The sequence below is a fragment of the Heloderma suspectum genome, chromosome 3 (assembly GCF_057233095.1).
Source record: "Heloderma suspectum isolate Gila_16-S chromosome 3, 16-S_ref, whole genome shotgun sequence".
NCBI classification, from domain to species: domain Eukaryota; kingdom Metazoa; phylum Chordata; class Lepidosauria; order Squamata; family Helodermatidae; genus Heloderma; species Heloderma suspectum.
This window is the reverse complement of record NC_139460.1, coordinates 24,041,612-24,185,790: the sequence shown is the minus strand read 5'-3', so window position 1 is coordinate 24,185,790 and position 144,179 is coordinate 24,041,612.

Genomic DNA, 144,179 nt, shown 5'->3' with positions numbered 1-144,179 from the left:
AGAACACCTATTTTGCATGCAGTAGGTCCCAAGTTCAATCCCAAGCTTTTCCAGGTAGGGCTAGGAAAGAATCTTGCCTGAAACCCCAGAGAACAGCTGCCTGTCAGTGTTGACAATACTGGGCTAGATGGACCAAGATGGTCTGACTCAGTATTGGGCAATGTCTTGTGTTCCTAAGCCAAAGTCTGGTACACACCAGTTACTTCAAAAGCCTGAGAGTAGAGCATCTTTGCACTTAATGGTCGAAACTCCTTTAAACCTGGAAAATCTAGTTGCACAAGCAGTGCTGTGCCAAAAAATTCTCTCACATTTTTTCCCCCAACCATTCTCATTCCATTTGATATAAGAGAAATTACTTTTAAAAAGAAATTCAGTACTGAAGAAATATCAGAGACATTCTCAAAGGCTGGGTTTGGGTTTCTTGGTCTTACCTTAGTTAAGAGATGACTGAGCAATGAACACAAGTGTCTTGTCTTACATTGTAAAATAATACATTTGGCAGCCTGTAGCCTCCTCAGCTCCCTACACTTCATTTGAAGCCTAGTGGAAGGCACCATGAGGTAATCCCTGTTTAGGGCTTTTTTTAGATTAGGAAGTGCAGGCAGCCTAGGAGGCTAGCTGTGATTAGGTAAGCTTAAAAACACCACTGAAAGTAATTCAATGTAAATTAGAGACTGTCCTGAATGAGGCAGAACAGTGGAAGCCCCTTTCATGGGGGAAGAAAAGTTTCTGGAAATTGGAGGACAGATTTTGGCAAGGCACTAATTCCGCCTCATCCCTGGAGCTTGACACAATACTTCCCCCCCACACACACACACACACATGCCTGCATTGTGGTAGATGCAAAATAGGGGCCAGCCTGCCAACACAGTTGAAGCTGTTGCAGCATGCCCTCCGCCCCCCCAACGCTTACCAAAAATGTAAGAAGCTGTGCTACAAGCCCTGCCAATGGGGAGCCCTACCTGTGAGAAACTGTTGAGAATTTCTCCTTCCCCTGGAGAAATGTGGTGAAATCATCTCCCAAATTTCTCTGCCCACAAATAAGGTGGAGAATTTTGAGAGGCCATCTGCGCCCAGCTCTACTGTAAAGTTCTAAAGACTCAACTGACCCATTTCAGAGGCTTTTTGGGAGGCAGAGGTGGCTACAGAGAGGGTAAGGAGGGATGGAAAATATTCCATGGATGAACTTCCTTAAGGCACATGCATGTTTAGACAGAACAAAGGACTACAACTCCCAGCATACCCCAGCCAACCATGCATAGAATTGTGCTCTTAAGTTCATTTATCTTAGGATCGAAGCCATACACCTTAACTTTGTCTCCCCCACTCCACTGAAATCTGAAATCCTTTGTTATGTTTCTGAATTTTGTTTCTAAATGTATCTTAAATATCCAACATATTTGTTTGCACATTAGGGGTAATTCAGTTGTTGTTCAGTCGTTCAGTCGTGTCCGACTCTTCGTGACCCCATGGACCATAGCACGCCAGGCCTTCCTGTGCTGCGCTCTCTCCCGGAGCATGCTCAAGTTCATATTCATTGCATCCGTGATGCTATCTAGCCATCTCACCCTCTGCCGTCCCCTTCTCCTTTTGCCTTCAGTCTTTCCCAGCATCAGGGTCTTTTCCAGAGAGTTTTCTCTTCGCATTAGGTGGCCAAAATATTGGAGCTTCAGCTTCATTATCTGTCCTTCCAATGAGCACTCAGGGTTGATTTCCTTTAGGATGGACTGATTGGACCTCCTTGCAGTCCAGGGCACTCGTAAGAGTCTTCTCCAGCACCACAGTTCGAAAGCATCAATTCTTCGGCGCTCAGCCTTCCTTATAGTCCAGCTCTCACAGCCATACATTACTACTGGGAAAACCATAGCTTTGATTAGATGGACCTTTGTCGGCAAGGTGATGTCTCTGCTTCTGACTATGCTGTCTAGGTTGGCCATAGCTTTCCTCCCAAGGAGCAAGCGTCTTTTAATTTCATGGCTACAGTCACCGTCTACGGTGATCTTGGAGCCCAAGAAAGTAAAATCTGTCACTGCTTCCATTTCTTCCCCTTCTATATGCCAGGAAGTGATGGGGCCAGATGCCATGATCTTCGTTTTTTTAATGTTGAGTTTCAAACCAGCTTTTGCACTCTCCTCTTTCACCCTCAACAAGAGGCTCTTGAGATCCTCTTCGCTTTCTGCCATTAGGGTGGTATCGTCTGCATATCGGAGGTTGTTGATAATTCTCCCAGCAATCTTAATTCCGACCTCTGATTCATCCAACCCAGCATTTCTCATGATGTACTCTGCATATAAGTTAAATAAGCAGGGTGACAATATGCAGCCTTGTCGTACTCCTTTCCCAATTTTGAACCAATCGGTTGTTCCATGTCTGGTTCTTACTGTTGCTTCTTGACCCTCATACAGGTTTCTCAGGAGACAGGTAAGGTGGTCTGGTACTCCCATCTCTTTAAGAATTTGCCACAGTTTGTTGTGATCCACACAATCAAAGGCTTTAGCGTAGTCAATGAAGCAGAAATAGACATTTTTCTGGAATTCTCTTGCTTTCTCCATGATGCAGCGAATGTTGGCGATTTGATCTCTAGTTCCTCTGCCTCTTCTAAATCCAGCTTGTACTTCCGGTTGTTCTCGGTTCACATACTGCTGAAGCCTAGCTTGTAGGATTTTGAGCATCACCTTGCTGGCATGTGAAATGAGCGCAATGGTGCGGTAGTTTGAACACTCTTTGGCGTTGCCCTTCTTTGGAATTGGAATGTAAACTGAACTTTTCCAGTCTTGTGACCACTGTTGAGTGTTCCAGATTTGTTGGCATATTGAATGCAGCACTTTAACAGCATCATCTTTTAGGATTTTAAATAGCTCGGCTGGAATACTGTCATCTCCGCTAGCTTTGTTGTTACTAATGCTTCCTAAGGCCCACTTGACTTCACTCTCGAGGATGTCCGGCTCAAGTTCAGTGAGCGCACTATCATGGCTATCAGGGACATTCAGATCTTTCCTGTATAGTTCTTCTGTGTATTCTTTCCACCTCTTCTTAATCTCATCTGCTTCTGTTAGGTCCCTGCCTTCTTTGTCCTTTATCATGCCCGTCTTTGCACAAAACGTTCCCTTGAGATCTCCAATTTTCTTGAAGAGATCTCTAGTCTTTCCCATTCTGTTGTTTTCCTCCATTTCTTTGCATTGTTCATTTAAGAAGGCCTTCTTGTCTCTCCTTGCTATTCTCTGGAACTCTGCATTCAGTTGGGTATATCTTCCCCTTTCTCCCTTGCTTTTCGCTTCCCTTCTTTCGTGAGCTACTTGTAAAGCCTCATCAGACAGCCACTTGGCTTTCTTGCATTTCTTTTTCTTTGGGATGGATTTCGTTGCTGCCTCCTGAACAATGTTACGGACCTCCGTCCATAGTTCCTCAGGCACTCTGTCTATCAGGTCTAATCCCTGAAATCTATTCCTCACCTCCACTGTATATTCATCAGGGATATGATTTAGGTCATACCTGAACGGTTTAGTGGTTTTCCCGACGTTCTTCAATTTAAGCCGAAATTTTGCAAGAAGCAGCTCATGATCTGAGCCACAGTCAGCTCCAGGTCTTGTTTTTACTGACTGTATGGAGCTTCTCCATCTTTGGCTGCAAAGGACATAATCAATCTGATTTCGATATTGACCATCTGGTGATGTCCATGTGTAGAGTCGCCTCTTGTGCTGTTGGAAAAGAGTGTTTGCTATGATCAGCGTGTTCTCTTGGCAAAACTCTATTAGCTTTTGTCCTGCTTCATTTTGTACACCAAGGCCATGCCTGCCTGTTATCCCGGTGATTTCTTGACTTCCTACTTTAGCATTCCAATCCCCTATGATGAAGAGGACATCTTTTTTGGGTGTTAGTTCTAGAAGGTGTTGTAGGTCTTCATAGAACCGATCAACCTCAGCTTCTTCAGCCTCAGTGGTTGGGGCATAGACTTGAATTACTGTGATGTTGAATGGTTTGCCTTGGATTCGTACTGAGATCATTCTATCATTTTTAAGATTGTACCCCAGTACTGCTTTTCCCACCCTTTTGTTGACTATGAGTGCTACTCCATTTCTTCTAAGGGATTCTTGCCCACAATAGTAGATATGATGGTCACCTGAATTAAATTTGCCCATGCCTGTCCATTTTAGTTCGCTGATTCCCAAGATGTCGATGTTCAATCTTGCCATCTCATGTTTGACCACCTCCAGCTTACCTTGATTCATTGATCTGACATTCCAGGTTCCTAAACAATATTGTTCTTTACAGCATCGGATTTTCTTTTCACCACCAGACACATCCACAGCTGAGTGTCCTTTCGGGTTTGGCCCAGCCGCTTCACTCTTTCTGGCGCTACTTGGAAATACCCTCTGCTCTTCCCCAGTAGCATATTGGACACCTTCCGACCTGAGGGGCTCACCTTCCGGCGTCATATCTTTTAGCCTTGTGATACGTTCCATGGGGTTTTCTTGGCAAGAATACTGGAGTGGGTTGCCATTTCCTTCTCCAGTGGACCACATTTTGTCAGAACTCTCTGCCATGACCTGTCCGTCTTGGGTGGCCCTGCACGGCATAGCTTATGGCTTCACTGAGTTACGCAAGCCCCTTCGCCACAACAAGGCAGTGATCCATGAAGGGGTGGTAATTCAGTACTTAACAACAACAACAAGAACAACAACACACACACACCCTTAGGCATGAAAGTACTTCTTCATACAGCACATAGTTAAACTATAGAATTCGCTGCCTCAAGATGTATGATGGCCACCAATTTGATTGCTTTAAAAACGGGGTTAGACAAATTCCTGGAGGAGAAGGCTATCAATGGCTACTAGTCTTGATGGCTATGTGCTACCTCCAGTATCAGAGGCAGTATGCCTATGTACACCAGTTGCTGGGGAACATGGGCAGGAGGGTGCTGTTGCACTCATGCCCTGCCTGTGGCTTCCTGGTCGACACCTGACTGGCCACTGTGTGAGCAGAATGCTGGACTAGATGGACCCTTGGTCTGATCCAGCATGGCTCTACTTATGTTCTTATGATCTTATGGTGCTTGTCAGAGGTGTCTTGTCAAATCCAGGACAGTTAGCAATTGTATTAGTGCCCTAGAAATTGCCTAGAAGTCTCTCAGGACTTAGACAATATGACTTTTTAACTCCCCCCCCCCCCACACACACACACCATATTTTTTTTTACACAAAGTCAGATTTAGCAAATGTCTTCCTATCAAACCTTTTGGGCACAAAGTTCACAGAACTCAATCTTGCTGTTGTGAACACAGCATCATTTTTAATATAAATTATTTTAACAGACCTCACAGTGTGCAGGTAGCAATAAATTAAAGTGGAAAGAATATTCATGGCTAGTACTTAGTACACCTGACATCCTCTCTCACCCGTCCACCTGCCCCACAAATACTTTCAAATTATTTTAGCTGTGCCATCTATCAAAGAAAGTGTTGAAATGAATATTAGAGTGTTGCAGGTAGTAACTGTGTTAATAAATATGCTGATTTGTTTGGGGAGAGAAACTCCAATGAATATTATGGTGGCTAATCAAGATGTACCTGGCTGGCACCACATTTTCTCTTATGTTAAAGTCACCACAAGGTGGTTTTGCTATGGGTTGGAACCATATCAAGTTAGTCACACACTTCATTCCCATTGCTGGAAAAATGAGGGGTGTGGGTGTGTGTGGGAGTAGGAGTGAGAAAGAGACTGAATGAAGTGTGTGTGTGTGTGTGTGTGTGTGTGAGAGAGAGAGAGAGAGAGAGAGAGAAAAGGAGAGAGAGGAGGCTGGTGGCTCTGATTTTAGTGGGGCTTTGAATCCATTCTGGGTTTCAGTCAGAACCAGCCAGAACTCTTAACAGAGATATCCAAGGGGTTGAGCCAATTTTGGGGATAGGGTTCAACATTTTGGATCACTCCTTTAGAATTCTGGCTGGTTCTGGCTGAAACCCAGAATTGATTCACAGCTCCACCAAAGTTGGAGCTACCAGCCTCCACTGGTGCGTGTGTGTATGCATGGGCTAGCCCACTCTGGGTGCTAGCCCCACCCACAACTGGCATACAGCCCTAGACAGATGTGGCCCTTGGGTGTGGGAAGATAAAAGTTTCCCATCCCTCTTCTGCAACATAGGTGGGGAATCTCCTATCCCCTCTGAGAGCTGCATTCATTAGGGTAAAAGCTGTTGGGGGTCACATGTCAGTGGTGAATGGGGAAATCTCTGTTGTGTACACACACACACACACACACACACACACTTCCTCTCTTCCTCATTCTCTCTCCCTTTCCCCACTTTCTCTCTCTCTCTCTTTCTCACCTCCTCTCTCTCTCTTATTCATTCTCTACCTTTCTCCCCTTTCCCCTCCCCTTTTTTCCCAATCTCTTTGACTCCCAGCCCTATCCCTCCTTCTCCCCCCCTCTTTCCCACTTCCTCTATTTCATTCCCCTTCTCATTCGCCTCCCGTCCCTTTTCTTTCTTTCTCCCCTTCCCTCCTCATGTGTCTCCTCCTCTCTTCATCCTCCCCAACACTGCCTTGCCAATGGGAGCTTTTTCCAAAGCCCTACTACCTTATTTATTTATGTATTTATGTAGCCGCCGCCATTTGCGTACGTGGTTGTTTGTTTGTTTTTAACACAGAGACCTCCGCGGCTGGAAATCCAGCTGCGGACAGCTCTGGCCTGGCCGGGCCTGCCCGGCTGCTCTGCAGAGCTGCCACGGAGCACAGCCAGCCTCGGAGAATTCTGGGGGGGAGGAACGGAGCGCCTCCCCCCCAGCGAGGATTCCGGGGGGGAGGGACGGAATGCCCCCCCCCACCATCAACATAATCTGCGAACAGGTAAGTGACTTTCGTACATCCCTAGATAAATGTAAATCTTGATAAAATAGTTAAGAGCAGAGACATCACACTGACAACAAAAGTCCACATAGTTAAAGCAATGGTATTCCCCGTAGTAACCTATGTCTGCGAGAGCTGGACCATAAGGAAGGCTGAGCGAAGGAAGATAGATGCTTTTGAACTATGGTGCTGGAGGAAAATTCTGAGAGTGCCTTGGACTGCAAGAAGATCCAACCAGTCCATACTCCAGGAAATAAAGCCAGACTGCTCACTTGAGGGAAGGATATTAAAGGCAAAACTGAAGTACTTTGGCCACATAATGAGAAGATAGGTACCCTGGAGAAGATGCTGATGCTAGGGAAAGCGGAAGGCAAAAGGAAGAGGGGCCGACCAAGGGCAAGATGGATGGATGATATTCTGGAGGTGACAGACTCGACCTTGGGTGAGCTGGGGGTGGCGACGGCCAACAAGAAGCTCTGGTGTGGGCTGGTCCATGAAGTCACAAAGAGTCGGAAGCGACTGACTGAATAAACAATAACATGTACCTATAATCCAGATCTTGTGAGATTTTCTAGAGTCAATCTGAAGCAAAGTCAGAGCAGAACAAGCAAGAACACTGAGTGGCTGGTCCAAGTTCTTGTCTAGAACTGCGATTGTGCTACTTGTGCAATTACACTAGGACTTTGAGAGATCTGTGCTTCCCTATGTGATATGCTCTCTTCAGAACTACCAGTTCCAGAGTTTCTTCTGAATAGGCAAGAGGGAAAGACAGTTGGTGGGAGGGACAAAGCACCAAAAGAATTGGGGACACTGATCCCAGGGACAGTGGGAGCCAGTTCTGCTTCCAACCAAAAAGTTATAAAATAGTCAGCAAACTCTTTTGGACTTTTCCTCAAGCTAGATGCCATGTTAAACAAAAATAGGAGTGTGTGTGTGTGTGTGTGTGTGTGTGCCCTGGCTGGCAATGACCTGGCAGTGCTCATTGTATACACTCAGTAGAATAGACCAGTTCCATGTGGCATATAATATGGCATGGTACAACTACACGACAAATGAAATAAATGGTAGATGGGATCATTCATCACAACCACAATGGTGAAGCAAATCTGCATGAGCTAAATTGCTGCTCTCTTCATTGATCAGTAAAGTGGATTTAATTTAATATTCATACTAAGAGCTGGTATAAAATTAAGACCACATTACTAATGAGGCCTTCCATTTTAAAACCCAGGAAATCAGGCCCCAACAATGACCATTCCAAATGGGAAACAGCTCAGCTTTAGTATGAATTGAGTACATGCTGTATGTACAGTAAGGCAAGACTGTGTGGATTTCACTGCATAAATGTATTTTTTTTTTAAGTTTCTAGTAATTAAGGATGCAACAATGAACTTGATGACGTTTAAGCAATGCTGTGAAATCTCAGAACCTGAGGGAAGGAAAGAACAGTGGTTGGTGTTGTACTGTGGGAATAACAGGAATGAGCTGAGATGCTCCAGTGCTTAACTAGGAACTATTTATTTGTTGCAAACTGTCTGGAAAAATCCAGGTCAAAAACTTTAGAACTGATTAAATGCAAAACAACCAACGCTTAGCTCATCTTTAAGGCCTAGCTCACCACTGAGCCTTTGAAACTGTGATGCAGCATGGGATACTTCACCCTTCCCCAACCTGGTGTCCTCCAGATGGTTTGGACTACAATTCCCATCAGCCCATATCAGCATGACCAATGGTCAGGGAAAATTTGAGTTGTAGTGTAAAACATCTGGAAGGCACCAGGTTGGGGAACACTGGGCTGCACATATTTCAGTGTATATTACTGGAAAAAGTGGTGCACTACTTTGTGCTTATCAATGGGATCTTGTCAAACTGGGGAGAGGTAATGAGCGGGGTACTGCAGGGCTCAGTCCTGGGCCCAGTGCTCTTCAACAATTTTATTAATGGCTTGGAGGAGGAGGTGCAGGGAATGCTGATCGAATTCACAGATGACACAAAATTGGGCAGGATAGCTAATACCTTGGAAGACAGGAACAAAATTCAAAATGATCCTGATAGACTGGAGCGCTGGGAAGAAAACAACAGAATGACATTTAACAGGGATAAATGCCAAGTTCTGCACCTAGGAAAAAGAAACCAAATGCACAGTTACAAGATGGGCAATACTTGGCTCAACAATACGACAAGCAAGAAGGATCTTGGAATTGTTTAGATCACAAGCGGAACATGAGCCAACAATGTGATGTGGCTGCAAAAAAGGCAAATAATATTTTGGGCTGCATTAATAGAAGTATAGCTTCCAAATCCTGGGAAGTACTAGTTCTCCTCTACTCAGCACTGGTTAGGCCTCATCTGGAGCACTGTGTCGAGTTCTGGGCACCACACTTTAAGAAGGATGCAGTCAAACTGGAGATCGTTCAGAGGAGGGCAACGAAGATGATCAGGGGACTGGAAACAAAGCCCTATGAGGAGAGACTGAAAGAACTGGGCATGTTTAGCCTTGAGAAGAGAAGACTGAGGGGACATATGATAGCGCTCTTCAAGTACTTGAAAAGTTGTCACAGAGAGGAAGGCCAGGATCTCTTCTCGATCACCCCAGAGTGCAGGACACAGCATAACGGGCTCAAGTTACAGGAAGCCAGATTCAGGCTGAACATCAGGAAAAAAAAAACATCCTGACTTTGAACACTGTTCTTTGAACACTGATTCTTTGAACACTTTGAACACAGTTCTTTGAACACTGATGTGATGTGAGCATGGCTGGGTGTCCCAGTGAGCACCCTACGTGCTGCATTCTGCGCTAGCTGCAGCTTCTGACCAACACCCAAGGGCAGCCCCTTTTAGAGTGCATTGCAGTAGTCTAATTGTGAGGTTACCAGCAGGAGTGTCATTAGAGAGGACCCCACCTGAGCTTGGGCTCTGGATCTTTTTTGAGCTGTGCCCCAATTTTTTTGAGCTGTCCTAATTGCCTTTTTTTTTACATTTTCCCATTGACTTGCATTGGAAAACAGAAATGGCCACAACATCTTTAGTTTGTATGATAAATACATGACACTTGGTGACCTGGTAGCCGCCATGGATCCAATTAAACCTACTGAATTTCAGGCAGTTTGGTCTTGTTACTTTTATGGTAGTCACAGGTAAATTTTGCAATGTTCAAGAAAATCTGTCAAAGCAAAGAGTTATAATTTTTTTGTTCCTACACATAAGTGAATGGAATTTGGATACCTCATATACGGATGTACGAAAGTCACTTACCTTTTTGCAGCTTTGATTCACGGTGGGGGAGAGGCATTCCATCCCTCCCCCGGAATCCTCCCTGGGCCGGCTCTGCTCCGCGGCGGCTCTGTGGAGCCACCGCCCGGGGCCGTCCACAGCTGGAGTTCCGGCCATGGCTGGCTGCTGCATCCGCAAATGGCAGCTGTCATAGCAGCTGCCATTTGCATCCTGCCAGGCTGCCGTGATAGGCTACATAAGTATTTACGTAGCCTATCATGGCAAAGAGCAGGGGCGCAAACGGCGGCCGCTACGCCATTTCCGCTGCTGCTCTTTCCGTGATAGGCTACGTAAGTATTTACGTAGCCTATCACGGTAAAAGCAGCTATGCAAATGGCATAGTGGCCGCCATTTGCGTGGCTGCCTTTACCATGATAGGCTACGTAAATACTTACATAGCCTATCACAGAAAGAGCAGCGGCAGAAATGGCATAGCGGCTGCCGTTTGCGCCTCTGCTCTTTGCCTTGATAGGCTACATAAATACTTACATAGTCTATCATGGCAGCCTGGCGGGCCACAAATGGATAGTCATGCATAAAGTTTACTTTTTTCAAAGATTAAAAAAAAGTAAAAAAAAAACAACTGTCAAGCCTCACAGGTAGGGATGTACGAAATCACTTACCTTTCGGGGATTATGCTGATGGTGCAGGGGGAGGCGTTCCATCCCTCCCCCCGGAATCCTCGCTGGCCAGCTGTGCTCCGCAGTGATTCTGCAGAGCCGCCGGCCGGCTCCGCCAGCAGCTGGACATCCGGCCACTGGCTAGCAGGGACGCAAAAGGCGGCGGTCGTAGCCACCGCCGTTTGCATCCCTGCAGTCAGCCGTGATAGGCTACATAAATGTTTATGTAGCCTATCGCAGCTGATTAAAAAAACAAAACAAAAAACGCGCGTATGCAAATGGCGGCACCCCATGGGCGCCGCCATTTGCATTCCTTATTTTGGCACGTCTTAGTCTACATAAACATTTACATAGACTAAGACAGCAAAAATAAGGGGAACGCAAATAGCGTAGCGTCTACGCGCATCTTGAAAAAAAAGTGCTTTTTTTTTTTTTAATCAGCCGTGATAGGCTACGTAAACATTTACGTAGCCTATCACGGTGTTTTTTTTTTAATTTAGCCATGATAGGCTACATAAATCTTTACATAGCCTATCACTTTTTTTTTTTTTTTTTAAACCTGGAAATGGCGGCGGCCGGTTGGAAGACCGGCCGCTGCTGAACTGCCGCCAGAGCTGCCACTGCCAGGAAGATCTGCCCCAGGTAAGTCCCGTCCTGGCTGGACACAAATGGCAGCAGCTATGGCCACTGCCATTTGCGTCCACAGCAGCCCAGCCCCACCCGGAACTCCGGCTGTGGACGGCCCTGGCTGTGGACGGCCCTGGCTGGCAGCTCTGCAGAGCCGCTGTTGAGTGGAGACGGCCAGGGAGGATTCCAGGGCGAGGGATGGAGCACCTCCCTCCCACTGTGGAAGCCCCACAATGGAACAAGGTAAGGGATTTGTATATCCCTAAAAAAACCTCTCTCCCCCTACTTTTCTGCTGTTACACACACACTCTTGGGAGATTGCTTGCAATGAAATTTTGAAGAGGGAGAAGGAAGGGAAGAAAAAGCTTCACGTGAAATGTTGGTATTTCACACAGCACCTGATATTACTGCCCCAAACTGGAACCTTTGGCAGAAGTTTAGTAGCTTCAGTACAGCAAAGGATTGAATCAGCCTCCACAAATGTCTTTCTCTCCCTCCACTTTGTTGTTGTTGTTCAGTTGTTAAGTTGTGTCCGACCCTTCGTGACCCCATGGACCATAGCACGCCAGGCCTTCCTGTCCTCCACTCTCTCCCGGAGTGTGCTTAAGTTCATATTCATTGCATCAGTGATGCTATCTAGCCATCTCACCCTCTGCCGTCCCCTTCTCCTTTTGCCTTCAGTCTTTCCCAGCATCAGGGTCTTTTCCAGAGAGTTTTCTCTTCAAATAAGGTGGCCAAAATATTTGAGCTTCAGTTTCAGTATCTGTCCTTCCAATGAGCAGTCAGGGTTGATTTCCTTTAGGATGGACTGATTTGACCTCCTTGCAGCAGTCCAGGGGACTCGTAAGAGTCTTCTCCAGTACCACAGTTCAAAAGCATCAGTTCTTCGGCGCTCAGCCTTCCTTACAGTCCAGCTCTCACAGCCATACATTACTACTGGGAAAACCATAGCTTTGATTATACAAACCTTTGTCGGCAAGGTGATGTCTCTGCTTCTGACTATGCTGTCTAGGTTTGCCATAGCTTTCCTCCCAAGGAGCAAGCGTCTTTTAATTTCATGGCTACAGTCACTGTCTGCAGAGATCTTGGAGCCCAAGAAAGTAAAATCTGTCACTGCTTCCATTTCTTCCCCTTCTATATGCCAGGAACTGATGGGGCCAGATGCCATGATCTTCGTTTTTTTAATGTTGAGTTTCAAACCAGCTTTTGCACTCTCCACTTTCACCCTCAACAAGAGGCCCTTTAGATCCTCTTCACTTTCTGCCATTAGGGTGGTATCGTCTGCATATCGGAGGTTGTTGATAATTCTCCCGGCAATCTTAATTCCGACCTCTGATTCATCCAACCCAGCATTTCTCATGATGTACTCTGCATATAAGTTAAATAAGCAGGGTGACAATATGCAGCCTTGTCGTACTCCTTTCCCAATTTTGAACCACTCAGTTGTTCCATGTCTGGTTCTTACTGTTGCTTCTTGACCCTCATACAGGTTTCTCAGGAGATAGGTAAGGTGGTCTGGTACTCCCATCACTTTAAGAATTTGCCACAGTTTGTTGTGATCCACACAATCAAAGGCTTTAGCGTAGTCAATGAAGCAGAAATAGACGTGTTTCTGGAATTCTCTTGCTTTCTCCATGATGCAGCGAATGTTGGCGATTTGATCTCTAGTTCCTCTGCCTCTTCGAAACCCAGCTTGTACTTCCGGTAGTTCTCGGTTCGCATACTGCTGAAGCCTAGCTTGTAGGATTTTGAGCATCACCTTGCTGGCATGTGAAATGAGCGCAATGGTGTGGTAGTTTGAACACTCTTTGGTGTTGCCCTTCTTTGGAATTGGAATGTAAACTGACCTTTTCCAGTCTTGCGGCCACTGTTGAGTGTTCCAGATTTGTTAGCATATTGAATGCAGCACTTTACAGCATCATGTTTTAGGATTTTAAATAGCTCAGCTGGAATACTGTCATCTCCGCTACCTTTGTTGTTAGGAATGCTTCCTAAGGCCCACTTGACTTCACTCTCGAGGATGTCCGGTTCAAGTTCAGTGACCACACTATCATGGCTATCAGGGACATTCAGATCTTTCCTGTATAGTTCTTCTGTGTATTCTTTCTACCTCTTCTTAATCTCATCTGCTTCTGTTAGGCCTCTGCCTTCTTTGTCCTTTATCATGCCCGTCTTTGCACAAAACGTTCCCTTGAGATCTCCAATTTTCTTGAAGAGATCTCTAGTCTTTCCCATTCTGTTGTTTCCCTCGATTTCTTTGCATTGTTCATTTAAGAAGGCCTTCTTGTCTCTCCTTGCTATTCTCTGGAACTCTGCATTCAGTTGGGTATATCTTCTCCTTTCTCCCTTGCTTTTCGCTTCCCTTCTTTCCTCAGCTACTTGTAAAGCCTTCTCAGACAGCCACTTTGCTTTCTTGCATTTCGTTTTCTTTGGGATGGATTTCGTTGCTGCCTCTTGAACAATGTTACGGACCTCCATCCATAGTTCCTCAGGCACTCTGTCTATCAGGTCTAATCCCTTAAATCTATTCCTCACCTCCACTGTATATTCATAAGGGATATGATTGAGGTCATACTTGAATGGTTTAGTGGTTTTCCCTACGTTCTTCAATTTAAGCCGAAATTTTGCAATAAGAAGCTCATGATCTGAGCCACAGTCAGCTCCAGGTCTTGTTTTTACTGACTGTATAGAGCTTCTCCATCTTTGGCTGCAAAGGACATAATCAATCTGATTTCGATATTGACCATCTGGTGATGTCCATGTGTAGAGTCGCCTCTTGTGCTGTTGGAAAAGAGTGTTTGCTATGATCATCGTGTTCTCTTGGCAAAACTCTATTAGCCTTTGTACTGCTTCATTTTGTATACCAAGGCCATGCTTGCCTGTTATCCCAGTGATTTCTTGACTTCCTACTTTGACTTCCTACTGCTTTTCTCACCCTTTTGTTGACTATGAGTGCTACTCCATTTCTTCTAAGGGATTCTTGCCCACAGTAGTAGATATAATGGTCACCTGAATTAAGTTCGCCCATTCTTGTCCATTTTAGTTCGCTGATTTCCAAGATGTCGATGTTCAATCTTGCCATCTCATGTTTGACCACCTCCAGCTTACCTTGATTCATTGATCTGACATTCCAGGTTCCTAAACAATATTGTTCTTTACAGCATCGGGCTTTCTTTTCACCACCAGACACATCCACAGCTGAGTGTCCTTTCAGCTTTGGCCCAGCCGCTTCACTCTTTCTGGTGCTACTTGGAAATACCCTCTGCTCTTCCCCAGTAGTATATTGGACACCTTCCAACCTGAGGGGCTCATCTTCCGGTGTCATCTCTTTTAGCCTTGTGATACGTTCCATGGGGTTTTCTTGGCAAGAATACTGGAGTGGGTTGCCATTTCCTTCTCCAGTGGACCACATTTTGTCAGAACTCTCTGCCATGACCTGTCTGTCTTGGGTGGCCCTGCACAGCATAGCTTATGGCTTCACTGAGTTATGCAAGCCCCTTCACCACAACAAGGCAGTGATCCATGAATGGGCAGTGATCCTTGAAGGGATCCCTCCACTTTAATTTATCGTAAATTGCTGTAGGACTCTAATTATTCCGAAAGAAGGGTTAGGACTATGTGGCATCATCATCGAGGAACTGTGGAGGCTTTTAAATGGTTCTACAGTTTTGAAAAAGCTATAAAAAGCCTGCACCCATCTCACCTCATAGAGTTAATTTAAGTAGGTACAATCTTTACAAACTCTCCACAGCCTCCTAAATTCCTCTGAAGTACTACCTCTCTGAAAGGATCCACTTGGTTTAGCTAATTCTCTCTACCGCCCCCCTGCACATTTCCAATCACCATTCTTCTTTTCTTCTTCCTTCCCCTATCCTGTTCTTTCTTTCTCTTCTTTATTTTACCCAGAGCATATCTTGAGGAATTCTAAAAGAGAATTCTCTTTGATGGGCAAGAGAAGTTCTGAACTGTATTTGACTTGGTACAAACAGACAAGTGGTTTGTTTTTCTCCTTCTCACTCAAGCCTTTGAGAAGAGTGGGCTCACATGGTTGCAGAGAAACAAATCTGGGGCTGTCTTGTTTGTCAGTTGCCATTATCCAGCAATAGGAAGGGCTGTAGCTCAGTGGTAGAACACATGCTTGGCATGCAGAAGGTCCCAGGTTCAATCCCCAGCATCTCCAGGTAGGCCTAGGAAAGAATCTGGCCTGAAACCCTGGAGAGCCACTGCTGCCAGTCACTGTCGACAATACTGGGCAAGATGGACCCAGGGTCTCACTCAGAATAAGGCAGCTTCCTAAGTTCCTATGAACAGAAAGCTTTAACAAAAATAAGGAGCTTGGGGTTTGTTTTTTAAGTGGAGGGGAAATAAATACTGCTCATTTATACAGGCCTATGTATGCCTACTCAGAAGCTCCATTATGTTTAATGAGGCTTACTCTCAAGAAAGTGTGCATAGAATTCCAGCACAGGTTACTTTTGCAGGGAGGTTTGCACCCTGATGTTCTTCATATTTACTTAGAAATAAGTCCTGAGATGTGAGCATGTATTACTTAATACAGTGCCTACTTAATTCCATCTAATGAATTGTATTTCAGGTTTGCACCCTGATGTTCTTCATATTTACTTAGAAATAAGTCCTGAGTTGTGAGCATGTATTACTTAATACAGTGCCTACTTAATTCCATCTATTGAATTGTATTTCAGCTCAGTCCTATGCATGTTTTGTCATGTGTGTGTGTGTGTGTGTTAATTTGCATGAACTCTAGCTTCAGTGGTGCCCACAGGAAACTCACAAGCAGGACATGAGTGCAATACCACCTTCCCATCCATGTTCCCCTGCTGCTAACATTGGTGAAATGTAAATAAATTCTAGTAATCCTAAATTTGCAGGGATGTACATCCTTCAGGAACTTTGCAGTTTTCTTGCCTGGAGGACACCTCTAATGACCTGTGCATTTTCATATGTCCTCTTTTGGAAACCTCAAAATGTCAAGGCCACCCTTGCACAAACCCCCCTGTTGCTATCATTCTGAAATTTGGCAGACATGATCTTCTCTGATGGGGCAATGAATCCTGAAATGTTTATCCAGTTCTTCCAAGTAATAAAAATGGTATTGGCAGTTCCCTTTAAAAGAAAATCCAAACATAAACCCTGCACCTATTTTTCTGACTTTGGGCAGGTGTAACTGTAATCCCCTTCTAGGGGGTGACTATGTCTGAAAGTATCATCCAGTTCCAAGAGAAAAAAGTTAAGGTGTTTTTTTGTTTTTTCCCCCCTAATTTCCCATGGTAATCCACAGGAAGCATAAAGACTCATTTTTCCAAACCTTGACTCAGGTTTGGTGCTGAGCTGAAGTGGTGTAAAGCCCCAGGTCTGAACCAAGCTATTAGTAGTTTTAGAGTGGCTTAGATGATCCATAAGGCTCTTTGACTTTGGTTCAGAAGGCTGCTGTTTTCCCTAACAGGCCTCTTGATTTACCAGGATGAGTCAAAGGCCGATAGTGCAGCCTCAAGCATGAGGGTCTTATTGAGATGGGCCTGGGAAGTAGGGATGGGGGAGAATTTCTCCTGAAACTTCAGGGGGCCGAGTGCCAATGCATTCGGTCCTCTGAAGGTTCGGGGAGAAATTCCCCCCTGCACCCCCCCCGGGATGGGACTTACCTTTTACGAATGTCGCTCCCGGCGGAGGGTCCCGGCGGCGGTTCGGCAGGTCTTCGTCAGGGGCGGGGGCGGCAGCTGGTCTTTCGACCGGCTGCCGCCGCCGCCATTACAAGAAAAGTAAAAAAAAAAATCACCCCTGTGATAGGCTACGTAACGATTAATGTAGCCTATCACGGCTAGATTTGCAAAGTCAGCCGTGATAGGCTACGTTAATCGTCACGTAGCCTATCACGGGTGACTTTGGAAAAAAAAAAAAGTGCGTACGCAAATGGCGGCCCCCATAGGGAGCTGCCATTCGTGTTTCTTATTTGGTCCCTGTAGTCTACGTAAAGATTTACGTAGACTACGGCGAAAATAAGGGCAATGCAAATAGTGTTGCCCTTATTTTTGCCGTGGTCTACGTAAATCTTTATGTAGACTACAGGGACCAAATAAGGAATGCGAATGGCGGCTCCCTATGGGGAGCCATTTGTGTACACGCTTTTTTTTTTTTTTAAGTCACCCGTGATAGGCTACGTGACGATTAACGTAGCCTATCACGGCTGACTTTGCAGATCTAGCTGTGATAGGCTACGTAAATCGTTACGTAGCCTATCACGGGGCTTTTTAATTTTTTTTTACTTTTCTTTTGAAGTTCGCGGCCGGGGAGACGGTGCGCTTCTCCCTGGCCTGAATTTCGGCCGGGCAAGGCGGGAAGCCTCCCCCCCGGCCTGAATTTCGGCCGGGCGAGGCGGGAAGACCCCCCCCTCACATGAACTTCGGGGGGAGAAGCGAAGCGCCTCCCCCCCACCGCAAAAAAAGCTGCAGGACAAAGTAAGTCCCTTTCGTACATCCCTACTGGGAAGTGAAGTTTGTTTGTCTTAAAGCTGCAGGTGGCTGTGCTGAGAACCAAGCACTGCTAGTCTATGCTGGGAATGAATGCTAGTTGGTGCTTGCTGCTGTCATGCTGCCTCACTGCTGACATGTATAGTATAAAACCCATTTTACCCCATGGCTCTGGGTTCAGAGAAGCTGTCTGATCCAACCATTGGGTGCTCCTGTGTGCTGATGGTACTCAATAAAGTATCTCCTTGTAAATAAACCTGGATCTGATTTATCACTAACTTGCCACCTCTAAATTAAGAGTTCGACTGGGGCAATACAAGTGGTCCGACTGTAAATTGGCCCGAGCAGAAGCAGGATGTTTTCCAAAATGCTGAATCAGGGTCTGAGTTGAAGGGGTGTGTGTGTCAGTGCACATGTATGTATGTATGCATGTATGTAATGTATATACACACACAAGCACACCACATGCACACACACACACACCACACACACACACACACACATATATATATATATATATATATATATATATATTAGAGGTGCACTTAGACTCGGATACACACACACACACACACACATTTGTGTTATGGGCCTGTGCCCCAGATCTTTTAAGAGCCTAGCTATGTCCCTGGTTCCCAGTGCATGGATTGCAGTGCTTAGGCTTTCCCCATCCAGGAACAGCCATAGCTGGCATACCAACCAAAGTTGTTAATGGGTGCTCCAGGCTGCTGAGGTCACCTGGTCCTCCAGTGACAAACATGGAGGCAGGAGCACCCCAAACTACAGATCTGCTCCTTCAGAGGGAGTGCAACCCCATGCAGAACAGGCAAACTGCCTAATTCCCAGACCTGGGAACTGCCAATCCATAGGGTCTCTCTCTTATCAATAGATTCAAAAGCGGGACCAACATATACAACTTTTAAAATTAGAAATAATAAATGAGTGAAATTGTTGCTAGTCGCTCCCTAACACTATTACGCTGAAGAGCAGTGCTTGCTCCAAGCTTTTGAGGACCCTTGAGCAGGACACCCTCAATTGGCCCCCTACTTCAGTGAGTCTACTTTCTTTGTCCCCAGCTGCTATTCTCTCAGTCCCAGTACTGTCACAGGCACATTTGGTGGGAACGCAGGAGAAGGCCTTCTCGGTGGCTGCCCCACAGCTGTGGAACACCCTTCCCAGGGAGGCTAGGATGGCTCCCTCGTTGATGCATTTCCGGAGGCAGACTAAGACATTCTTGTTCCAGCAGGCCTTTGGGACATAGTTGGAACCTGGGGGTAAGCTGCTAAAATGCTGCTTTAAAATGCTGTTTTAATGTTTTAATATAATTTTAATTGTATTGTTATTTAATTTATATTTTAACTTTTGTATATTTTCATATGTTTTAATTGTATATGTTAGGGATGGACGAAAGGAACTTACCTGGTCCCGCAGCTTGCTTCGTGGTGGGGGGGAGGCGCTTCGGTTCTCCCCCTGAAGTTCAGACAAGGGGGGGGAGGCGCCCCGCCTTGCCCGGCCGAAATTCAGGCCGGGGGGGAGGCGCCCCATCCCTCGCTGCTGAAATTCAGGCTGGGGAGGAGTGCCCCGTTTACCCGGCCGCGAAAAAAAAAGTAAAGTAAAAAAAAAACCACACACCTGTGATAGGCTACGTAACGATTTACATAGCCTATCATGGATAGATTTCCAAAGTCAGCCGTGATAGGCTATGTAAATCGTCATGTAGCCTATCACGGGTGACTTTGAAAAAAAAAAAAAAGCGCGTACGGAAATGTGTCATTTGTCATAAGGAACATTTGTGTTCCTTAGTTTGGCACGTCTAGTCTATGTAAAGATTTACGTAGACTACGGTGAAAATAAGGGAACGCTATTTGCCTTTGGAAATCTAGCCGTGATAGGCTACGTAAATTGTTATGTAGCCTATCATGGGTGTGTGTTTGGTTTTGTTTTTACTTTCCTTTTTTATTTTGCAATGGTGGCGGCAGCAGCTGGTCAGAAGACCGGTCACCACCGCCACCGCCGCCGAAATGCCGCTGAACCGCCGCCGGGACCCGCCGCCGAGAGGGACATTCGCACGAGGTAAGTCCCATCCTGGGGGGGGGGGCAGTGGAGAATTTCACCACCAATTTCGGGGGGCCGAATGCGTTGGCATTCGGCCTCCCGGAGATTCATGGAGAAATTCTCCGTCATCCCTATTTTTTGTAAGCCGCTTTGTGTCCCAGTACTGGGGAAAAGGCAGGGTATAATTTAATAACAACAGCAACAACAACAACAACAACAGCTCCTCATCCTCTTTCTTATCATTGCTACCACTTGCTTGCTTGACAGTCAGAGAGCCAGTGAGCAAGTAGGCAGGGGCGTCTACAGCTCCTCCTTCTCACCACTACCCTTGTCTGGGCCAGAATTAGAGGCAGGTGAACAAGCAGGTTGTAATGATGACGAGGAGGAGCAACTTGTAAGTGGGGGTGCTCTTGTCAGTGGGCCCTGATGGGGTGGGGGGCCCTCAGTAGGTGCCTGACCATGCCAAGCCCTGATGAAGGAGCATTCTCAATGGGTTGTTGACCTCCTTCCACTGGAGATTTATCACAGACTGGCCCAGAATTTGGTTTCGGATCTTGCTTGAGCTGGGCTTGTAGTGGTCATGGCTATTGGGGGAGGGGGTATTTCAGTTCATATTACCACACAGCATTTAATTTTATACAACTATGTCTCTTGTATTTCCTTGGTTTCATAGGATGCTACCCCCACCCACAATGTTGTTACCCAACCCAGAACCTCAAGATTGTGGAAGGTCACCAGGTTTCCTAGGTCCAGATGATGGTAGGGGGCTGGTAGATCAGGCAACAGGGCCTAGGCTGGCTGGAGGTGGAGTGTAGTAGTGGTGGTGCTGGTGCTGTGTGTGTGTGTGTGTGTGTGCACGCGTGAGCATCTACTCATTCAGGGTCATATTCAGACAGCATGTAGCAGGTCAGATGAATGAAGAAGTGGAGCCCATCACAAAAGTTCAAGATATTGGTTGACAATGGAACCAATTGCCTAGGGAGGTGGTGGGCTCTCCCACACTGGAGGCGTTCAAGACGAGGCTGGACAGCCATCTGTCAGGGATGCTCTGACTTGGATTCCTGCATTGAGCAGGGGGTTGGACTCGATGGCCTTGTAGGCCCCTTCCAACCCTACTATTCTAAGATTCTATAGTAGCCCTACTTACACATACATTTCTAGCACTATATCAATGCATGATCAGAGGTGTAGCCAGGTAATTTAGACCTTGGACTTAATGGTCTTATGAAGACTATAATATATTCCTCTATGTATTACCCTAGTTGTGAAGTGCTCAATTAACATTACTCTTCTCCCAACCCACCCACTAGCATTCCATGCTTTAAAACTGCTTCGACATTCCTGATATTTTAGAACAAAGACAAACAAGCCTATCTGCCAGTCTTGATAGAAGAAAGACTCTAAGCATGTTCAGTTCCACATTTTAAACTCACTTAAATCATAGCACTGTGATGACTAACGGAATAAGGGAGTTTGCTTCTGCTGTTCTGATGCTAAACTCTTAGGATTAAGCACTTTTTGTTGCACAAAAAAATAATATCTATTTAATGCTAAACAAGCACAAATGAACATCTGTAACTATGTACAGGTATGTAACTATGAACATCTGTAACTATCTGGCCACCCCATTTAAATAAAGAAGAAAGAAAGAAAGAAAGAAAGAGAAGAAGAAGAAGAAGAAGAAGAAGAAGAAGAAGAAGAAGAAGAAGAAGAAGAAGAAGAAGAAGAAGAAGAAATCAATGGTTAGACTCTAGTGAACCAGCTTGGTCATCAAGATCAATATTAGAAAAAAAAATAGTCTGTCAAGGCCCTTTGGCCTCCTATTGATTCAGATAAGGAGCTGTAAGTGAACTGAATGCTGATAGCTGAACTATGGCTCAAATAGCTCATGGATATCAGTGCTCTAGGCTAATGAATTTTCAAGTAATGCAAATGAAGAAGTGTTTTTTCTAAATGGTACTATGTGGAATATGGCAAAACATTTTGTCACAACACCCCATCTCCCCATTCAGTTTGGACTACTGTCCTCATATTTATTTATGTCTTGTTTCACAAACTTTACTAAGTAAAGAGGTGGGGATGTGGGAAACATGGTAGAACTTGTTAATTTTTTATTGTGTGTGATTATTTATAAGAGGGTGGGCAACTCCAGATGTTTTGGCCTACAACTCCCACCACCCCTAGCCAGCATAGCCAATGGTGAGGAGTGATGGGAGTCATAGGCCAAAACATCTGGAGAGCCACAAGTTGCCCACCCCTACTTTGTACATGTATATTTTGGTTTTTATTTTTAACTTATTAATACGTTGCATTGGATTCTCAGATTTGGGCGATATTAATATTATGGATGAGTGTACTTCCTGCATTCTGGTCCTGTTCTATGGATTTGTTCTGAACCACATGCTGGCCCATTGAAAATACAAACAGACAATTGCAGCAAATGACATGCTTCCCCCCACCCCCTCTTACAGATCACTAGCTATGGTGCTATCAAGGTAGGACTTTGGGGGTAGAGATCTAGCCCCCCCGCAATTAGAAGAATGACCTAGCTGAGTTAGTTTCCCACATTTGACCTGTGAACTCATAAACATTACCATCTGAAGAGTAAGGGCATAATATCCATTAATTCCTGTCTAAAACGATGTAATTAGTACGCATGTGCATTTACACCATTTCACAAGAGGAAACCTTGATGCAATGATGCAACAGGATTCCTGCTTGCATTGTGACTAATAATGCAGTTCTATACATGTTTACTAACTGCTTAGGTAAGAAATGGCACCCCCCCTCCCCCATAAAAGAAGATGGTGGTAGCAGTGGTCACCATGTGGGGGGATCCTTTTTTTTATTATTATTAAGCTGCAATGCATCTAAAATGACACTATGCCCTGACAAAACATCATTTCCAGACATACAGGAAGGGGACATGGTGGACCTTTTTGAATTTTGGAGCTACAGGTATGGAGGACCAATTTCTCCTGGACACAGAGAGAACTTCACCGAAAATCCAGCCTCCATTTCATGATGTGAGAACGGGTTTTTTGAAACTGAGGTGGCATATTTGATATAGCTTTACTTGCAACCTCCAGTGGATGGACAAAACAAGGATAGAAGAGACATTTGTCTGTTCAATCACAGACAATGAATGAACTCAGAATGAATGGATTAAGTTGAAGATGGGAGAACCATGGCAATGGAAAGCAGGAATGATCAATTCAGGGTAAAGGCTGCATCCAGCAGTTAACAAAGAGTGACACAAAGGATGTGTGGCTATAAGAAACAGAGAAAGAAGGGCTGACATCAGCTCATATGCACTTTCACACAGGCATGAAGCTTTGCCAGACAAGCATCTCTGTTCACTTCGGTGGAAGGGGTGATGACGCATGCATGTATCTCTTTGTGAGTGTGGATGGGCATCCCCAGATGCAATCTGGAGCTCCCACAGTGGCAGCAACTCAACAGGGTGAGCTGGAAAGGGCGGAGCTGATGCAAACATTCCCTAAGATTCTTTGGTTCTAGATGAAATGCTGTTGCTATTCATGAAACAGGGAAACTTTGATGCATTCCCATTTGGGCATTGGCTGCCTGCCTGCCAGATTTCTGAGACGTCATTTAAGACAGAACACAAATCATCTCTGTCAAATATCCTTTGCTACAATGACGTATTCCCAGCTTTCTTCCAGTTTTCAAGAGTTTTTAAGAACTGGAAATGGAGCATGCACAGAACTCCTTGATCAATCCCAACTCAAATTTAACAATTTACCTCCTAGACCCAGGGTAGAGGAGACACATCCCATAGTCCAGAAGCGCTCCCCTGGCCTTTTTTTGTGCCCTCCAAATTTGCCACAGATATTCAGCATTGAGGCAGCTGAAACGGGCCGATGCTCCCTCGTGTTAAGGAAAAGCAAGCTGTTGTTTGCCACTGAAATTTAGTGGTGTGGTGGTGAGGCAGCAAAGCATGGAAACATCTGCCCTTCATTTGCTGCTGCACCACCAAATTTCATTTGTAAATTTGGCTGCATGGTGGACCAGGGGACTAGATGAGTAAGATGTTTCAGTTCATTTTTGATCAGGATTTGCCCAGTTCACACTTTTCAGACTGAACATGGACTCGGACACAATCCGCACTCAAGTCCATATATTTCTGAGCTTTCAATGAGATTAGCAGACCGCTTCCCCCCCCCCCCGGGAAAAAATTGCACTCAACAGCTTGTGTACATTTGGAAAATGTGCATGAAGAAAATGCATACTTAAATACGTCTTAATCAATGGGAGAAGAATGTGAATATTTCAAAGATGTGCACAATTGATACATACATTTTGAAAAATATGCAGGAAAATATGCATAGGTTTTCATAAAAAAAGTGGGAAACACAGAAAGTTCACCATCTGATATGGACTCAAGACAGAACAAGCTTCAAGAAGGAATTTGGAGAATGTTGGTGAGCTTGAGTTTTGCTTAATTTGCACATACCTAGGTGCAGCCTCTGGTGGGTTGGGGGTGGGTGTTAAATTGGCCCCCAGACTGCCTGGATGTTGACCAGTCCTGTCCTAGCCTGTAGGCTCAGCCTGATTGATTGATTTAATTTATATTCTGACTTTCCACCAAAAAATAGTGCTCAAGACAGCCTTGAGGTTTAATTGACTCACCACGGGGGTGTGTATGTGATATTACCCTCATTGCAGAAACAATGGGAGAGGGGACCTCAAAAGGTGTGGTCAATAAGACACCTCTTTAGTGCACCTTTACAGTAACCTAACTTGCTATTCTGTGATGCTGTCCACCAGCTATGAATTCTGATCTCATAAGTGCTTGGCAACCATAAGAGGTTTATAAAGCCCTCAATGGACTGACATACTGGGTTAGCAAAATGCATTCAGCTTCATGGGTCACGATTTTTCAAGGTCTGCACTATGCCTCTAAGTACCAGACATTGTGAGAAACAATAGGGCATCCTTCCCCAACCTGGTGCACACTACAGATGTTTCCCCCCAGCATTCCTGACCATTGGCCATGCTGGCTGGGACTGACTGGAGTTGTAATCCAAAACAACTCAAGGGGACCAAGTTGGGCATGTCTGGAATTTTGCTACTACCTGGAAAATATAAGAAACATAATATGGGGCTCTAAACTCTAAAAATGGGAGTTTGGAGACCAGATTTCTGGAGCTTGACGTCTCTTCTCTCCTGCCAAATTGATTTCCAGATCTCTCTGGAGGCTGGGCTGATCCAAAATGGATACATTTCAGCCTACTAGGAAATCTCCCAGCAGCCCATGCCTTCCTCAAATTTACCAAGTGCGTGGGGGTGGGGGGCAGCAAGGAGGGCTCCTGGAAGGTCCTGGATATTGTTGCCCATGTATGCATGGTGCGCATGTATTTCTGGGGAAGCTGGGAGATGTAGTTCCCATGGCTCCTGGCATCCCCCTAACACTGTGGCAAGCAGGCACACAATCATCCATTGTCACTGGGAGCCATGGGAAATGAATTCATTTTTAATGAATCCAAAATCTTTGTAATTCTAAGATATTAAAGATGCTGTTTAAGGGATTGTGATTGCTTTATCATTAATTATAGCATTGATCCTGCTTGCATAAACACCTCCTGATTCCTAATAGATGCATTACCATTTATTTGCTGCCCCTTTCCTCACCTGTCCCCCCACTTTCCCCCCTCTTTTCTTAGTATGAATAAATCATTAGAACAGATGGTAGGAGATTATCAATAAAAGGCGCTGTTAGCCTCAGTATAAATCCACTACAATCAGTCAACAGGCTTTGCTTAGCCACCTGCTCATTTATTACACTCTCTGTTTAAAGAATTGTGTTTTTTTATTTTTTTCCAGGGTGCTGGTGTTGCAAAGGAAACTCATTTTAAAAGTTAGGCAATGCTGGCAGCTTGAAAACCATGAAGCTTTCAAGGAACCAACGTCTATTTTCAATAAAATGAAAATAGTCACATTTTTAATTGATCATTTGAAAAGATACAGAACATTTTATATTTTGCATGCATCTATAAAAGAAAAGACAGCTGTGAGGTATTATGTTGTTCTTTATAGTAAGAAACCTGGATAATCCATTTTCCAAAGAAGCCCGTGTGAGCGTGCTCACATCTCTGTGTGTGTTCTAATGTAGGAGGATTAAAGTTTGGCAGAAGTAAATGATTAAATATTTCACATATGTATGATTACTTATTAATTATTCTGACTGTAGGCGGACCAAGCTGGCTTCTTGGCAATTGAAGAAACCATCTCTTTGGGTGAAGCAAGAAGTCATGAAGCATGTACAGTAGCTGATCTAAATAGGATTGACATGGCCTAGAAGTACACTTGCATACTTTAAGTTAAATTATATCCCTAGCACAGTCAGGAATGGCATATCCCGTTCCTGTTCTTCATCCAGCTGCTTGATGATGTAAATATGGAACTCTTTGTAAGAAAAAGAAAGAAAAAGCAAGCAAGCAAACGAACGTGCCATTCAAAGGAGCTGGATTTCATTTTCCTAGTCATCCCAGCCTACTGTATAGTTGATCAGCATGATTATTCCTTCTATATACAGGGATTGCAGATGGCTAAGGCCTAGCTGTTGCACCTGCACCCAGAAATAATGGGGGAAGACATGCATCACTGGGTAAACCATGACCTCAACTTTATTTAATTGTATTAACTTGAACACAACAATGTTGGTCACCATTTAATGATTTGTGAGACACTGCTCAGGTGAAATGGCTACCTAAAGTTAAGGCAAGCCTGGCCTGGCCCTGGCTAGCCTGCTACCTACCCCCTTCCCAGTGGCCATGCATGTTCATGTGTTGAGTGAAGCTTTCCTGAGTTGCTCTGCCCTACTTTTGGGTCCCATGACTCTGGATGGATGAGACAGATTGACCCCAAAGGGGATTCCCAGGTCCCACAGTCCTGAGTGGCATGTCTCCTGAGTCCTCCATCACTTTGAAGGTGCATCAGAGTTGTTCTTGTGTTCAATGTTAGTTTTCTCCACAAAGCCCTGTTGTTGTGACCTGTCTGCTCCTTTTTGTCTTGGAAACCCTCCAGCACTAACTGCTACTCCCCGCACCCATCCACAGTGTAGGGTAGGCAACCAAGGGGAAGTATGAGAATTTCATTATATTCTTGAGTGCAAAGCACTCGAAAATGCCCCATCCCAATCCTAAATGTGAACAGAAGTGCATTTTCTCCAAAAACGTTTGCAAATTCCTGAACTGTTTTTCACATTCTAAAAATGCACACATTTTGACAAATGCAGAACTTTCTCAAAATTCCCAAATTTTGACAAATGCAGAACTTTCTCAAAATGCACAACTTTCTCAAAATGAGAGAAAAAAAATCACCCACACTTTAGTCTATGGGGAAAATGTGCACAATTTTGGAAATTTGTACAAATTTGGGAAATTTTGTGCAACTTTCACATTTGGTAGCTGTTCGTTTTGTGGATGTTTTTTCCTGTTTCTGCAGAATGAACAGCCATCACAAACATGGGCACAAATTGAGGAAAGATGAGCAGAAAGTTGATATTTGGAGAACCTTGGCAACCTTGAACATCCCTCATTCACCCATCCCTCGACAAATTCACCCCTTTCAAATTTGAGCCAATGTGTTTCAGAGGAAAACAAAATCCTACTCAGCCCCTGAGTAGTTAGCAGATGTACACAGTGTCCTGAGGTGAGTAGGTGGCTACCTCAAAGAATTCAAAGGGTCTGACCTGGGAGGTTATAATGCTGTCCGTAAATGCCCCCATTTGCACAAAATTACAGGTGTAAATGGTCTAGATCATTTACACCTGTAATTGTGCATAAATGTGGCTATTTATGGGTCCCATTTTATGCCAATTGCAACTTACGTGAATAGTGGTGCCGTCAATTTTACCCGAAATGGTGGCTCGTGAGATGCAGGGATGCTGGGTGCTGCTTGCCAGTCACCTGCAAACAGTCTGGCAGCTCATGGGGTGTGTCAAATTGGGGAGGGGTTCCAGCAGGGGTCCAGTGCATGGAGCACAAGGTGAGTTCCGGTGAGTTCACCCATCCCTGTTCCTAGGTTCCTATGTGTCAGTCCCTATTTTAAGGAACTGTGAAGTGATTTGCAATTAGCAATAACATCACCTTAACTGAGAATTTCATCAAATGTTTGGTTTCTAACAAGCACTGAAAATGGAACTCTGTGAATTTTCACTAAGCATAGTCAAATACAGTGTAAATATGCTGTAATGATAATATAATCTCACAAAGTGCTGATGAATAACCAAAAATTACTTACTGTCATCAAGCTGTCTAATTATGAACAATCATTTGACTCTCTCTCTCTCTCTCTCTCTCTCACACACACACACACGCACACACACACACACTGCCAGTGATTTTTATAAGAACATACAAAGAGATAAGATAAGAACATACAAAGGATGTAGACTACAGTCTGTTTGATTTAACCATTCAGGTAATCATGCTTGAAAGCAATACTCGAGAGGAAAACTTCAAAGAGCAGGGATGGCTGCCCCCATGGTAGAACTTGGCATCGAAAGCTAGTTTAGTTGGATAAATATAATTCAAGGATTTGGGAAGTCAAGAGTTTTAGTTTCAGTGCTGCCAGGCACTTACAGGCTAGTCTTGAATACATCGCTGCATCGACTAGGGTATGAAAAGGAACATGCAATGTCATTCATTCACCAAAGGACAACTGAGAACACTTGGATGTAGGGATGCATGACAAATTCATTTCAGTTCTTTAAAATAATAATAATAATAATAATAATAATAATAATAATAATAATCAAGATCTACCCAGTTTTCACTTTCCAAACCAAACACAGACTTGGATGCAATCTGCTGTTGAAGTCTGTACATTTCTAAGCGTACAATGTGATTAATGGACCCCCAAAAACTTTTTTGAAGAATATATTTCAAAAATATACGTAAAAAATGTGCACAATTGATGCATATATTTTAGGGATGGGCGGATTCCCTACCTGTTGTTCCATGGGGGAAGCCGCCTGCGGGGCGAAGCGATCTGTCCCTCCCCCCAGAATCCATCCAGGCCGGGTCCACTTCACATTGACCTTGCGGAGCCAGCCACCAGCTCCACATCGCTGGCGAATGTCAATACAGCCGGCAGTCATTGCCATGCCGTATCACTGTGCTAAGTAAGTCTCTCGATGGAAATGGCATAGTGGGTGCCATTTGTGGCCATAAAACTGGTAGATTAACCTAAATGCAGCTGTAAATGGTGCTGCCTCACCACGTTTTTTAAAAAAAATGGAAATCGGCAGCACTTGCCCATAGAGTTGTACACAAAATAGCTCTGTAAACTAGAGTCTATGGGCAATTCACAGCACCTTTTGCATATAAGTCTATGTGGGCATGGAGGGGGCACTCAACTGCTGTCAGGGTGGACACTGAGCCCATAGAACCTCAGAGCAGTTCTGATTCTGAGGAGGAACAGCCATCTGTGGGAGAGGAGCACACTCATCCCTCTCAGGCCCTGCAGCTGGCAGAGATTCCTCCTCCCAGCATTTCAGATAGCAGTCCTGGGAGTGAAAGAGCACGGGAGGAGGTCTGGCTGGATGCTCAATGCAGACGCAGAGAGCAACGAGCTATGGAGGGCGCGGAAAGGAGGCATAGCACCCGTTTGGCACGCAAGCAACGGTCGCGTCCAGAGGACCCAAGGGAAAAGGGGAGGGACTCTCCCTAGCCCATAAGTTCAGGGTCTGCAAGTGATTCTCGTTCAAACGGGGACCAACTGTTTCCAACCCAGGGGCATAGGTTACTCTGCTGTTCATAGCGTAGTCGCTGGTGATAGAGTTATTAAGCTGTAAAAGGAATACAGCCTTGAAAATAATCCTTTGTCTGTGTCTGGAGTTGGCTACTGGAGTAGACTGAAAGAGGCCAGCTAGGGCCCCCTGACAACTGCAGCCTGGAGGGCCAGCGAGCAGGGGGAAAGCTCAGGGGTGCCCAGAGAACCCGAGGTGGGATGTGTTCTCACTAGGGATGTACGAAAGTCACTTACCTTTTCGACAGGGTGATTCGTGGGGGGGGGGAGGCGCTCCACACCTCCCCCCGAAATCCTAATCCAGCTGGCTCCGCTCCGCGGAGATTCCACAGAGCTGCCAGCTGGGGCCGCCCACAGCCGGACATCTGGCTGCTGGGCAGCCTGCATGTAAAAACAAACAAACAAACAAACAAAAACAGCTTATGCAAATGGTGGCAGCTATGGCTGCCACCATTTGCGTTCCCTTTTTTTCATTGTTTTAGCCTATGTAAATATTTACGTAAGCTATTTTGGCGAAAAAAAAGGGGAACACAAATAGCGTAGTGGGTGCCATTTGCATTCCTTCCCCCCCCCCGCCATTTTAGCCTACGTAAATATTTACATAAGCTATTACGGTGGGAAAAAAAGGAACGCAAATAGCACCCAATACGCTATTTGCGTTCCCCCTTTTTTTTGCCGTAATAGCTTACGTAAATATCTACATAGGCTAAAACATCAAAAAAAAAGGGAACGCAAATGGCAGCCACCGTAGCCGTATGCGTATGCTGTTTTTTTTCTTTAGCTTGCCATGATAGGCTACGTAAATACTTACGTAGCCTATCATGGCAAAGAGCAGGATGCAAATGGTGGCCGTGGCAGCCGTTCGAAAGACCGGCTGCCGCTGCAAGAGCCACCGCCAGAGCCAGAGCCCCAGGTAAGTTTTGTTCCAGGGCTATTCCATGAAGTGGCGGGGGGGAGGCCGTTCTGCCTTGGGTTTGGGGGGGCTGAATGCCAGTGCATTCGGCCTCACTGAAATCCGTGGTGGAGTTTTCCACCATCCCTAGTTCTCATATCCCTAGTGACAAGAATGATGCAGGGCTGAAGACCCAGTCCTATGAGGAAAGGTTCAAAGAGTTGAGTATGCTTAGCCTAGAGAAGAGAAAGTAGTGATATGATATCCACCTTCAAATATTTAGTGCTGGAGTAAATGAGTTCTCTTTTGTCCCAATGGGCTTCAATTTATATAGGGGTGTATGAAACCCCACTTACCTGGCTCCGCCGGGTTCTGCAAGTAGGGGGAGGCGATCCGTTCCTCCACCCGGAATCCTCGGGGGGGGGTAGGCGATCCATTCCTCCCCCCCGGAATCCTGCCTGGCTGGCTTCACTCTGTGGCCAGGCCACGGAGCCGCTAGCCGGGCCAACCCGCAGCGGGGCCTCCAGCCAGTGCCGGGCTGGTGTGGACGCAAATGGCATCCTGTGTAGGGGACGCCATTTGCGTTCCTACGCCGGCCCGTGATAGGCTACGTAAATATTTACATAGCCTATCACGGCTAAAACAGGGACGCAAATGGCGTCCCCTATGCCATTTGCGTTCCCGCTTTAGCCGTGATAGGCTACGTAAATATTTACGTAGCCTATCACGGCAAAAACAAAACAAAACGGAATGCAAACGGCAGTGGCTATGGCAGCTGCCATTTGTGTTCCCTTTTTTAGCTGTGATAAGCTATGTAAATATTTACATAGCCTCTCACAGCCTCCGCAGGGACGCAAATGGCGTCCCTGCATTAGCCGTGATAGGCTACGTAAGTATTTATGTAGCATATCACGGCCATTCGAAAGACGTGAATGGCGGCTGCAGATGCGGCCGCCATTCAAGGAGCACCGGAACGGCAGACCAACGTAGGCTCCGTTCTGGGCCCATTTCGCAGGGTGGCGGGGTGGGGGGCTTCATTCTCCCATGGATTTCGGGGGGCCGAATGCGCTGGCATTTGGCCTCACCAATATCCATGGCAGAATTCTCCACCATGCCTAAATTTATAAGAAACAACATGAGGAAGAACCTCCTGATAGTACAAGCCATTCAACAGTGGAACATTCCACCTTGGGGAGGTGATGGACTGTCTTTTGTTAGAGATTTTAAAACAGAGCCTGGATGACCAACTATCAGGAATAGGGATGGTGTGAGTGCCTGTTTCAGTCCGCAAATCTGTCAGACCGCTGGCACCTGCCCCTCCACAAGCTGCCCCCCCCAAACTCTCTCCTGCTTGCTGGCCCTCTGGGCTGCAGTCGAGCCCCCCCTCTGCACTCAGTAAGCAGCCCGCAACTTACCCAGGCCTGTCTGTCTCTGTCCCATAGGCACATAGACTTATATGCAAAAAGTGCTGTGGATCATCCATATACCCTATTTTCACAGTCCTATTTTGCATATAAGTCTATGGGCAAGCACTGCCAATCACCATGTTTTTTAAAAAGTAAACATGGTGATCAGGACAGAGACAAAAAGGCCCAGGTAAGTTGCAAGCTGCTTACCAAACGTGGAGGGGAGACTCAACTGCAGCCTGGATGGCTGGAGAGTGTGGGGAGAGCTTGGTTGGTGCCGAGAGAACCCGAGCTGGGATGGGTTCACACATCCCTAATCAGGAACGTTGTAGCCATGGATTGCTTGTACTGGCATGGAATTGGACTAGATGATCTTCAGCTAACTCAATGATTCTATTTAGAGCTGTTCACAAAGGGCCTCTCAAAATTTTCCACCTTTACGTTATTTCTGGACAAAGAAATGTGGGGTACAATTTCACTGAATTTATCCAGGGGGAGGATACATTCTCCACAGTTTTGCACAGCCCCCATTGGCAGGGCTTTCTTTTTTTCCTAAGGGTTTAGGGGCCTTTCTTGCTGCAACAGCATCATTCGGCAGGCTGATGCCAATTTGCATCCACCACAATGCAGATCTGGAGGGTGGGGCAGTCTTGTGTCCAGCTCCAGGGTAGAGATGGAGCTAATACTGACTGAGCCAAAATCTGCCCTCCCATTTCCTGAAGGTTTTCTCCCCCCATGTAAGAGGCTTCCATTGTTCTGCCTCATTGTTAGGGTGTTTTATAATTCATTTTTGTGTTGTTTTTGAATTTACCTAATCACCGTGAGATGGCTGAGGGTGCTGTTCATGTTATTTCTTTCTATTACACTTTCTGTTACACATTCTATTACACATTTCTTTCTATAACATATTATTTCTATTTCTCTCTATTATACATCTCTCCATTGCTCTGCAACATCTCAGGTGGCCTGTGCTTCCTGATCTGAAATAACCCTATGGCAGGAAGTCTTCCCTTGAGCTTTAATTGAAGGGCAAATCCACCCCCCATGGGCAAATTCCCCCCCATGTGCATTTTCATGCTTTAACCAATGGGGAAATGTGCATGTTCAGCTGCTGCTGGTGGTGGTGGTGTGTGTGTGTGTGTGTGTTTATGTATGTATTTTTCTACAACTAAATTTGCATAAAATTCTGGAAAGTAAAAATAATTTTAAAAAATGGTCTGCAACTCCATGCAATCCATGCAACTCGGGAAAAACTGGTTCACTGAGGAATCTGTGGGTCAAATTAATTGAAATCTGGACTCACTTGAGACTGTTGTGAATTTCTCCGACATCCCTACCTGCCAGCCCCACCTAAATGGCTCTGTGTTGAGTACTGTCATGACCCTGGGGTCCGGCAGTGATCTAGACATGAACTCAGAGTAGGGATGTAAGAATCCCTTACCTTGCCGCCTGCATGGGGTCCACCGGGGGGGGGGAGGCAATCCATTCCTCCCCCCACCCGGAATCCTCGTTGGCTGGCTCCGCTCCATGGCAATTCCGCCGAGCCACCGGCCGGCTCCGAAGACCCAGCAATATGACCGCAATTGCCGTATCGCTGGCTGGACTGACAAACTGTGGATGCAAATGGTTTGCCATTTGCATCCGCAGTTTGTCAGTCCAGTCAGTGATATGGCAAGGAGGCTGTATCGCTGGGGCTTTGGAGCCAGCGGCAGGCAGGATCCGCCCGTGAGGACTTCGTGAGGGAGGCGGAGGAAGAGGATCTGATCCTCCATGGACTTCGGGGGGGGGGGCAGGATTCAATAGAATCCGGCCTCATTGGGGTCTGTGGAGGATTTCTCTGACATCCCTAACTAGGGGTGTACAAAAACCCGCTTACCTGGCTCTGCCAGGTTCCGCAGGTGGGGGGAGGCAATCCGTTCCTCCCCCCGGAATCCTCAATGGGGGGAGGTGATCCGTTCCTCCCCCCCCCGGAATCCTGCCCGGCCGGCTCTGCTCTGTGGCCAGGCCGCGGACCTGCTGGCCAGCCCAACCCGCAGGGGGGGCTCCAGCCACTGCCAGGCTGCTGTGGACGCAAATGGCATCCTGCGTAGGGGAAGCCATTTATGTCCCTACGCAAGCCCATGATAGGCTACATAAATATTTATATAGCCTATCATGGCTAAAACAGGGACGCAAATGGCGTCCCCTATGCCATTTGCGTCCCTGCTTTAGCCGTGATAGGCTACATAAATATATATGTAGGCTATCACGGGCCGGCATAGGGACGCCAATGGCAGCCGCTACGATGGCTACCATTTGCAGCCACTACAATGGCTGCCATTTGCGGCCACAGCAGCCCAGCAGCGGCCAGAGCCGCCGCCGCCACCACCAGAGCCGGAGCTGCAGCCAGGTAGGCTCCATTTCGCAGGGCTTTTGCAGGGTGGTGGGGCAGGGGGCTCCATTCTGCCATGGATTCCGGGGTGCCAAATTCACTGGAATACACCCCCCCTAGGATCTGTGGCGGAATTCTCTAACATCCCTAGTGCTCACTTGGAGAACCCCTGGGTTCTGCAACATTGAGCCTGAGCTCTGTGGGCTCCTGTGCAGACAAGCACGCAAGAATTGCAGACATCTGCAACAGGGAAGTGTGCATATTTTGAGGTGTATACAGGTAGGCTTCCATTGGCTTTAATTGGGAACTCCTAAGCATGTATGCCTCCATGTACATCAGCTCCCCTTTGCAGATGTCAGGGGCTAAGAGGCAACACAACATTGGAAGCAGAGCCAGGAGGCACGGCTCTGCTCCCACTCCATGTTTGCCATACATGCATAGGGTCAACACATGATTGGCATGAATGGGTTTTTTTTGTCTCACATGCATCTCCTTATTCTTTAATATCAGTGGGGAGACTGCTTTTGATGTCTTCCCTTGGGAGGTTAGAATGAAGATAGCCAGAGTAGAGCCTTCTCAGTGTGGCACGGTGTTCCTAGAACTCTGAGCCCCACCCTGCCCCGAAGGTCCATCTATTGACATTTTGATGTGATTCGAGGCCACAAGATCATAGAAAAATGGTGATCTATGGTGAACACACCAATATACAGCAGCAAGGAAGTGTGACTAAGTCACCGACACATGACAAATCATTGTACACTTAAACCCACTGAATTTAATATATCCCCTTTTTGTGTGGACATTACTTGCTCTGAGTTAAACGGTCCTCAAACAGCAGCCCTAAGATATTAACTGCTGAATCTTGATTGTGTAAACAAGCTGTTAAAAAGGCAAACTATCTTGCAAAGGGACATCATTAATTAGGGGAAATCACACTACTGTCAGAGATAAAAATGCCTCCTGCTGCTATGTATAATAATGCCTACTGTTACTAAAATTAAAAAAGGAAACCCAGTGGGGACCAATCTTTGGTTGCTATTTTTTTTTTAAAAAAATAGTGTTTGTGCCATTAATGATGCTTATGTATAAGTCAGTTGCAATTCCTCAAACATGTATCTCCAACTGTAATTTCCATTGTATAGTCACAAGCCTGTATAGAACTGAGATCATTTTCAACTTTGTGTTAAGCACAAGAATATTTACTCGCCTTATCTAAGGATGGGCAGACCCGTCTATTTCTGGTCCAGCTTGGTTTCACATGTGTTCATTTATAAATATATTCCTTTACATTTGCTCATCAATTCTGCACACACACACACACACACTTAAATGCATATTTAAATATGTATTTCTGATTTTTTTTCCTTATAAAATGCACATTCCTAAATGTGTTTCCTCTCAAAGTATAAATGTATAAATATATGTTATCCTAAAATATGGATTCTTTATACACACCTTCATATGTTTTTTGAACCAAGAACTTTGTCACAAAATTTGGGGAAGTGCAAAAGCCAAAAGATAACTTCGTTCTGATCCACACATTTGTCTTGGAGGTGAATTGCTGTCTCCCATTGTTGCTCTCTAGCAGTTGGTCTTCAGTACGATGATGCCTCTGAGCATGGAGGTTTCTTGATCATTGTTTACATATTATGATTTATAATGTTCTCCCCAGCTTGAACATCAAATCTTCTAGGAATTACTGGCAGATCTCTGGGTGATCAGCAAAGATCTCTGATTCACAGTTCTAACAATAGTAATAACTAAAGGCACCCCCCCCCCAATAAATTGGATCATTCAAACAGAATGTTGGTGGGGGAGAGCCAGGAGTTGATTTTTTGTGTGGAAGGACTTTGAGCTAGGTTCTGGCACTGATCAAAAATTATTGGGCTGAGCATGTGCTCAGATGTAGGTTGTTCCTCAATTTCTAGCATACGTCTGCCTGCCTGAACCACTGTTTGATGCTTTTTGGCAGGCCTCAGTCCAGGGCCAGCCCTTTCATGAGGCAGAGCGAAGCAGTTGCCTCAGTGGTGAGGAGGGGGCAGCAATGAAATCCCCCTGGCCATTCACCTCTACTGGAGGACAGAACTGTTCCAGCCAGGCAGCTTTCTCAGCAGCCCCTAAGCAAGCATAATGCACTCAGGTGATTTGGAGGATGGTGTCTCATCCCCAGTGTTGAAGTAAGATTTAACTGCCTGTCCAGTCAACATTTGTAAGCTGAAATGGCAGGGGCTGCCATCTTGTCCTTCACCTCAAGCAGCAAGATGTGTGGGTCAGGCCTGCCTCAGTCCCACAGACGTGAAGTCTGCCTGTCCATGGTCAACTTGTTTTATAAGACAGGCTACCAAAACTATGAGAAAATAATTGGCCTGAGCCCACTTTGTCCACAGCTGAGAAAGGATTTCAAGAATGTCTGCAGTGTCCAAGGTGTTATATTAAGTACAAACCAATAGTTTTCTAAAATACATAATAAGTATTTCTACCCAGTTCTCCATAGAAAACTAAACAGACCCATTTAAAATTCCCCATTCAGCAGAAATGGAAATTCTTCTATTCTAACTAAATTGTAATAAAATTGTATTCTGCTGATGTTTGTAATGCTTTATTTAACATTAAACACACACACACACACACACACACACATCCCTTTGTCCTAGGGATGTATGGACTGTATAAAATATATTACGTCTGTAGGGATGGCAGAGAATTCCGCCACAGACTCCAGTGAGGCTGGATTCTTTGGAATCTGGCCCCCTGGAGTCTGTGGCAGAATGGAGCAATCCCCCCCCCCCACAAAGTCTGCGTGGACCAGATCCTACCTGCCTCCAGCGGGTCCGGATCCGGCCACTGCTGGCCGCCATCCGGTGCGGCCGCGAATGGCGTCCTGCGTAGTGGACGACATTGGCGTGCCTCCATTTGGCCATGATAGGCTATGTAAAGATTTACGTAGCCTATCGTGGCCAAAGGGAAGGACGCAAATGGCATCGTCTGCACCGTTTGCATGCCTTCCTTTTTGCCGTGATAGGCTACGTAAGGATTTGCCTATCACAGCAAAGCAGGGACTAGGGATGTTGGAGAAATCCTCCACAGACCCCAATGAGGCCGGATTCTATTGAATCTGGCCCCCCAAAGACCATTCCATTATACATTTCCTCAGCAGAAACTTATGTATTTTTCTATGCATTTATATGCGTACATTTCAGGAAAATTAAAAAAAAACCATTCAAAGCCAAGGACTCCACACAGCCTGAGGGGGTCGCTCCGAAGGAGATTCAGCAGGCTGGATTCTTAGAAATCCAAGCTCATTTTAATCCGTCTTGAATTTCTCCAGCATTCCTACTTTGTCCTCTTGTGTTTTAACTATAAACATACATAAAATTATCTTCAAAAGTACAGGAACATAACATTGATCCAACAGCTATCCCTCTAATGAACTGAGGTGGTCAGTGCCAATAAGGTTATAGCCCAAACAGGACTACTGAGGAACAAATGGGAGGTATGGTTTGAGCAACCCCAAGTTTTGCAGAAGTACACAAAAATGTGTGGGGGGGGGCTAAGGGGGACCCCCCAAAAAAGAATGGCCCATCAAAGAATGAGCATAGTCCATAACCATGGAATATTGAGCAACAGTTGGAAAAGAAAGAAAAAATGTGGTTGAGGGGAGCAGAGCACCATAGTTGAACTCCTTGAAGCTTATAGTATCACAGAGGAAGGCATAGTTGGCTGGCTGACAGGAACACTCCAGCAAGGAGATGAAGAAGCTATGCCGCAACATTTTGTTGCAGGCCCCATGTGTTTAGCCCTATTAGCCCATGAAGGAAGAGAATCTTTCTGTGTACATTCTGTATAGACAATGAAGGGTTATCATCCTTTCAGCAGGGAACTTCTCTGGGGGAATTATTCCTCCTCAGGTACAAGGTCAGTGTACTGTCTGAGTGTAATACCTGAGCAGAAAAAGAATTATGGATTTATGTCTTCCAGCTGCTCTCATCCATCCAAGGTTTCAAGGTTTAACCTGTACAACATGACTGTGGGGAGAGCAATGCAATTGGTTTATAGGATGGAAGTCTGTGCTACAGTCTATAATTTCCCATGGAAATCATGGCCTGCTGTCCTACCTTTTTTAGCAGCAATGTTCCTGTTACCAAGTACTTATGCTCAGCATCTTTCAGTGTCAAATAAACTTTTCTTTTTTGGGTGGGGGGGTTAGTATCAGGGCTATTTCAAACATTATGAATTGAGAAAACACTGGATTGACATCTTAAGCCTACATTTCCATGAAAACATAACCAGGAAGTAATCCCCATTTCCTTCACAGGGACTTATATCTGAGTAAACATGTGCAGGATTGGACTGAATTGGCCACACCCTTGTGCTTTTTACCATGATGAGTTGGATGAGGAGGTGCAGGGAATGCATATCAAATTTGCAGATGACACAAAATTGGGCAGGATAGCTAATACCTTGGAAGACAGAAACAAAATTCAAAGTGATCTTGATAGGCTGGAGCGCTGGCAGAAAAGAACAGAATAAAATTTAATAGGGATAAATGCCAAGTTCTGCAACTAGGAAAAAGAAACCAAATGCACAGTTACAAGATGGGTGATTATTGGCTCAACAAGACTACAAGTGGGAATGATCTTGGAATTGTTGTTGATAACAAGCTAAATATGAGCCAACAATGTGATGTGGCTGCAAAAAAGGCAAATGCTAATTGGGGATGCCTTACTAGAAGTACAGTTTCAAAATCATGTGACGTACTAGTTCTCCTCTACTCAGTTCTGATTAGGCCTCAACTTGAGTACTCTGTCCAGTTCTGGGCACCACACTTTAAGAAGGATACAGACAAAGTGGAGAGGGTTCAGAGAAGGGCAACAAAGATGATCAGGGGACTGGAAACAAAGCCCTAGGAGGGGAGACTGAAAGAACTGGGCATGTTTAGCATTCGGAAGAGAAGACTGAGGGGAGATATGATAGCGCTGTTCAAGGACTTGTAAGGTTATCACAGAGAGGAAGGCCAGGATCTCTTCTCAATCATCCCATAATGCAAGGCATGGAATAATGGGCTCAAGTTACAGGAAGCCAGATTCTGGCTGAACCTCAGGAAAAACTTCCTGACTGTTAGAGCAATACCGCAATGGAACCAATGACCTAGGGAGGTAGTGGGCTCTCCCACACTGGAGGCATTCAAGATGAGGCTGGACAGCCATCTGTCAGGGATGCTCTGACTTAGGGATATACGAAAGTTCCGCCACGGATCTCGGGGAGGCCGAATGCCAGTGCATTCGGCCCCCTGAAATCGGTGGCGGAACGGCCCCCCGCCCCCACCCGGGACGGGACTTACCTTAGGAAGATCTTCCTGGCGGTGGCAGCTTCAGCGGCAGCTCTGGCGGCGGCTCCGGCTGCCACCATTTCCAGGTAAAAAAACAACCCCCCCAAAAAACATGATAGGCTACAAAAAGATTTATGTAGCCTATCACGGCTAGATTTTAAAAAAACACTGTGATAGGCTACGTAAATGTTTACGTAGCCTATCATGGCTGATTAAAACAAAACAAAACATGTGTATGCAAATGGTGGCACCCATGGGAGCCGCCATTTGCGTTCCTTATTTTGGCACGTCTTAGTCTATGTAAACATTTACATAGACTAAGACGGCGAAAATAAGGGGAACGCAAATAGCGTAGCATCTGCGCTATTTGCGTTCCCCTTATTTTCGCCGTCTTAGTCTACGTAAATGTTTACGTAGACTAAGATGTGCCAAAATAAGGAACGCAAATGGCGGTGCCCATGGGCGCCGCCATTTGCGAATGCGCATTTTTTTTTTTAATCAGCCGTGATAGGCTACGTAAACATTTACGTAGCCTATCACGGCCGACTGCAGGGATGCAAACGGCGGCAGCTATGGCTGCCCCCATTTGCATCCCTGCTAGCCAGCGCCCGGATGTCCCCGGAGCAGAGCCGGCCGGCCAAGATTCCGGGGGGAGGGACGGAATGCCTCCCCCCCACCATAAACATAATCTGCGAACAGGTAAGTGATTTTCGTACATCCCTACTCTGACTTGGATTCCTGCACTGAACAGGGGGTTGGACTCGATGGTCTTATAGGCCCCTTCCAGCCCTATTAGTCTATGATTCTATTATCCGAAAGACCTGCCAACATTTAGGGAGGCATAATCTCCTAGCAGGGAGATTTGTTCATGCCTCCATAGGGAAGTATGATAATTTTGTTTCAGTTCACAAATGAACATGAAAGGGAGCGTGTGCCCTCCCAAAATGTTTGCAAAATCCCAAACTTGCCTCCATGTTTGAAAATGCATAACATAAGAAATGCACATATTAAGAATGCCCACTTTTAAAATGCATACTTTTAAAAAATCCACATTTTCACATCGTAGTCAGTGGAGTGCGGGGGAGTGTGCACTTTTGAAAAATGCACAGTTTCCCCATTCAAATTGTTCTCTATTCCTATTTGAATGAACAACAAAAACAGGTTCAAATGAAAATGGAAGTGAGCTGAACCAAAGTATGGAGGGAAGTTCAGAGCATTTTCGTGAGGTCAAGCATCCCTAGTTCTCCCATCCCTATGCATGCATGAATTCTTTCATTCAGTTAAGATAGGGGTGGGCAACATGTGGACTGTGGGACTGTGAAAGTTTGAGGCCTACAGAGGCAAAGAGAAAAATGGTCAGGCTTAGAGGCTTGGAGTTTTTGTTGGGAGGAGATATCTCTCACAGGAGTAGTTTCATTTCCCTGGTCAAGTTTCAGTTCCTTTTCCCCAGTTAAGTTTCATTTATTCAGGTTGAAACAGTACTTTTGGTTTTGAGGGACGAGGGTATAAAAAGAAAGCAAGAGAGCTAGTAAGAGTCTTGAGTCAGGGAGACCAGTGCCTGAAGAGAGAGCGGGAAGAAGCAGCTTGAAGAAGGCTAAGTACAGCTAGGCTAAAGGAACTTGTGTTTTGCAACTTTTAATTTCTCTTAATGCTTTTTGTATGTCTCAGTTCTAGGGATGTACGAAACTCTTACCTGGCTCCGCGCCGGGCAATCCACGGTGGGGGGAGGTACTCCGTCCCTCCCCCCGGAATCCTCTCCGGCCAGCTCCGCAAGTCCGCAGAGCTGCCAGCTGGGGCCGCCCACAGCTGGACATCCAGCCGCTGGGCTGCACAGGGACGCAAATGGCGGCTGCCATAGCTGCCGCCATAGCTGCCGCCATTTGTGTCTGTGTCTTTAGCCATGATAGGCTATGTAATACGTAGTCTATCACGGCTAAAGACACGGACGCAAATGGCAGCAGCTATGGTGGCCACCATTTGCGTTCCTTCCTATTGCCATGATAGCCTACGTATATATTTATGTAGCCTATCATGGCCTCCGCAGGGACGCAAATGGCGTCCCTGCATTAGCCATGATAGGCTATGTAAATACTTACGTAGCCTATCACGGCCTTTTGAAAGAGGCGAATGGCGGCCGCAGACGCAGCTGCCATTTGAGGAGCACCGGAATGGCCTACAAAGGTAGGCACCGTTCCGGGCCCATTTCGTGGGGTGGTGGGGTGGGTGGCTTTGTTCCGCCATGGATTCTGGGTGGAGGGGCAAATGTGCTGGCATATGACCTCCCTGGAATCGATGTTGGAATTCTCCAACATCCCTACTCAGTTCTATTGTTTAGGTACCTTTAGTTGTGATTTGCTTGCTTTAATTTACCAGTAAACCACTGTTGCTAAACCTCATGTTAAACCCCATGTCCACAGCCTAAATACCATGTTATTGGAAAGGGGAAGGTAAAAGAAGGAAGGTGGGACTCTTAAGGAGGCAATCCTTAAGGAGTTGCTCAGGGGGTCCAGGTCATAAGGGGAACCCTGACAGGGACACATGTGTCCTCCTGCCATTCGGGGGGACCCCCTGCCCCAAAATGTAGTTGCTGCCACCACATTTGCCACTACAGTGGTGGCAGCCACAATCCCACAGCCCAAGATTTTCCATGAAAACAAGGCACGTAATTAGGGATGTACGAAAGTCACTTACCTTTTCACGGATTCTGTTCATAGTGGGGGGGAGGCATTCTGTCCCTCCCCCCAGAATCCTCAATGGGGGGGGAGGCGATCCAGTCCTCCCCCCCCAGAATCCTTGACGGCCGGCTGTGTTCCACGGTGGCTCTGTGGAGCAGCCGGCCAGGCCCAGGCCAGGGCCGTCCACAGCCGGATTTCCGGCTGCGGAGGGCTCTGGGTAAAAAAAACCCCAAAACCCGTGTACGCAAATGGTGGCATCCCTTATTTCTCTCCGTCTTAGCCTACATAAATATTTACGTAGACTAAAACGAAGAAAAGAAAGGGGAACGCAAATAGCGTACTGGGCGCTATTTGCGTTCCCCTTTCTTGTCTTCGTCTTCGTCTACATAAATATTTACGTAGACTAAGACGGCGAAAAATAAGGAACGCAAATGGTGGCAGCCATAGCCGCTGCCATTTGCGTACACGTGTGTGTGGTTTTTTTTTACCCAGATGTGATAGGCTACGTAAGTCTTTACGTAGCCTATCACATCTATGGGGAAAAAAAGAGAAAAAAACACAGACCGGAAATGGCAGCAGCGGCAGCCGGTTGGAAGACCAGCCGCCGCTGCTGCCACCGTCGAAGCCACCGCTGGAGCCGCCACCATCCGAAACATCCGCCCCAGGTAAGTCTCGTCCCGGGGGGGATCCATGGGGGCTGGGGGGGTGGCAGGCCGTTCTGCGATGGATTTCGGGGGGCCGAATGCACTGGCATTCGGCCTCACTGAGATCCGTCATGGAATTCTCTGACATCCCTAGGCACATTGGGAATGTGTTTACAAGAAGAACCATAGTTCTGGAAGCCTTGAAGGAGCACAATCATACTTGGAAGAAAGGCGCATTCTCCTCCTGCACCTTGTTTTCAAGGACAAATCATGTGGGGTTCTTTGGTCACTGCTGCTGTGATCGATTCAAGACTGGTGGCACTTTTGGTGGAGTGGGTGTGGGCAGCCCCTGGATAGATTCCGTGGGGCACTGCAGTCCCTGACCGTGGGACTCTACACACCCCACATTTAATATAGTGTTATATTACTAACATGATTGTTTAGTTAGGAGAAGCCATATGCAAACCAGAAGGGACATTCAGACGTGAGCAACCAATGTACCTCTCAGTTTCCTGCCCACCAGTGCTAATAAAGAAACATGCAAGGAAGCATCATTGGCATTATCAAGCAACAGAAAGCAGACAAATTCACTAGGTCTGGGGATGTATGGATTTTGTCAGATTCTTTCCATCTGTGTTTTGCAGATTGATAGGTGCCTTTCATACCGTCATCTGCTCATTGATGGAATCAGATTTTTCCCAATTTCCTGAATTTGCACAAATTTGCACTTTTGCACAAATTCACAAATCCCCCCCCCCCCAAATGAGCATTTTCATGCTTTAGGCTATAGGAGAAATGCTCAATTCTGGCCCGTGTTTTTTAAATTACTTTACATATTTTTCTATGACTAAATTGTGTTAAATTACAAATTGTGTGTGTGTGTGCATGCACAGTCCTCAAGTCCATGGAATCTGTGCGACTTGGGAAGAGCCAGGGCACTGCGGAATCTGCGGCTCAGAGTCACAGTAATCTGAAGTTTGTTTCCATTGTGAATTTATCTTACATCCCTAACTAGGTGTAACAAAATTATTTCTGAGCCTAAACTCAGACAAATATTTTTCTGCCTTTTACACGGCCGTCTGTATATAAAAACAAGTGCCAGCTGCAGTGATCATACTATTCCCTTCCACTGAAATGGCCTCATCACTGGTAGGGAGGACTGAGAAATGTGTTTCAATTTGTTTTTGACAAGTATTTACCCAATTTACACCTCCTGAACCTGAGCATGGACTCAAACACAATCTGCAATCGACATCTGTACATTTCCATGTTTGCAGTATGATTCACAGACAGAAAAAAAAGTGTTTGACAACATGCATGCATTTGAAAAATCTGCATGAAGAATTTGAACTTTTGAAAAATATGCACAAACATGCTTTAATGAATGAAAGAAAAATGCATCCCTTTCAAAAATGTGCATGCAAGGTGTGTGCATTTGGAAAAGTGCACATGAAAATGGGAATAGAAAAAAGCAAAGCTTTCAATCTGATGCAGACAAGGATCAGATTCAGAATGAGCTTCGAGATGGAGTTCGGAGTATCGAAATGAGGTTGAGATTTGCTGATTTGGACATCGCTGATTACTAGCTAACTGGAACTGGTGAAATTTCTTCCATTCCTTCCCTCTAGTGACAAAATGTAAAGGATAATGGGGCCTCTGAAACTTTATCACTTAAGAACATAAGAAGATCCTTGCAGGATCAGATCAAAGGTCCATCTCATCCAGAATCTTCTGTCTAAAAATGTCCAGCCAGATGCTTTTGAGAAGCCCACAAGAAGGACATGAGAAAAAGAACAGCCCACTGAGAAACAAGTATGATCAGTAGCTAAGGAATGTTAAGTATCACTTGGAAAAGAAAAAACACACAAAATATGTAGTTGGTGGGAGTGGATTTCATGGTTACAGCTTATAGTATTCCAGACAAAGTTATGACTGGCTGGTAGGACAGGAACAGGAACACTCCAGCAAGGAGATGAAGGAGCTATGCTGCAACATTTTGCAGCAGGCCCTATGTGTTAGCCCTATTGGCCCATGAAGGAAGAAGAACTTTCTGTATACATTATGTATAGACAATACAGGGTTATCTTCCTTTCAGAAGGTAACTTCACTGGAGGAATTATTCTCCATGGTATAAGGTCAACAAACTATCTGAGTGTAATACCTGAGCAGAAAAAAGAACAATGAATTTATAAAATGTCTGGCCAGATGTTTCGAGGAAGCCCACAAGTAGGACAAGAAGACATCCACCTTCCATCACTGTTTGCCCTCCAACAAGTAGGGATGGGAGAACCAGCAACTTTTGAGCTCACCTAAAAACTATGAAATCACTTCAAAGCTCATTTCCGCTCACTCCCATTTTTGTTTTCGACCTGTTTTTCAGCTTCTTTGAAGGAGAAAAGTGCACAATTCAAATGGGAAAATTGCATCTCTGTGCATATTTTTTTTCAAAAATGTGCATTTCCCCCAATTGACTAAATTGTGAAAATTCTTATTTTGGGGTTGTTGTTGTTCTTGTTGTTGTTGTTTTAATCTGCATTTTTCTAATATTATCACCAATTCAGGAATTTGCAAAGATTTCTTGAAAAAAAGCACCCCTGCTTGTGTTCATGGCTGCAAATGGGTCATGTTCACATGATTTGCAAACAGAAACAAAATTCCCATACATCCCTACCACAAGTGCTGTTCAGTGGCATGGACATGGACGTTCCCGATAGCCATGACAGCTAGTAGCCCACAATGGCCTTCTACTCCATGAATTTGCCCAAAGCCTTGTTCAAGCCCTCGAAACCATTGGCTATCACTCCATCATGCGGCAGTGACTCAATCCCGTAAGTTAATTTTAAACATCTTTGTGAAAAAGTATTTTCTTTTGTTTGTCTTGAGCCTAGGAGCAATGCAGGTCATCGGTTTTCCCTTTCTAAGCCCCTCCCAGACATTTCTCTCCCACATGCAAATAATGTGTGGAAGGGGAATAGGGCTGCATGTCCTGGTCCCACCACCACCCCTGCCAACATCATGGTTCCCGCCAGCTCCACCCCACCCCCGGCAGAAGGCCTGAAAAGGTGCTTATGGATGTACAACGACTTTATATGCACATAAGCTCCCCATTTAGAGCTTCTGACCCATGGGCAGAGTTTGAGAGGATTGGTCCTGTAGTAAACAGTGGTGTTGAGAGAAGTGCTGGTGTTCGTGGCCCCGTAACTTTCTTGGTGCATTCTTTGAACACATAGCAACATAGGGAGGGGCCTTATGCTGACCACTGGTCCATCTAGCCATCGGTATTGTCGACACTGTGCAGTGGCTCTGCAGGGTTTCAGGCAGGATTCCTTCCTATCCATACCTGGAGATTGAAGCTGAGACCTTCTGCATGCAAAAGAGATGCTCTACCAGGGCACCATGGCCCGTTCCTGAACAACACATAGAATAAACAACTGAAGGGGGCTCTTGTGTTATGAGGGAGTGAGAAAAGCATAGCTCTATAGCAGGAGTAAGATCACCGCAGACGGTGACTGTAGCCATGAAATTAAAAGACGCTTGCTCCTTGGGAGGAAAGCTATGGCAAACCTAGACAGCATAGTCAGAAGCAGAGACATCACCTTGCCGACAAAGGTCCGTCTAATCAAAGCTATGGTTTTCCCAGTAGTAATGTATGGCTGTGAGAGCTGGACTATAAGGAAGGCTGAGCGCCGAAGAATTGATGCTTTCGAACTGTGGCGCTGGAGAAGACTCTTACGAGTCCCCTGGACTGCAAGGAGGTCAAATCAGTCCATCCTAAAGGAAATCAACCCTGAGTGCTCATTGGAAGGACAGATACTGAAGCTGAAGCTCCAATATTTTGGCCACCTAATGCGAAGAGAAAACTCCCTGGAAAAGACCCTGATGCTGGGAAAGACTGAAGGCAAAAGGAGAAGGGGACGGCAGAGGATGAGATGGCTAGATAGCATCACGGATGCAATGAATATGAACTTGAGCATGCTCCGGGAGAGAGCGCAGGACAGGAAGGCCTGGCGTGCTATGGTCCATGGGGTCACGAAGAGTCGGACACGACTGAACGACTGAACAACAACAACAACAATAGCAGGAGTAGGTGACCTGGTGTCCTGCAGATGTTGTGGACTACAAATCCCATCAGCCCCAGCCAACCTGGCCAGTGGTTGGGAATTAGGGGAGTTTGTCTTCCCTTGCTCTATGCAATTTCACCCCAACATGCATAATTCTATATATCTGTATCATGTAGGGATGTTGGAGAATTCTGTTTGAGGGATGATGACGCTTGTTGGATTCTTTCCCTGCAGATTTTGCTCCATTTCCAGGTCAAGAAAAAGGGGAACAGATCACCCACTTAGCAGCCTGATCCTCATGATTTGAAGCATTAATCTGATACTTGTGGGTGCTCCTGCTTCCGCTGCAGACTTCTCTGAGACACAAGCAAATGCTTTTTCCCAGCTCCCATCTGCAGTAAGTATGACAACACTTCCCGAATTGGAGGGTGGGGGTGGGGATGGATTGACAAGCTGTTGGACAAGTATGGAATAATATGGCTCTGCTGGGCTAAAAGAAGTAATGTGTGGAGAGGATGAAACTGATAAGAATATAGACAAGAGGGGAATATGCCTTTGCAGGGCTACACAGTAGACAGGTGGGCTTGCGATCATGTGCAGTTGTGCAAGATCCCAAATTTTAAAAAAAAATTACAACACCATTTGTGCACATTTCAAGACCCCTCCTCTTTTTTTTTTTTTAGAAATGGTGGCACCTGGGAAAAATGTGCACATTTTTCCCAGAATCAAAAACACATACCATCCAATGCAGTCTGCCCCTGCTTACTGGGATGGAAATGCTGCAGTATTCTGTCAGATTCCCAGAATGAATTTCCCAGAGTTGGTCATCCCTAATATCATGCCATTCCCCTTCAGTTGATGTATTTTGTAAGCAGAAATGATGTTTAGTCAAGGAGAATAGTGTCAATGTACAAGGGATTGGGCTGTACATTATCTTTTTAAACCGGTTCCTGGCCTAAGCACGGTGACTCAGAAGTTAATGGGACAAATTCCTTGTTATGTGTGTTTTGGATTACAAAGCTCAGTTCTTCTGGCTCCAAGAAACATCTGATTTAATTGGTTACATTATTATCATTTTTATATTATTATTATTTGTAAGAAGAGTCTCTTGTCTTGCATTACATGTATCTAGTCACAGAATGAACAGCACACAAATTCTAGGCAGAGCGATAAGGAATATTTTAACATGGAAAGAGATATGGCCCTATTTATAAGCCGGCGCTATTCCCTGGGCTGTTTAAAACAAGGCATCCTGGATGCCAGCCCAGGAATCACATTTGGATTTGCTACAAATGACAAGGCATGGTGTTGATGAGAGAGCGTGGTTTGGAAACTCCACCATGGCTCTGTTTGGGAACATCCAGGCATTTCATTTACAGGGAGAGGGAAGGAAGCCAGGGACTTCAAGCACCAACATTTCTGTTAGGCATATAATGAATCTATCAAGGTCACCTGCCCAAGCAGCTGTTAATCCAGTCTTTAGGCCAGGGAAAGGGCATTGAGCAAAAGCAATTAAGGATACAATGTCAGATTTGTCTGTTGTTCTTGTAACACACATAGTGATTTGCTTTGTTTTTCCTCCCCCCCCCCCCAGGCCTGCTATAGAATTATTAACTGCTCACTTGTTATTGGTTAACTCACCTTCCCCAGCCTGGTATCATCCTGATATTTTGGACTTCAACTCCCATCAGCCCCAGCCAGTATGAGCAATAGTCAGGAATGCTGAGAGTTGTAGTCCAAAACTGCTGGAGGGCATCAGGTTTGTGACGGCTGGGTGAACTATTTAAGCTATAATAGTCCTCATTATATTGAGAAGTGGAGCCTAATCGTCATTTCTGTAGTACTTGATGGAGTATAAGCTGGTGTATATGAACTCATTTACCCACTCAACTAGAGGTGCCAACTGGTAAGGAGAGCTGAGTTCAATCTCTGTTCAAGTCAGCCCTGAACTGTCAAGGTCGACTCGTGCATCCAAACCAATCCTGGCTTCCATTCCCATTTATGAGCTGAGGAATGTTTTTTGGAAAGAGAGTCAAGATAGGGAAGGAAACTGGCACACAAATGGTCTGGAAACGTCAGCTGGTCCAAAATAGGGCAGCAAGATTGTTAACAGGGACTGGCCAATGAGATCACATTATGTGAATACTTTTCCAGCTCCACCGACTGCAAGACCATTTTTGGGTCCAATTCAAAGTGCTGGTATTAAGATTCAAATCCCTAAACAGCTTGGGGCCAGGTTAACTGAAGGATTGCCTCCTCTCATAAATGCCTGCCCAGACCCTAAGATCATCCCCAGGGTCCTTCTCCGGGACCCCCCACCAAAGGAAGTGAGGCAGGTGGCTACCAGGAGGAGGGCCTTTTCTGCTGTGGCCCCCCAGCTGTAGAATGAGCTCTGTAGAAAGGTTTTCCTGGTGCCTACATTGTTCTCCTTCTGGTGCCAGGTGAAGACCTTTTTATTCTACCAGTATTTTAGCATTTTAGCTTCTTAATCTTTTAGCCCTGGAGTTTTAAATCTGAATGTTAAATCTCTGCATTTTAATACTTTCATATTTTATATTGTTTTATGTTGCACTCTGTGGTTTTAATTTTTGTGAACCACCCAGAGAGCTTTGGCAATTGGGCGGTATAGAAATGAAATAAACATATAAATAAATGGAATAAATAAATGGAATAAATAAATAAATGCAGAAATAAAATATGACTAGTCTAATTCAAATACGGATGTGTGAACACACCCCAGCTCAGGTTCTCCGGGCACCCACTGAAGCACCACCCCTGCTCACCCCACCACTGGACCCGCACTCAAACCCCCATAAGCTTGGCGAGTTGCCCGTACTCACCCTGGGCGAGCACCTGCCATTTTGCCACTTTTTAAAAAATGGAAAAAAGGGAGTTTTTTATTAAAAAATGTGCCCCTTTAAATATGCACATTTTGGGGTCAGGAAAGTTCAATATGTGCAATATTAGAGGCATTATTTAAATATGCAATTTTTTTTTAAAAAAAACCTCCCTTTTTCCCTAAAAAAAAGAGAAAAAAGTGGCAAAATGGCAGGTGCTTGCCAGACAGGATGCAGTGGGTCTGGGAGGGCATGAGCAGGCATGAGCAAGTGCAAGGGCTCAGCGAGCACAGTCTGGGGGTGGCAGGCAGGGGGCGACCCTGTCGGGCATCCGCAACATCCCTAAATTCACAAGGTGGTTGTGCCAATGTTTTTGTTTTGAAAAGTTATCTTGTTTCTGTGCCTTTAACAACATCCTGACAGACAGAAATTAGGGGTGCTAGGCAAAGCTTCTCCGAAACTAAGCCCAGAAATTAACTTTAGTGAGCTTTTTCCAATGAGAGGTGAGCTTTAACAGTCCCAGAATTCTTCTCTGGCTTGGATTACTATCCAAGGCCAATAGGAATTCTTAGCTTCCTCCCATTCCTGTCAGCCCTCCAAAGTCCTCCTAGCCCCTCCAAAACACACACACACACACACACACACACACACACACACACTTCCTGCTCACTTTCAAGCCATGGAGGCAGTAGGATCAGCAGTGGTTGCGCACAAGCAGAAGATCAGACAGAGAATTTCCCCCTCTCCCTCCTTCCCTATCACCCTGATCCTTTCCTAGGGATGTTGCAGTCACCTGGCTAGCTCCAGGAATCCATCGGTGTGTCTCCCCACCCCCACTCGCCACCCTGAACTTGGCTCGACAAGCCTCCACCCCCACCCACTGAACCGCACGATCCGTCCACTCATTCCTGTAGACACCCATCCTCCATGCAATCTGTGATTTTAATGCAAGATGGGGGCTCTAGTTTTTTGTATATCTAATGTTGCACACTATGGTGGTCATACAGGGCCATTTCTGCAACATTTGAGGCCCTTTATGGCAACTGTTGTGTGCAACATTAGAAATACAAAAAGCAGAGCCCTCATCTTGCATTAAAATCACAGCTCACATGGTTGACAGGCAGCTGCAGGGTGCTCTGGGACCTCTCACTGAGCCCACCAGGGGCTCGTGCAGCCCACCGACCTTGGACTCAGATGAGTCCATACATCCCTATCCTTTCCTCATGCACCATGGCTACTCCTCTCACCACTCCAAGTGCTTGAAAGGGAAGGGTTGCAGTGTTTGGGGCGGAGGGGGATGGCTGGGAGGGTTTAGAGAGAGGGTAAGGGCTGGTGGGTGGAAGCATTTTTCCAAGTCCTCGGATGAAACCTTCATCTGTTATTTTTTTTTAAAATGGTCTGATTCATTCGGAGCACAGAGAATGGTGCAGAGAACATAGGGCTAGATGGGGATATGGAATATGTGTATGGGTCTTCCATTACCCACAATGCCCTCTTTTGCTCTCATGTGCTCTAGCCTCTTGGTGGGAGGATAAAGAAATGGAGGCTGTAGTAGTGCTGTGTGAATCAGCAAAAGCTCTCTGATTTCCCTGTCTAAGCTCTTTCCCACTCATGTCCATATCAGATTGTGAGCTTTGTTTTTTTCTACCGTTCGCAAGAAAATGTGTGTATATTTTTGTGCACATTTTTTTTCAAATTCATGCGTCAATTGTGCACATTTTTTTAAAAAAGTATGCATTTTCTCCTACCAATTAAACCATATGTGTGTGTATTCTAAAAATGTACACATTTTTGCATGTGCAATTTAAAAATGTGCACACTTTTTTAGAATACTTTTTATTTATTTTTGTCTTTATAAATGAAATAAACAGTACCAACAACTTGATCAATAACTACAATTTCCTAACAGTACAATATTCTTAGGAGGATACAACAATACCGAAAAGAAGAAGAAAGGAAAAAAGAGAGAGAGAGAGAGAGAGAGAGAGAGAGGAAAAAGAGAGAGAAAAAAAGAATCCCCCCTTCTTTTTTAAAGGGTTAAATTTAAACTCCAATACACACGGGCTTCAGATCCCATTCTAATTTAGAAACTATACCTATAACATTAGCAATATTACAATTTAATAATCAACCTTACATTTTAATATCATCTCATCAGTCTTATAGCAAGGAAGCAGGCCTACAATTCATTTCCAGCAACCATATATTGCCCTTAAGTTAGAATATAATAGTAATAATAAAGCTTAACAGTTTAACCAACCACAAATCTTACTTAGTAGTCTTATAGTAATGATAATAATAGTAATAATAATAAAAACAACAGCAAAAAAAAGAAAAAAATGTGCACATATTTGAACACATGATGCATGAATTGCATCATAAGCTCAGAAATGTATAGATGTCGACCACAGATTGCCTTCGGCTCCACGTTCGGCTCTGGGAGGTGTGAATTGGCTCAAATCTGGTCAAAAATAAACTGGAACAAATTTCTCATAGATCCCTAGGCTCTACTGAAGACACATGGGACTCCACTGTTGATGGGTGCTGCACACAGGCTCACCTGGACTGGGCCTATAACTTATTAGGGAGGAAAGGAGAGTTTGAAAAAAAATCCCATTTTTAAAAATCCCATTTCCATTTGTGCAGAACTCCATTCTGTCCCTTTGCCCTCAGGACCACTTATTCTCCCAGTGCAGCCATCAGGCCGTGCCTGCCACAGTCGGAATGATTTTTCTATAGCAGGAAACCACTGACAAATTCAATCTAAGTACTTAATGGAGGCAGCAATAGCAGGCTTTGTTGCAGCTTGGCTTTGAAGTTTATCAGAGAGTGGCAAGGATAATTATAAAAGAAGAGAAATTAAAAACAATGCTTCTTTTAATCAGTATGATATAGTTATAGAGTGCTTTTTCTTCTAACATAAAAGCCCAGCTTTACGATATCAAGAGGTTTAGGATAACCATCAAAAGCAGTTCTTCTTTCCACTTCCTACCATCTGCAAACTGTGCTATTTCCTATGCTTCTTATGCATTGGTATACTGATTTTTCCTAGCAATATACTGATTTTTTAAACTTCTTTTATCCTTGAATTATTTGCACATATTTAGGTAGCAAGGCTTTATTTTTTTATTTATTTTTTGCTATACTGCCTTAATGGGCTATTCCCTGCTCCCCCCTCTGGTATTCTCTCTCTCTCTCTTTCTCTCTCTCTCTCCCTCTCTCTCTGTGTTTCTTGTGTATGTGTATATACATATACATATACATATACATATACATATACATAAACATATATATATATATATATATATATATATATATATATTCAACTCTTTCAATCCAGGTATTGGGCAATACCAACAAATTGTTGGAGGTGGTACAAGGCACCTTCCAATGTATTTATAAGCAAGTATATCTAGGACTGCAGCCTTAGTGGCTGTATGTATACAACAGGCAAGGGAGAAGAGCGCTAAAAACATGATAAGTATGACTGCTAGGAAGGGTTTTGAACAATATATTTATTGCTGCATTGCAAAAGTGACTGCAGAAGGACAAAAGCCTCTTTCATGTCATCCTCGCTTTCTTTGCTGCTGTGCAAGGGTGCTGATAAAGGCAGGGACAAACAGGCAGAAATCAATACATTTCACACAACAAGAAAAATGGCCATTTTCAAATGGGGGAAAAAAATCTTTCGAATGGAACACAACCAAAAGCCAAGGACATTGTACAAGGCCAATGGGAGCTCCAAACGCCTGTTTAAGTGACCTATTACCAGTAGTGGGTTGTGTGGCGGTTTGTTGGTGGCCTAGCAGCTTATGCTGCTTGCATGGGTCCACAAGAAGGGGTCTCATGCCATTTCCAGGGGGCGCCAGGAGACAGCAGAGGAGACAAATGGGTTGCTAGTACTTCGACGCCATTCAAGTGTATGGGTGCCAAATGGTTTGCAGCATCAGGCGTGGTCCATAATGTCAGCCACACACCTGTGGACAGTACTGAAGTAGCAGCTGATGTGCCTCCATTGCTGCAAACCATTTGCCGGAACGGACCGTGGGGCATCTGTACATCCCTAAAATGGGCCCTTTATGGCTGCCAATTACAGAACATGACCTACCCAGAAGCTCCCGAGCTGCCACTGTTGTGCACAGTGGTGACTCACTAAGAGGATGGAGCAGCTTCTGGGCACTCGCTGAGCTGCTGGGCACTCGCTGAGTGGGTCTGCAAGTGCCCCATAGTGGGGTCTGGGAGTGCGGGTGAGGGGGAGTCTGTCGGACGCCACCCACCATGAACTCTTGCAACATCCCTAGGTGTAGCACTAGACAACCCTTCCCACCACTCCTGAGATGGAATGATCCAGCGCTTACTGACAATGGAGCCTGCAGAATCTATCTCTATGCACAGAGCTGAGCTGCATTCCACATCCCATGCCCATTGCCCTTGAATGTACAAGCCCTCCTGCCACACACAGCTGCCTGACTGAAGTTTTGCTATTTGGAGGGAAATTAAATATAAAATCATTTTCCAGGATTTTAAACAACAACAACAATTGAACCTTGAGTATTGACCTTCTCCAACTGTTAATGAGAGCCAGTATTATGAGAGGGATTAAGGGTTGTTGTTGTTGTTGTTGTTGTTTTAAGTTGCTTTTTAATGTATATCCATGTTTGGGCCCATCTGTGTGGTCATCTGGACAACATGAATCACTTTAGGTAATCAAAGGGCAAATTATGTTTTTTGTGAATTACCGTTTTTCCTGGATGAGATACTACAGAGCTCTCTTCAGAGTATTTATTTGGCAGTCTTGGTTTCATTGGATTCATTGTCAGATAACTTGGCTGTCAAGTCTGCCTTGAACTGAATGATTGAAGTGTAGCAGTTAACCTTTTCACATTACATTCAAAGTACAATCCAGAAATTGATAATATACCACATTTATTCCAGTTTTAGGAATACTGTGTGACATGGATAGAATGTGATAGTTCGGTTCCATTTTTGGTTAAAGGTATACTTTGGGGGAAATACAGATCATATTGAACCTCACTTGCAAGCTTGGAAGACAGCAAAGTACCCAAAGTAATTCACTCAAGGGACTGAACTTATTATTAAGTAATCAATAAAAGCAGATACTACGCTAAAGGGCTGATATGACCACACCTGTGTTGGCCTTGCATGGAAGGAGACTGTGCAGGCTTAACAGGCAGCGGGGGCAGGAGTCCCGGTCACCTCTCTCCAATCACACATTCTTCCCTCCTTGTCCTTGCAAGGAACGGAAAATGTGTGGTTGCTGGGCAACTCCTGCCCTTGCTGTCTGGCATGCCTGCATGATCTGCTTCTGTGCAAGGAAAGAGGCCATGCAGGCTGGACAGGCAGCCAGTGCCTCCTGCCAATCGCAAGTTCTTCCCTCCTTGCAAGGAGGGCAGAGCATGTGGTTGGTGGGCAGCAATGGGGACTCTGTCAGCCACCGTTGTTGCACACAATGGCAGCTCACTAAGGAGGTGGGTGGCCGCACAGCTTTGTGGGGCACTCGCTGGGCCATCTAGAACCTCACGCTGCATGGCAAGCAGAGGCAGGTGGCAGCAGCAGCTCAGTGAGCACTTGATCAAGCTGGGCACGTGTGAGTCTGCCCATCCCTAATTTTGAGGGCCAATATATGAAAGGTGTGATTGCATTTCATGTATCCGTCCGTCCGTGTGTGTGTGTTTAAACAGTAGCTGTAGGTATGGTGGTGGTGATGTGTGTGTGGAAAAGATATCATGACTGGGACTGTGTCATGCAGTGGGGTTAACACTTTCCCCTGTCCTAGGGCACCTCTGCATCAGCCTAAAATCCTGCATTTGAAATGGGGCTTTCTGCTTCCATTTTAAATGCTGGATCATGATGACTCCCTTTTTCATGTGCTTCCTTTTCCCCCACCCCCTTCCCCTTCCTTCTCCCCATATCTGAGACTTCCTCTTCTTGCCGCTTTTCCTCTTTTCATGGAGGAAACTGAAGCGGAATACAATGGGGTAATTTGATAGCTCATTATCTGCAATCTATTTAAAAATTAAACAAATGGCATTTAGTGCAGGAGACACCTTGGTTGATCATGGAATCACGTAAAGAGCCCACAAATGTCTGTGAAGGAGCAATTTCAATTTCAGGATCAAAGCTCAGTGTGAAGGAGCCCTTAGAATCCTGATAACAAGAGACACCTCTATGTTGCTATTGCCCCAGGAAGGGAAGTTGCCATTGGCACCAGTAGCAGCTCCCCTTCGGGGGAAGGGGGATTACACCTCTCCAGGGTGTGTGTGGTTTTTGTTGGGACTGTGGCATGAGGGAAAGAGTTATTTTTAAATTTGATTTATATCTCACCCTTCCTCACAAAGAGCCCAGGGCAGCTAACAACCTATATAAAACACAGTATACCACATAAATTACATTAAAATCACAAATGCAAAATAAAACACATGAAACCAATAATCCAATCTGTCCTGTCCAACTTGGTTCAAGGCACCCAGAGGTGCTGAAACCAGAAAGGGACATATAAGAATGCAGGGTGAACACAAGACCCCCACCAGGGCAAATCAGGTCACATCCCCCTGCTGCATTGAGCAGGGGGTTGGACTCGATGGCCTTGTAGGCTCCTTCCAACCCTACTATTCTATGATTCTATGATTCATCCAATCAGGTCAGGTGGGACCAAGTCCCATGGCATCAGGTCAGGTCAAGTCAGGTCAAATATGTTGAATAGCATGGCAAGGGTAGACCTGGCAGGGTCTTTCAGGACCTTGGGCAGCTCCAAGTTAACTGAAATTCAGTCAAGGTGAGCTGTTGACTCAACAATGAAAGGCTTTCTGAGGCCAATAGCTCAAGACCTGTAGTTAGCTCTACCCCCTCAGAGAAGCAGTTTGTTTCCTAAAGAGCCATTTCCTGATTTGTAGCCACTGACTCCTACGGGGTGGGAATGGTGATGGCTGTAATGGAGAAGTGTCCTCTGCATCTGAGGAGTCAGGTAGAGGTACATCATCTGACCTGGAAGGCCCTGGCATATCAGGAGTTGGGTTAATGAAGGGAGTCTCCTCTGCCTCTGAGTCCTCTTTGGAGCCAGGATGGATCAGGTCTGAGGAACATGACACTATCAGTCAAAATAAATGGAGCACTCACCGATACCCCAAAAGCCTGCACAAATAAATAGGTCTTTCACGGGAGCCTAAATGACAATGGCATGAGGGATGTCTGAATCTCTACTGGAAGAAAGAACCAAAGCTAGGATGTCACCACTGAGAAGGCTTCCTACATGTGGTAGCCCCATGGTCCAGATTCCTCAAGGGCATCACAATCAAAGGCTCTGCAGGAATCTTAAAATCCCAAGTTAGTCAGTATTGGAGAAGGTGGTCTTTCAAGTACCTGGGTCCTGAGACATGTAGGGCTTTTCACTTTAGTATTAACATTATGAATTGGGCCTGGCAGCTCACTAGCAATCAGTGCAGAGACAGAGACTTCAAACTAGGGCTGTGCAGGGACCCTCCAATCTGACTCGGAAGCCGCTTTGTGGCTCGGGCAGATTCAGCCCCCCCAACCCAACTTGGCTCTGAACCCAAAGCGGGGTTTGGATGACAAACCCCACTTCGTGTCCCCCCATGCCCCCACACAACCCCCCAGCTCCTTAGCTGGGCCTCCTCCTCCTGTGCTGCCCCCTGGGCCATGGGGGAGGGGAGCTGGGCCAGGGGCCGAAGCTCCAAAGTGCACCAAGTGCTTCGGTGAGCCCTGGAGCGCTTCACCTCGGAAGAGCCACAAAGTGGCCCAAAGTGACCTGCCTCGACTCGGTGTTCAGGCCTCAGGCCAAAGCGGTGCACAGCCCTATTTCCAACTGATGTGATATGATCACATCTCACTGCACTTGTGAACACATAGGCAGTAGCATTCTGTATGAGTTACAGCTTCCAGACCATCCTCAAAGGAAGCCCCATGTAGAGAGTATTGCAGTGGTCTAAAAAGGAAGCTATCAGAGCATGAGCTACCCTTGCCAGGCTATCCCAGCAATAAGGGAGGGACCCCCTCCCTGAATGGCATGGTTCTAATCTGGATCAGGGTCCATTGTAACTGCCATCTTAAAACAACAACAACACACACAGATGTGAAATGCACTCAAACACTTCATCTATCATCTAGCTTGGTCCTGAATGTGATGTATTTCATAAAATATATCAGTAAGGGCTAAGGCTGATATGTGGCATATGATGATAAGTCCTGCAAAAGGCAATGAATGCCTCTCTCCTTCTGCTCTGTGGAAACATTTGAAGAATAGACAGAAAAGGACTCTGTAGATTGTTCACTTGGAACAACAAGTAGAGTCAAATGAAAGGTCTTGTCTGGAGTAGGGATGGACAACTCTGTTAATTTCAGTTTCTGTCAGTTTCAGCTGTCTCCAAACTTATGTTGGTTCCATCCCATTGCTACATCAGTTTGTGATTTTTCTTAAAGTCTGCACAAAACGTTGTACACATTTTTACATGGATTTCTCCTAATATGCACATTTTTGCAAGCTGTTTTCTTTAGAATGCATTTTTGTGTAGTATTTTCACCAATACATGCATTTTTCTGTGTAATTTCCCCTAGCATACACAGTTTCGTGTGCGTTTTGATCGGACACTTTGTGCATTGCTTTGTGCAGTGAGAATTAAAATGCAAAATGAACAAAATTATCCACCATCCCTCATGTGGAGGCATCCTTGGTCTCTGCATTTATATCTTCTTCTTTTTTCCAACATTTATAGTGTGAGGTTCATCATATTGCTACATTAATGGAACTATTGTTAATCTGCAGTGTACAGAAGGGTAGGTGGTAACCCGCCTGAAGTTTTGGTAATGAAGCATGGCATGATCAGCAAGGGTAAGGAGAGTTCATGGAGTATGTGCTGGCTGAAATTAAAAGACAGGTCTGAGATTTGCATTCCTGCTGAAGAGGATACCTAGTTCCTGGCTGCCTTTCCTTTGATTTGTTCTTCACACTAAGGGAAGTATTTCATTTTCTTAACATAACCAAGAATGCAGAGTTGCTAATAATGGAATAACAAGGAAGAGTACTCCATAGCTACTAGATTAGTGCTGTGCCAAAAATTTATTCTGATTTTTTTAAAAAAAAAACTATTCTCATTCAACATGAGAGAAAAGAAACTGCTTTGGGGGGGGGGGAATCAAAGGAAAAGACATTTTCAATGAATAAATATTAAGTATTAAGCACTCCTTAATCTTTGTGCACCAGCTGGAACTGGTCATTGTCTGGAGTTCAACAACTTTTCCTAGGCTCCCCCCGGACTGTGTTTCAGTTCCTGCTGTGGCACCTGACTTGATCTGCAATGGGTCAGGCTAGTTCACAGATTTTCCAGGAACTTTGCATCTTTCTTTTGAAGGATCTGCAATGTGTGCAAATGTTGGAGCAATTTGCACGACTTGCGGCTGAATATGCACAAATCATGGAAATTACGGCTGGGATTGCATGATTTGCACAGATACATTTCTTGTAATTTATGCCAATTCTGGAAACTTCCCCTCAAATGTGCAAAAAAGGTCCCAGTGTTTGGGGAAAAGCCCACAGTTCAGTCCACAAATTGAGTCGCACCCTCCGTGGAACACCATTGAGCGAAAAAAAGAATGGATTTCCAAGCGACGGACATCCCTAACCTGGTGCCTTAAGAACATAATGAACATGAGCCCCTCCGGATCAGACAGAAGGCCTATCTAGTCTGGCATCCTGTTTTCCACAGTGGCTAGTCAGATGCTAATGGAAACCCTTGAGCAGGACATGAGTTCAGTAGCCCTTTCCTGCTGTCATTCCTCACTGACTGGTATCTGGGAACCTGAAGATGCATATAGCCATCATCGTGCATGCATCATCATGGTGTATGCATGGCATATAGCCATACTAACATAATGTTAGTAAACATTAATAGCCTTATCCTCTGTGAATGGGTGTGATTCCTTTTTAAAGCAATCTAAATGTCTGGCCTAGTGTGATGGTGACTTCCATAGTGTAAGTGTTGTGGGAAGGAGAGCTGTATGTATGTAGGTATGCAGTGGAGGAGGACAGGGCAGTGGTGAGGGCAGCAGCAGTGGTGGGGGCAGCAGCAGCTAGGGCAGTGGTGTCAGCAATGTAGGTGGCAGCAGAGGAGGCAGCGGCAAGATAAGGGGGTTTGAGCAGGGGCATCAGGGGGGACCTGAAGTGGGGCTCGACATCCAAATCCTGCTTCAGGTTTGGGGCCGAGTCGTGTTGTGAGGGCGAATCTTCCCAAAATAGCACTCGTGGTGCTTGTGGATGGGTCCAGCGTGAGTGCTGGTGGCTCAGCAAGCATACCACAGCCAGGGTGCCACAACAGAAAATGCCCTCTTCTTAACAACTACCAACCTCACTTCCTTTGTCGGAGGCTCGTGGAGGAGGATGGCTGAAGACTATCTTAGGGTCCTGGCAGTTGTATCCGGGAGGAGATGATTCTTCAGGTACCCTGGCCCTGAAAGCTTCCTTTTAGGGATGTGTGAACCCACCCCTGTCCAGGTTCTCCGGGTGCCTGCCCAGCCCCTCACTGGTCCCCAGGCTGTGCTCGAGCCCCTCTCATGCTCCGCGAGCAGTCTGCACTCACCCTGATGGCCTCGTGGAGCTCCAAGGTCACAATTTTTTGGAAAAACAAATGGTGATTGAAAAAATGTGCCTATTTGGGTATGTGCGAAATTGCACATTTGGTGAATGCACATACCTGCATGTGCGCAAAATGTACATTTTTGCAAAAACACGCATTTTTGCAATAGCCAGTTTACTTTTCCAAAAATGGTGACCACAGACCTTGACAAGCCCCTGCCCAGGTGAGTGTGGGCCACTCGCCAAGCACAGGCAGGGAGCGAGTGGAGGCAGGGGCTTGGAGAACAGGGCTTGGGGGTGAGGCAGGGCAGATTCTGCCAGATTCCTGGATGGAATCAGGCACCCATGCCACCCCTACTTCCTTTTGTCTGTCCTGAATCTCCCAGCATTCAGATTCAAGTGTTATGAGAGAGGGAGAAAAAACCTCAATCTATTCACTGTCTCCACATGATGCCGTGTAATATCCACACATTACAGGGCCAGCCCTACCATGCAGTGGTGCTGCTAGGGCTGGACCTTGGGGCCAGGGTGACCACTCAGTGGCAAGGAGGTTGGGGGTTGGACTCGATGGCCTTGTAGGCCCCTTCCAACCCTGCTATTCTATGAGGCTTGGGGTTAGGATGTCTCCCTTTACTCAGCTGTTTTCTAAATTAAGTAGCCCGAAACATTGTAAGCTTTCCTCATAGGGGAATTGCTCCAGGCCTCTGATCATTTTGATCATTTCCATACCTGGGACTGTTTAGCTTAGAGAAAAGGTGAGTGAGGGAAGACATGGTTGAAGTGTATAAAACTGCATGGTGTGGAGAAAGTGGATAGGGAGACTTTTTTTTCCCTCCCTGTCTCACAATGCTAGAACCCAATAGGGCCATCCCATGAAGCTGATTGGTGGGAGATTAAGGACAGATAAAAGGAAGGACTTGTTCACACAGTTCAGAGTTAAACTATAGAACTCACTAGCATGAGTGATGATGGAGCCATCACTTTGGATGGCTTCAAAAGGGGATTGGACAAATTCCTGGAGGAGAAGGCTATCAATAGCTTCAAATCCTGATGGCTATGTGCTGCCTCCAGGAACTGAGGCAGTATGCCTATGTACATCAGTTGCTGAGAAACATGGGTGGGGCAGTGCTATTGCAGACTGCAGTCATGTTCTGCTTGTGGGTTTCCTGTGGGCAGCTGGTCAGCCACTGTGTGAACAGAGTGCTGGACTACATGGACCTTTTGTCTGATCCAGCATGGGTCTCCTTCTTACTTCCCCAGTGCTACACTATTCCTTTTGAGTTGCTGCAACACAAACTGTATGGAACATTTCCTTGTTTAAGCAGCATCCTGCCCACCGCTAAAAGAGAATGACACCATTTATCTATCATTGCCATCTCCCCAAAAAATACTACCTCCTCTGATGAAAGAAAGAGCAGATGGAAGAGAGTTCAGATGAAAAAGAACAAAAACAACCCACTCTCTGTAACCCAAATTGTCTAAACACGACTTCCACATTTCACACAAAATATCAGCAGCTCCTCTTTTAAAAGGAAAGCTCAGATTAATGAAATGAGCCAGTTTATTTTGCCCCAGCGCGGAAGCTAACACAATTTAAGAATGGGAAGGAGGTAAAATCATCCTGTAACCTTTTGTCCTTCACTTCAGTCTGATGCTAACAAAAATAGAGGAGATGCTGCCTCGTTCTGCAGTGCTTTCCATGCTGTGAGAAGTGAATTAAATTTCCGAGAGCACTATCGAGAGTTACCACATGCAGATGGGTGGACAGATGCTCCCAGGGATAAAAAACAGAAAGAGATCACTCCCATCACTATGTATCACAAATAAGAAGTTACCACATGCAAAAATTAGTACATGAAGAGGAGAGGAGGAGAAGGAGGAGGAGGAGAAGTTAGGCTACAGTCACATTGTCTTTCTCTTTGATTTTTTTTTTTAATCACAGGATTCTCCACTAAGCATGCCATGTTCTGTGATCACATTAAATTAAGCAAATCGAACTTGCACATATTTGCAGATTCAGCATGAGTTGTGTGGATCCCTATAAATCATTATTATTAAATGGGACCTGGAACAATATGCTGGAGTGCTACTTTTTGGGGTCAAAGCTCTCTAGCCATGCCCTTTTCCAAGATACTGCATTCCATCCCTAGGGATGTATGAGACATTCGTTTCATTTTGTTTCAGATCGCGTTTTACCCAGTTTGCACCTTCCAGACTGAACATGGACTGAAACACAATCTGTGGTGGAAGTCCATATATTTCCAAATTTGCAATGTGATTCACAGAGCCCAAAAACTGCATTCAAGAGCATGCACACATTTGAGAAATGCACATGAAGAAATGAGTAGTTTTTTTTGGGGGGGGGGAAATGTGCTCAAGCACACTTTAATTAATCAGAGAAGAATGCATGTATTTCAAAGGTGAGCACAATTGATGCATACACTGGGACAAATCTGCATGAAAATATGCAGAAATTTTCTTGCAAAAGAGAAAAAAAGAGGTAACAATCTGATATGGGCATGAGATGGAATGATCTTCAAGTGGCATTTGGAGAACTTCGATGAACTTCAGCTCTGTCTGTATGCACATCCCTTGAGTGGTATTTTCTTGGTAGAAAAATTGGGTACAAATCAAATACATATACAAATAAATACAAAATCCTTATCCATCTCCACCTTTTCTTCCACAACAGTTGTTCAGATTATGTGGACACTCAGGATGCTCCTTACTTATTCAGCTGTTTTGTATGTCTCAAGCATTTAAGTTTTTGTATGTATGTATGTATGCTTGTTTGTTTTGTTTTTCTGCAAACTGTAGGATTCCCCAAAGTCTGCAGATACGTCCCTCTTGGGGGGGGGGTGTTGTAGGCAACAGCAGTTTGGCTACATATGCAACAGCAGTCAACATTTGGACACTGGAAGTAGAGCACGCTCAACATACATGGGACCAGCAGAGGCAAAGCACCTTGGACAGTTCCTTTAGAGTTCTGACTGGTTCTGACTGAAATCCAGAGTGGATTCACAACCCCATTAACATTGGAGCCCCACCAGCCTCCACTACATGGCTTTTTAAATATCAACATTAAAAAAGAGAGAGGTCCCTGCTGCAAGGAGCTTACAGTTTAAATGTTGACAATGGGTGAGGTAATAGAGGAGAGAGGGAAGGGTAACAGTGAGCAATATGAGCAAATATGAGCAAATGAGGCTACATAGAGTTTGTTTTAGTTTTAGTTGTGTTTTAGGTAGGGATGTCAGAGAATTCCACCACGGACTCCAGTGAGGCCGTATTCTAAAGAATCCGGTCCCCTGGAATCTGTGGCGGAATGGCCTCCTGCACTGCCACCCTGCAGAATCCCCCCAGGACGGAGCTTACCTGGGGCAGATGCGGTGGCGGCTCCAGCGGCAGATGCAGCGGTGGTAGTGGCTACAGCTGGTCTCCTGGCTGCTGCCTGGCTGCTGCAGCCGCAAATGGCGGCCGTTGTAGCAGCCGCCATTTGCGTTCTTGCAGTCAGCTGTGATAGGCTATGTAAGTATTTACGTAGCTATCACGGCGAAGAGCAGGGATGCAAATGGCGGCTGCTACGGCATTTGCACCCCTGCTCTTTGCTGTGATAGGCTGTGTAAGTATTTATGTAGCCTATCATGGTAAAGGCAGCCACACAAATGGCGTAGTGGCCGCCATTTGCATCCCTGCTCTTTGCCGTGATAGGCTACATAAATATTTATGTAGCCTATCACGGCTGACTGCAAGGATGCAAATGGTGGCCTCTACTACAGCCACCATTTGCAGCCGCAGCAGCCCGGCCATGGCCGGAACTCCGGCTGTGGCCAGCCCCGGCTAGCGGCTCTGCGGAGCCATCCGGGGAGGATTCCGGCGGGAGGGATGGAGCGCCTCCCCCCCCCATGGATTGCCTGGTGCAGAGCCAGGTAAGACTTTCATACATCCCTAGTTTTAGGACTAAGGAATTAAGCCTAATCCTTAATGAGGGTTGGAAAGCATTTGACGTTGCTGGTATGGGTTGCATTCCAGACAGTATTACCTATAAGGACGGATGTATGGACTTTGAAAAATCTACTCTGTCTGTGTTTTGTGGATGGTCAAGTGGCTCTTACTCCATCGTTCACTCGCAGATGGATGCATTTTTTTTGTCATGCAGAAAAATATGCAAATAATCATGTAAGAGGTTTTGTAACAATTGACATAATTTACCAAAGTACATAACATTTAGCATATTGTCCTCCATTCCATTCAACTTTTCCTCAGCAGAAACTTGCATAGTTCCCTAAGAATAAATATTGGTAAATTTTGTAAAAGTTTTTTTAAAAAAATCTGAAAGTCCACAGACTCCACGTGGCCTGAGGGGGTCTCTCTGCAACAGATTCTGCAGGTTGGATTCTTATAAATCTGCGCTCATTTTAGTCGATTTCTAATTTCTCCAGCATCCCTAGCTATAACTAAGTCCTCCCATCCTATCTACGTAGTTGAATCTAGTTGAGCTAGAACACTTAAATCTGGAATCTTATGGGAAAACACTTTCTAGGGGATAAGCCCTTCTGAACTTTGCAGGATTGTCTTTCATTAAACATGGTTAGGCAATTACAGCAAACACAGAGTACTTTTCATAAACACTTTTTACCCTCTGCAAAAAACAACACTTCTTTTTGCGATCTTTCAAGAGATCTGTGAACAGGGGTTAAAGGGATTCCCACATTCAAACGCGGGAACAATTTCCCTCACTCTTAAGTGGCTTCCATGATGTCATCACATATCCACATCTGAATAGCTATATGTTGTGGTGGTGGGAACTAGATATTCCTCCTGACCTTGGTGACCACAGTCTTAAGAGTGGAGGTAGGTTTTGCTTCCTCCTAACTAGGGATGGAGGAGAAATCCACCATGGACTCCAATGAGGCTAGATTTGAAAGAATCCGGAGACCCTCTGAGTCCATGGCAGAACAGACTGCTCTCCCCCGCCACCCCGTGAAGTCTGGTCGGGACAGACCCTACCTGCCGCCGGCCGGTCCGGGTCCATCCTCTTCAGTCCACAGCCATCTGCTGCTGGTCTGTGGACACAAATGACATCCAGCGTAGTGGACGCCATTTGCATCCGCAGCCCAGCAGTGGACAGAAGTCCAGCTGAGGACAGGCATGGCCGGCGGTTCCGCGGAGGTGCTGTGGAGCGGAGCCGGCCAGGGAGGATTCCAAGGGGAGTGACGGATCACCTCTCCCCCCCCATGGACCCCACAGCAGACTGGTAAGTGAGTTTTGTACACCCCTACTCCTAACTGTATCCCAGATTGCAGCTCAGTTACTTTGTTTTAGGGATGTGCAAACTCACCCCCATCTGGGTTCTCTGGACACCTGCCTGGCCCCTGGCCCTGCTTGCTGGTCTCCAGACTGTGCTCAAACCCCTCCCATGCTTGGTGAGCAGCCTGCACTCACCCCAGAGGCCTCGTTGAGCTACGTGGTTGCCATTTTTTTAAAAAAATAAAATGGCGACCACAAAAATGTGTATGTTTTTGTATGCGTGAAAATGTACAATTTTGTGAATGCACATATTCTCATGTGTAAAATGTGCATTTTTCTGTAGGCACACATTAGTGTGTGTGCGAAAGTGTGCATTTTTTGGAAAATGAACATTTGCAAAAATGTGCATTTTCTCATATTTGAATCTGCACATTCACAACAATGCACAATTTTGTGTGTGTGCGTGTAAATTTGCTCATCTTTGCAATCACCTATTTATTTCTCCGAAAGTGGTGGCTGCAGAGCTCGACAAGGCCACTGGGGTGAGTGCAGGCCATTATCCAAGTGCAGGTCAAGGGTGAGCAGGGGCAGGGGCTCAGTGAGCGGGGCTCGGGTGTGTGGTCAGGAGCAGGTCTGCCAGATTCTCGGAATGAATCGGGCGCTCGCACCACCACTACTTTGTTCCAAAAAACTCAGTGCAAAACTGTAGGACATGAAATAATGGGCTTAAGTTACAGGAAGGCTCTATGGTTCTATGATTCAACTGAGAACTAACTAACCCAATGAAAGCTGGGTTAGCATCCATCTTGGCTCAGTTTTTGCAGTGAAATCATAGACATATCTACTCAAATGTAATCCCCATTGGGTATAGCAACCGAGGTCCGAGCCCAGAATGGGACTATACAGATAAGGGGTAGCTTACCCCCCTCTAAGATTACTGCTGTCTTCTCTAAAACTGCTGCCTTACAATACTAACAACAGACATAAAATCTATCATTACGATATTATCCAATAACCATAATTTATGCTGGCATTTGTTTCCATACCATTGCAAGGATTTGCATACCAGCCAAGAATGAAGCATTTGAAATCCAAACAATGTGAACATTAATTTACAGTCAGCCTCTCATTTAACATTAATGTCTGGGCACCAAACGTTGTGTTTATTGCTTCTTCAGATTTGGCGTTTAGATATTGAAATGAGAAAATCTAGCACAGAGTTGAAACAATCCATCATCTAGAGTCTCAGTCTCATAGCTACCAAAAGGCAGGAGTACGGGACACATTTACATCCTCTTTAATTTATTGATTGGCTGCGCATATACCGCCTTTCTGCAAAAGCACTTGAGTATGTCTATTGTTCAAAAATAGGGTTGACTAAGATACAGGCTACAACATTGGGATCAGGAAGCAGAGAGGGAAGAGGCAAAGAAGCAAATTTAGGCACCAATTTTTTCATGGCATTAAATAATGAAGTTACATAATGACTCAATGGAATGGTTACAGTAAGGGACACTTCTGAGAGGGGAGGAGCCAAATGGCTATAGGTCCCAGCCAGGCTGATGTGGGGGGGGGACTTTCTTGGCTCTCTCTTCAAGGCACCCAGGTTGAATGTCTGCTTAACACCCCTGTTCTATGGTCAAAAGTTATTGCAATAAGAATTACAATGAGAAGCCCGCTGTCTGAAGAGGAAAGCCTCCTGAAACTGTGGATACTCTCCAGGTGATCCAGAATATTGGAGAATCTGGCTCATGTGGAGAGCCTCCATCATCATCTTTATTATTATTATTTGCATTTCTAGACTGCCTCATAGCCAAAACTCTCTGGGTGGTTCACAGAGATTAAAAATAAAATAAAATACAATATACAAAGTTTAAAAGCCATTTAAGCAAAGCACACAGACAATGTACACAATATACACGAAGACAACACATAACTAAAAACAACTTTGAACGTTCAAATACAGGAGGCTCTCCTCTTCAGAAAGTCATCCTCCATAAGTTGGGGGTGACAAATGTGATGACAGTGGGGACAGAGCTGGAGTGCCCCTTTGACTCACACATTTGCTCTGTTCAGGATCAGAACACCTGAATCAGGTCATGGTTATGTAGGGTTTACCAACGAAGGACCAGCCCATGTAACAGCCATAACCTTCCATGTGAATTGAAAGCTGATCTCTCTCTCTCTCTCTCTCTCTCTCACACACACACACACACACACACACACAGATCCCTTTACTGGAGAGGCTCTTCAGAGTAAGACATCAAATGGGGCTCTATTGTACATCTGCTCCTTGACAACTGGACACCACCATTTAAATGATGGAAAACATCAAGACGTTGAAACGAGACAGGCACCAATGCAAATGGACACTAATTCATTTGCTAATGATCAACAGCAGTCATAAGGGCCAACCGCCAGTTGTTTCATGAAAGAAGAGAATGAGCCTATTTAAATGTTTTAATTGTTGTGAGAGGAATGGATTTGCTTTTATCAGATCAATATGACTTTGACCAAGAATCAATTAAACTGACAAGCCTGCTGCTATTGAAGCAAAAAGGGAGCATAATTAAATTCCATCCTGGAGATTGTGTATGGCAAAATAAGAGAAGGAATGTGTAAAGGGGCAAGCTCTTTAGCTGGTGGATGAATAACATGGTTAGGATGTTGCCTTAAATTAAAACAGCAGGGCTCTGTGATTTCAAGGAGAATGTTACAGTGTCTAGCAGTCTTCCCCAACTTGGTGCCCTCCAGATGTTTTGGACTTCAACTCCAACAAGCTCCAGCCATCATGGCCAATGGTCAGGAAAGCTGGGAATTGTAGTCTGGAACATCTGGAGGGCACCAGGTTAGAGAAGGCTGGTGTAGAGAAAAAAATCCATAGCTTTGGGTTGAATATTTCCATATTCTGCTGAAAGTGAATAGATGGACACACAGCAGTTCAGGTAAGAGCAACCTATTTGAGGGATAGCATTCAGCAACTTGGATAGCTCCTTTAGAATTCTGGCTGGTTCCAACTGAAACCCAGAATGGATTCATAGTCCCACCGAAATCAGAGCCATCAGCTCCCCACTGTAGGACTCTATAGCAATATCACTGATGCAAAGAAAAACAATACCATCCACATATCTGTCTGGAGTGAGAAAGGGTGAAAGTTTCTAAACCAGCTCCTGAAGAAAATTGCAGTATGAAATCAAGGAAGCAATTTGCTGGTGGTGATAATGAAGATGAGCTCTTCCAGCAAGAAGCAGAGGACGTAAGACCATTCCACATATCACAATGCTTCCGATCCCTTTGCCTGCAGCTGCTCTCACCCAAGTCTCCCCATGCGATGTCTATTCTAGTTCTTTTGTCCTCCGGCCACATTGCTCACTGAGGCAAGTAATTAGAGGACCAAATAATAGAGCCAAGGTTCCAAATTAACTTTCAATATGGTTGTCTCATTGCCAGTGGCGAAAACAATGATAACAATGGGGAAAATCCATATCCTTCCTTGCTAAACATAAATCGGAAGCAATGATTCTGTGAGCGCCAGCTGCAGCTTCCTTTGTCTAAAACCTCTCCTTTCTTCGTGATATATACTCCAGCCAATGCAACCTATAGGGTTTCCTTAGTGCAGAACTATGCATTACAGGACACACAGGGATACCACCAAATGGATTATGTCCAGAAATGGGTGACAGAAGGAGGTGAGGAGCCTGAAAAATAAATCCTATAAGGAAAGGCTGAAGGAGCTGGTTAGGTTTAGCCTGGAGAAGAAACAATTAAAAGGTGATATACTACAGCTATCCTCTAGGATTCAAAGGGCTGTTACTTAGGTGATGGAGCATTTTTGTTGTTGCTGTTTCAGTGGGTTAGATTTAAGACAATAAGTTCAAATTACAAAGCGGGGAGGGGTTAGACTAAAAATTAGGAAAGACTAAGGATGAGGGTACGAGTTGTTCCACAGACTGCTTTGGAAGGTGGTGGACTTTTGTTTATTAGAGGTTTAAAGCTGAGGCTGGATGGCCACTTCACAGGGTGTTGTAGTAGTGGATTTCCTGCATTGTTAGGGGGTGGGTCTCAATCACTTTTAAGCAGTGGAATCTGGCAGCTCCAACGTCAGTAGGGCAGTGAATCTGCTCTGGGTTTCAGTCAGAACCAGCCAGATCTCAAAAGGAGATATCCACGGTGCTTCTGATGAGTTCTGACTCATTCTGACTGAAACCCAGAGTGGATTCACTGCCCCACTGACATCAGCAATTACATTACCTTCCATGCTCAGCCTCCACTGTTTTTAAGGTCCTTTCCAACTCTGTGATTTCTATGATATCCTCGCATCCAGTTTTCTCCCATCATAATCTGAAGTATTACTTCTCTGTTTGTTATGACATCATGAGTGAGATTGTGAATTTCTCCAGCCTCACCACCACCAGCCAGTAATATGGAGCAAAGGTGGAGAAATACACTACATCATGACAGTGTAAGAGAGAATCTTGGTGTGAGGGTTGCCATTTTCGGTGGCCTTTGGTAGTCCTATTCAGTCATTCTATCCCTCATATGATCAGAAACCAGGGATGTCACAGGAGTTTGAGAGAGGGGTGGAGTCTGGCGGTACCCCCCCCCCAGCCTCCCAGATCCCCTCATCAAACTGCTGCACACTCACTTCATGAGCACCCAGTGGCCACCCATCCCCTTTGTGAGCTGCCATTTTGCATCAAAATGATGGCTTGGGGTTTTCCAGGAAAGTAATGTTGGGTGAATGGCACCTCATTAAGGGGACAGGTGGCTGCAAGCACTCGCCAGGTGCTCACCAGGCTGTTCAGTGGCTTGCACAGTGCGGCGAGCGGGGCAGGCGGTGTTGGTGGTTCGGTGAGCACCCAGTGAGGATGGACGGAGGTGAGTCTGTCCATCTCTAATAGAAAACCATGAAGGAGAGAAAGGGGATAAGCTTGCTGGCCCTGCCCCCTCCATCGTGTCCCCATCACCTCGCCCTGCTACCCTCTGTGCCTTGAAGGGTGAAAGTATGCAGTGGGGACACTGCTCTAAGGCTCCCTGTATGATGAGGGGAGAAATATGGATCTTAGGGGAATCCCTAATAGGGAAATAGGGGGAAGAAATTCATGAAGTTCAGCTTTTAATGCAAATTGACTTAATTTCACACTCATGAACAAACACGTGAATCAAAACTCAGTTGTCTTTTGAAAATCACATATCTCTGAATTTTGAAATGGAGTTCTCCAATCCAAAAATGTGCACAAAAATAGTAAAAATTATGTTAAAGAACGGATTATAGTTGGAAAAAATGCATTTTCGGCGGTGGCACCCCATTTGTAGAGTGCTCTCCCCAGATCACGTCACCTGGTGCTTACGCTATGGTCTTTCTGGTGCCAGCTGAAGACCCTTTTATTCTCCAGGTATTTGAAGAACTGCATGAAAGCTTTAACATCTTCCGAGAATGTTGATGGTTTGTTAGAAAAAGATCCAGTCCACACAATCAAGAGATGCTTGCAACACTGGACTAAAAAGATTTATTTTTCATTTTTCTTACCTGAATTTGAATACCCTCCTTGATGGATAGACTGTTTTGTATTCATGTAGATTTTTATCTTGTATATCTTTTCATGCTTACAGTTCTTATGTAGGATATTTTGCATGATGAATTGTGCAATGGCCCATGGCTAACACATTTTATTCAAATCGGATTATTTAAGTAGAAAAAAAAAAAGAAAAGAAAAAAGAACCTGAGAGGTGAATGAACACACAAATGGATTTGAACTTTAAAAATCCTGACATAAAATGAAGTCATGACAAATGTGAGTTTTTAAAGTAATCTAACAGAATAAAAATAAACAGGGGCCCTTTTTGGATCCTTCGCCCACTATTAACATCAAATGAAAAGAGCACTAGTGTCATGCCACTACTGTGTGAGCTGGATATTTCTAACTCTATGCCTAAAGAAAGGATATGGCTGGAATTCGAGAGAGTAGTAGCAGTTAAAGATCAGGAACAAAACATAAAACTAAGGACAAAACTCATATTTATCTTATGTATTTAAAAACTCTGTACCCCACCTATCCATCAATGACCTCCAAGGCAGCTTACAACAAAGGAAAACAACACAGAAAGCTACCTCTGTTTAGGAATGGGTGAACTCCCCAGCGTCCCCCTCACAAGCCACTCTCCAGACTCTCACTTCTTGGCTAACCTTGGTGGCTGGTCGAGTTCACGGTTTCCTGCTTTTTCCATGAGCTGCCGTTTTGCACAAAATTGCAGGCAAGCTATTGACTGACATTGCAATTTTGCACAAAATGGCAGCTGTAGACCATTTATGCCAGCAATTTTGTGTGAATCACACTATTGGCAGCTGCCATTTTGCACAACAATGCAATTTCTGTCAATAGCTTATCCATGATTTAGCACGAAATGGCAGCTCTCAGAAAAGGGGAAACCACAAGCTTGCTCAACTCAGGGCTCAATGAGCAGGGCAAGCTCAGGGATCCATGAGCTATTATCCAGGGCCTGAGCTGGCAGAAACTCCCTGAGCTCCACCCCCCAAACAGATTCCTCCAAAATCCCTACTGGTGTTCCACTAGCTGTTGTCCTAGGGCAACAGAGGGGAAATGAGGGGACCGTTTGCTACTTGTAGCTCTTGTTCTGCAGCAAATGGAGCCAGGTTTTCGTCCCTGTGCCATGATGTTCTACATGGGGGAGGAGGCACTGCTGTAGCTGCATAATGTGAGACTGGCAGCCACACGCAAGAGGACCTTTTCCTTGGCCAGCTGTCGGTTGTGGAATGACCTGCCAGTTGAAATGTGCCTGCTGACCTTGCTGAAGTTTTTTAAGCAGACATTAAAGACTCTGTTATTCTGGCAGGCCTTCCCTTTGTAGAACTCTTGTTCCTTTTGCTGACTTTTGTATACTGTTTTTAAGTTGTGTTGTTTCAAGCTGTCCTATTCTATTCTTGGATTTTGTTTTTATTAAATTGCTTTTAGTTCAAAGTTGTTTTTAGTTGTACGTTGTTTGTATAAATTGTCTGAATGCTTTTATGTACATGGCGTTTAAACTTTGTATATTGTGTTTTAATGTTTTAACTTCTGTAAACCACCCAGACCCAGGCAGCTTCAGCTATGGGGTGATATAGAAATAAATAAATAAATAAATAAATAAATAAATAGCTCCCAATGGCCCTTGTCTCACTGGAAAGAGGCAGAGACTATTGTGCCCTTCATCTCACTTCTGCAGCCCCAGGGTAACTAAATGGTATTGGAGCCACAAGCCATATGCTGGCCTTACTAGCACAATGTTGGAAGAGCAGGGCTGTGTTTAGGGATGTACGAAACACTTACCTGGTTTTGTCCAGAGACATCCACGGTGGGGGGGAGGTGCTCCATCCCGCCCCCCAAAATTCTCCCCAGCTGGCTGTGCTCTGTGGCGACTCCATGGAGCTGCCAGCTAGGGCTGCCCGCAGCCAGACATCCGGCTGCTGGGCTGTGCAGGGACGCAAATGGCGGCCGCCATAGCCACCACTATTTGCGTCCCTGTCATTTGCCATGATAGGGTACATAAATATTTACATAGCCTATCACGGCAAACAAAAAGGAATGCAAATGGCGGTGGCTACGGCGGCCACCATTTGCGTTCCCTTTGTTGCCGTGATAGGCTATGTAAATACTTACATAGCCTATCACGGCCTCTGCAAGGACGCAAATGGTGTCCCTGTGTTAGCCATGATAGGCTACGTAAGTATTTACATAGCCTAACATGGCAATAATGAAGAAGCGAATGGTGGCCACAGACGCGGCCACCATTCGCAAAACAGCGTGAACGGCACCAGGTAGGTGCTCTGTTTTGTGTGCCTTTCGTGGGGTGGTGGGGCGGGGGGCTTCGTTCTGCCATGGATTTCAGGGGGCTGAATGCACTGGCATTTGGCCTCACTGAGATCCATGGCAGAATTCTCCAACATTCTTAGTTGTATTTGCTGCTCCCACTCCTCCATTCAGAAGGACTCTGAAGTGAGAAGCTTATTCTTATGTGCGCAGACCCCCTGAGGAATTTAGAATCTTGATCACACAGATCTCTGAACAGGTATGGATGAATCTGTCACCTTTGGTTTCTCTCTGTTTCTCATTTTTCCAATCTGTACTTTTAAATAGGGATGTGCGAACTCACCCCCGTCCGAGTTCTCCGGACTCCTGCCTAGCCCCTGCCCCTGCTCACCAGTCTCTGAACTGCATTTGAGCCCCCCCCTCTCAGTGAGCAGGCTGCACTCACCTCAGCAGTCTTGTCGAGCTCTGTGGTTGCCATTTCTAAAACAAATAAAATGGCGGTTGTGAAAATGTGCATGATTTGTATGCGCGAACATTTGCATTTTTGCAAATGCGCATAAGCTCATGTCTGAAATGTGCATTTCTGGGAAGGCACACATTAGTGTATGCACAAAAATGTGCATTTTCATAAAATACTCATTTTCACACATACATAAATATGTGAATACGCAAAATATGCATTTTCGCATGTGTGCAAATTTGCGCATTTTCGCAATTGCCACTTTATTTCTCAGAAGATGGTGACCGCTTGACAAGGCTGGCGGGGTGAGTGCAGACCATTCACTGACCGTGGTCAGGGGACGCGCAGGGGCTCAGCGAGCAGGGCTCAGGGGTGCGGGCAGGAATAGGTCTGACAGATTCCTGGACTGAATTGGGCACCCATGCCATCCCTACTTTTGAACCACCTAGCAGCTAAAATTCCCTGGGCAGTGAACAATACTGTACACTGTTAAAACCATGCGGCACAAACATTAAAACAAAAACACAAAAAAATACACACAGCACAGAATCAAACCAAGTTAAAACCAGCAGCAAAAAATAAAACCATCACAACATCATAAAACCAAATTAAAATCTGCAGCAGAATAGAGTGCTAAAAGCACTAGAAACAGTTCTTAAACTGCTTAAGGAAAATAATGTCTTCATCTGGCACTGGAAATAGCATAATGTAGGTGCCAGGCCAGTCTTTCTGTGGAGAGCATTCCAGAAATGTGGTGCCACCACTGAAAAGATCCTCTCTCGTGTAGCCACCTGCCTCACCTCATTTTGCAGGGACCCCTGGAGGAGGGCCTCTGACAATGAACTTAATGTGGGATCATAGAATCATAGAATAGTAGGGTTGGAAGGGGCCTATCAGACCATCAAGTCCATCCCCCTGCTCAATGCAGGAACGTAAGTGAAAGCATCCCTGGCTGTCCAGCTTCATCTTGAATACCTCCAGTGTGGGAGAGCCCACCACCTCCCTAGGTCATTGGCTCCATTGTTGTATTGCTCTAACAGTCAGGAAGTTTCTTCCTGATGTTCAGCCAGAATCTGGCTTCCTGTAACTTGAGCCCATTATGCCGTGTCCTGCACTCTGGGATGATTGAGAGGCCTTCCTCTCTGTGACAACCTTTCAAGTACTTGAAGAACACTATCATATCTCCCCTCAGTCTTCTCTTCTCAAGGCTAAATATGCTCAGTTCTTTACGTCTCTCCTGATAGGCTTTGTTTCCAGTCCCCTGATCATCTTCGTTGCCCTCCTCTGAACCCTCTCCAGTTTGTCTGCATCCTTCTTAAAGTGTGGTGCCCAGAAGTGGACATAGTACTCCAGATGAGGCCTAACCAGTGCTGAGTAGAGGGGAACTAGTTCTTCCTGGGATTTGGAAACTATACTCCTATTAATGCAGCCCCAAATAGCATTTTCCCTTTTTGCAGCCACATCACCTTGTTGGCTCATATTCAGCTTGTGATAGACAACAATTCCAAGATCCTTCTCGCTTGTAGTCTTGTTGAGCCAAGTATCGCCCATCTTGTAACTGTGCATTTGGTTTCTTTGTCCTAGGTGTAGAACTTGGCATTTATCCCTATTAAATTTCATTGTGTTGCTTTCTGCCGAATAGGTATTGCTACATTGAGGTGGGGTTGCCCTGTCAGTGCAACCCTGACTTGCCTCCTATGTTACATAGGGATGCTGGAGAAATTTGAAATGGATTAAAATGAGCTTGGATTTCTATGAATCCGACCTGCGGAATCAGCTGTGGAGTGACCCCCTCAGGCTCTGGGGGTCCGTGGACTTTGGGATGATTTTTTTACTTTCCCAAAATTTACACATATAAATCCGTAGAAAAATTCAAAAGTCTCTGCTGAGGAAATGAAGAACGGAATAGGTGACAATACATACACTAAATGTTACGTACTTGGGTAAATTATGAAAATACTTACATAAACACATTATTATTTGCGTATTTTTCCTATGATGAAAAAAAATATATTTGTAACCATCTGTGGGCGGATGATGGAACAAAAGGCACCTGACAATCCACAAAAAACAGATGAAGTACATTTTACACAGTCCATACATCCCTATCTGCTTATTCACCGTGATCCTACAGCAGCATTGTGAGAAGACAATGCCTCTTAGCTTGCAGAATGCTCTAGAGATTTGCATTTTAATGAATGTCTTGTTTCCATAAAGTGCCTGCTTCAGTTTAACAAAGTAAAAAGAAAACAAAAATGAAGACTGCATGGTTCTATTTGATTAGCAACTTCCATGATGCTGGTGGAAGTTTTAAAAAGGGTAAATCCTCTCAAGTTCCAGAAACTCCCAATAAAGGTGAAAATACACGTTAACTTTTTTTTCTTTTCTTTTTCAAGCGAGAGGTGTTCTTATTAGCTTTTAATGCAGAGCTTTTGACGTAGCAAGCAAGATCCAGGTAATTTGCAGGAGCCTTATAAAACCATTGCTCAGAATACACTGGGGATAACACTGTCCTTCTATCACACGAGGGATTTTCTGTGAGGACCGAAGTAATTGTCTTATAGCATTCAAAAGTGCTGGATAACTTAATATTAGAGTGTACTACGATATAGCCTCCATAAATCATTAGCAAATGGAACTATTTGACCATACCAGAATCCAAAGCCAGTGAATGCAATCGTAGGGTGATATATTTGGAAGGAATTGGAGCTCACCCAGCCCAGGATCTGTACAGCAAGATGCAACTGTACTGTAGCATCCCTGAGAGATGTCTGTCCAGACTCTGCCTAAATTCTTCTAATAAAGGAGAGCACACCACTTCTAGAGGCTGTTGTTTTCTGCCCTTGAACAGCTCTAACCATTAGGGAGAGTCTCCTAATGTTTGGCTGAAATCTGCTTTCCTGCAATTTCAGCCTAGTGTAGGGATGGACAGACTCACTGTCGTCTGCACAGCCACCCATCTGCTGAACCCTGCCAGTGGGCCGCCCCTGCTCGCCATGCCACACGAGCCACCGCACGATCCATGGCTACCTAGTGTCAGTGAGCACCCAGCAGCCACCCATTCCCTCAGTGAGCCACCATTTTTTTCTTCTTTTTTGATTGCATGTTCCCATAGACTTATGCACAAGATTCATGACTCTATTTGCATATAAGTCTATGGGCACATCCCCCCGCCCGATCGCTTTTTTTTTTTTTTTTACTTTTTTTTAAAGGCAATCGGCAGGGGCAGGGAGGAGGCGAGCTGCTCTGGCTGGAAGAAGCAGCCGAGTGCCGTTCCACCTCCAGTCCTCCTGGAGCAGAGGTAAGTGGTCCTGATCCGCTGCAGATTCCACAGCGGATTTCTCTGACATCCCTAGTAATGGATCAGACCAAAGGTCTATATAGCCCATCATTCTGTTTCTACCATGGCCAACCATATTTTGTCAAGGCACACATCATCATCACATTCTTTTTCTTCAGGTGAAATTTTGGTGGCATCTACATGTAGGAAAAGGATAATGGCTTCTACAAGTAGAGAATCCTGAATGCTAATATCATGCAGAACCATTTTCACAGCCATACTGCAAACATGTTTAGAAAACAGTTGGGTTCTTCTGACAAGACCGTCACACCAAAATAGCATGTAGATGTTCAAAGCAGGGATGAGTATGTGATCTTCAAGCTCATTGAGATTATCTGAATTCCCCCTTGAAGCTCAGTTTGTCTCATTCATGTTTCCGAACTCAAATATATTTTTCCACTCGAGAAAAATACAGAGCTTTGGCTATTGGGTGGTATAGAAATAAATAAATAAATAAATAAATAAATAAATAAATAAATAAATAAAATGCACATTTTTGATTGGGAACACTGCACATTTTTAAAAGTACACATTTGTCTCTATTGAAAAATGCACATTTCTCCTCATAGGCTGAAGTGTAAAAGTGACAATGGGAGTGAGGGCGGGGGAGTGGGGAGGGAATGCATGCTTGTTCAGTGTGCACATGCACAGTTCTGGAACATGAACACAAATTCAGGAAAGTGTGAACATTTCCAGCAAGTTGCGTTCTTGCTTGTGTTCATGTTTGGGGTTGCGAATGGGACATGTTTCCATGATTTGAGAACAGAAAGAAAATTCTTGTGCATACGTAGATCAAGGCTTTCTGGTTTTGAATTTGAATAGGGACTTCTCAGTTTTTCAGTCAAGTTTTTCAGGCTTGAGGGAAGAGGAAACTCGTCAACTTTTAATGTCCCTTGGGGAACCAAAATGGCTGCCATTATCACATTTAATTATTCTCGATTTAACTGTATAATTATTTTACCACAGTATGAAGCTGGTTCTATGTAGTGATGTCAGAGAAATCCACAACAGATTCAAATCAGTTTGGATTTCTATGAATCTGACCCACAGATTCCACAGTGGACCAGATTTTTCCAAGCTGTGCAGATTCTGTGGACCAGCAGATCAGGTTTATTTTGTTTTGTTTTGTTTACTTTCAGGAATTATACACACATTTAGTCATTCAAAACTACAAAAGTAGCTTGAAAATCTACTAATATATACACCATTTAAACAAAGAAAGAAAGAAACAAACATGGGTTTTTACATCTCTCATCTCTCTTCAGCCTCTGCTGTGAGTCAATCTTTGTGTGTGTGTGCATGCTCTGCTCATTGACTGTACACTGAGCTAAGTAAAATATACAAAATATTACATGCCACCAAAAGTTCAGTGAGAGCCAGTGTGGTGTAGTGGCAAGAGTGTTGGACTAGGAATCGGGAGATCAGGGTTCTAGTCCACTCGGCCATGGAAGCTCACTGGGTGACTTCGGGCCAGTCATAGACTCTGAGCCCAACCTACCTCACATGGTTGTTGTTGTGAGGATAAAATGGAGAAGGGGGGATTATGTATGCTGTGTTGGGTTCCTTAAGGAGGAAAAAAAAGTGGGATATAGATGTACTACATAAATATTAATAAATAAAAGTTCCATAAATCGTGGTGGAATTTTGCATACATGTCCAAAGAGGAACAAAAAATAAATTCAAATCTGTCAATGAGCAGACAATGTAGCAAAAGAGACCTTAGAATCTATGAAACACAAACAGAACAGATTTAACTAAATCTATACATCCCTATTTTTATGTCCTTACACTATAAACTTCCCTCCATTTGATTACATTTGTTTCACAGATAATCCACTCCATGAACCAAACACACATGAGTGAACACTACAGCATACTGAGATAAGGTAACATAGCCAGAGGGCAGCTGAAATATTCAATAGTTAGACCTACACACCAAACTGTCTCATTCTCTCTCTCTCTCTCTCTCTCTCTCTCTCTCTCTCTCAGGAATTCCCACAGAAAATGTGGATAAGATTGTGCAGAGGCAGTGAAGAGCAGAAAAGAGCAGAAGACAATTGCATTAGGCAATTTATCTTGGGTGGGCCGGTGGGGTGGGGGGTTACTTCACCAAGTACCTTGAAAACAACACCACCAGAGGTCTTAAGAGATTTCTTAGGTAGCTTTATCCTTGGGTAGAAATGTCTTCTTATACAAAAAGAATGCATGTGTTCCTTACACTCTACTGGTTCCATATTGCTTTTCCCTGTTGACTTCCAGCACGGAAATATAATACCCATTATAAATGGGACGCACTGCACTTTTCAGTTGAGTTAATCTGCTTGCTTTCCATCACTGCAAATGGCAACATGGCCCTCTGGAAAGTTATAAACAGAAGTAATAAAAGAGAAATCCTTCTTTTCATAGTATTTGTTCCCTTGTGAAACAGACATTACAAAATTACCCCAGTGTTAGTTATCTACATTGAGCTAAGATGGGGCAAAACAAAAGTACAGTATACCACATAACTAAATGTATGTTTACTCAAAACTAAGCCCCTACTGAGTTTAATAGGGCTTGCGCCCAAGGACATGTGCAGAGAATTGCAGCTTTAGGGCTGTTTAACACGAGCAAGCAATGTGATGTGGCTGCTAAATAAATGACTGGAATCTTAGGCTGCATTAACAGAATATAGTGTCGAGATCATGAGAAGTAATCATTCTATATTCTGTGCTGATCATGCAACACATCTGGAGTACTGTGTTAGAAGGATATTGACAAATTAGAGCACATTCAGAAGAGAACAACCCAGATGGTGATGGGTCTGAAAACCAGGTCCTGTGAGGAATAGGGATGGAAAGTTTCACTTTCACCCACATTAGAATGTTTTAAATCTCTAGTTACTACCATGCTGAATATGAAGATGTTTGAAAATTTTGGTAAATTATCAAAAACAAACTGAAATTAAATTCTCACCCATTTGGACTGGCCAAATCCAATAAGTAAAAGTGGTCATGCCCCTCCCCTGTCTCTCTCTCACACTCACACACACACACACACACACACCATCTTTAAAATAATAATTCTACTGAACTATAGGAGAAGTCTTTGTGAGGGATTTAAAGCACTGATGAAAGCAATGAATAATGAAAAGTAACGAAATATCAAAATGAAAACCAGACCAACCCAAGAAACCTGGCACATCCCTAATCCCAACAGAGGGTTCCAATGCTACCCATGCCTTTTCCCCAGTGTGCTAATTTTTGGTGTATATCATTTTTTAAACAAGCTGGAGGACCTCAAACAAAGCTTTGGAACAATGGTAGCTGTTGGATGCTTTTCTGTTCCTTCCATTCCAGAGAATGTTGGTTATGGGGCAGATTAAAAAATATAATTCATAATAAAAATAATAATTCTCCCACTTCACAGTGATGTTAACCCATCAAGTAGGATACTTTAAAGCAAATTATAAGCAACGGGAATACCTTTTTTGGGGGAAAAAAGCATGTGAAATGGGCACGAAAATTGCATGGGATGTGCATTATGACTACCAGTGAAGATGGCATCACCCATGATATTCTCATCTCCATTCTGTCTTTCCTGCATTCAGCCATCTTTTTTCAAGTGTCTCTATGCAGTTCCACAAATGCAATAAGCTAGTGTAGGCTATTTGAACAAACTTCCCCCTCATGCTGCATTTGTACAAGTGTAACTGCTTCAGAAAGAACTTTCCGTTATATTGTCTCTTTTTCATGAGTTTCATAACAGCAGTGTGGTGTAGTGGTTAGACAACCAGTGTAGCCTAGCGGTTAGAGTGTTGCACTGGGACTTGGGAGATGGGGGGTTCTAGTCCCCACCTGGCTATGGAAGCTCACTGGGTGACTTTGGGCCGGTCTCAACCACACACATTGTTTGTGTGTTCTTTCTGCAGCAGTCACACTTGTACAAATGCAGCATGAGGGGAAAGATTAGCAAGCTTCTCTTTCTTTGAATAAATAGCACACTCTACACATGCTCAGGGAACGGACAAAATGAGGAATAAACATACCAGGGAATATGAAGAACTATATTCTTTCATTATGTGTGTGTGTGTGTGGGGGGGAGCTTCTCCCTCAATCCACCACCCCCCTTCACCCAAGGGTCTTCTGAAATGACTAACAGGAAGTTTGATCATGAGCTGGATGTGGAAATACAAAGCTGAGCTGGGGGCAAGTGGGGTGCTGACATGTGTAGGAGTAAGTCGCATTGAACTCAATAAGACTTACTGAGTAGACATGCACAGAGATGATTCTGCTCTCCATTTTAGCCTCAAAACGTCAACAACAACACTGGATGTGGAAATATAAAGCTTAGCAGGGAGAATAATACCTCAGGCAGGCCTCCAGGACCTGCATGGTCATTTTAAAAGGTTTTTTTTCTTTCTTTAAAACAGTGTTGCTTTAAACAAAATAGTTTATTGCCCAGGCACACCTAATACAGCCTTCTTTTGGGAAGCCCCTAGGAATAGGAAGTGTTTTGCCGGAAAGTAAACAGAGCTGGAGGATTTCAATTGAAAAAGAACACCCACAAACAAGGCAGTGAGCACAATTCATTAAAAAAAAAACTTACATATTTATTATCAGAATATACTACACTGCGTTTTTATTTACGAAAATTTTGCGACTCTTTGTGGATGACAAAAAAAAAGTTGCGTGACGGCTGGCTACGCAGGACCTCGTGGTGCCGTTCTGCAGAGGATTCCATGACATGGACTGAAGGGAATTCAATCCTATTTCACTCTGTGGTGGAATTCTCTGACATCTCTAATGTTTCTAAGCCCAATTCAAGGTGCTGGTTTAACCTATAAAGCCTTACATGGCTTGGGACCTCCGTACCTGATGGAGTGTATCTTCCTACCTGAACATACCTGGACACTATGATCAACATCTGGGGCTGCCCTCTGAGTGTCACCTCCAAGGGAGGCTCAGAAAGCATCAACAAGGGAGAGGGCCTTCTCAGTGGTGGCCTCCTGACTTTGGTATGAGCTCCCAACTGAAGCCCGCATGGCACAGACACTGTCATCTTTTGGGCCCCAGGTAAAGACCACCGTCTACTCCCAGACATTTAATGGGATATGATGGGGCATCTATGTCTGCTGTTTTTGAACAGGTCTATTAGGGAATATATTGTTTACTTAAATTGCTTTTAGCTGTTTACATTGTTCTGATTTTTTCTGTGTTAGAATTTCAGACTGTTTTCAATATGTTGTCTTTTGTAACGCTGGTGTATTTTTTAGGGCTGTGCACAGACCCCCTGATCTGCTTCTGAAGCTGCTTCAGATCCTCAGAAGTGACCCCTATCCACTTCGGACTGATTTGGACCCCCTCCGCTTTGACTCAGATCCAAATCCGAAGCGAGATTCAGATATCTGGACCACCCGTTTTGTGTGTTTTCCTATTGACTTGCATGAGAAAACACAAACAGTAATAACTTTTTGAGTTTCTAGGATATAGGCATGAAATTTGGGTACTTCTCCAACACCCTGGAGAGAAGGACACCTGCAAAATATCAGACACTTTGGCCTAGTGGTCTTTATGTTACATGGAGTTAAAATCTGATGTTTTCCACAGAAACTCTCAAAGCAAAGAGCTGTAACTTCTCGTTGTTTCCAAGCACGCATGTGACACCTTGGCCCCTCCCAGCCCAGGGCCATCACCCCCCCAAAGCCCAGGCTGTTTGGCCCACTGGTTGTGTGCTAGGCCCTGGTGAAATTTGACTTTTTCTAGGAAAACTCCCAAAGCAAAGAGACGTAACTTCTCCCTGTTTCCACAGGCGTGCATGACACTGGGCCCCTCCCAGACCCCGTCGAGGGCATCACATCCCCCAAAGCCTAGAAAGCTTGGCCCAACGGCTTGTGTGCTAGCCTGTGCAGGTTGATTTTGATATTCCCAGAAACTCAGACCAAACTCAGAAGGGAAAGTGTGTCGAAGCAGAGGTCACTATCCCTAATCTCTGCTGCAGGTTCCTTTGAAGCGCAAAGAAGAATCACCAGCTCTGCCTCTCTATGGCTGAATACACACATTACCTGGCAGGCAGGCTGGAAGAGGGTTTTTTTTTTTTATCTGCTTCTCTTTATTTCTAGCACACACTAAATGAGTATTTTGAATGTATTTTACACAGTGGTTGCTGCTCTGGGCACAGCTAAAGTGTGATTTTCTCCTCAAAAGCTCTCAAAGTAAAGAGCTGTAACTTCTCCCTGTTTCCACACATGCACATGACACCTTGGCCCTTCCCAGCCGCCCTGGAGGGCATTGCACCCGCCAAAGCCTGGGCAGTTTGGCCCACTGGCTTGTGCGCTAGGCGCAGGTGAAATTTGAGCTTTTCCAGGAAAACTCCCAAAGCAAAGAGCCATGACTTCTCCCCACCCCTGCCCCTGCCAACACCTCGAAGATGCCTCATATCGCACTGGATTGCTTCGCCACACAGTGGAGTGTTATTGGAATGAGAAGGTAATTAATATAAATGCCATGTGCCTTGTGCTTTTTCAACACTGCCTTGAAATTTGGGCGTATAGTGTTGGTGGAACAGCAACCTAGCAGGCACACACACACCGACACAGACACACAAGAGATAAGGGAAAGCAGAACTACCTAATCAAATGGTGGATGTCTTTAATGTATTGTTTTATATTTCATGTTCTTTTACGGAAGGCAGGGTAACTCCAAGAAATACAGGACAGCGCAGGCAGTAAGATAAGAGCCTAGAGAATTTATTATTATTATTTTTTTAAACACCCCTCTTTAATTTCTGTTTGGGGAGGATCAACAGAGAGAGAAGACACAGACACTTCACTTCAGCACAGTGTGTGTGGGGGGAACAAACACTACACACATAGGCTGCTATAATGTGCCTTTCTTTAAGATTTTAGAAAGATAAAAGCAAATGCATGAATATGACTTAAAGGGGCGGGGGAGGAGGAACATGCCCAGAAGACAATGTCTGCATTTAAAAATCAAAATAAGGCCGGGTATTTAAAAATCTAAAAGAGACAGAGTTGACAGACAAAACCAACAAAGAGATAGAATGGAGAAAGTAGAAGTGAGAGTTCACCTTAAACAACAAATGCAGCCTTTTCCAGAGTCCAAAATCAAGATAAACAGACGAACACAGGAATGGCTGGTGAGGGAAAGCATAGCAGCAACAGGTGAGGAAAAGCTATGTTAGTTTGAAAAAATATGGAAAGGAGAGATGAATCTAATCAAATACAAATAACAAATGAGTCAGAGGTAGAAGGAAATAGAAGGAGGCGGCTGGAAGAGGTGCTGTAAAAGACACCATCCCAAAGAGGACGGAGTATCAAGGAGCGAGGGAATGCTCCCAGTACAACCAAAATTTAATTTAAATTTTGAGGAAAGCCTAATGGCGACCAAAATCAAATGAACTGAAGGAACAACTTCTTAGGAATGCATGCATGTGCTCACACACACACACGCACACACAATCATCTACCCACACCAGCCCTCTCCCAAAGACATAGCTAGCACAATAACCAAACTGGCCTTTCACCGAAGTATATATACATCCTCCCTCCACCTCTCTCCCTAATTGGAGACTGCTGGCATTGGTTCTGGCTGAGTGTTCCTATTTGCCAAAGCACGCTCCCTCCTCCTCCTGTGCTCGCCTCCCCACCTCTGCCATCTTCCCGTGTCCACTCGCCTCCCCCTCCCTCCTCCTCCTCCTCATGCCCCTCCGCATGAGTGTTTAGAATTTGATACATTTTGGAGACAGCTTGTCTGGACTAGGGATATACGAAAGGGACTTACCTTGTCCCGCAGCTTTTTTCGCGGTGGGGGAGAGGCGCTTCGCTTCTCCCCCCGAAGTTCATGCGTGGGGGGGTGTCTTCCTGCCTCGCCCGGCCGAAATTCAGGCCGGGGGGGAGGCTTCCTGCCTCACCCGGCTGAAATTCAGGCCGGGGAGAAGCGCCCCGTCTCCCCGGCCGCGAACTTCAAAAGAAAAGTAAAAAAAAAAAAAAAGCCCCGTGATAGGCTACGTAACGATTTATGTAGCCGATCACGGCTAGATCTGCAAAGTCAGCCATGATAGGCTACGTTAATCGTCACGTAGCCTATCACGGGTGACTTTGAAAAAAAAAAAAGTGCGTACGCAAATGGCGGCCCCCATAGGGAGCTGCCATTCACGTTCCTTATTTGGTCCCTGTTGTCTACGTAAAGATTTACGTAGACTACGGCAAAAATAAGGGCAACGCTATTAAATCGTTACATAGCCTATCACAGGGGCGTTTGTTTTTTTTTACTTTTCTTGTAATGGCGGCGGCGGCAGCCGGTCAAAAGACCGGCTGCCGCCCCCGCCCCTGACGAAGACCTTCCAAACCGCCGCCGGGACCCGCCGCCGGGAGCGACATTCGTAAAAGGTAAGTCCCATCCTGGGGGGGGCGGGGGGCAGGTGGGGAGGGGGGAGAATTTCTCCCCGAACCTTCGGAGGACCAAATGCCTTGGCACTCGGCCCTCCGAAGTTTCGGGGAGAAATTCTCCCCCATCCCTAGTCTGGACTGCTCAGGCATTAAATAGAACTCCGAATATATGAGATGGAGGAGGTGCTTCATGGGGGGCGTGCTTCGCCCTGAGGCAGCTCGGTACTGCTCTTATCTGCCTCATATCATGAGGATTTTGCTCTGAATAAACCCGCTTTGCCTCATTATTCAGGTTTCGTAACAAGGCGGTGCACAGGCCTGGTATTTTTATGAATTGTCGCAAACCAACCAGAGAGCTTCGGCTATAGGGTGGTATAGAAATGAAATCAGTCATCATCATTGTTATCATCATCATCATCACCACCACTACCACCATCATCTACAGCAGTAGTACAGAACCCCCAGCCCATGGGGCTAATCTGGGCTGTGGGGCAACCAAATCTAGCCAGCACAGCCCTTTGGGGTTCCTACAGGGACAAGGCTCTGGTCCCAAGCCCTTTGCCCTGGAATAATCCCCTCAGAGGGCATCCCCCGACTGCTATCTCTCATATGAGATTCAGGGCTGCTTCACACAGTGCTTTTATCCTACTATTGAGTTTGATCACTCACAGAAGTTTTCAGGTCCTTTTCATCACATTGTGAACCTCCAGGGCACATCCAGAGGTATTTTCTGCTTGCCTCATATCAAAATGATCCAGAACTAATTACATATATTTTAACTTGGAATGTTACATGATTAAAACAGCTACTACATGGCACTGTTTCATTGACTTCTATGGAAACTTAAAAATTAAAAGCTTCCCCTCTCAGCAATCACGTGGTCGCTGTCTGGGAGACCAAGGTAAATGTGGAAAGACTCCAGAACAGGAGGACTGTGGGGGGTTTTCTTTAGCGTAAAGGCAGCCTCAGATAACAGAAGGATTCCCCTGCTGGTGCACCAGCAGCAGACAACTAACACACACACACACACACACCCCTGCTGTGTTATCTCCAATCGGGGATAGCAAAGGAAATGTGCTGTGTGGGCATTGGGACTGGTGGGTGCCAAGGTCAATACCATGCTTCCCAATGCGGGTGACTCTCCTTCTGATTCCCCTGCCCTGCATCGTTCCCACAATGGGGGAAGGAGGTGGGTCAGGCAAAATGGCTGAGCCTCCAATGTTCTTCTGCTGGAGAGGTGAAGGGGACACGCCTACTTCTGCTTTGCCCACTCTGCCCCCTTCATTCTGGGAAGGAGGCGGAGTGCGCAAAGATGAGCGGAGCCAGCCAAGATTCTACAGGGCTCACTGGGTGGACCAAGGAAGTCAATATCAATAGCCACATTCTAGCTTCTTTGATGGAAGTAAAGGTTAGCTCTAGGTTTAGTTACTCAGAATGGCAGGAATGCAGTTGTTCTTCATGCTAAAATAAAAATGCTAAAGCTATACAGCCCAGTATAGGCTACATTTGTGATCGGGTTGCTTCTGCCTTTGTCTGGTTCATACAATAGACCATGAATAGGCATCCTTTTGGTCAGCAGCTTTTGGGTAACTGTAATGGCTATTGATTCTGACAGTGCCCAGAGCTACCTGTGGAGAATTCCTCTAATTGCCACTTCTCACCTGGTTGCTGAAACTCTGGCAGCACCTACCATCTTCTTGGAGCAGCTGAGAGGAACAAAGAAGTTACAGAGGAAAGGACGTTGAGGCCACCCCCCCCCACTCCCACCCCACTGCTGCAATATGCCAGGCACTGCTGGAAAGTGAGAGCATGGTCTTAGTGAAAGAGGGCCCATGGGGGGTACAGGGGACTGTGACAGCTGTCATAACCAATGTCTGCTACAGTCATGCGACAATCTTTACAACTGATGGGCAGATCTGTCAAGCTCATTATCACTGAGGGGTCATCAAGCTCATTATCAAGGGGTGGATGGACTCACTTCCGTCCAGGGGCACTGGCCGCTTGGCGAGCCACCGCTGCTGCCCATGCCTGCTCATCATGTTGCACGAGCCCCTAGATAGTTTGGTGAGCGACCGGAAAGTGCGGCGGGGCATCCTGCTCCTTCCCCAAGCTTCCATTGTTACTCAAAATGATGTCTCGGGTCTTTCTGGAAAACTAATGATGCATAAATTGAGGCTGTGAAGGGCCATCTATGCAACATTGTAGGCGTAAATGGACCATTCATGCCTGTAATGTTGCCAAGATGGGCCCTTTCTGGCTGCAAACTGCAGAACATTAATTTTTCCAGAAAGACCCGAGATGCCATTTTGCATAACAAAGGTGTCTTGGGGGAGGAACAGGTGGCTGACCTCCGTTTGCGGACTGTGCAGTGCTTGGAGGACGGGTCCAGTAAGTGCCACACAGTATGCAAATGGGAGTCCAGGGGACCAAGCGCAGGGGGGGGGGTGTTCCATCAGGCTCCACCCCAGTATTGGGTGCTCATGATATCCCTAGTCTCATTTTCCCACTGCCCAGTTCATTCTGTCCCAGGTCTGTATGGGCATTTCCCCCCCACACACACACAGAAATTTGTATATATTTCTGTGCACCTTTTTCAAATGTATGCAGTTTTGTCAACATGCACCCATTGGGTAGTGTGTGTTTTGTGCACATTTTACAATTATTTTGTTTTCTTTGGCACAGTTCTCAAATGTGCACATGTTAACAGACAGATAGTTTTGTCTGGTTTAGTTTCATGAAACACATTGCAAGCTTGGAAATGTATAGAAATGTATGACTGCAAATTGCATTCAAGTCTGCATTTAGTTCCAAGAGATACAATTCCAGTAAATCCATAGGAAAAGAACAAAACACTCAGCAGAGCTAATTTCTCAACCACCCCTCATTTAGACCACATGGACATCTATTTTATACTGTGGTTCTAAAGTTTTAAACTGTTATAGTGCATCTTCTGTTGTATTTTATGGGTTTAATGGTTTTGAAAGGCCCAGAGAACTTTGAATATTGGTGGTGTGGAAATGCAGTACATACATACATTCATCTATTCACAGCTAGGGATGTGCAAACTCACCCACGGATGCCCGCCCAGCCCCTGCCCCCACTCGCCAGTCCCCAGACTGCGCTCGAGCCCCCCCCCCATGCTTGGTGAGCAGCCCCACTCACCCCAGCAGCCTCATTGAGCTCCACGGTTGCCATTTAAAAAATAAAATAAAATGGTGATCGCAAAAAAGTGCATGTTTTTGTATGCGCGAAAATGTGTATGTTTGTGAATGTGCATATTCTCATGTGTAAAACGTGCACATTAGTGTGTGTGCGAAAATGTGCATTTTGGGGGAAATGCGCATTTTCAGCAATACGTGAATATGTGCATTTGCAAAAATGGACATTTTCGCACACACAAATATGTGCATTCACAAAAATGTGCATTTTCACATGGGGGCTAATATGCGCATTTTTTGTGATTACAATTTTATTTCTCAAAAATGGCACCTGTGAAGCTCGATGAGGCCATCGTGTTGAATGTGGGCCATTCGCTGAGCATGGGCAGGGGGCAAACAGGGGCAGGGGCTCAGTGGGGCTTGGGGGTGTGGACAGAAGTGGGTCCACTGGATTCCCAGACTGAATTGGGTGCCCACACCATCCCTATTCACAGCCTCCTACATCCACCAACCCTATGTACATAAAAGCATGTAGAGAATGCCAAGTGCTTTTGAAAAGGTAATAGAACTAGGGATGTCAGAGAATTTTGCCATGAATCTCAGGGAGGCCGAATGCCAGCGCATTCAGCCCCCCAAAATCAGTGGCAAAATGGTCTGCCCCCTTGGGCGAATCTCCCTGACAGCGGTGGCGGCAGCGGCGGTTCGGCGGTGGTTCGGCGACGGCGGCTGCAGCAGCTGGTCTTCTGATTGGCTGCTGCCACCGCCATTTCCAAGTTTAAACAAAAACTTATGGCTGAATAGAAAAACTTAAAAACTTATGGCTGAGTTAAAAAAACCCTTAACTATCACAGCTGAGTTAAAAAAAAAAAAAACGCGCGTACGCAAATGTGTACCTTTGCGTTCCTTATTTTGGCATGTCTAGTCTATGTAAACATTTACATAGACTACGGTGAAAATAAGGGGAACGCAAATAGCATAGATGCTACGCGCGGTTGTTGTTGTTTTTTTTAACTCAGCCGTGATAGGCTACGTAAACATTACGTAGCCTATCACGGCTGACTGCAGGGACACCTCCCCCCCCGGCCAGAATTTCGAGGGGAGGGACGGAGTGCCTCTCCCCCACTGTGAATCAACTTTCATAAAAGGTAAGGGACTTTCGTACATCCCTAAATAGAACAAGAGGTATTCAATTTTCAAATGCATTATCTTCTTCTTCTGTCCATTTTGATAGTGCAGAGCCATTTTTCAAAGCATTAATTCATGCCAGCAACTTATTTCTTTGTTGTTGTTGTTTTCAGTTTGATGCACATATTCATTAATGAATCTATTGGAAACCATGAAAGTAACCTCAGTTAACATAGCTGCAGGCCCAATGTGTTCTTTGTTTAATCTTTTCCTACAGCTATAACCATCTATTACCACCACTCAGGGTCCTTTGGCATGGCTAAGCGGATGTATCACACTTCCAATTATACATGGTGGGGTTTGCTTGGGAAGTCACACATCTGCTATGCTGTCTGACAATAAACCTGATTCTGTTCTGTAGCCAATTTGCTGACATGCCGCAAATTTTAAGGATCTTGACACAATCACAAAGATGCAACCAATAGCTTTGAACTAAGCCATTAGGGATGCTGGAGAAATTTGAGATGGACTAAAATGAGCTCAGATTTCTAAGAATCTAACCTGCGGAATCTGTTGTGGACCACCCTCCTCAGGCTATGTGGAGTCCGTGGACTTTCAGATTCTTTTTTTTTTTTTTTTTACTTTCCCGAAATTTGCATATATTTATTTGTAGGAAAATATGCACGTTTCTGCTGAGACTGATATATATATATACACATATACATATGTACGTACATACATACATGGGGGAAAGTTGAATGGAATGGGGGACAATACCCTAATGTTACTGTTAGGGTTCCCCTTATAACCTGGACCCTCCTGAGCAACTCTTTAAGGATCTCTTGACTCCTTAAGAGTCCCACCTTCCTTCTTTTAAACTTCCCCTTCCAGTAACGTGGGGTTTAGGCTGTAGATGTGGGGTGATTGACTCACCAGACACCTGGGGTTTAACCACAACAGTTAACTGGTAAATATAAAGCAAGCAATTCACAACTAATGGTTTTCACACAATAGAGCTGAGTGACACAAAGGCTTTAAAAGAAAATAAAAGTGGCAGAACACAAGTTCCTTTACTCTAGCTGTCCTTAGATTCCTCTAGGCTGCTCCTTCCTGCTCTGGTCTTCTGACTCTGCTCTCACTGCTCTCATCTTTCTGACTCTTCCTTTTTATGCCCTCCTCCCCCCAAACCAAAAATACTGTTTCAAAACTGAAGAAATGAAACTTAACTGGGGAAATGAAACAGAAACTTAACTGGAGAAATGAAACTACTCTTCTCAGGGTTACCCCCACCCAACAGAAAACACCTGGCCTCTATGCCTGACCATTTCCCCCCCCTTTTGCCTCCGTAGGCCTCAAACCTTCACACTTACATACTAAAGTAAATTATGTAAATTGTTGTGAACTCTCTTACCAAATTATTTGCATATTTTTTCCTCATGATGAAAAAAATCGAATCCATCTGTGAAAGGATGATGGAACAAAAAGTGCCTGACAATCTGAGAACCACAGACAGAGTGGATTTTACACAATTCATACATCCCTACAAGCCATTCTCCAGCATCAAAGTATTGCTGCAAATACGATGGACCCTTGTCATCCATACCATGGATTGACTCGTACAATAATGTCCTCATCCCCTCTTTGAAACAAGACCTTGCAAGGAAGGGGGGGGAGCACAGTTGGCGGGTGACTCCTGCCTTCGCTGCTTGACTCAAGCCTTCACAGGCTCCTTGCAAGAAAGGAACCCATGAAGGCTTGACACAGCAAAGGCAGGAGTCACCCTCCAACCGTGCAGCCTCCCCTCCTTGCAAGGAAGGAAGAGAGCACAGTTGGCGGGCAACTCCTGCCTTTACCACCTGACTTAATTGTTCATGGGCTCCTGCCAAGGAAGGAACCCATGAAGGCTTGAGCAGAGACCCCTGCCTCTGCTCAAACCTTCACAGGTTCCTTCCTTGCAGGGAGCCTGTGAAGGCTTGAGTCAGGCAGCAAAGGCAGGAGTCGCCCACCAGCTGCACTCTCTCTCCTCCTTGCAAGGAGGAGAGAGAGAGAGTGCAGTTGGTGGGTGACTCCTGCCTTAGCTACCTGTCAAACCTGCATGGTCTCCTTCTGTGCAAAGAAGGAGGCCATGTGAGCTTGAGAGGTGGCCGGTGCCTCCCAGGCAATTGCCTGTTCTTCCCTCCTTGCAAGTAGGGCAGGACGGGTGGGTGGCCGATGGCGACAGGGACTCTTGCCAGCTCGCTATGAAGGCAGGCGGCTACACAGCTTTGTGAGGTGCTCACCAAGCTGTGTAGAAGCTTGCGTAAAGTTGTGCCAACTCACCTGAGTCTGTCTCACAACCGGCTTGCCGGAACCCTGCCTACTGCCATCCCTGGCTCGCCCAGGGAGGCAAGCTGGCTGGTGGTCCACAGGGGCCCAGCAAGCACTGTTGCTGCCACTGCCATGACCAACTGCATCCCTGCCTGCCAAGCACCAGCAGAGAGGGGTGAGGTCACTCTGGACAGCAGGATGGGAAGTGAGAGGGAAGTTCTGCTTCCCTCTCGCTTCCCTTACTGCCATCTCCACCGCCCCCCAGAGCAACCAAGCCCCTCTTTGCTGAACCCCAACAGAGAGGGGTGCAGTAGCTGTTGGTGGAGATGGGAGAGGGCCTCTCCCACCACTGCCACCCACAGCAACTGCGCCCCTCTCTGTCTGTGCTCAGCATGGTACTTTCCTTATTTTTCCCCTATTCCCAGAGAGGCAGTTTGATGAACCCCAAAATGGAGCTTGTTTGATTTTAAAGTGTTGCTTGTAAATACTACATTTAGTTCTTATGGAGGTCCCCATATCAGAACAATTCCGTTTTATGGGCTAGGAACAGGGAACTTCAGAGAAGCTTGGAAAATGAGCTTTATCTTCCAATACTGGCATACAGTTTGTGTACATGGGGCCAATAAGTTTGCTTGGTATTTTGAACTCTGAAGGTTTCTAGGTGAGGGCAAGAAAAATAAATCACCTAAAAAATATTGTTAATGAATGATAAAGACTCATCACAAATTTATGAGTGCAAGCGTAAGTATCAAGGGGCTTCTAACATCCATCTTTGAAGGAGCCAACAGTCTGGTGATCATGCCTAAGGATGTATGAGAAATTTGTTTCATTTTGGTTTTGATCAGGATTTATCCAGTTCACACCTTCCGGACTGAACTCAGTTGAAATCTGTGGTAAAAGTGCATACATTTCTGAGCAAGCAATGTGATTCACAGACCCCCCAAAATATAGGGATGTACGAAAGTCCCTTACCTTGGATGAAAGTTGATTCGCACTCCATCCCTCCCCCTGAAATTCTGGCCGGGGGGGAGGCGCCCCGTCCCTCCCGCCGCGAATCCTGTTCTGCCGGGACTGCCAATGGCGGCGGCCATAGCCACCGCCCTTTGCGTCCCTGCAGTCAGCTGTGATAGGCTACGTAAATGTTTACGTAGCCTAACATGGCTGAGTGGGAAAAAACAAACAAACGTGAGTACGCAAATAGCAGCACCCATGGGCACCACCATTTGCATTCCCTATCTTGGCATGAGTAGTCTACGTAAATATTTATGTAGCTATTTGCATTCCCCTTATTTTCACCGTAGTCTATGTAAATGTTTACGTAGACTACATGTGCCAAAATAAGGAATGCAAATGGCGGCGCCCATGGGTGCCGCCATTTGCGTATGTGCAGTTTTTTTTTTTTCCCACTCAGCTGTGATAGGCTACGTAAACATTTACGTAGCCTATCACGGTATTTTTTTTAAATCTAGCCGTGATAGGTTACGTAAATCTTTATGTAGCCTATCATGTTTTTTTTTTTTTTTTTTTTACTGGAAATGGTGGCAGTGGCAGCTGGTCGGAACACCGGCCACCGCAGCCGCTGCTGCCGAACTGCCGCTGAACTGCCCCCAGAGCTGCTGCCGCCACCAGGGACATTTGCACAAGGTAAGTCCCATCCCGGGGGGGGGCGGGGGGTGTTGGAGAATTTCCCCACCAATTTCGGGGGGCCGAATGCCAATGCATTCGGCCTCCCAGAGATTGGTGGAGAAATTCTCCGACATCCCTACTGAGATCACTAGGTTTCTCCACTGCGTGTCTTGTGCCTGATTCCAGTTTTCATTTACACTGCTTGCTCTGTGTGAATGGGAAAATTGTGCAAGTTCAGCAGTGATTGAAAGTGAAATTTGTGCAGATTCCCTAATTTGCACAACTTTCCTCTATAGATTAAAGCAGGGCTTTCAGTCTGCAAGGGAAATTTGCACAGATTAGGAAATCCATGCAAAACTGAACTGGGAAAGCTGCACAAATTGAGAGCAAGCACGTGTCAGCTGAGGTGTGAGCATTTTCAGCAGAGAAGTGCTCACACTCAGAATTGCGTCGGCGGCTTCGAACATGGCACATTTGCATGTTTTGCAAGCAAAAATGGAATTCTCATATATCTCTACTTGGAGGTGGAATTTGGAGAACCTCAATGAACTTCAGTTTTGCTTGTATGCACATCTCCAGTCATGCCTAGGACCACCAGGAGCAGAGTATTTGAGCAGCAGCTGCCCACCTTGCACACTGAAGCAGCCTTGAAATGTGGGAATCCATAGTGCTGAGCCTACAACCAGTCTGGGATCAAGAGAGGGAGCATCAAGAACAAGCAACCTAGCAGTCCCCAAACCTGGAACCCAGAAACTGCTTAGACAAAGGTCCACCTAGGGATGTCGGAGGAATCTGTCTGCAGGGTGCAACTTGCCAGTCTTTCATAATATCCCCCCCACAACTTTGTCTCATTTCCCCACAAGCTGTCCCAACTCAATCTGCTCACAGATTTCTCTGTGGTTTTTTATTATTATTATTTTATTTGCGTAGATAGAGATGTGCGCAAATTACAGCTGACATTTGCATAAATCGCACAAATTGTGGCCAAAATGTGTGTAGGTCATGCAAATAAATAAATAAATAAATAAAATTGTGCCCACAATATGTGCACATTTCTATTTACATAAATTTAAAACAAACAAACAAACAAACAAACACAAAACAATTGGGGGGGAACAGAAAAAGTTCCCAGATTTGGAGGGAAGCCCACAAATGCGAGGAGACTCAGGTGCTCACTGGGAGTCAGTCAAGCCCCCAAATGGCCGGATTCCACAGCAATGGACATCCTTAGGTCCACCCCTCACCTTCTTCCTAAAAGTAAATGATGTGTGTGTGTGTGTATCAAGGCTGTCTTCCTTTTGGGTGGGTAGTGTTGTTGTGTGTACAAATGAGTATGAGTACAAATGAGTGTGTACAAATGAGTGTGTACTCAAATGAGTGTGTACAAATGAGTGTGTACAAATGAGTGTGTATTCACTGTGTACAAATGAGTATGAGGGCTTCTTTCTTTCTTTTTGTAACTTGACCAAAGTCAGCTTTGCCCTCAGCAGCAGCCTGGTTGTTGCACACTTTGAAATGCAGCTGCTAAAGTCCATGGGGAGGGTGCTGTATGATGACACAGGGACATGTTTCCAGGGACATTCTATGGAAAAATGTTGGCTACCCCAATTGCCCATGGGGGCAGCCATCATTCTTGAAATACAATCTTCCGGAGGCCCATCCACCCCCCACATCCCTGAAAGCCCCGCATGGAATTAAAACTTGCATGGAATTAACAACAACAAAAAGATGCTGGTGACAATGAGCTTCTGTTGCCAAAGATGAGGTGACCAGTGGCAGTCTGGTCACCTCATCTTTGGCAAAAGAGAATGAGGGGCTCATTTCACCACCTGTAGGGATGGCGGAGAAATACGCCACAGACTCCAATGAGGCTGAAATCTTTAGAATCCGCCTCCCCCCGGAGTCCGTGGTGGAACAGACTACTCCCCCCCACCCCCTGAAATTCTCCCCAGATGGATCCCACCTGCTGTCAGCTGGTCCAGGTCCATCTGCTGCCATCCGTCCACTGCCCCGGACTGCAGACGCAAATGGTATCTGGCATAGCCAATCCCATTTGTGTCTCTGTTGTTTTCAGTGATAGGCTACGTAAATATTTACATAGCCTATCTAGGGATGTACGAAAGTTCTGCCACGGATCTCGGGGAGGCCAAATGCCAGCGCATTCAGCCCCCCGAAATCAGTGGCGGGACGGCCTGCCACCCCCCTCTCCCCCGGGATGGGACTTACCTTGGGCGGATCTTCCTGGCAGCGGCAGCTCCGGTGGCGGCTGCGGCGGTGGTTTGGTGATGGCGGCTGTGGCGGCCGGTCTTCCGACCGGCTGCCGCCACCACCATTTCCAGTTAAAAAAAAAAAAAGTGATAGGCTACATAAAGATTTACGTAGCCTGTTATGGCTAGGTTTTAAAAAAACACCGTGATAGGCTACGTAAATCTTTACTAGGGATGGCAGAGAATTTCTCCCCGAAACTTCGGGGGGCCGAGCGCCAACGTGTTCGGCCCCCCGAACAAGTTTCGGGGAGAAATTCTCCACACACCCCCGCCCCCCGCACCCCCCCCCCGGGAGAGGACTCACCTTTGCCGAATGTCCCTCCCGGCGGCGGGTCTGGCAGGCGGTTCGGCGGGTGTTCGTGCAGGACGGGAGTGGCAGCCGGTCTTTCGACCAGCTGCCACCGCTGCCATTCCAATAAAAGAAAAAAAAAAAACGCCCCCGTGATAGGCTACGTGACGATTAACGTAGCCTATCACGGCTAGATTTGCAAAGTCAGCCGTGATAGGCTACGTAAATCGTCACGTAGCCTATCACGGGTGACTTAAAAAAAAAAAAGCACGTACGGATAATGGCGGCCCCCATAGGGAGCCGCCATTTCCGTTCCTTATTTGGTCGCTGTAGTCTACGTAAAGATTTACGTAGACTACAGCGACCAAATAAGGAATGTGAATGGCGGCTCTCTATGGGGGCCACCATTAGCGTACGTGATTTTTTTTTTTAAAGTCACCCGTGATAGGCTACGTGACGATTAACGTAGCCTATCACGGCTGACTTTGCAGATCTAGCCGTGATAGGCTACGTTAATCATCACGTAGCCTATCACGGGGGCATGTTTTTTTTTTTTAAACTTTGGAGTTCGCGGCTGGGCGAGGCAGGAAGCCTCCTCCCCGGCCTGAATTTCAGCCGGGCGAGGCGGGAAGCCTCCCCCCCGGCCTGAACTTCACGGGGGGAGCAGCGAAGCGCCTCCCCCCCACCGCGAACAAGCTTCGAGGACAGGTAAGTGACTTTCATCCACCCCTAATCTTTACGTAGCCTATCACGGCTGACTTTAAAAAAAAACAAAAAAATCCCGCGCGTACGCAAATGGCGGCAGCCATGGCCGCAGCCCTTTGCGTTCCTTATTTTGGCACGTCTTAGTCTACGTAAACGTTTACGTAGACTAAGACGGCGAAAATAAGGGGAACACAAATAGCGTAGTAGACGCTATGCTATTTGCGTTCCCCTTATTTTCGCCGTCTTATTCTACGTAAATGTTTACGTAGACTAAGACGTGCCAAAATAAGGAAAGCAAATGGCGGTGGCTGTGGCCACCACCATTTGCGTATGCGTGTTTTTTTGGTTTTTTTTTAAGTCAGCTGTGATAGCTAACCACCTCTAGTTTAAATAAAAGATGGCGTATATATAAGCCCGAGCAGATACACTGATATCATAGGTAGGGAAGAAGGATGCATCTCTGAGTTGCACCTCTCTAAGAAGTTGTACCACACACTTTGGGCAACAGTTTTCTGCCAGATTAAATAATGTGAAGCAACACCTAAACTACCACACACATTCAAACTCTATATCCTGCTGTTTTAATCTGACATTCGAAAAACGCATACCTCCTGAATAGAAGGATCAGCTTAAGGTAAACAAGGGAAGTCTCCATACGACATTTCTTTTCCTATTATTTTTGTGAAGAACCAACTGCCTGATGTTCTTAAATTCACACTATCATCTGTTTTCCAGGAACATTTTCCTATCTTGAAATACCACATGCTGTTACCATACACTTCTGCCTTGGCCTGATTAGTAATTTCAGCAAGTTGCGAAGTTTAAAGATTTCATATATTGGTGGAAGCAACTTTCCTCTTGGGCCTCTCCATTGGGGGGAGGGTGGGAAATTGTACTAAACTTGATTAAGCTACAACACTTGAAATCACAGGTCATGTAGTGTGGAAGTGAGAGTGTACCACCTCACTAGTAATGAAAAACAAGCCCATGAATTCAAGCAACATTGATTTTGGGTTCATTTTTCTCAAGTTGCGGCAGACAAACAGGAATCAGAAAAGGCTGGGGATATGGTTTTTCTTGGACCCCGCCCCCTCCCCAGATGTGCTCAGTATTTCACCTAGTATGAATATATAACCTTACCATAATGTAGGGATAACACAGGTGTCCAATTCCATCTGGGAATGTAGTGGACCCCCCCACCCCCGAGCTGTGCTTGCCAAGCCTGTCTCTGGTCGCCCCCTGCCCATGCTCACTGAGCTGCCTGCACTCACCCAAGCATTGTCCTCAAGCTCCGCAATTGCCATTTTTTTCAGAAAAGAATGGCCGTCACGAAAATGCACATATTCACATATATGCAAAATGGGGCCATGAATAGCCTACATACACAAGATTACAGGCAAGCAAATGACTGTAATCTTGCCTATATGGGTTATTCATGGTCCCATTTTGCATATATGCAAATATGTGCATTTTTGTGATTGCCATTTTTTTTCTGGGAAAATATGGCAATCACAGAGCTCAACAGGGCTGCCCAGATGAGTGCAGCTCATTAGCAAGCAGCAGGGAACTTGATTGCGGATTGGGTGTGTGCAAGTGGGGGCAGGGGCTGGGCAGGCACCCAGAGAACCTGGACGGGGGGGCGGGTATCCCCAGCCCTACTATAATGGCAGCTTTCTTAACTTGGTTATTGAATTGTACTGCCCATCTACTTAAAACAGTTTTTAGGCAAACTAAATATATACGTTTCAAAATCAGGAAAACGGGGGTTAAGGGAAAGACACTGAGCCAGTTTACATTATCTTTCCATACCTTAGTGAGAAAAATACCATTCATGTTTCTGAGTTACAGCTCTTAATGTCTTAAAATCTGAATATGGGAAATCCAGTTAGATTCTCCCCCCCCCCTTCTTATGGGACCACTTTGTAGGTTTCAACTGACAGCGGCATTTAAGAAGAATGCAAAAGGTCAAGTGTGGAAAGCAAGTATTTGGAAAGCGAAAAAATGTTATTGGAGGACTCAAGTTTATTAATTTTGGGAGGAACTTGCAGGGAGGCCCAGCAGCTTAATTATCTCTGAAAGCTACTAACGAAAAAATGTGAAGATCTCATTCCCCAAGAAAATTGAAGATTCCACCTTGCCTTTGTCAATGAATGGTGGAATGCTGTGTTCTTTCAAAGAATCCTGAATGAGAAATAGATATATTTGCTACACATTTAGATTTTTATGTACCCAAGGGTTTAGGTAGGTAATGCTTTCAAAGATGTATATTGAACAGAGAGTTAAATTTAATTTTTAAAACAATAACTATCAGCCCCCATCCCACTGGAGGTTTAACCCTGGTATTTAAAGGTGGTGTTTTTTTTTTAAATCTTACAATTAGGGATGGGTGAACTCACCTCAGACCTCTTTGTGCACTGCTCACCAGACTGTCACCGGCCACCCAACCCTGCTTTCTGTGCATTGCAAGCCACTGGGCACTTCGCAAGCAGCACACGGTGTCCCCTGCCTCCGCCAAGCCACCACTGTGGAAAATGGTGGCTCATCCTTTCCCATAAAAGCTGATTTTACATAAATGACAGCTGTAAAGAGGCCCATTTACACAACAAGTTGGTCAACCGCAGCAGTCCACGGACTGGCATCCGGGGGGCGGGGGTGAGCCAGCAAGACATTGCCGAGACCCGAGTGCAAACCAGACGCCTGCAACATCCCTACTTACAATACTTCTGAATGATGGCTGGGTCACTGGAAAGCATCTGTGGGAAGGCAAGTTCACAGTTATGAGAAGACCGCTAGAATCTGACTGGACTAGCAGTTGAGTCTTACTTCAGCATTGGTGATGGGGCAGCTTCCTCAACTGCATGTGGAGCAGGAGGCCAGCTTGGGGGGCCTCGGGGAAATGGTGTGGGTTGACTTCATGCCCTGCCTCTCTCTGCCTTCTAGTAGGGCCAGCCCTGTTGAAGTGCATCTCTATGATAGCAAAGAGCCTGGGTAGGTACTGGAGTGTTGATGTAATAGGCATCTGAATGTGCCACCCTACGGGTAGATGAATTGCTACATTTTTGTCACCTGTAACTTCCACTAAGTTGTTTCTGTTTGTGCAGCTATTATATGACAGGGTAGGCTTGTGCAATGGACCCTTTTTTTCTTTTCTTTTTTTAAGAGACAGAATATTACCATCAGGAGCACTCCATAGGCTAAAACTAGGGCTGTGTGAATCAGCAAGCCTTGAGCTCACCAAAGTTCTTCGAATTCCATAGGGATGTTGGAGAACTCTGCCTAGAGGTGTACGAAACCCCACTTACCTGGCTCCACTAGGTTTTGCAGGTGGGGGGAGGCGATCCGTTCCTCCCCCTTGAATCCTGCATGGCTGGCTCTGGTCCGCAGCCAGGCCGTGAAGCCAGCGGCCGGGCCAACCCGCAGTGGGGCCTCCAGCCACTGCCGGGCTGCTGTGGACGCAAATGGCAACCTGCGTAGGGGATGCCATTTGCATCCCTATGCAAGCCCGTGATAGGCTACGTAAATATTTACATAGCCTATCACAGCTAAAGCAGGGACGCAAATGGCATAGTGGCTGCCATTTGCCTCCCTGCCTTTTGCTGTGATAGGCTACGTAGATACTTACTACCATTTGCGGCCACAGCCAGGCAGCGGCCAGAAGTCTGGCTGTGGCTGGCCCTGGCCGGTGGCTCCTTGGCCTTGCTGTGGAGTGGAGCCAGCTGGGCAGGATTCCAGGGGGAGGGATGGATCGCTTCCCCCACCACCACGGATGCCCATCAGCAGAGCAAGATAAGGGATTCGTACATCCCTAGAATTCCATCTTGAAGCTCATTCTGACTCAACACCTTATCAGATTGTGAAGTTTGTTTTTCTTTTTGCATGATCAGTTGTGCATATCTTTGGAACATATGGATTCTTCTCCCGTTGATTAAAGTGCATTTGTGAGCATTTTTCAAAAGTGTGCTTTTTCATGTGCATGTTTCAAATGTGTGCATATTGTCAAATGCAATTTTGGGGGCGGGGTATGTGAATCAGATTGGAAGCTCAGAAATCTATGGAATTCAACTGCAGATTACATCTGAGTCCATGTTCGATCTGGAAGAAGTAGGTAAATCCTGAGCAAAAATGAACTGAAATGAATTTCTCATACGTCCCCAGCTAAAAGGATTTAAGAGATACAGGGTTGTTCTCTGCATAGGAAAAGCAAGTATTATATATAAGGCTGGCCACTAAGGGAAAATGGGTATTAATAGGTATTGGATTACCTACAGATAACTTTTCATAAAAGAAATTAAGTTACAATATTTCTCAATGTATTAACGATAACAATAAATAAAAGACAGCTCTCTCAGACAGGAGCTCTGTCTAGCATCTGCCACCTTGTCCTCTAAGGAATAAGTCAAATATTTGCAGTGCCTATTCTGTCTGCCCTGAGAGTTAGTTCTTGGGGTAAGATATTTCAAATCCAAGTCCCCTTTCTATCAAGATAAATGTCCATGTATTGTAGCCAATACTGTGTGAGAGATTCATTCAACTAATGCATTTAATGTTATTTAAATTCCCCAGCTAGTTCTAACAAGACATTTTTTGGAAAGCAGAGAGGTTGGAAATAGCATGGATGTCAACACTGCATGCATTTTAGGCAATCAACCCTACATCCAATGCTTTTCAACACTTAACAACGGATGTACAACCAAATGTGACCCAATAAACTAAACCCATTTCCCCATGTTTGGGACCTTGATGAATATATCAAAAGAGGTACACTTTCCATGCAGGTGTTGTGCAATTAATAAGTATAATTAAATATTGCTCAAATGCTTTCCCTCACTGAGCATTTAGGAACTGTCAGTCTCTAATAGTAATTGTTTGGTTTGGGAAAGAATTGCAACTGTGTGCAAAAGGGGAGAGGATATACTATGCAATGCATTACCAACCCCCATAAATCATAAGCTATGTTGTTTCAAAAAGCTGTCTTGGGAATATATGATAGAAGGAGCTCTACCTGTAAATTTCTCTATTTTGTTCAGTGAGCAGCTTAATTATTTAATTTGAAGTTTACCCTGTATGAAAGCCACATGAGGTTAAAGCTTGTTTTGCAAATTGCCCTAAGGGATAAGACCTGGTACGTATTCTAGAGTAACAGTTGCATAAGATAGCATATTTACCATTATTTTGACTATGCTAGGCACGATGTATAATTGTTTGAACATTGCTTATTTGATATATGGGGGGAAGGGGGATAGTAGCTCTAATGCAGTTTGCACTAAGCCCATGATCAAACAGGTGGGCATTTTGATGGACACACAAGGCTCCATTCAGGCACAGGATTTCTTACTTATTCTTGAATATCAGTGGAAATGCCATGTGCACACTCTCACAGTGTGCAAACAGCACTCCTTCACACCAAAGAGAACCACATGGCAAATAACAGCTGGCCGTTGGGTCAAATACTGTGGTTGCCTGAAAGACAGCTTGCACCACGATGACTGTAAGCATGTGCACCATGAAACACCTGTAATCACGTGGACCATGGAACATGTTCCTTGCACGATGCTCTGCAATTCATGAGAGTTCCATCAGTGCCCATTGGGTCCTGATTGTGAAAGTTTGCTAGAGTTAGAAAACACATTGGGATCTCTCTCACATGTGTGCTATTCCCCTCCTTCTCTCACACACACACTTTTCAGGGACATGATAGAAACAGAATAATCATTAATGTCAGAGAAGTTAATTTGCCTTAGTTACGTTGACACCATGGTACATAACTGAGCTCCTACTCTACCCGGAGGAGGAGGAAGAGGAGTGATGATGGTGATGATGATGATGATAATAATAATAATAATATGCCTACTTTAGAAACATGAATTCCTCCACGGGCCCCAGGGGAGCAGCCCTTCAGGATTTTCTTACTGCCTCTAAATGTTTAGATTTGTACTTGTGCATTCTGAGTAACAATTATTTAACTTCTCTGCAGTCTTTGCCTATTGCTTCCTCATTGCACACTGACATTTCAGTAACTTGTGGTATTAGTTCTATCATTCGCAGCCATGAATTATTGATTTTGAGTATTCTGTTTCTCCTTGAACTAGTAACTCGTCTCACCTTCCTAGCAATGCAAATGGCCAATAAAGAAAAGGAAATATAAAGTTTCTTTATGTGGCTTTAAAAGCTATACCATGTCCTAGAGCACGTGTGGCTAGTGTTTGGGGGAGTATAATACATTCCACCTTTTGACTTGCAAGCTTTTCAGCCCACATATCATCTACCAAATCATTGTAGGGATTAAGATCCAACCATAAAAAAAAAAAGTTGTAAAAAGGCAGCCATTCCATCCAATATCCCTGCACAGTAATTGCCTCTTATGAAGGCACAGTGTGATGCTACAGAATGAAAAATCAGATTCAGGCATGAAGGATGATCCTGTGTGTGGCATATTTTGCAGTTTCAAGGTAATACAGGCATATGAGTAGCTGGCCTACAGGAATATCATCATGTGATTCAGTGGGTGGTCAGCTGACCTACAGGTATGGATGGACAACTCCTCAACATCTGGTCTCAGTGGGTGGGGGATCTGCCATGGGGAGATCCGGGCCACTTAGTGCCCCGTGGATTTCCCCGGAGTCCTGGCACATACACCGTAGTTCACCAGGTGACTCTCTGGCTGTCTAAAAGGTGTGATAGGCTAAAGGCAGCCACCGTTAGCTTATCACAGGGAAATTATGGCCATAAATTGCATAGTTTATGGCATTTGTGGCTGTAAAGCACTTCCTTCTATGTACATTGCAGCCTTTTATGCCACAATTTATATAGAAGGAAGTGCTTTATGGCCACAAATGCAGTAAACTATGTAATTTATGACTGTAATTCCCCCGTGATAGGCTAACGGTGGCTGCCTTTAGCCTATCACACCTTTTAGACAGCTGGAGGGCCACCCTGCTAACTACAGCAGATGCACCAGGTAAGGGGGTGCTGGTCTGCTGCAGAATCCAGAGGTCAGATTCTTGGGAATCTGGACCCTTTGGGGTCTGCAGCTGATTTCTCTAGCATCCCTACCTACAGGAGTTCCATGTGGGTAGGCTTTGTGTCTGGTCATGGCAAAGCTGGTCATGGCGGACCACCAATGGCAGCTTGGTCTCAAGGTGTGGGGCCACTGCAGACAAGGCCCTCTCATGTGTGGTCACCCATCTGGCTGCTCTCACGGGTGGGCAAATGCGAAGGGAGGGAGATACCAGTAGGGAGAAAGGAGGGAAATACCAGTAGGGATAGGGTCACCATTTCTTTGGTTTGTGTGTGTGTGTGTTTTCTTTTTAATATGAAATGATCTAAGTAATGTTTCCTGAAATAGTATGTGGTGTGTGGAACCTCAGATAGTCAAATTAGGACCCCAGGTGGACCAGATTTGGTCTATGGTCCTCAGGTTCAGCACCATTGCTTTCCTGTGGGATAGGAGGAGATCCACAGCATGTTTAAAAACAAATGGACTTCCCAAAGTCTTTCTGAGATAACTATAAAAAAAGCAGCATAGATCATTCATGGATATTTTTTTTTTTTAAGCCAAATTCCAAAAATTATACTTTCTCTTTAGGAGTTCATGGAATCATAGAATAGTAGGGTTGGAAGGGGCCTACAAGACCATCGAGTCCAAGCACCTGCTCAGTGCAGGAATCCAAGTCAAATCATCCCTGACAGGTGTCTGTCCGGCCTCATTTTGAATGCCTCCAGCATGGGAGAGCCCACTACCTCCCTAGGGAATTGGTTCCATTGTCATATTGCTCTAACGCTCTAGAAGCTTTTCCTGAGTTCATCATTGCTATTTTCATACTGCCTATATCTTTCTTTTGAATAAACTATATAGGCAAAGGGGGGGGGGTATCCCATATTGTCATTCTTGGGGTACTCGGAGCAACTTTTGGCTGATTTGCCAGCTATGGCCTTTACTGGACAGGGATAACCTAGCCACAGTGGTGCACATGCTGGTAACTTCCTAATTAGACTACTGCAATGCACTTTATGTGGGTCTGCCTTTGAAGACAACTCAAAAGCTTCAGCTAGTACAAAATGCAGCAGCTAGACTGTTGACTGGAACAGGTGCATATTTTTGCGTGTGCAAAAATGCATATTTTTAAAAAGTGTGTATTTTCACACATATGTGAATGTGTGCATTCACAAAACGTGCATTTTTACATACACAGATATGCACATTCGCAAAAAAGCACATTTGTGTGTGTATGCAAATATGATCACCACTTTACTTCTCAAAAAATGGCGACCATGAGGCTCAATGAGGCCACCAAAGTGAGCGAAGGCTATCCGTCAAGCGCGGGCAGGGGTTAAGAAGGGGCAGGAGCTCGGCAAGCAGGGCTCAGAGGTGTGGGCATGGGCAGTTCTGCTGGATTCCCAGACTTAATTGGGAGCCCACGCCATCCCTAGTGCTGGTGATGACATTTAAAGCCCTAAGTGGCTTGGGACCTCGATATTTGAGGGAGTCCCTCCCCCTATATATGCATGCCCGATGACTGAGATCTGTTGGAGGAGCACTCCACTGCGTCACACCAGTGCGAGACAAATGCTATGGTGAGATGTCAGAGAGGGCCTTCTCTCTGGTGGCACCCTGGTTGTAGAATGCCCTCCCCTTGAAGACCTGATTGGCAGAGAGACAGGGTTTTCATTTTGGTGCCAAGTTAAAACATGGCTTTTCACCAAAGCCTTTGGGGGTTAATTGAATTCCCTAAAGTTTCACACTGTTTTAACTGTTTCATTGTTTTAGATTTTTTAATTGGTATTAGCTTGCTTAAAAGTTCAATATATATATATTTTAGCTGTTTACATTATCTATTGATTTATACTGTTTAAATTGATTCTATCTGTATGCTGCCCTAAGATCTTAATGATATCATGTGGGATACAAATGTGTTAAATAAACAAATTAACTAACAAACAAACACACAAATAACATTCTGCAAACTCAAATAGCACCAGCAGAGCTCCGCTGAATTTTTCCATTGCGCACACAGTTTTTATTATTATTATTATTATTATTATTATTTTATTTTATTTTATTTATGTATTTATGTATTTATTTCTATACCACCCAATAGCTGAAGCTCTCTTATTATGCTTGAGCAACTGGTTGCACAAACAGCTGCACACCCGGTTGCACAAGTGTTGCACAGCATATTGCACAATATGTTTCAGAACTAGATTCACAAGAGTTATGTGCAATGCTTTGCACAACGCTTATTTATTTTGGATTATTTATTACCTATTTTTCCAATTTTGTAGAAGGCTCAGTCAGGCTTAATGGGTTACCAGAAACTTGGGATGAGGCCAAATTGATTGTTATTCTGAAAAGCGGTACATACCTTGCTCTTCCAAGGTCTGACAAGTCTATATCTCTATTTAATGTAAACGATAAAATACTAACATCAGTTCTAACAACCCACTTGTTTATGTCAGTATACTGAACTTGATCAAAAGAATATGGATTGATCAAAGAATTATTGACTGTCAGACAGCATGAGGAGAAGTACAAATGTTCTGGTTAAAGTAAAAACTGTCACAAACCCAGGTATTTCTGGATACACAAAAAGCCTTTGATCAGGTTAAGTGGGTGGACCTCAGAACAAGGAATTATGGTGAAGTTCTCCAAGCTTAGCCTTGGAAACAAGCTTCAGGGACTTGCAACACCCCCTCCAAACGTGAGGCAAGCTTTACAAGCCCCCAGATTCTTCAGATCAAAGTCCTATTAAGAGATGTATTTGCTGCCATCATCCCTATCCCCATAAGCTTTCCCTTCCATTTGCACTCCTAAACACACAACACCTTCCCTTTACTTCCCTTAAATAATCAGTGGCAGATCATGCAGCCAAGGTATCTGGGAAAAAGAAAGGAGGGAGCATTTTTCTACCCTCCTCCCTCTCCTCATTATGCTGGTGTGCATGGGAGAATGATGTAGTTCACCAAAGGGCTCCTTCAGTTGCTGCTCATAGGTTGTGAGAATTTAGAAACATTCCCTTACAACAATATTATGCTAGGCCCTGGGTGATGGGAATTGCAGGATTGTCTCTTACTGGAATGTAGCATTGTTGGGATTGCATTTTAATATGAACCATCCTAATTCTCACTTCCTGAACTAATACACAAACCAAAACACAATTATACTTTTGTTGTTGCATAACTTTGAATTTTGTAATGACATTTTCCAATCAACCATGCATACAAAAATGCAAACATTACGGGACATTGCATACACAAATGTGCATGGATTTTCAGATGGACTTTAAAACAACAACAACAACAACAACAACAACATTTGCAAACTGATGTAGAAAGGAAATGGAATGAAATTGTGTTTGAAAAAACGATGTGGACATTATAGAAGGTGAAACAGACAGATTCATCCATTCCGACTGGAAACCATATAAAGCCAAGACAACTGCAAAGGGTAGCCACTTTCTTTCCTTTTATAAAGTTTTATTTCTTTCTTTCAACATAATTTTGCCACTCCCCACCGCCACCCCGCAAAATTCTCCCCAGATGGACCCTACCTGGATTCTGGGGGGACGGAGGGATCGCCTTCCCCCCATGGACACCCCAAACCATAACGGTGAGTGGGGGTCGTACACCCCTAAAACATCACTGTTGAGAGAAGTCAGATATTTCAGAGATGCTACTTCCCACCTCCTTTGGTTTTTGCAGTAGTGAAGGAAACAAAATGCACACCTGCTAAATATCATCTGGTTCAGAACTCTTAGACCAGGGGTGGACAACTTTGGGAGGTCTGGGGCAGCATTTTGTCCCCCCCACAACACCCCCACAGGCTACACCCCCAAAGTGCCAAAAACAGGAGTCAGAATTTTATTTTATTTTTAAAGGTGTCTGGAGGAGGTATGCTATTTGCATTCCCCTTATTTTCTACGCTATTTTCTATGTCTACGCTATTTGCGTTCCCCTTATTTTTGCCGTCTTAGTCTACGTAAATGTTTACGTAGACTAAGACGTGCCAAAATAAGGAATGCAAATGGCAGTGGCCATGGCTGCCGCCATTTGTGTACGCGTGTGTTTTTTTTTTAAGTCAGCTGTGATAGGCTACGTAAAGATTTATGTAGCCTATTATGTTTTTTTAAAAAAAATCTAGCCGTGATAGGCTACGTAAATCTTTATGCAGCCTATCATGTTTTTTTGTTTTTTGTTTTTTTTTAACCTGGAAATGGTGGCGGTGGCTAGAAGACCGGCTGCCGCAGCCGCCGCTGCCAAACTGCCGCCGGAGCCGCTGCCGGAGCCGCCGCTGCCAGGAAGATCCGCCCAAGGTAAGTCTCATCCCGGGGGGGCGGGGGGGCAGGCCGTTCCGCCACTGATTTCGGGGGGCCGAATGCACTGGCATTCGGCCTCCCTGAGATCCGTGGTGAAACTTTCGTACATCCCTAGTCCTATACAAGTCTACCCAGAAGTAAATCCCATTGCAGCCAATAGGGCTTAATCCCAGGTAAATGTGTATAGGATATTGCAACCTAAACAATAGTATTGGTAAATCTAATCTAGTATTGTCTACTCTGAAGTCCGACACAGAATTCAGCCTGTTCTGAGGGTTAAACATGGGGAGGAGATATGGACGTCCTTGCAAATCACACTCAGAACACTGCTATCCCTTTAGTTTTCAACTGTCCCAAGTAGAAGCCATCATGAAATCCTTGATCAGGGGAACCCTGATCACAGAATCATAGAATTGCAGAATAGTAGGGTTAGAAGGGGCCTACAAGACCATTGAGTCCATCTCCCTGCTCAATGCAGGAATCCAAGTCAAAGCATCCCTGACAGGTGGCTGTCCAGCTTCATCTTGAATGCCTCCAGTGTGGGAGAGCCCACCACCTCCCTAGGTAATTGGTTCCATGGTCGTATTTCTCTAATAGTCAGGACATTTTTCCTGATGTTCAGCCGAAATCTGGCTTGATGCAGGGTACCTGGTCACATGGAGGCTTCTACTTGTGTCCAAGTGACAATGCCAGTAGGAGTCCCCTTCAGACCTTCCCCTCAGCACAGGAAGTTTTAAGATTCAGTGGGCAGGAGTAAGGATGGTGGGGGTGAGACTTGTGGGGTCACCTATGTCCTCTTCCCACTTTTGGCCCTTACATGAGCATGTTGAATGCTGCATAGGGCTTGACTTGGGGATGTTGCGAGCACCTGACAGACTCCCCCCGCTCGGCCCCCCAAACTCCAATTCATGGACTGCACAGCACTTACAGGACCCATTCACTGAACAGTCCACAAAATGGGTCAGCTGCCTACTCCTTCCCCAAGCCACCATGGTTACACAAAATGGCATATCGGGTCTTTCCAGAAAACTAATGTTGCATAGATTGCAGCCATAAAAGATCCATCTATGTATCATTACAGGAGTAATGGCCCATTTATTCCTGTAATGTTGCATAGATGGACCTTTTACAACCACAATCTACACAACATTAGTTTACCGGAAAGACATGAGATGCCATTTTGTGTAATGATGGTGGCTCAGGAAGGAGCAGGTGGTGCTGCAACACTTGCCAGTCACTCACCAAACCATCTAGGGGCTCGTGCAACGCGATGACCAGGCACAGGCAGTGGCGGTGTTTTGGCAAGTGACCAGCATCCCCTGATGGAGGTGAATCCGTCCATCCCTCACTTAACTGCCAGCACCTTTCCAACCTCTCAGATCAAGTTCTTTCCACCCTCACAATCTCAGATCCTTAACTAGAACCCAGAACCTTGTGCACGCCATGCATGAGCTCTACCACTGAAATGTAATCTTTCCTTAATGTGATTTTCATGAACCACTGAATTGGTCCATACTAAGAAGCAGAGCAGCCCACCCTCAAACCCAAAGGCAGCAAGGACTGGCACCTAGGATTGGATATAGTGAAAGATTTCCTTTGATACATATTTGGATCTGCACTGACCTGATCTGAATCTCCTAAACTAATATGCAGATCAGAGCACAGTTATCCTTCTGATTCTGCACTTCTCTTAATTTCACCATGCAGTTTTCTGCTTTAATAAGTACCAAAAAATGCATATGACCTGTCTATTTTACCATAACATCCATAAAACACATATTCTTTGTTGTATAAAATGCATATGAATTTTCATGCAGATTTCCCCACACTCCACACCCCCCACCCTGCTGGAGATCAATGCAGAAACATTATTCCATCACAGACATTTTTGGCTTCAAAAAGTACTAAAATGCACATAAAATGTGTATTTACTATAGCATCCATATATTCTGCATATTTTGCCATACAAGCTGTATAAAATGCATACAAATATTAGAGATGTCAGAAAAATCCTCAGTGGAACCAAATGAGTTCGGATTTTCATGAATCTGACCCACAGATTCCGCAGCGAACTGGCTTTCCTCCTGTCGGGAGGATTTTGCGGACTTGTGGTTGTTGTTGTTCAGTCGTTAACTCATGTCTGACTCTTCGTGACCCCATGGACCATAGCACGCCGGGCCTTCTGGTCCTCCTCTCTCTCCCGGAGCGTGCTCAAATTCATATTCATTGCATCGGTGATACTATCTAGCCATCTCATCCTCTGCCGTCCCCTTCTCCTTTTGCCTTCAATCCTTCCCAGCATCAGGGTCTTTTCCAGGAAGTTTTCTCTTCGCATTAGATGGCCAAAACATTTGCACTTCAGCTTCAGTATCTGTCCTTCCAATAAGCAGTCAGGGTTGATTTCCTCTAGGATGGACTGATTTGACCTCCTTGCAGTCCAGGGGACTCGTAAGAGTCTTCTCCAGCACCACAGTTCAAAAGCATCAATTCTTCAGCGCTCAGCCTTCCTTATAGTCCAGCTCTCACAGCCATACATTACTACTGGGAAAACCATAGCTTTGATTAGACGGACCTTTGTCAGCAAGGTGATGTCTCTGCTTCTGACTATGCTGTCTAGGTTTGCCATAGCTTTCCTCCCAAGGAGCAAGCGTCTTTTAATTTCATGGCTACAGCCACTGTCTGAGGTGATTTTGGAGCCCAAGAAAATAAAATCTATCACTGCTTCCATTTCTTCCCCTTCTATATGTCAGGAAGTGATGGGGACAGATTCCATGATCTTAGTTTTTTTAATGTTGAGTTTCAAACCAACTTTTGCACTCTCTTCTTTCAACCTCAACAAGAGGCTCTTTAGATCCTCTTCGCTTTCTGCCATTAGGGTGGTATAGTCTGCGTATCTGAGGTTGTTGATAATTCTCGCCGCAATCTTAATTCCGACCTGTGATTCATCCAAGCCTGCATTTCTCATGATGTACCGTGCATATAAGTTTAATAAGCAGGGTGACAGTAGGGGTGCATGAAAGTCACTTACCTGGTCTCGCAGCTTGCTTCGCGGTGGGGGGGAGGCGCTTCGCTGCTCTCCCCGAAGTTCAGGCCGGGGGGGAGGCTTCCCTCCTCACCTGGCCGAAATTCAGGCCGGGGGGGAGGCTTCCCGCCTCGCCCAGCCGAAATTCAGGCCGGGGAGGAGGTGCCTCGCCTCGCCCGGCCGCGAAATAAAAAGTTAAAAAAGAAAACGCCCCCGTGATAGGCTACGTGACGATTTACGTATCCTATCACGTCTAGATCTGCAAAGTCAGCCATGATAGGCTACGTTAATCATCACATAGCCTATCACGGGTGACTTAAAAAAAAAAAGTGCATATGCAAATGGCGGCCCCCATAGGGAGTCACCATTCGCATTCCTTATTTGGTCGCTGTAGTCTACATAAAGATTACGTAGACTACAGCGAAAATAAGGGCAACGCTATTTGCGTTGCCCTTATTTTCGCTGTAGTCTACGTAAATATTTACATAGACTACAGCGACCAAATGAGGAATGCGAATGGTGACTCCCTATGGGGGCCGCCATTTGCATACGCACTTTTTTTTTTTAAGTCACCCGTGATAGGCTACGTGATGATTTACGTAGCCTATCACAGCTGACTTTGCAAATCTAGCCATGATAGGCTACGTGAATCATCACATAGCCTATCAGGGGGCGTTTTTTTTTTCTTTTATTGCAATGGCGGCAGCGGCACCTGGTTGAAAGACCAGCTGCCGCCCCTGCCCAAGCCCTGCCGAACCGCCACCAGGTCCCGCCACCGGGAGCGACATTCGGGAAAGGTAAGTCCCATCCCCGGGGGGGGGCGGGGGGCGAAGGGGCAGAGAATTTCTCCCCGAAACTACTTCGGGGGGCCGAATACGTTGGCACTCGGCCCCCCGAAGTTTCGGGGAGAAATTCTCCCCCATCCCTAGGTGACAGTATGCAGCCTTGTCATACTCCTTTCCCAATTTTGAACCAATCGGTTTTTCCATGTCCGGTTCTTTCTGTTGCTTCTTGACCCTCGTACAGCTTTCTCAGGAGACAGGTAAGGTGGTCTGGACTTAGGGATGGCAGAGAATTTCTCCCCAAAACTTCGGGGGGCCGAGCGCCAATGTGTTCGGCCCCCCAAACAAGTTTCAGGGAGAAATCCTCCGCCCCCCCGCCCCCCCCGGAACGGGACTTACCTTCCCTGAATGTCCCTCCTGGCGGCGGGTCCGGCTGGGGGTTCATCGGGTGTTCGAGCAGGGCGGGAGCGGCAGCCAGTCTTTCGACCAGCTGCCGCCGCCACCATTGCAATAAAAGAAAAAAAAAAAGTCCCCTGATAGGCTACATGACGATTCACGTAGCCTATCACAGCTAGATCTGCAAAGTCAGCCGTGATAGGCTACGTGAATCGTCACGTAGCCTATCACGGGTGAATTAAAAAAAAAAAAATAAAGTGTGTACGGATAATGGCGGCCCCCATAGGGAGCCACCATTCCCGTTCTTTATTTGGTCACTGTAGTCTACGTAAATGTTTACGTAGACTACGGCGAAAATAAGGGCAACGCTATGGGGGCCGCCATTCGCGTACGCTAGGGGTGGACGAAAGTCACTTACCTTTTCTCGCAGCTTGTTCGCGGTGGGGGGGAGTGCTTCGCTGCTCCTCCCGCGAAGTTCAGGCTGGGGGGGGAGGCTTCCCGCCTCGCCCGGCCAAAATTCAGGCTGGGGGGGAGGCTTCCCGCCTCGCCCGGCCAAAATTCAGGCCGGGGAGGAGGCTTCCCGCCTCGCCCGGCCACGAACACGAAATTCTCCGCCATCCCTAGCGTACGCGCTTTTTTTTTTTTTTTTTTTAAGTCACCCGTGATAGGCTACGTGACGATTCCCGCCTCGCCCAGCTGCGGACGCGAAAGTTAAAAAAAAAAAAACGCCCACTGGTAGGCTACGTGACGATTCACGTAGCCTATGACTGCTAGATCTGCAAAGTTAGCCGTGATAGGCTACGTCAGTCGTCACGTAGCCTATCACGGGTGACTTAAAAAAAAAAAAAAAAGCGCGTACGCTAATGGCGGCCCCCATATGGAGCCGCCATTCGCGTTCCTTATTTAGTCGCTGTAGCCTACGTAAATGTTTACGTAGACTACGGAGAAAATAAGGGCAACGCAAATGACTTTGCAAATCTAGCCATGATAGGCTACGTGAATCGTCACATAGCCTATCAGGGGGCGTTTTTTTTTTCTTTTATTGCAATGGTGGCGGCGGCAGCCGGTCGAAAGACCGGCTGCTGCTCCCGCCCCGCTAGAACACCTGCCGAACCGCCAGCCGGACCCGCCACCGGGAGGGACATTCGGCGAAGGTAAGTCCGGTCCCGGGGGGGGTGCGTGGGGGGGGGGTTCGGAGGATTTCTCCCCAAAACTTGTTCGGGGGGCCGAACACGTTGGTGCTCAGCCCCCTGAAGTTTCGGGGAGATATTCTCCACCAACCCTAATCTCTAGTTCCTCTGCCTCTTTGGAACCCAGCTTATACTTCTGGTATTTCTTGGTTCGCATACTGCTGAAGCCTAGCTTGTAGTAGGGATGTATGAAAATCACTTACCTTTTGGGGATTATGCTGATGGTGTGGGGGGAGGCGTTCTGTCCCTCCCCCTGGAATCCTCGCTGGGGGGGGGAGGTGCTCCATTCCTCCCCCCTCCCGGAATCCTGTCCGGCCGGCTGTGCTCCGCAGATTCTGCGGAGCTGCTGTCCGGCTCCGCCAGCAGCCGGACATCCTGCCTCTGGCTAGCAGGGACGCAAATGGCCACCGCCGTTTGCGTCCCTGCAGTCAGCCATGATACGCTATATAAATGTTTACGTAGCCTATCACGGCATACGCGCGTGTTTTTTTTTTTTTTTAATCAGCCGTGATAGGCTACGTAAAGATTTACCTAGCCTATCATGGTGTTTTTTAAAAAATCTAGCCGTGCTAGGGATGGGGGAGAATTTCGGGGGTCCAAGTGCCAACGCATTCGGCCACCCGAAATCGGCGGTGAAATTTTCTGCCACCCCCCGTCACCCCCCTGAGATGGGACATACCTTTCACGAATGTCCCTCCCGGCGGCGGGTCCCGGCGGCGGTTCGTCGGGTCTTGGTCAGGGGCGGGGGCGGCAGCCGGTCTTTTGACCGGCTGCCGCTGCCGCCATTACAAGGAAAGTTAAAAAAAAAAAACCCACCCCCGTGATAGGCTATGTAACGATTAACGTGGCCTATCATGGCTAGATTTGCAAAGTCAGCCATGATAGGCTATGTAAATTGTTACGTAGCCTATCACGGGTGACTTTGAAAAAAAAATAAAAATGCGCATACGCAAATCGCGGCCCCCATAGGGAGCCACCATTTGCGTTCCTTATTTGGTCCCTGTAGTCTACGTAAAGATTTACGTAGACTACGGCGAAAATAAGGGCAACGCTATTTGCGTTGCCCTTATTTTCGCTGTAGTCTACGTAAATCTTTGCGTAGACTACCCCTGCCCAAACAAGGAACTCAAATCGTTACGTAATTCGTTACATAGCCTATCACATATGTGTGTGTGTGTTTTAATTTCCTTTTTTATTTTGCGGCTGGGAAGATGGGGTGCTCCTCCCCAGCCTGAATTTTGGCCGGGTGGGGCGGGGCGCCTCCCCCCTGGCCTGAACTTCGGGGGGAGAACCGAAGCACCTCCCCCCCACTGCGAAGCAAGCTGAGGGACCAGGTAAGGGACTTTCATCCATCCTTAGCTGTGATAGACTACGTAAATGTTTACGTAGCCTATCATTTTTTTAAAAAAATCCCCTGGAAATTGCAGCAGCAGCTGCTGGTCGGAAGACCGGCCACCGCAGCTGCCACTGCCACACCACCGCTGGAGCCGCTGCTGGAGACCGCCACCGCCAGGAAGATCCGCCCCAGGTAAGTCCCATCCCGGGGGAGGTAGGGGGTGGCGGGCCATTCCCCTACCAATTTCGGGGGGCCAAATGCGCTGGCATTCAGCCTCCCCGAGATCCATGGCGGAACTTTCGTACATCCGTAGCTTGTAGGATATTGAGCATAACCTTGCTGGCATGTGAAATGAGCGCAATTGTACGGTAGTGTGAACAGTCTTTGGCATTGCCCTTCTTTGGAATTGGAATGTAAACTGACCTTTTCCAGTCTTGTGGCCACTTTTGAGTCTTCCAAATGTGTTGGCGTATTGAGTGCAGCACTTTAACAGCATCATCTTCTAGGATTTTAATAGCTCAGCTGGAATACTGTCATCTCCGTTAGCTTTGTTGTTAGTAATGCTTCCTAAGGCCCACTTGACTTCACTCTCGAGAATGTCCGGCTCAAGTTCAGTGACCGCACTATCATGGCTATCAGGGATGTTAAGTTCTTTCCTGTATAGTTCTTCTGTGTATTCTTTCCACCTCTTCTTAATCTCATCTGCTTCTGTTAGGTCCCTGCCTTCTTTGTCCTTTATCATGCCCGTCTTTGCACAAAACATTCCCTTGAGATCTCCGTTTTTCTTGAAAAGATCTCTAGTCTTTCCCACTCTGTTGTTTTCCTCGATTTCTTTGCATTGTTCATTTAAGAAGGCCTTCTTGTCTCTCCTTGCTATTCTTTGGAAATCTGCATTCATTTGTGTATATCTTCCCCTTTCTCCCTTGCTTTTCGCTTCCCTTCGTTCCTCTGCTACTTGTAAAGCCTGATCAGACAGCCACTTTGCTTTCTTGCATTTTCTAACTTTCCCGAATTTTATGCAAATTTCATCTCATAATAATTTAAAAAATCCAGTCAAAAATGTGCATTTCCCCCATAGACTAAAGCATGAAAATGTTCATTTGGGGGGAATTTGCACATGTTGGGATTTTTAAAACTGCAAATTAGTGCAGAAAACAGGTTGTGTGTGGCAGTGCACAGCTAGACCCTTTGGGGCAGGACAGGCAGGTGGGTAAACAAATTCAGACATAAACTTGGATGGCTTAAATTACTGGCCACAATTTCATTGTTTCAGCTTGGAAGAGAGTTGGCAGGGACATAGGGCATGATCCATTAATCCAACTGCCCACCTGCAGTCTGATCCTATCAACCTGGCCAGCCTGCCAGGTGCCTCATTGTGGGGTGCAGGAGTCAGAGGCACATCCATGGCACAGACCATTGAAGTGAGCCCCTTTCTGCCTCCCTGGAGTGTGGCCTGGATCGCAGGCCCACGCTGAGCTGGGTGTTGATGCCACCCCCACCCCCACTCCCACACACACATGGTCCCTTAAGGGGAGCCCAACTTGAAGGGTAAAACGGAGCACCCAAGCCAGTTCCCCTTACCAATGGATCCAGCCCAATGCCTTCCATGCCTCCAAAGTTGTGACTTGCAATCAAAAGTTTTATAACCAACTGTACAGTTATACTTGTTAAGCCAAACAAATCCAAATATCACCTTCTTGCAATGGCAAAGGCGAAAACCATGCACGCTGGTGTCAATCTTTGTGCAGGTAACATTCCTCCCCAGCCCTGTTGACCAGCGACTAACCATAAGCCATTGCAAGATATGAGTTACCCTGGAGTGGGTAGGTGGGGAAGTTGGCAACGGCAATGCCAAAGCCATGTGGGAGGCCCCAGTCTTAATGCCCTCTGGTGGACCATAGAGAGGGCAGTCAGCCAACAAAGCCCTCTTCCCGCCGAGCCAATTTGGCCCCAATTGGCTTCCTGCCCCCCATGTGGGTGCACAGTTGGTGCCGTGCTGGCATGGCTCAGCTGCCCCCTCCCCGCCTCCCCATCGGGACTGCACAAAATCACAACAGTGCCCCCCAGGTAAGCCAGGAGCTGCATTTTGCCCAGACTTATGAATGAACCCATGTGAAAATGACATGGACAAATCCATGTCCTTACCTGTCCATCGCTACACAGGATTAGGGAATGGGTGTATTCCCAGCTTTTATTTTTTTGTTTTTTTGAGAGAGCACAGCAAATAAAATGGACTCAGCCAAGAACACCGGGACTTGCCAAACTCACTGCATAAAGACAAATGGCCATCTCTGGTCAGCTTGAGTGCGGTGCTTGTCTAATGTGGTGGAAGACCACTCGTGTTTCAAAAAGAACAAGCCCCTGCTGAGCTGCCCATTACTTCAGAATTCCTCATGTGAGAATTGGTTTCATGGAAGGTTTGCGCTTTCAACAGCGCAGATCTCTGCTCCCTTGGTGCATTTGAATAAAAATGGAGAATGAACAGCAGGACAGCCATCACAGCCCTGTCCTGTTTCTGTGCTCCTTCCTAGTGGCAACTGGATAAACACTGTCAAGAGACAGAGTAAGGACTGAATAGAACTTGGACCTAGCCTAGTAATTCTTCGGTACTCTAAATAGGCATCATAAACTCCTAAAAGCATTGCTATTTCTTAAGGGATCTGTACATCTGTACAGTTTCCATGCTGTTTCTATGACTCCCCTCGTTATCATGTATTGCACAAAAAGGGTAGTCTTATGTTGTACAGAATGTATGCAGAAAGTGGCACATATAGAGTAATGGTGCAGAAAATGCTTCCCTGGAACAAAGGGCACATATGCTAATCATATGTAAATGCCTAAGACTATGTAGAATAAATGCAGGAGGGAGGAGGGTACATATTGAATGAATTCATGTTGCCCAAAGGTGCTGTATTAATGCCTCCTCGTAATTTACTTGTGTTCTACAGAATTTTTACGGTGTCGTAAAAGTAATGCAAGGTCTTCACAAATGTTTAGGCACTATTATGTGACATTTATCCCACCCCTGGGATTCACAGTGTAACTCTGAATATATTTTCAGATGCCATCAGCTCCTCCACTTTTACTTTTCCTGAAAGAAAAGGTTAAGTTGAAAAGCATTGTTTGCACATTGGTCCCTCACACAAATTGCACTTCAACCAAGAACGGAATATGTTCCAGGGCCAGCACAAAGGCTTGGCATCATTGGATACTTGTCAAGTCCCACAACCAGTGGAGGCCAGTGGCTCTGATTTCGGTGGGCCTATGGATCTGTTCTGGGTTTTAGTCAGAACCAGCCAGAACTCTAAAGGAGCTATCCAAGGTGATGAACCATACCCCCAAAATTGGTTCAGAACCTTGGATAGCTCCTTTAGCATTCTGGCTGGTTCTGACTGAAACCCAGAGTGGATTCACAGCCCCACTGAAATGCGAGCCAGCAGCCCCCACTGCCCACAACTCAGCAGGGGTGGCAGGGGTGGGGATAGCTCCTCTTCCCTGATACCAATACCTGTTCACCTGACAGCCTCTCCAAGCAAGAAAGTAGCAACAGAAGCAAGAGAAGGAGAAGGGTTGTCTGTCACAGGAAATCCAGCCCCTTTAGAGCTAGGGATAGGGATGTATGAAACACTTACCTGGTTTCATCCAGGGACATCCGCAGTGGGAGGGAGGCGCCATCCCCCCAAAATCCTCAATGGGGGGGGAGGCGATCCATTCCTCTCCCCGGAATCCTGCCCCGCTGGCTCCGCTCCGCAGCAGCTCTGTGGAGCTGCCGACCAGGGCCATCCGCAGCCAGAGTTCTTGCCACAGAGAGGCTGCTGCGGACGCAAATGGCAGCCGCCATACCGGCTGCCATTTGCGTCCAGTGAAGCTGCCATGATAGGCTACGTAAGTGTTTACATAGCCTATCACAGCAAGCCCCCCCCCAAAAAAAACAGCGTACGCAAATGGCAGAGGCTATGGTGGCCACCATTTGTGTTCCCTATTTTTCACCGTTTTAACCTACGTAAATATTTATGTAGGCTATTAGGGCAAAAAAAAGGGGAATGCAAATAACGTAGTGGGTCCTATTTGCATTCCCTTTTCCCCCCCGCCGTAATAGCTCACATAAAGATTTACATAGGCTAAAATGGTGAAAAAAAGGAACACAAATGGCACCCACTATGCTATTTGCATTCCCTTTTTTTCACCATAACAGCCTACATAAATATTTACGTAGGCTAAAACACCGTAGCCGCCGCCATTTGCGTACGCTGTTGTTGTTTTTTTGGCTTGCCATGATAGGCTATGTAAATACTTACGTAGCCTATCACGGCAAAGAGCAGGATGTAACTGGAGGCTGCAGCAGCCGGTCAAAAGACCAGCCACCGCCGCCACTGGAGCCGCCGCCGGAGCCGCTGCCACCGGAACATCTGCCCCAGGTAAGCTTTGTCCCGGGGCTATTCAGCGAGGTGGCAGGGGGTGGGAGGCAATTCTGCCATGGGTTTTGGAGGATGTTCCGGCAGCACTGGCATTTGGCCTCACTGAAATCCATGGTGGAATTCTCCACCATCCCTAGCTAGGGATGGCCATCGCCATCCTGTTCCCTTTTGACTCGATGGATCACCATGGCACCCTGACCTGGTACACATTTGTGAGCTGAGCAGCGGGTCAGTCCCTGAAACTCAGGAACTTTTCCACTTTAAAAAAAAAGGAAAAAAGGAAAGAAAAAGGTGCTGAATTTGTGCAAAACAACAGGTATAACTATTTACAGGAATCAATTTGTGTAAAATTGCAGCTGTAAATAGAGCAATTGGTTTAATTACATGTAAATGGTCTAATCAGACCATTTTGGTCTGATTATTATTTTATTTTATTTTATGATTTTATTTTATTTTTAAAATAAATTTTTAAATAAATGTTAAATAATTTAAATTTTAAATAATTTCAATACTTTTAAAATAAATTAAAATAAAATTTTAAAATAAAATAAATATTTTATTTTATGGTTTTATGGTCTAATCAGACCATTTTGGTCTGCTATTTTATCCAAACTGTGCTATTTACTGCCATGATTTTCTGCAAATCATGATTTCCATAAATAAATAAATAAATAAATACCCACAATTTTGTGCAAATCTGGACTCACGCATATATAAATTATATATATGTTGTTGTTGTTTTAATATAAAGTGAAAAACCAAGAGATGGCCCAAATCATCATGTGACAAGTCGGGCAAGCTCAGGTATGAGCAAGATGGAGTCGGGGGGGGGGGAGGAGAGCTGGTGAAAACCTACCGAGCTCTATCCCCCCCAGATTCCTTCTAAATCCCTATAAAGGAGCAATGGCCTCCCCCTGCCCTGCCCTTTCCCTCTTGGTGGCCATACATGTTAGCTCCTGAGAATAGGACAAGTGAAGGAACAGTGGTAAAGCTTAGATAAGGAGCCAACTAAGGGCATTTTGCCTGAGGGCCCCTCAAAAACTGGCGGTGGCACCACTAGGTATCCTTAGGAAAGCTGCTAATCTCTGTTCCAAAGTCCCAGACTCCCAGGCAATGTGTGTGTGTGTAGAATAAACAACACTATCATACATAATATGGCTGCTGTGATGACTATTGAGACAAAACATGTGAAATAGCCATGTTGCCAAAGTTCATATTTATCTGGCTTGAAAAATATGACCCCCTCCAGGTTGTCAAGCTCAGCTGAATTACAAACCAAGGGTCATGTCTGAAATGTGTTCTTTAACTTCTTTATGAGCTCAGAAGCTAGACTGAGCTTCCAGACATAGGTAGATCACCAAGAAGCCCTGGGATATGTAGTTTTATACTTTGGGGTGAGTGGCTACTAGGAAGAGGGCTTTTTCAGCTGTGGCACCCCAGATGCGGAATGAGCTTCCTAGAGAGGTTCATCTGGCACCCATGTTGTACTCTTTTCAGCACCAGGTAAAGCACCAGACCTTTTTATTTTCCCAGCATTTTACCGTTTAATTCTAGTTGTACTTTTCATATTGTGGTTTGAAGCTTCTATGTTTTATATGGTTTTATGCTGTACCTTATGGTTTTAATTTTTGGGAACTGCCCAGAGAGCTTTGGCTATGGGGCAGTATAGAAATGCAATAAATAGTGCTGGTGTGGGCACCTGATTGGGTCTAGGAGTTGGTTAGACTCCCCCCCACACACACCTGCATCCTCAAAATTGGCTTGGTGAGCTGCCACCCCCAACCACCGAGCCACATGAGTGGCTGGGACTCACCTGGGCCATCTGCTCGCACTCCACATCTGCCTGCCCTCCTTGCAAGCCTCTATTTTGAGAAGAAGAGCCCTGCTGGATCAGACCAAGGGTCCATCTAGCCCACCATTCTGTTCACACAGTGGCCAACAACTGTCAACCAGGAACCCACAAGCAGGACACGAGTGCAACAGCACCCTCCCACCCATGCTCCCCAGCAACTGGTGTACATAGGCTCACTGCCTCTGGTACTGGAGGTAGCACATAGCCATCAAGACTAGTAGCCATTGATGGCCTTCTCCTCCAGGAATTTGTCCAACCCCCTTTTAAAGCCATCCAAATTGGCTGCCATCATTACATCGTGTGGTAGCAAATGCCATAGTTTAACTCTGCACTGTGTGAAGAAGTGCTTCCCTTTATCTGTCCTGAATCTCCCACCTATCAGCTTTACAGGATGACCTCAGGTTTTAGTATTTTGAGAGAGGGGGAAAACTGTCTCCTTTCCACATTCTCCAGACCATGCATAATCTTGTAGACCACTATTTTAAAGCAAGGTGGGGCTCTATCTTTTTCATAGATCCAATGTGCGCACAACGGCAGCTGTAATCTTGGGGAAATGGCCCTTCACGGCCACCATTGTGCTCAACATTAGATCCACAAAAAGCACAAAGACCTATCTTGCATTAATATTGCACACGATGGAGGCTGCAATGTTGGGGAAATGGCCCTCACAGTTGCCAATGTGCCTCAACTTTAGCTCTATGAAAAATCAGAGCTCTCTCTTGCTTTAAAATTGAGGCTCACAGGTGGATGGATGGCTGTGGGGCATGAGAGGCCTGTTTGCTGAGCACATCTAGGCTTGAGCAGGCGGGCAGCAAGGGTGCCTGCCTCCTTGAGTGCTCACCAAGCTTGGAGCAGGGTGTGTCTGTCCATCCCTAGTAATACATACATACATACATACATACATACATTGATACATACATACATAATAGTGCTGTGTTGAAAATTTCTCCCATTTTTTTTGACCCTTCTCATTTAATTTGATGCAAAAGAAATGGCTTATGAAATGAAATTCAGATCTGAATTCTCATGGTTTGTGTTTGGGTTTCCTGGCTTACCCTGCTTAGGAAATGGCTAAGGAGTGTTCACAAGTATACACTCTTTGTACACGTGTTTCACCTCTCTGGCAGCCTGTAGCCTTCTTGGCTCCCTGCACTTCAATTAAAACCCAGGGGGCAACATCATGAGGTAAGCTCTCCCAAAGGGTTTTTTTTATATCAGAAAGGACAGGCAGCCGGGGGCAGGGGGGCGTGCAGATAGACATGTGCGGACTGTGTAAAATCTGCTCCGTCTGTGTTTCATGGATTGTCAGGTGCCTTTTGTTCTGCCATCCACCCACAGACAGATGAGAAAAAAAAAATTCCGTCTTGTGGAAAAATACATAAATAATTGCGTATTTACTTAAGTTTTTACATAATTTACCTTAGTATGTGACATTTAGTCTATTGTTCCCCATTCCATTCAACATTTCCTCAGCAGGAACTTACATATTTTTCTATGAATTTATATGCATAAATTTCAGGAAAGTAAAAAAAATCACCCCCAAACCCACAGACTCTGCACGGTTTGAAGGGGTCGCTCCGCAGCAGATTCTGAGGGAGAGATTCTTTGAAATCCAAGCTCATTGATTTTAGTCCATCTGAAATTTCTTCAGCATCCCTAGCTGCAGAACAATTGAGAGACATGTACTAGAAAGAACCCACGAACAGACAGCACCCTCAGGTGCCTTTCAGTGACTAAGTAAGCAAGCTCAAAAACATCACAAAAATGCATTATAAAACACCCTGAGCATGAGGCAGAACATTGGAAGCCGCTTAAATAGGGCCAAGAAATTGGAGGCCAAATTTTGGCACAACACTATCTCCACACTTTCATGGAGCCAGAGACAACATTTCCCCCTTCATGCCTCCATTGTGGTAGATGCAAAATGGCAGCCAGCCTGCCAACACAGTTGATGCTGTTGCTTGCCACTTGCAGTGGCAGCACAAAAAAACCAAAAGCCATTATGAAAAAAGAAAGAAGCTGGGCCACAACGTCTGCCAGTGGAGAGCCCTACCTGTGGGAAACTGTGGAGAATTTGTCCTTTCCCTGGAGAAATACAGTGAAATTGTTCCCCCCAATTTCTCCACCCACAAATAGGGTGGAGACTTTTGGGAGGCCATTTCCACACAGCTCTAATTTAAGTATCCAGTAAAGACATCAGTCACCCTAAAAACTATATGTTCCATGGCTGCTTCTGCTTTTTAAGCTGTTGAATATGCTCAGAACAGTGTTGCAGGTGCAACAAGTCTTAGGATATCCCCGATGTCCGAACTAAATACTAAGCGACCTTTGCAAACTATGTATCCTGAATTTCTCAGTGTCTGGGATTCTCCCACAGTCTGAGAAGGGGTGGGTGGGTTGAGGATCACGGGCAGGGGAAAAAGTGTGGTGGAGTGTATGGGATATGCAATTATTGTGGGAGGTATTGGGGCCCTTTTCTGCAGTGGGTTTCTGGATACTGGAATTAGGCTTAGGAAAAACAGCAGGACAGACCACTAGTTATTTTCTAGTTTGGGGATAATAATTCAACTTTGCTGAGCCTAATTCTCAACTGAGACAAGGCAAATTGATGATGAACCACTAAATACTTCGGAGACTTAAATTTACTACATCATCAAACTGACCTGAAATGCCTCCCCATTTTGTTGCCACATTTTTGCATGGTAAAAATGTAGGGCATTTCAGCTATTGTGGGGGTGGGAGGGTGGGGAGGAGTGAATTTCTATGACAGGAAGAGATGAAACTCATTGGCACTTCTCCTGGCTTCTCACTGCTGCTGACCACCATCTTTGAGCTTTTGTTCACGAGTCATTTATTGTGTGCTCGTTGTTTCCTATTCACAATAGTTGTGTATCACTTCTTTAGACAATGTCATGACCCTCTAGTTTCACTTCTGCTTTTAAACAGCACTTTCAGAGAGTTCTTTTAGAGCAGGGAAAATGTGGTATTATTTGTGAATGTGAAAGAAAATGCCTTTTCCATGTGTAATTGTGCTATTCCTCTATACCACAGTACCTAGAGGTTAGGTAGGAAAAGAAACACTCTTTGTGCAGTGCTTAGATCTCAATTCTGCAATGGAACCAAAAGTAGATAGAGCAGATTACCAGGCTCATGTAGAAAAGTCCTTTAACTCCCCATATTGCCCCATAAGAACATCAGAAGAGCCACGCTGGATCAGAGCAAAGGTCCGTCTTATCCAATATTCTGTTCACACAATGGCCAACCAGCTGCTTGTGTCAAGTAAGGATATTAGTGCAATAGCAGCCTCCCTTTCATGTTCCCCAGCATACTGCCTCTGATACTAGTGGTAGCATATAGCCCATCAGGCTTAGTAGCCATTAATACCCTTCTCCTCTATGAATTCGTCCATTCCGCTTTTAAATTGGTGGCCATTGCTACATCTTGTGGTAGCGAATTTCCCAGATCTATGTGATGTGGTCCCTCTGCCCAGGGTATCCACCGCCCCCACCAGCCATGTCCTTCTCATTGTGCCTGTGCATAGCCTTCACCTACTATTGTTCATCTTTACTATCCTGTAACTGCATATGTGCTGCTTCAGGATCTGTGGCTTTTTCTCCCAGTGGGATTGGCCTGCTCCCAAGCCATGATGATTTTCCTGCATCATTTCAGGATCCCTGCATCAGCCGGGACCCACCCCTGCCCCTGCCCTCTACCTAACCCCATTTGGTTATCTGTCACAGAGAAGAAGGCCAGGATCTCTTCTCAATCATCCCAGAGTGCAGGACACAGAATAATGGGCTCAAGTTACAGGATGCCAGAATCCGGCTGAACATCAGGAAAAACGTCCTGACTGTTAGAGCAATACGACAATGGAACCAATTACCTAGGGAGGTGGTGGGCTCTCCCACACTGGAGGCATTCAAGATGAAGCTGGACAGCCACTTGTCAGGGATGCTTGACTTGGATTCCTGCACTGAGCAGGGGGTTGGACTCGATGGCCTTGTAGGCCCCTTCCAACCCTACTATTCTATGATTCTATGATTCTATGATTCTATGATCTAGTGCATTCACACACAGGCAAGTGGCATTACTAAGGGGCTGGGGGATTGATATCTTGACTCCCCACATCTAAGTAAATCTAACCTATTCCTCCTTCATCCAAAGTTTGAGCATCTTTTTCCCCAAAGAGAGGCAACCCATTAGTAAACGTTACCATGGAAAATGCTTTTCTATAATAATTACTACAATCATAATTATTACACTCGACTGAAGGTTAATCCCTCTGGTATTAATTTAGCTCCAGCGTAAGCAGATACATTGTTCTCATTCATCTCGCTGCACTTAGCATATTATGAAAGATTAAGGTCTACATGGCCAAAAATAGAGATATTTCAAACCAGTACAGTGGGGACAGTATAAATTCAGCTTGACTAAAATGTGCATTAGTCTATCACACAGCAGCAAGCCTCACCTTACAGTGTTCCAGTAATGAAGGAGGTAAATCATGCAAAAAAAAAAAAAACCTTTTCCCCAGAGCAGGAGCCTTGTTTGTGCCTTGGCTTATTCCCTTGAATCTTTTTTTAGGCACCCAGCAAAGTTCAGTTCTCTATGGAAACGGCATCATCAGCTCATATTCAGTTAAAAACGCAGAACCCGGAAGCTTGTTGGTGTATGCGTGTCTGTCTGTCTGTCTGTCGACACACACACACACACACACACACATGCACAAACATACATACCATTTCTATGGCATATTAAATTTCAAAAAAGTGATCAAGTTAATTAACCATACAATCTCTCAGATTTAATTAAGATCACTCCACAGCTTTGGAAAGATCATTATAGTTATTAATAAGTACCTCACTCTGCCCACTCAAAACCAAAACAAATTAATAATCATCAATTTGGCATCATGGAACAATGCATGGCTCCCCCCGCCCCCAGTGAGCTTTTATGGAAAAGTAATTATTTAAACACCCGTGTGTTAGATGGACTGATGAAAAATTGACACTGTGAGAATTGTAATCCGGGTCACTAGGAACATGGGGTCTGAAAGAGAGAGAATAAGAAAGAGAGAGAGAGAGAGAGAGAGAAGAGAGAGAGAGAGGAAGCAAATTAGGAAGGAAGGGAAAGAAAGAAAGAAAGAAAGAAAGAAGAGGGAGGGAGGGAGGGAGGGAGGGAGGGAGGGAAAGAAAGAAAGAAAGAAAGAAAGAAGGAGGAGGAGGAGGAGGAGGAGGAGGAGGGAGGGAGGGAGGGAGGGAGGGAGGGAGGGAGGGAAAGAGAGAAAGAAAGAAAGAAAGAAAGAAAGAAAGAAAGAAAGAAAGACAGACTAGGAAGCTACCAAATACATAGATGAACAGCAATACCAATTATCTGAGTGCCGGTCCTTCTGCAGCTGAAAGGGCACTATCCATGAGAAAGAAGGAAGCATTAGCAGTTTCAATGGAACCCCCAAAGTTGCAGAAGTATAACAAATATCCCCCACTCCAGGGAGGAACACCAAAATCTGCTCAGTGAAGACTGTACATGCTCAGTGCCCATGAAATTCTGACTGACTGTTGGAGGGAGAATTAAAAACTGGGTGGGAGGGAGTATGGAATGGAGTATCCTGAACAGGAGCACTCAACACTGCTAGATTTTATTGCAGTTCCCACTTGGCATTTATACTACAGACTGTACTGTCCTCAGAGCAATGTAAATAAAAGTGGCATCAGTGTGCATTTTAAAAGGAGTTTATTTACTCAGATGGAGTCATTCATTAGAAACTAGAAAGGCTAAATGACAGGCATGGTCCCAGGGAGTGGCGATCCTGGGCATCAGCCAGCATTGCAAAACCAGAAAGAGAACACCACTCCAACAGTACTACTTCATCTTTTCCTTTGGCCCAGAGCACTCAGAACACTTTGGCAGCACATAATTCTCCAGTGTTGTGCCTTGCCTTGTTCAAAGACACTGCCACTGCCTTGCCCAAACACCTTTCCCCCCAATCCTGGAACCAGACCAGCTAGACTGGAAAAGAAAGAGAAGTAGCCACAACCCAGCAGTAGTCAAATTTCAGTGATCATCCTTTACCTACACTGCGGTTGTTTGGCATCCAAGGAAGCAAAAGGCTGAAATTAACACTCCTTCGCAGAAGAGAATGCTTGCTGTTGGTGATGGAGCATGATACTGTCTCTGTCTAGTTGGTGCAGCATTTCGACGCCTATGAATGATACAATTATTACGTTGCCTGCGACTGATTACTTCAGTCTTTTGGCAAGTTCATCCCCCTGGGTATTAATTTACTTAGTCTGACTGTTCAGTGCAGTTTCTGGCATTTTACCCCTTTGAGGATGGTCCCTATAATTATTCTACATATTTAGAGCACTCAGGTTCTCTCCCCCTACTCTCCCCAATCAGTATAGCATCCCCTATCTACAACCCAATTAAGGCAAAATGAATGGATTGAGGATAAAGTTACGCTTGCAATCCTATGCACACTTACCTGGGAGTAAGATCCATTGAACACAGTGGAATTTACTTCCACATAAACATGCAAATGATGATACTATAAAGAAGTGTGAGGCTGAAATCTTAGATGCACCTGCTTTGGAGACAGTGTCATTGAATTCAATGGGGTTTACTTCTGAATAACTATGCACAATGTTGCTCTGTACATTCCCTTAACTTCAAAAGGAGTCCGAGTAAAGCAATATTATAATTTTGTACACCAAGTATTATTATTATTATTATTATTATAATTGCCATTTTTATTTCTTCTGCCTGCCTTTTCTCCCCCACTAGGGCCCCCAAGGTGGCTTCCAAATGAAAAACAGAAGAGCACAATAAAAACAATGAGATAATGACAAAGACAATTGATCAACAAAATCCTTAAATCAGCAGTAAGGGAGGGACATAAAACAACTGGATAAGCTTAACTATACACTGCTATAGCAGGAGAGCATGTCTATTGGCCCATAGAGTGTGTGAGGGGCAATATGATATTGGGAATCCGCCCCCGCTCCAGAGCTGTAGGCAGAGCTCTGACCTCAGAGAGGGAAATCTCCAGTTGGAGTTCCCTCCTCTGCTCCCACCCCTTCCACCCACCACAGCAATCTCTGTGGCAGCTTCCACTCCCATAGTCAGTGTCACAACCTCAGAAAAGGATGGGGAGGGAGGGTACAGGGCATGCCAGTGGATAAAGAGGGGAGAGGATGTGGATCTGATGAATCCACAAGCCACTCAGTTCTCATCCCCTGCCCCAAGAAGATGAGCAAGCTAAATTTGTCTGAAAAAAAGTTACATCTCCTCCTTTTCAGCCTCTGTTAGGGATGTATCAGAGATTCGTCTTAGTTTATTGTTGATCAGGATAGGGATGGACAAACTCACCCCAGTCCATGCCATGCACCGTGCACTGTGCACCATGAACCACAAACCAGACCCCAAACAGCCACTTGACCCTGCACTCGGCATTCTGCTCCTCTGCCAAGCAGCAATTCTAAATAGACCATTTACGCCTGTAATGTTGTGTAAGTGGGCCTTTTTATGGCCACCATTTACATAAAATTGGTCTTGACAGAAAAGGCCAAGCTGCCATTTTGTGCAGAATGGTGGCTGGGCAGAGCAGCGGTGCTGAATCGGGCAAGCATGGCAGTCCGCCGACTCCAGTCTGGGCAGCTAAGCTGGTGGTAATCCGCCAACCTCAAGCCCCCAACCAGACTCCACTGCCATCCTTCCCACTTTGATTTTCCCACTTTGAAAAAAAACATGGCTATTGCAATACTGCGCACATAGACCTATATACAAAATGTATCCGTATCTTGCGTATTTGGCCAATTTACCACACCAATTTGTGTATACGTCTATGTGTGAAAAAGCACGCAAATGCACGAGTGGTGCAGTGGGGGGTGTCAAGTGGGGGCAGGAGCTTGGCAGGAGCAGCTCAGGGGGCACAGGCAGTCTGCTGGAATCCCAGCCTGAGACGAGCACCCACACCATCCCTACTACAGCTTTCTGTTATTGTTGTGACAGTTACAGATTCCTACTATGAAACTTTATCTGGTACATTTCCTGTACAATTTCCTTGCCAAGTTTACTCTTGTTTCCCACTTTCCCATGTTATCTATTTTGGGGTGAATAAAGAATGTCTCAAGGTTCACCTTCATTTCCTCGAAGGTCCTTGCCAATAGCTTCCAAGGTCAAGGAGGGTGACCCTTCTCCTTGCCCAGAAGCTTGGACAAAGCATCCTGCCATCCATATCAATGCTGTGTCATGCATACTGGCCAGAGGACTTGCTAAAGAGCAAGATAAGCTACTCTGCAGACCAAAGCCTGATCGCTCCCAGCATTTCTTGATCTCTGGAGCATGTGATAAAGCTCAGACCTGAATTCTGATGCCTTGCATGACAAAACAAAACTAGTCAGAACAAGTAGCATGTGTGTGTGTGTTTTCTTAACTATCATAAAAACACAACCATGCCAACTGGGTGCATTTTTTTAAAGATCCTATGTCCACAGCAATTATTAGAATCAAATCATTCATTCATTCATTCATTCATTCATTTCAGGACTTCTATATACCACTCCACTCCAGATTCTGGAGTGGTGAACAACAAAAGATACAAAGATAAGATAAAAGAATAGAACATATTAAATATCTGTGTTAAAACATATTATTATTATTATCATCATCATCATCATCATTTCTTCCTCCTCCTCCTCCTCCTCCTCCTCCTCCTCCTCTTCTTCTTCTTCTTTTCTCTCTCTCTCTCTCTCTCAACAAAATTACAATAAAAACTGTGGCAGGTCAGTAAACAAAGTCTTCCTGAAATTAAAATGTTTTCAGGAGAGACCAGAAACAACACACTATTGGTGCCCGCCTAACCTGCAGAGGCAGGGAGTTCCAAAGAAAGGGGGCCACCCCACTGAAATCTCTTCTCCAGGTGAACTCTAGTCAAGCCATAGGTCCATGTGGAACCACCAGGAGCATGCCCTCCGATGACAAATGATACCACCACGCAGAGCTATGAAGAAATCAGGTCAGACTTTGAAGCTTTGGGAAGGAGGCTCAAGAACTTTGGGGCCCAGATAGTTTTCTCATCCATCCTTCCAGTAGTTAGAAGAGGGATAGAAAGGGAAAGAAAAACAGATGAATGACTGGCTACAAAGGGGGTGCTGATGAGAGAGATTTGGATTCTGGGACCAGAGGCTATAGTTCCTGGAAGATGGAGTGTTGGCAAGGGACGGGTTGCACCTCACAAAGGCTGGGAAGAATGTGTTTGGCCACAGCATGAAGAACTTTATCACGTGGGCTTTAAACTGAATCCTACGGGGAAGGGAGATGTAAAGTTGGGGGTAACAATGGACAAAGGCTTATGCACCGCAATGGAGAGAACAGCTCTAATAGCACCCAATAATAGTCTTCACAAACATGTAGGAAGAACGCCAGACCATGAAGCACTAAGATGTCTATATACTAATGCCCAGAGTATGGAAAACAAACAGAATGAACTCAAACTGTTAATACAGGAGAGAAATTATGACTTGATAGGTGTAACTGAAACTTGGTGGGATGACTCTCATGACTGGTGAACTGCTCATCAAGAGCATTTGGGTTAAAATAAATGGAGCAAAGCATAAAAGGAACATGGTGGTCAGAGTCTACTACCAGCCACCCAATCAAGGAGAAGACGAAGATGAAACTTTTGAAAAGCAAATAGCCAATGTTTCAAGGAAGCATGATGTAGTAGTAATGGGGGACTTCAATTTCCCTGACATTTGTTTGGAAACCAATTCTGCAAAACATGGGCCCTCCAGGAAATCCCTGACTTGTGTGGTGGATAACTTCCTCCTTCAAAAGGTTGAGGAAGGAACAAGTGGATTGGCTATCCTTGACTTCATCATAACTAACAGAGATGACTTAGTGGATAAAGCAGCAGTTACAGGAACTCTGGGGAAAAAGCAACCATGTTATACTTGAGTTCATGGATCTAAAGGAAGCAAAAGCCAAGTGTAGCCAAATGTGTACCCTGGATTTTAGGAAAGCTGATTTTAATAATCTCAGAACAATGATCAGTAAGGTCCCATGGCAAGCGACTCTAATGAGAAAAGGAGGCCAAGATGGGTGGGAGTTTTTTTAAAAAAGGAAATTCTCAAGGCACAATTACACACAATTCCAACAAGAAAAAAAAAGTGGAAGACAACAGAAGAAACCAATCTGGCTTCACAAAAAGCTTAGAGATCACCTGAAAACAAAACAAAACGTACACATATAGGAAGTGGAAAGAAGGCCAAACAACAAAGGAAGAGTGCAGGCAGGGAGCACAGAATTGCAGGGATGGCGTCAAGAAGGCTAAAGCTGAGAACGAGCTGAAGTTAGCAAGGGATGCGAAAGAAATGGTGGTTCAGCTATTAAATAAGGATGGCAAAATGATAACAGATGAGAAAGGAAAGGCAGAGGTGCTCAATTCCTACTTTGGCTCAGTCTTCTCCTGAAAGAGGGCCTATGACCCCCCCCCCCAGCAAAGGTGAAGTATAGGCTGAAGGGGCAGGATTGCAGCTTGAGTTCGATAGGCATATGGTCAAGGAACACCTAATTTCTTTGAATGTGTTCAAATCTCCAGGGCCAGATGAACTGCACCCTAGAGTAATAAAGGAACTGGGAGAAGAACTCTCAGAGCCACTGTCTATTGTCTTTGAGAAATCATGGAGTGAAGTGAAGTGCCAGTTGACTGGAGGAGGGCTAATGTTGTCCCTATCTTCAAAAAGGGTAAAAAGGAGGAACCTAGGAACTACAGACCAGTCAGTCTGACATCAATCCCTGGGAAAATTCTGGAGCAGATGATAAAGCAATCCATCTGGAAGCACCTCAAAAACAATGCAGTGATTACTCGAAGCCAACATGGATTTGTCAAGAACAAATCCTGCCAGATGAATCTGATCTCATTTTTTGATCAATTAACTTCCCTTGTGGACTGTGGGAATGCTGTAGACATAATATACCTCGACTTCATCAAAGCTTTTGACAAAGTGCCCCATGATATCCTGATGAGCAAACTAGCTCAAAGTGGGCTAGATGAAACAATGATCACGTGGATCCACAGCTGGCTACAGTTGGCTATAGAATCAGAAAATGGGATCTTCTCAAACTGGGGAGAGGTAATGGGCAGGGTACTGCAGGGCTCAGTACTGGGCCCAGTGCTTTTCAACATAGACTGGAGCACTGGGCAGGAAACAACAGAATGAAATTTAATTGGGATAAATGCCAAGTTCTGCACCTAGGAAAAAAAAACCAAATGCACAATTACAAGATGGGGGATACGTGGCTCAACAACTCTACAAGTGAGAAGGATCTTGGAATTAGGGATGTACGAAAGTCACTTACCTTTCGCGGATTATGTTGATGGTGGGGGGGAGGCACTCCGTCCCTCCCCCCGGAAACCTGGACAGGGGGGAGGCGCTCTGTCCCTCCCCCCCCCGGAATCCTAGCCGGCTGGCTATGCTCCGCAGGGATTCTGCGGAGCCACCGGCCAGCTCCGCCAGCAGCTGGACATCCGGCCGCTGGCTAGCAGGGACACAAATTGTGGCGGCCATAGACGCCGCCATTTGCGTCCCTGCAGTCAGCCATGATAGGCTACGTAAATGTTTACATAACCTATCATGGCTGACTTAAAACAACAACAACAACAACACGCATACGCAAATGGCGGCGGCCACGGCCGCCGCCATTTCCGTTCCTTATTTTGGCACGTCTTAGTCTATGTCAAGATTTACGTAGACTAAGACGGCAAAAATAAGGGGAACGCAAATAGCGTAGCATCCGTGGCCGTGGCCGCCGCCTTTTGCGTACGCGCATTGTTGTTGTTGTTTTTTTAAGTCAGCCATGATAGGCTAAGTAAACATTTACGTAGCCTATCACATTTTTTTTTAAACTTAGCCGTGATAGGCTACGTAAATCTTTACGTAGCCTATCACGTCTTTTTTTAAAAAAAACTGGAAATGGTGGCGGTGGCAGCCAGTTGGAAGACCGGCTGCCTCAGCCGCTACCGCCGAACCGCTGCCGGAGCCGCCGCCGCTGCTGCCAGGAAGATCTGCCCCAGGTAAGTCTTGTCCTGGGGGGTGGGGGGGCAGACCGTTCCGCCACCGATTTCGGGGGATGTCAGCACATTCGGCCTCCCCGAGATCCGTGGCAGAATTCTCTGACATCCCTACTTGGAATTGTTGTTGATCACAAGCTGAATATGAGCCAACAATGTGATGTGGCTGCAAAAAAGGCAAATTCTCTTTTGGGCTGCATTAACAGAAGCATAGCTTCCAAATCATGGGAAGTACTAGTTCTCCTCTATTCAGCACTGGTTAGGCCTTACCTGGAGTACTGTGTCCAGTTCTGGGCACCACACTTTAAGAAGGATGCAGACAAGTTGGAGAGGGTTCAGAGGAGGGCAACAAATATGATCAGAGGACTGGAAACAAAGTCCTATGAGGAGAGACTGAAATAACTGGGCACGTTCAGCCTTGAGAAGAGAAGACTGAGGGGAGATAGAATAGCGCTCTTCAAGTATTTGAGAGGTTGTCACAGAAAAGAAGGCCAGGATGTCTTCTCCATCATCCCAGCATGCAGGACACGGAATAATGGGCTCAAGCTACAGGAAGCCAGATTCCAGCTGAACGTCAGGAAAAACTTCCTGACTGTTAGAACAATATGACAATGGAACCCATTACCTAGGGAGGTAGTCGGCTCTCTCACACTGGAGGCATTCAAGATGAGGCTGGACACCAGTTGTCAGCGATGCTTTTGACTTGAATTTCTGCATTGAGCAGGGGGTTGGACTGATGGTCTTGAAGGCCCCTTCCAACCCTACTATTCTATGATTCAATGATTCAATGATATGACCTCAGTGACCAGGCAGATTGCTAATGGAGAAGGTGCTCTCTCAGGTATGAGATTATACCCATGTTTGAATTATATGGAATTAAGTCCACAGTACCACTTAAATTACATGTGAACCAAGAGGGCTGAGTGGTTTTCTGCTTGTTCGTTTTTGTATGGACATTTTATAATAAACTAAAGAACACATCAAGCTAAGTGTTCAGGAAATACTACAGCAGAGGAGGGAAAACTCTGAACCATGAACCTAATCTGACCCATGGAGCTTGCCGATCTGGCCCATATTGGCTTGGGTGCCCCTTTGCAGGTCTGGAGATAACAAGGGGATTGGGGGAGTGGTGACTTCACCTGCCCTGCATTATCTCCCCAATGACAGAAAACAGTGAGCAGGTAAAGTAGCTTCACTGTGCATGGACCGTCTCTGATGATAGAAAGTTATTGGCAGTCACTTTAACAAAAATATTAGATGCATGTAGTATATATGCTCCCATATACCTATCTGTTGGTTGTTTGCACATGCAGAGACAGAAACTGATAACACCCACACAAATCAAGGAATGCATTTTCTACGTCCCTAGAGCAGTAGCTTCTCAGGTCACTACTGAAGGAAAGTCAGGGAAGCCTACAAGGTGTCTTCACAATGTCAAACACTCGTTTCTCTCAACTGAAAATCAGGAATGAATGGCTCAGATCAAGATTTTGCAGATTGTCACTCATAAAACAAGCAATAACTCCACTTCTTTAGACAAAGCAATTCTAATATTTGGAAATGATAGGCCAGAATGACTCAGGTGAAATGAAGCAAGCACAGAGTAAAATGCCCTCCTGCCAGATGCACACAACTGGATGTTTGCCACTACCGGTCTATCAACCGAACATGCCACAGGCTATTAGCTTTCCTTGAAAGACTGGGACACAACCCAGGAAACATTTTCATTACTGCACGTCATAAATTCCTTTCAACTCACTGCTTTAAAGCCTGATTTTACCCCTGCAACATTTTTTATTTACATCAGTGCATCATTTCATGTCTATTTATTATTTTTTCAGTGGTGGCTGGTAACTCCAGTTCCAGAGGGGCAAGGCTCCATTCTGGGTTTTACTGACGCCCAGCCCAAACTCTAAAGGTGCTATCCAAGCTGCTTAAACATATCCTGAAAATGGGTTCAGCACCTTGGATAGCAACTGTAGAGCTTTAGGTAGGGATGTCAGAGAATTCCGCCGCTGATCTCGGTGAGGCTGAATGCGAGTGCATTCGGCCCCCCAAAATCTGTGGCAGAATGGCTTGCCCTCCCGCCCCCCGTGGATCCCCCCTGGGATGAGACTTACCTGGGGCGGATGTTCTGGGTAGCGGTGGCTCCGGCAGCGGCTTTGGCGGCTGGTCTTCCAACTGGCTGCCGCCGCCGCCATTTGCAATCTGGTCATTTGGTTTTTTTTTTTTTTTTTTACAGAGACGTGATAGGCTACGTAAAGACTTACGTAGCCTATCACATCCCAGTTAAAAAAACAACAACAAGGGCATAGGCAAATGGCGGCGGCTATGGCCGCCGCCATTTGTGTTCCTTATTTTTCACCGTCTTAGTCTATGTAAATATTTACGCAGACTATTACGGCAAAAAATAAGGAATGCAAATAGTGGCGGTCGTAGCTGCTGCCATTTGCGTACACCGTTTTTTGTTTTTGTTTTTACCCAGCAGCCACTGCGGCCGGAAATCCAGCTGCAGACATCCCTGGCCAGGCCGGCTGCTCCGTGGAGCCACCGCGGAGCAGAGCTGGCCGTCGAGGATTCTGGGGGGAGGACTGGATCACCTCCCCCCCATCGAGGTTTCCGGGGGGAGGGACGGAATGCCTCCCCCCCACCATGAACAGAATCCATGAAAAGGTAAGTCTCTTTTGTACATCCCTAGTTTTAGGTGGTTGTAATGAAAACCCTGAATAGACACCCCCCCCCGGAACTAGAGTCACTAGCATGTGCGCGCATGTGTGCACGTGCGCACGCGCATGCACACACACACACAGATGCTATACATATACATTTTGCACACACTATATATATATGTATGTACATATATTACTATGGTTTTTTATTTAACTGTTTTATGTTTTGTGAACTAGTGCTTCAGCTATTGGATGGTATAGAAATGTAATAAATGAATGAAAAATAAAATACATACACACACACATACATCAGAGATGCATGTACAATTCTACATACACACAAAGTCTGATCTTCGAGCTGTCCTTTGGACAGGTGCCTTTAACTAGGGCTCTGCACCACTTCAGCCTGAGACCTGAACCCCAAGTCAAAGTGGACCCCTTTGGACCCCTTTGTCCCCCTTCCAAAGTAAAGTGGAGGGGGCACAAAGCAGCTCAGAGCGGGTCAGGGGCTCACCAAAGCCGCCCCCCCAGTACCTCCAGGTCCTTACCTGAGGTGCCTTCTCCTCACTGCCTTCTCCTTCTCCTTGCCACCTTCTCCTTCTCCTTCTTCTTCGCTGCCCACTGCTGCTGTCTTCGACTTCACCTTTGCCTTCGCCACCACCATCTCCTGAGGCTGGGATGCTTCTTCCAGGGAATTGCCATTTTTAAAACGGCAACCTCCTGAAACTTCCAGGAAGTTGCCATTTTAAAAATGGAGACTCCCTGCAAGTAGAGTCACCCACGCATCCAGGCCCCAGGATATGGCAGCGGCAAAGGCAAAGGCAAAGACAGCAGCAGTGGGCGGCAAAGGAGAAGAAGGAGAAGGAGAATGTGGTGGCGCAGCGATGGTGAAGAGGACAGCGGTGGCAGCAGAGGAGGAGAGGCCCAGGTAAAGAGCTGGGGTGTTGCGTGTGGGCATCAGGGGGGAACCTGCTTTGTGTTCGGGGCTGAGGTGGTCGCCCCCCCGAATCTGTCTGAGCTGGATCCGGCCCACCTCGGATAGAGGGATTATACCTCTAATATTGCACTTATTTAGCTTTCCCAGCTCCAAACTGCACATATTTAAATATGCACATTTTTAAACTTTGTGTTTTATGTAGCAATCAAAGGTGCAAAAATGGCATCCACTCACTGAACGGGATTGTGGTGAGCCCGGGGAACTCACCGAGCTCATGGGCAGCCCAAGACTGGGTCTGGGGGGGGGGTGAGCGGGTGCGCCACTTTGGCGAGCACCCAGAGAAAATGAGCTAGGGTGAGTTCTTACATCCCTAGTCCCTGCACAGCCCTACCTTTAACAAGCAATCTCTCCGAAAATTGATGCACGTTGCTTTCATAATAATTCCATAATTAACAATGGAATCCTATGCATCTCTGTTCAGAACTAAGTCCGACTGAGTTCAATCATACTTCCTCCCAGGTAAGTGTGAAAAGGATTGCAGACTTCATGTCCATATATTTTCCAGTGACTTTAACTTTAGAAACATTGTTGTTGATGTTCAGTCATTCAGTCGTGTTCGACTCTTCGTGACCCCATGGACCACAGAACGCCAGGCCTTCTTCTCCTGCACTCTCTCCTGGAGCATGCTCAAGTTCATATTCATTGCATCGGTGATGCTATCTAGCCATCTCATCCTCTGCCGTCCCCTTCTCCTTTTGCCTTCAGTCTTTCCCAGCATCAGGGTCTTTTCCAGAGAGTTTTCTCTTCGCATTAGGTGGCCAAAATATTTGAGCTTCAGCTTCAGGATCTGTCCTTCCAATGAGCACTCAGGGTTGATTTCCTTTAGGATTGACGGATTTGACCTCCTTGCAGTCCAGGGGACTCGTAAGAGTCTTCTCCAGCAACACAGTTCGAAAGCATCAATTGTTCGGCGCTCAGCCTTCCTTATAGTCCAGCTCTCACAGCCGTACATTATTAGAGGGAAAACCATAGCTTTGATTAGACGGACCTTTGTCGGCAAGGTGATGTCTCTGCTTCTTACTATGCTGTCTAGGTTTGCCATAGCTTTCCTCCCAAGGAGCTAGCGTCTTTTAATTTCATGGCTACAGTCACCGTCTGCGGTGATCTTGCAGCCCAAGAAAATAAAATCTGTCACAGCTTCCATTTCTTCCCCTTCTATATGCTAGGAAGTGATGGGGCCAGATGCCATGATCTTATTTTTTTTAATGTTGAGTTTCAAACCAGCTTTTGCACTCTCCTCTTTTACCCTCAACAAGAGGCTCTTTAGATCCTCTTTGCTTTCTGCCATTAGGGTGGTATCGTCTGCATATCGGAGGTTGTTGATAATTCTCCCGGCAATCTTAATTCCGACCTGTGATTCATCCAACCTGGCATTTCTCATGATGTACTCTGCATATAAGTTAAATAAGCAGGGTGACAATATGCAGCCTTGTCGTACTCCTTTCCCAATTTTGAACCAATCGGTTGTTCCATGTCTGATTCTTACTGTTGCTTCTTGACCCTCGTACAGGTTTCTCAGGAGACAGGTAAGGTGGTCTGGTACTTCCATCACTTTAAGAATTTGCCACAGTTTGTTGTGATCCACACAATCAAAGGCTTTAGCATAGTCAATGAAGCAGAAATAGACATTTTTCTGGAATTCTCTTGCTTTCTCCATGATGCAGCGAATGTTGGTGATTTGATCTCTAGTTCCTCTGCCTCTTCGAAACCCAGCTTGTACTTCCGGTAGTTCTCGGTTCACATACTGCTGAAGCCTAGCTTGTAGGATTTTGAGCATCACCTTGCTGACATGTGAAATGAGTACAAATGGTGGAGAATTTCTCCACGAATCTTCAGGAGGCCAAATGCCAACGCATTCAGCCCCCCGAAATTGGTGGGGAAATTCTCCGCCGGCCCCCTGCCCCCCCCCAGGATGGGACTTACCGTGGCCGAATGTCCCTCTCGGCAGCGGGTCCCAGCGGCGGTTCGGCGGTGTTTTGTCAGGGACGGGGGTGGCGGCTGGTCTCCTGACTAGCTGCCACCGCCGCAATTGCAAAAAAAAAAAGTAAGTAAGTAAAAAAAAAAAATAACACACCTGTGATAGGCTACGTAACGATTTATGTAGCCTATCATGGCTAGATTTCCAAAGTCAGCCATGATAGGCTACGTAAATCGTCACGTAGCCTATCACGCGTGACTTTGGAAAAAACAAAACAAAAGTGCATATGCAAATAGCGTTGCCATTATTTTCGCCATAGTCTTCCTAAATCTTTACGTAGACTACCCGGGGACAAAATAAAGAATGCAAATGGCGGCGTACGTGCTTTTTTTTTTTTTCCCAAAGTCACCCGTGATAGGCTACGTGACGATTTACGTTGCCTATCACGGCTGACTTTGGAAATCTAGCTGTGTTAGGCAACGTAATCGTTACATAGCCTATCACGTGTTGTTGGGTTTTTTTACTTTATTTTGTAATGGTGGCGGCGGCAGCCGGTCGGAAGACTGGCCGCCGCCCCCGCCCCCGACGAACCGCCGCCGAACCACCGCCAGGACCCGCCGCTGAGAGGGACATTCGAGGGAGGTAAGTCCCATCCTGGGGGGGTGGGGGGTGGCGGAGAATTTCACCACCAATTTCGGGGGGCTGAATGCATTGGCATTCGGCCTCCCCATGATTCGTGGAGAAATTCTCCGCCATCCCTAGTATTCTTTCCACCTCTTCTTAATCTCATCTGCTTCTGTTAGGTCCCTGCCTTTTTTGTCCTTTATCATGCCCATCTTTGCACAAAACGTTCCCTTGAGATCTCCGATTTTCTTGAAAAGATCTCTAGTCTTTCCCATTCTGTTGTTTTCCTCGATTTCTTTGCATTGTTCATTTAAGAAGGCCTTCTTGTCTCTCCTTGCTATGCTCTGGAAATCTGCATTCAGTTGGGTATATCTTCCCCTTTCTCCCTTGCTTTTCGCTTCCCTTCTTTCCTCAGCTACTTGTAAAGCCTCATCAGACAGCCACTTTGCTTTCTTGTATTTCTTTTTCTTGGAGATGGATTGAGTTGCTGCCTCCTGAACAATGTTACGGACCTCCGTCTGTAGTTCCTCAGGCACTCTGTCTATCAGGTCTAATCCCTGAAATCTATTCCTCACCTCCACTGTATATTCTTCAGGGATATGATTTAGGTCATACCTGAAAGGTTTAGTGGTTTTCCCGACGTTCTTCAATTTAAGCCGAAATTTTGCAATAAGAAGCTCATGATCTGAGCCACAGTCAGCTCCAGGTCTTGTTTTTACTGACTGTATAGAGCTTCTCCATCTTTGGCTGCAAAGGACATAATCAATCTGATTTCGATATTGACCATCTGGTGATGTCAATGTGTAGAGTCGCCTCTTGTGCTGTTGGAAAAGAGTGTTTGCTATGATCAGCGTGTTCTCTTGGCAAAACTCAATTAGCTTTTGTCCTGCTTCATTTTGTACACCAAGGCCATGCCTGCCTGTTATCCCGGTGATTTCTTGACTTCCTACTTTAGCATTCCAATCCCCTATGATGAAGACAACATCTTTTTTTGGTGTTAGTTCTAGAAAGTGTTGTAGGTCTTCATAGAACCGATCAACCTCAGCTTCTTCGGCATCAGTGGTTGGGGCATAGACTTGAATTACTGTGATGTTGAATGGTTTGCCTTGGATTCGTACTGAGATCATTCTATCAGTTTTGAGATTGTACCCCAGTACTGCTTTTCCCACCCTTTTGTTGACTATGAGTGCTACTCCATTTCTTCTAAGGGATTCTTGCCCACAGTGGTAGATATGATTGTCACCTGAATTAAATTTGCCCATGCCTGTCCATTTTAGTTCGCTGATTCCCAAGATGTCAATGTTCAATCTTGCCATCTCATGTTTGACCACCTCCAGCTTGCCTTGATTCATTGATTTTACATCAGGTTCCTAAACAATATTGTTCTTTACAGCATTGGACTTTCTTTTCACCACCAGACACATCCAGAGCTGGGTATCCTTTCAGCTTTGGCCCAGCCGCTTCACTCTTTCTGGCGCTACTTGGAAATTCCCTCTGCTCTTCCCCAGTAGTATATTGGACACCTTCCGACCTGAGGGGCTCATCTTCCGGCGTCATATCTTTTAGCCTTGTGATACGTTCCACGGGGTTTTCTTGGCAAGAATACTGGAGTGGGTTGCAATTTCCTTCTCCAGTGGACCACATTTTTTCAGAACTGTCTGCCATGACCTGTCCATCTTGGGTGGCTCTGCATGGCATAGCTTATGGCTTCACTGAGTTACGCAAGCCCCTTCGGGATGTCAAAACGTAAGGCTATGGGATGAAATGTGCATTTTTGGCTAGTGGTTTTAGTTTTTTCTCACATTTCTCTATGACTCCAGCTGGTGCTCTGTGGAATCCATACGTTTGATTCATAGAAATCCAAACTCAGTTGACTCCTTTGCGGATTTCTCCAATACCCCTAATTAGGGATGTACGAAATCACTTACCTTTCGTGGATTGTGCTGAAGGGGGGGAGACATTCTGTCCCTCCCCCTGGAATCCTCACCGGGGGGGGAAGCACTCTGTTCCTCCCCCCCCCCCAGAATCCTGGCCGGTCGGCTGTGCTCTGCAGAGATTCTGCGGAGCTGCCGGCCGGCTCTGCCAGCAGCCGGACATCCGGCCAATGGCTAGCCAGGACGCAAATGGCAGCAGCCATAGCCGCTGCCATTTGCGACCCTGCAGTCAACCGTGATAGGCTACATAAATGTTTACGTAGCCTATCATGGTTGATTAAAAAAAAAAAAGCACGTACGCAAATGGCGGTGGCCATGGCCGCTGCCATTTGCGTTCCTTATTTTGTCACGTCTTAGTCTACGTAAACATTTACGTAGACTAAAACGGCGAAAATAAGGGGAACGCAAATAGCATCCGCTATGCTATTTGTGTTCCCCTTATTTTCGCCGTCTTAGTCTACGTAAACATTTACGTAGACTAAGACGGCCAAAAATAAGGAACGCAAATGGCAGCGGCCATAGCTGCCGCCATTTGCGTACGCCTGTTTTGTTTTGTTTTGTTTTGTTAAAGCCAGACGTGATAGGCTACATAAAGATTTATGTAGCCTATCATGTCGTTGTTTTTCTTTTTTTTAAACCCAGCCATGATAGGCTACGTAAATCTTTATGTAGCCTATCACATCAGGGTTTTGGTTTTTCTTACAAGACTGCAAATGGCGGTGGCGGCAGCTGGTCAGAAGACCAGCTGCCGCAGCCACCTCAGCCACAGCCGCATCTGCTGCCGGAGCTGCCGCTGCCCGGAAGATCCACCCCAGATAAGTCTCGTCCCAGGGGGGATCTGCGGGGGGGCGGGGGGGCTGGCCGTTCCACCACAGAGTTGCACTGGCATTTGGCCTCACTGAGGTCCATGGCAGAATTCTCTGCCATCCCTACTAGATTTGTTCTTTCAGATTCATTGAAATGCCTCAGACCTCCCTACCCCCTTTCCCCAGGTGGAATTATAAATTCACCTCAACTTTTACTGGAGGTGGAATTCACGGTAGGGATGGCGGAGAATTTCTCCACAAATCTTTGGGAGGCCGAGCGCCGAGGCATTCGGCCCCCCGAAAGTGTTGGGGAAATTCTCCGCCGGCCCCCTGCCCCCCCCTGGGATGGGACTTACCATGGCCGAATGTCCCTCTCGGCGGCGGGTCCCGGCGGCGTTTTGGCGGCGTTTCATCGGCGGTGGGGGTGGTGGCCGGTCTCCCGACCGGCTGCCGCCGCCACCATTACAAAATAAAAAAGTAAAAAAACCCAAAAAACACACACCCGTGATAGGCTACGTAATGATTTACATAGCCTATCATGGCTAGATTTCCAAAGTCAGCCGTGATAGGCTACATAAATCGTCACTTAGCTTATCACGGGTGACTTTGGAAAAAAAAAAGCGCGTACGCAAATGGCGGCGGCCCATGGGCACCACCATTTGTGTTCCTTATTTTGGCACGTCTAGTCTACGTAAAGATTTACGTAGACCACGGCGAAAATAAGGGCAACGCAAATAGCGTTCCATTATTTTCGCCGTAGTCTACCTAAATCTTTATGTAGACTAGACGTGCCAAAATAAGGAACGCAAATGGCGGCGCCCATGGGCTGCCGCCATTTGCGTACGTGCTTTTTTTTCCCCCTAAGTCATCCGTGATAGGCTACGTGACGATTTACGTAGCCTATCACGGCTGAGTTTGGAAATCTAGCCATGATAGGTTACGTTAATCATTACGTAGCCTATCACGGGGTTTTGTTTTTTTTTTCTTTCGCAGCCGGGGAGACGGGGCGCTTCTCCCCGGCCTAAATTTCAGCCGGGCATTGCAGGGCACCTCCCCCCCTGGCCTGAATTTCAGCCGGGCAAGGTGGGGCGCCTCTCCCCCCTCGCCTGAACTTCGGGGGGAGAAGCGAAGCGCGTCCGCCCCACCGCGAAGCAAGCTGCAGTACAACGTAAGTCCCTTTCGTACATCCCTAATTCACGGCAAGTTAAAGACATATGGAATTAGCCTAACAAATTTCACAAGGCCTATCAAAACTATTCTAAGTTTCCTTTAGATGTTCTCAGATGTCTGGCCTGAGCAAGAACATCAACTTTTCCTTATATGTCCACTTTCAACATAATTCAGCAGCATAATTCAGCAGCATTACGATTTTTTGTAATGAAACTTGTCTTCAAAAGTAACATTCTTGTATTGTTACTATCATGATTTTACTTCAGCACATCACATTTCATTGGCTTTGCACTTTCTGGTTGTATTCTAGCTGATTCTTCTTAGCATGCATTGGTATGCCCAAACTTCCAGGAAGCTTGGGCCATGATTGATGCTGACTATTGACCATATTTGAATTACGAATGTACTTGCTGCCTCAGGACACTGGTTAACAAGTTATTTCAGGAGCTGATCTCAGAG